The following is a 144179-nucleotide window of genomic DNA, read 5'->3' as shown; positions in this document are numbered from 1 at the left end:
AATAACACCAGAAAAAGAATCAATCATGAAAACAATCCAACAAAAAACAATTTGTATCTTTTACATGGATGAAATCAATCAGCTCAATTGTTATTTAATAAAAAAGTTGACCTAATATTTTAAATGGATTCATTTCATAGAAACTTAGTAAACTCGATTTTAACTTTTGATCATTTGGAAAAAAAAAATACTTTTAATTTAATATTTTTTTTCAAATTGAATTTTTTAACTTCAAACTATTTATGAATTTGTTTGCGTACATTTTAAATATATTTGATCGTCTGCAAACATGTTTTTGCAAATATATAAAAATCTGATTTTGACTAATCTGTAATGAGTTAACCAGTTTTATAGCAGTATTTTACTTAGATTTAAATAGTTTTTTTTTTTTATTTCTTACTAACCTTCAACTATTCAAACAATTTTAAATAAATCAGTTATACAATGAAAGGAAAACCGCGAAACGAAAATTAGATTTTCACACTGATTAAGTTGACAAAATTATCAAATAATAGCCAGAAGACTTTAAAAATCCGAAGAACTTTCCAAAAGTCAAAAAAACTCCTATGGTGAGGAAAAGAAAGGAACTTCCCAAAGACTAAAATAAGGAAAAAGGAGGAGGCAATGGACCTATGGGCACTGCTAGAGGAAGCCAAAAAGTCGCTGGATCTAGCAGTGCCCACAGTTATTTTTAAAGATACAGACATTAGAAATTTACGAAAATGTGTTGGGAGGGTCCCGGTGAAAATGCAGCTCTCCCTGTATAGGATAGCGAAACTAACCTATCCAACACATGTCGGCGGTATCTCCTGTGATGGACTCATCTGCATTAGGATGGGTACTTATTCCCTCATGAGAGCCATCGGCACGCTTAGGTTTGCGATGTTCGTTTCTGGTTCTTAACCTTAAGGCACAATCATGGATTTCAAGCTTGCTAGTTTGAATGTCCAGAATGTAAGGGCCGATGCATGAAAATGGTGCTTGAGTTTGGACCTGCAGCACCTCGGAGTGGATATTTGTTGCATTCAGGAAACCCATCTTATTCCTGGTGATGGATTACGTGTGCTGTCTAAGACCTTTAGGGCTTACTCAGCATAGTTTAATTCTCACTCGAGGTTTCCTGGCTAGTTAAGGGTCTCTAGATGGAAGGGAAACCGCGAAACGAAAATTAGATTTTTTAAAAACTGATTAAGTTGACAACATTATCAAATAATAGACAGAAGACTTTATAAATCCGAAGAACTTCCAACAAAGTCAAGAAACTCCTGTGGTGAGGAAAAGAGAGGAAGTGAACAGTGCCTGGACTACGATGGAAGAGGCAAATAATGCTTTTCCCATATTCCCTCCTCCAGCTTTCTTTAATGACAACGATATAGTTGAATATATATATATATATATATATATATATATATATATATAAATACAGGTGTTGAACGGGTTCCTATCAAATTCCATCCGTCATTATATAGGTCGATAAAACTAACATTTGCCTTGGACATCGGAGGTCTTTCCCTGGGCCAAGAATCACCACTGAGTGGACTACTGGCTCCATGAGGATAGCCGTCGGTGTCTTGACATCGTCAATGTTTATTCAAGAATCTACATCTTAAGTTACCACAATGGCCTTGAGATTAGCAAGTTTAAATGCCCAAGGCTCGAAGGACAACTCTCGTAGACTTCGAGTTGCACACAACCATAAACGCCTCAGAATGGATATATGCTGCTTGCAGGAGACACTATTACTGGGGATTATCAGGGTTTGCTGCTTAGAGACTTTCAGCTCTATTCGGCACATTTTGATGTCCACTCAAGGGTGGGTCATCTGGCTAGTTAAGCACACTCTTGATACATCATGTTTCTTAGTATTTGCAGATACTTAAGGAAGATTGTGCATTTTAGATGTTATTGTAAAGGATGTAATATTTCGACCCAGTAACTTTTGAGCTAGTTCCCTTTTTTGGTGGATTGAGCCCTTTAGGAATTCATCCTGTGAGATAATTTTAGTGTGACACTAGAACGCAGTGCTGAATCCTGATTTAACTTGTAGGGGTAACTCTTTAAAGGCTACTCACCAGAACCTGGATGTTAAAGCATTAAGATTTTACCAACAAGTTTGATCTTATTGATAAATTTTGAAATGAAAAACCTGGGGACGTATTATAGAGTTGGACAAGTAGATGCAGCTTTGATCTGGTGCAACTCTCGAGTTACATCAATCGGTGCTTAGTTAAGAGAGTCGATCTACAATAGGGATACCTTTTTCCAATTCCTCCAAAAGTTTCGATTTTTTTTTTTTTTTTTTTTGGCAACCTTAAAGACTCATTTTGGTATAAAATTTCAGATTTTGTTAGCTTTTACAAATTTTTTTCTATTTTTACCCTCTCAAAATGTTGCTCCTATTACTGCGCCATTGTGAGATTAATATATATATATATATATATATATAGGAGACTCTTCATCGTGTAATAAAAGTTTGTATGCAATATGTCCATGTCCTATATAGAGTCGGGCTACTACAACCTCTTTTCTTCCCGAGTCATCAAATCTTGTAATTTATTTCTTTAAAATTCTATCCTAAGACTCTTGCTTTTTTCTTTGATCTTTTTAACCTCATAAACAGGATAATCAGTTTATGCGATCGTTTTTATTTCCACATTGCAAGTATATAATCGATTATACACTCACAAGTGAAAATTGCTCATGTTCAGTTAAAATATCAAAAGATTCATTTCTTTTTGCAGTTTGCAGTATGTCAACTAGTGATGGGGCGATTCCAATATTTTTACAGATTCCGGTTCTTTATAAATCTCAAATTATTTAACTACAAGATTGCTATTTTTCCCCGATTTTCGTAAAAAACACATGTTAAATATGCAGATATTTTCCTAAACGTCAAAATACACTTGTGGAGGATCATCTATCGATTTTAGCTTTACTGGTAATTTAAAATCAATAAATATTTATTTTATTATTACCAGCAATTAAGATTTGGGTTTAAACAAAATCAAATAAAAAAGACAAAAGAATCGTTTTGGCATTGGAAAATAGGCATCAATTTTTCCGATACCTCCAAATCTTCCGATTCCTGATTCCCAACACTAATGTCAACCGCTGTTAGGTCATTTTATGTTAAAATTAGATTTTGTATAGGATTAGTTGTTTTGTAGGCCTGTATTTCTTAAACAAATAGTCTGTAATTAATGTTATATGTAACTTAGCGTTACACACCGGATCAGAGTGAACCTGGAATGAATATAACTAGGAGGATGGCCAATGAATCCTCACTACTGGATGTAGTTTTGTGTCCAATCTAGGATGATTTGAGTAAAAACTTGAGTAGTTGATAGCGATTTAAAAATGTGGTTGTCATGAAAATTTTAATACCGAATCACTTTCAACTGAAACAGTTACTCACTGGATTGATTCATTACGTAAAAATGAAAAATAGAAGAGTAGATGTAGGTCTGTCTAAATATTTAACCGATAAACTACTGGTCAGATATCACTGAAATTAACAGGAAATAGTAATCCTACGCGGAGGATGATTTATAACAAGTAAAATCTTTGGTTGGATGAATGAATAAGGTGTACAGAACAGTATTCATTGCATAAAGTTATTCCTTTTGAGTTAGTAAACGGTCATATAGATCTTTGGCAAGTCTTTCAAACCATGGAACTTTCTGAGGAGTTATATTTATCTAAAAATTAGGCTTGGGTTTTTGGCGAATCAACCATCTATTGCTTAATTATTCTACCTATAGATGTTGCTTGCTTGGTTGTTTTTTGTTTTTTTTTTACAGCATATCAACCCTTTTCAGGTTATTTAATGCCGAATCCAGTGATTCGGAAGAAAAATTTTAAGAATTTTTTTCAAGTTATTTTTTATTTAATCCATAGTTGGAATCCTAATAGGTACTACCTCTCCGGGTCAGAGTGGACCTGGGAGCAATGACAATTAAAGGGTGGCTCCATACTCCAAAGCCCGCAAGCTGGGCCTCAACATAGGATATAGTTTAAGGTCATATCCAGGACCCCTACCTATAGAATTATTTTTAACTTTATTCAGCATTAAATAAGTTCCTATATACATTGCTCTTGAATAATCTGAAAATTCCTCTCAGAAAAATTCCCAGTGAAAGTTGGAACATTATTCCTTGAAGGAATTCTGAAAGAGGGGAACATTACTCTGAAGAACCTTAAAAACATTACTTTAAAAACATTTGTTTTTCACCACAATTTGACCTTTAATCTAATATCAATTACTAGATTACGAATGTCAAATAGAAATACATAACGTTTTGAGTTTTTTAGGGGAATCAGATTGAATAATGCTGTTAGAGATGAATTTATAGATACTGGGCAAGAGATGACCAGCTGAAGTAGAATAATGGCTCAGCCACCAAGAGCCTGGCCTAAGAAATGACAGGTGGCCCAGTTTGTAAGGGAAGGGTTACCACTTTGTAGTCAGCGAATTTTTGGCACCACTGACAGATCATAAAACTTAAAAATCTTAAGAGCTTGCCTTTTTTGTTCCTTTATAGATTTACGCCATATATCTTCAAAAAAAAAAAAAAATATATATATATATATATATCACACAAACGTCTTTGAATTCGTGTTATCACCATAAAGCATGGCACATGCAGTATTTGGTCCTATGGAAAGCATCTCGCTAAACAGTTTGAAATCTTAGAGACTTGACTGGTGGTACAAATGAGATCCTGTTCCCGATTTGTGTTTTGGCATTATAGAACTTCGAGTCTACCCAACCCTTGCACCACATTTTTTCTATCCCCAGTTATCCCTTCCACCCCCTTGCTGATTTATTTTCTCCCATACCTGATAAAGTTCCCTGGAAAACAGTAGGCGATCTAACTATTTAGACTAGCTCAGGGAGGGACCATACTAACACATTAGGCATTTTTATTTTTACCATGAAGATTTTTCTAGTTCCCCGCCCCCCACTCCCATCAAAATTTTTTTTTTCAAATTCCAGACTATTTTCTAATGAATTGAACACAAGTTTAAAAATTGTATGTTCTTTTCAAAACGCTGGGGATTTATTAGTTAGGTTTAACTACAGAGTGAATGAGGTATTGTGGTAAATGTTGCCAGTCAAGAGTAATATTACCTATTCCAATAAATTCAATAGTCGCAAAGACCCTGTACCCTCCCCAATTTCTTATAGGGCCTCGTGTCTAAATGTTTTGTTTTAGTTTTTTTGATTTTTATTGAAATTTTGAAATTGTATTTCTTTAAAAAAAATTAATACCGCCAGATACTACACTTTGGTCTTTTATAATGAATAACGAAATACATTATATAAATAATTACAAAAGGAGGAATGAACAAGAAATTTAGGCACAAGACCAGCTCACAAGACAGAGGGGGGGGATGATGGTGAGGTTGGTTGGTCCGTCTCGTCTGTTGGAAATTTTAAAGGATTTCTCTCTCGGCCAGTATCTTATTAGTTAACTTTTTAAATTTTTAAACAATTTTAAAACATCTTTTGTATAAATAAAATTATATTCATAAAATTTCATTTAAGTAGAGGGTATGGGGGGGGGAATAAAATTAAAGTATGTGTTCTTCAGTGCGAAACTTTCTTCTAACCAAAGTAAGTCTCGTGCCTTTTGCTCTTTGACCTAAGGTTTTTTGTTTTTTTTTTACAGTCCTGCAAGGACCAGCCCCTTCTTCAGGACTTTGTTTTTTGTCTTTTGGGCAAATTGTTGACTAATTGTTTTTGATCTCTTGCAGATCGTCCAGGGTCCAGCTGAGACTTAAGTAGCTGGCAGATCCAGGGGATAATCACATGCTTCTTTAGGCGACAGTACCTCTGGTTCCAAATCGGCGAGTCTCGGTTGGGCTCTGAGCCGCCATATAGAATTGACATCTGACCTTGAAAATCGTGAGAATGAGTAATTCAGATTTCAGGTATGGGAATGGTGCCCACCCAGGGACCTGGGCCTTAGGATTTCGTGACGAAATCTTATTGGCTGGGGAAAATTTCCACCCCATCCACATACCTTACTATATATACGACTGTCGTGCAAAAATTAGCGAGAGAGTGGAGAGTTTTCAAATCAGTTAGAGTTGGGAGTTAAAGCAGATTGCTTGTTGAATCCGAGAAGAGACGTGACCCCTCCCCACCTCATCCATCTGTCTGTCGCTGTCTGTGAAGAGATTTGAGACTTTGAAAAGAACTTACAAAATCTGAATGAGAATTGTAAAAACATTTTTGTCCATAATTTTGTGAAAATTAAGCTTCTGTAGATAGACTACACTTGTTTGTCTTTTTTTCCTGCCTGCCGCTTCGATATTCGCTTTCAGCATACCAGATTTCATGTAACAACCTCAGAAGTCTAGACGACACGAGCCAAGAATTCAGATAGACAAGAGTCCTTAACCACCTTCTCGAGTGAGGGGTTACAGTTGCAGGGGTCAGCACCTCCAGTGGGGCTTCCTGTTTGGCGGTATCAACAGGAGACCACACTCTCAAGGATCACCGGACCCAGTGAAGAGCATCAGCAGAGGTGTAAAATGTTTAGACACATTGGATGATGGACGGAAAGCATTGAACATTAAGAGAACAGGTATGAGACGAATGGATTCGCCAATCATTTTTATAAACACCGGCTGTGCTAAACAACCAATGAAAACGTTTCAAAATTATAAAAATTGTCGAATTTTGGATTCAATCAGTTCGCCATTAACTACGGCACGAACCGCATTTTATTCTTGGCCGCCATCTTGGTTACTGATCTGAACTAAGCCGCCATCTTTGTTCAACACATATGCCTCAAAACTTAACAGGTTATGCGCCCAGCCACCTCTTTTCTTTGACGGATCGGAATCTAAATTCGAATTGTGGCAGGTAAAATTTCTGGGATTTCTAAGGATTCGAAAACTACAAAGTGATACAATCTCCAACAGAGAATCCAAACGATCCCGAATTTCTCGAAAAGAACACGACTGCTTTTGCAGAACTGATTCAATGTTTAGACTATAAGAGACGCATTGGATGATGGACGGAAAGCATTGAACATATTAAAAGAACATTATTTATCAAATGGGAAACTGAAAATTATCTCACTATATACAGAACTAACGTCTCTGAAATGTAACGAGGATGAAACGATTACCGACTACGTTATAAAGGCAGAAACAACCGCCAATCGTATGCTCGTAGACAATAACTCCAGCAATATTATGAAGTTCAAAAATGCTTCTCGAAAGCAGACACCACCAAATTACGCACCTCACCGCAATGTATTCTCCAAAAGTAACTTTCCCAAGAAAAAGAATAAAATTATCTGCTATAATTGTGGACGACCCAACCACAAAAGTTTCCAATGTCGATATAAACGCTCTAAAATGGACTCCATAAAAAACGTTGAGAACTTTGAGGAAGAACATACATTTCTATTCACATGTAACTTTGACAATACCACAAACAGTAAAAATCTCCTTGTAGACTATAATGCTACAGCACACGTTATCACCAAGGAATCTGATTTTATTAATTTTGATTCAAACTTAAATCCACAAAGTCATTTTGTCGAACTTGCCGATGGTAGTCAAATAAATGATATAGTCTTGAAAAGAGGCGATGCTAAAATATCCCTAAAAAAATAAAGGCCAAATCTGTACTTGTATTAAAAAAAAAAAAATATGCTCTGTTCATACCTACATTTAAACAAGACATTTTCCGTGCAGGCTGCAATTAAACAAGGTGCGAATATAAAATTTGGCCAAAATAAGTCAAAATTGATATACCCCAATGGAACTGTATTTGACATTAAAGAAAATGTCCAACTATATTATTTAAAAAGTATGGTTCCCTCAAAAACTGCCTGTCACGATTTGGAAACCTGGCATAAAATTCTAGGACACTCCAATAAATATTAAAAAATTACCAAATGTAGTCGAAGGCATGATAATAATACCTTCAGACCATCTAAATTATGATGTGTGTGCCGAGTGGAAAATGACAAAATATATAAGCCGAACACCAGACAAAAAAAGCTACGAAAATTCTCACTTGTGCATTGTGACTTAGCAGGTCCGATAAGCCTGATAGGGAGAAATAATCTAAGGTACGTTTTGAACTTTATTGATTTGTCCGGTTTAATTATAGTTTATTTTCTAAAAAAACAAATCCGACACTATCCTCGCCATAAAGAAATATTTAGCTGATATTGCCCCCGTACGGTTCAGTAAAATGTATTCGCTCAGACAATGGGACTGAATTTACTAGTAAGGACTGAACTTCTGATTAACCACCATATTAAAGAGTAAATCAGCGCCGTATTCCCCCTTCCAAAATGGCACAGCTGAAAGGGCATGGCAAACACTTTGAGATGACAAGATGCCTACTTATCGAATCGAAATTAGCACCTAGTTTATGGACATACGCTTTAATGGCAGCAGCATATATCAGAAATACATTGTTCAATAAAAGGCTAGGAAAAACGCCATATGAAGCGTTTTGCGATGTAAAACCTAAAATGAACAGAATGCCTCTATTTGGTTCTGATTGTGTTGCATTTATAGAAAACACCAGTAAACTAAATACTAAAAGTGAAAAAGTTACTTTCATAGGATACGATAAAAACAGTCCGGCATATTTAATCTACTTTCCCACCAAGAATGCCATAAAAAGGGTTAGATGTGTAAAATTCAATGATACATTAAATTTAAAAAATGGCGATCCAGTGGATGAAAAATGCGAAATATTACCTAGCATCTTAATCGATCACAATGAAAATATTAATAATGACAACAATAACAGTACAACTTCTACGAAAATATTAACCAGACACGTTGATACCTAATAAGGGAGCGAAAAAGGCCAGACTTCTTACAAATTGAAAAGATACAAGATTACGCCATGGATTACTGTTATTCGTTGAACAGCACACCGGAAAGTTATGAGGTGATTAATTCAGAAAATCACCAAGAATTGGAACAAGCTATGGTATCTGAATTGAAAGCTTTATCTGAAAATAACACATACGAAATAGTGGCAAAACCAACAGATAAAAATAGAATTTCTTCACGCTGGCTTCCCCCCCCCCCCCCAAAAAAAAAATCACAGCTTCTGACAATGAAACCTTTGAAGCAAGATTTGTTGCAAAAGGTTTTTCACAAATTTCTGGAATGGAATATTTTGCAACATTTTCACCAACGACAAATTTAAATTAATTAGAATTTTATTACAAGTTGCCACTCAATTTAAAAATACATCAAATGGATGTAAAAAATGCTTATTTAAATGCTCCGATTAACTGAAATCTAGATTTACCCCCCAGAGGGATTTAAAATAAAAAAATTTGGTGTGGAAATTAAATAAATCGTTATATGGACTAAAACAAAGTGCACACAATTGGAATTTAACACTACATAATTATTTAATAGAACAGCACTTCAAGCAATGCCCCGTAGACGCGTGCATGTGTACTAAAAATGTAGGTAATAAATTGTTGATTTTGGTTTTTTGGGTTGACGATATATTACTCGCCTCAAACTGTGACAACACTTTAAAAGATGTTAAAAATAAATTAAATAAGTTTAAAATGGCCGATCTTGGACGACTGTCGTGGTTCCTCGGTATAAAATTTACCAGTGAAAATAAAACTATAACTATGAACCAATCACGATACATTGAAAAAATTCTGCTCAAGTTCAGAATGCAAGAATGTAAGCCACGTTCAACTCCCGTCGAAAGGGACATAAATAAAAATATAGGGACCGAATCAAAATCCATAGATAATCACGCAATATATACAGGGAAATGGTAGGGAACTTCATCTACTTGATGACCCCCACTAGGCCTGACATATGTTACACTGTAACAAAGCTATCTCAAAACTTATCGAAACCGACAATTAAAGACCTTAATCGTGCAAAACAAATTCTTCGTTACCTAAAAGGAACCAAGGAACAATCATTAATATTTAAAAAGCCTACATATCCTCTAAATTTAAAAGGCTTTTCGGATTCAGATTGGGCTAACTGAGGATAGAAAGAGTATAGCGGGGTATTGTTTTAGACTGTCAAAGACTGGACCTATGATCTCTTGGAAAACTAAAAAGCAACAAATTATTGCCCTTTCTACTTGTGAAGCAAAATATGTGGCTCTTATTTGACGTCTGAAAATATAGTCGACATTTTCACTAAACCTATAAAAAGAATAAAATTAAGACATTTTATAACCGAACCTTTTGGAATCTAATTATGAATAAATCTCTTTTCAGAGACCCAAAAGGAGAAGCATGAACAGTCAAAATAAAAAAAAAGTCACTTGTTAAGACCTTTTCTTTAAATTTCCTATTTGTCAAATAATTTTTTGTATCTTTTTTTTGGCAAACATTTGTTAAAAAAAACAAATGTATATTTGTGAATTTTTGTGCATATGTTTATGTATTTGAAAAATATTCTATTTGTATGTTTATATATCTTTGAAAAGTGTTGATTTTTATATGTATCAAAAACAAATACAAAAAAAACCCCTCAATGTCATAAAAAAATGGCTTCTTTTTGCACACATAGCAATATATTCTTTTTGACCAATGAAAATAAAGAAAAATTCCCAAAACCAGAAGAAAAAACAATTTTATTGGTTTATTTTTTATTTATTTTTCTTTCCTTTTCTCAAGTCAAAACAAAATTGAATCCGAAATGAGTTTTCCGTTATATCAAAATAGGTGTATGTAAAATGTTTTTGACTCCTAATGGGAGTATGAGACGAATGGATTCGCCAATCATTTTTATGAATACCGGCTGTGCTAAACAACCAATGAAAACGTTTTAAAATTATAAAAATTGTCGAATTTTGAATATCAGTTCGCCGTTAACTACGCCACGGACCGCATCTGATTCTTGGCCGCCATCTTGGTTACTGATCTGAACTACGCCGCCATCTTTGTTCAACACAATGTGTCAAAACTTACGAGGTAATAGTAGAGCAAAAAGAGCAGGCAAGGCGCTTGAGGGAATACGTGGAGAAAACCCCGGCTGCGTAAATATAGTAGAAAAGTATGCCAGAGCAGCAAGGCAGAGAGATTCCAGGAGAAGAAAGAGGTAATGGTGGGTCATCGAGGATGAAAGGCCGTCCATGTCCTTGTCAGTGACTAGCAGCCCAAGAAAAGCAGAGGTGCAGATCAGGAAGATCAGGTCGCTGAAGTGAGTAGTAGTTGATGGGTGCTCACTGGGGAGGGGGGGGACCAGTTAGAGCGGAAACCGGCCAGGAGGAGGCTTAAACAAGTGGAAGAATGGCCAGCCCTTGTAGTGACAGACTTCGATAGCTGAAGTACAACAAAGCCCAGCCCCAAGAAGGATCAGCAGAAGCCGGCGGAAAGTTGCCCCCCCCCAAAAAAAGAGAGAAAACGCTGGAGTACAATGAAGATATGTACCAGACCGAATACTGAGAATTCGTGGAGGGCAATACAATCAAGGTAGTCCCGGGCACAATGGAGCAGATCAAAGAAAGATCGGTGTCCTTAGACCCTTTCCTTTGGATTCAAACGAGACTAAATGTTGGAGCTTCTAGGTAACCTGAAGATTCCGGCGCAGTATATTGTTAAGAGCAACACCATGTGGGATCTCTTGCCGACAAAGGAGGAAGCAGAAGTGGCAAGAAAAACCTGCGTCTACAACCTGAATATCAGTCAAGGAAAAGGACGCAAGTGACTATCATGGGAGTGCTGTGTTTCATAGGTGAGGATCAGATCGAGGCCACCATGACGCAGTACGAGGAGGTAAAGACCCTGGTCAGAGGCCTCAGGAACATTAACAGGAGACTATAAAAATCAACATGTATATCGACAGGAAGGGGTTCAATGACATCCCTGCTCAGCTAAACTGCGAGGACTGGTCTATGGCAGCGATTCGAGGGCAAGAAGCCACATTGTTGGCACTGCCAAAAGCCAGGAAAAGCTGTCCATTAAAGGTAGAGGAAGAGCAAGGAGGTCACTAAGAAAGGCAAGAAGCAAGAGGCAGCCCCTCCTTCAACACCTTAATTTGCATATTAATGGGAGAATATAAGGTTGGCAGTGAAGATGTCGGCAGTTGAGTGGAGGGGAGTTCTCGGAAACTTGACTGAACGTGTTAGAGCAGAGAATGTTCGAATGCTGCCAAGAATCCAGTCCAGGTTCTTTTCTGGACCCCAATATAGATAAGGTCATAGAGAGGGGGGTAAGAGGATCGGAGAGGTGTGAAAGCAGCCTGTCTAACCTGATGACCTCATGCAATCTTATTAACAAGTGTCATCTGGATAACTTGAGGGAGATGTGGACATAGAATCCTAGTTCTGTTGTCTGTTCGAGTACCTACTTTGACAGAATGTTAGTTAGAGGCAACACAGATTTCTTACCTTGTCCCACATTCCACTGGCTAGGTCATTCTGACCAAAACTAGATATGGTCCGTTTGAAGTTAGGTAATAGGGCAAGGTTGTCAGACGTTCAACTTCCAGTACCCAGCCAGAGACTGCCGACTTCCGGGAGCAGCTGACAGCACTAATTCAGTGGGAGTTAGTGGTGGCAGTTACCGGGAGGAGCTGGTGGATTAGACTTAAGGCTACCATTAGGCACTTTTGTGTCCAATATAATCAAAGCCTCGTGTTAACTAGGGACCGGACAGAAAGCCATGTAGAAGATAGGCTGACCCAGGCAGTGGGGGGATCCCCTAGAGATAGCGTTAGTTAAGGGGGACCTCAGTCACTTGGCTAGCGAGTGATATGAAGGTCAAGTAGTTAAGACTAGGTTAAACAGAGTTTTTAACGAAGCCATGAACGTTAAGGTGGCCATACACTCAATAGCGTTAAGACGGGGCTTGGATGGGTACATTCGGGTCAATGCAAGAGTACATCCTCCCAGGTTTTTCACCTCCGAAAGATTTGCAATGGGTTTCGGCAACATTTGGAGGAGTGCTTCACCCAACTACCCAAACTCTGCTGCCAGGAGTTTGGCAACTATTTAGCTGGCTCTCCCCACCTTACTGTAGCCCGAGTGGCTAGCTGTGATGGGATGGTTACAGAGCATGAGATTATTACTGCATTGAGGCAGGTCGGCTATAACAAATCTCCAGGGCTCGATAGTCTGCCCTACGAATTGTTGCCCATGTTTGTGCCTCTTCTGAGGGATGTGTTTAACCACTCGTCTGCTCAGGGATCCATCCCTGGGAGGGTTACCAAAGAAGTGGTTACATTAAAAGAGAAAGGCATGGTGGAGTGAGCTTAGATGATCATAGGTCCATCCGTGTGTTTAGCAGAGTTGAAGATTTTGTTCTTTCTTGCAAACTGACTGCAGGTTGTTATTGGTGACTTGGAGTGATCAGAACTACGCTGTGAAGGGTCGATCGATTCAGAACAACTTGCACTTCATGCGTACGATCATAAAGCGGTTAGAAGATGACACGATCAATTTAGATCATGGCGTTCGATATGATCGACCATGGTTTCTTGGAATCTGTTTTAGAGGCCACCGGCCTTGGTCCGGACTTCCGCAAGTGGGTCTCTGTTCTGTATCGCAATCCTACGGCAGCAGTCCAAGTAAATGGTAGGTTGTCGGTGTCCTTTGGGGTCGCTTGGTTGGTGCATCAGGGTTGTCCACTGTCACCTCTGTTGTATGTCCTGGCGTTGGAGCCCTTTCTTTGCAAGTTAAGGGACGACACATCTAGACCAGTCCTGCACAGCATAGCTCTACCTAGCGGCAAATTTGCCAGGGTGTTCGTACACGCTGATGATGTCACTGTGTTCATTGCACATCGTATCGATATTAAAGTGGTGATGGTGGCGATCGCTGAGTATGAAGAAGTCACAAGGGTTGTAGTCAATCGCAACAAGTCTGTTGGCCTGTGGTTGGGAGCTTGGTCGGGAATTGATGTAATGGAATAACCTAACATCCCTTCATAGATAAAATGAACTATAACTATATTAATTCTCTCACGTGACCGCGAGAAGGAAAATAAAGAATAAGAAAAGCTGTCGAGTAACTCTTATTTCACATGTATTCCCTTGTCTTTCACTCATAACCCCGTGTTTCTTGCTGTATTCTTATTTAAAGTAAGGATATAACACTATTCAATTTGGACGATCCCCTTTTTATGGGGAGTTGTTTTTCCGAACATTTTAGGGAAACAAAACCAGCCAAAGTTGGGTAAAAAAAAAAAAAAAAAAAAAAAAAAAAAAAAACTGCCTCGCAGTAAAAGTTAACTGCAGGGTTTCTATTTGACCTAATTAGATTCACGCACTTGTCAATTCAGCTTTTGGCCTTAAATAAATTCAAACGAATTTCTGTTACCCGCCCTTGCTGACCGAGCAGGTAACGTGTAAGAGTTTTTTTTTTTTTTTTTTTTTTTTTTTACACACACTTTATTTTTCACCTTCGCTTCAAGGCTTCCGGTTCGATCCTACCTACCATTTTTTTTTTTATTTTATCATATTTGCTTTACCCCCCCCCTCAAACACACCCCCGGACAACGCCAGCCCCCCCCCCCCCCACTAGACTATAATATAAATTTTACCTGTGTTTAAATGTATGTATGTCTGCCTGCTTGCCTAAAACTAAGGACAAAGCAACAGATTTTCACAAGATTGGTATCGTTTTTAAAGCTTGACCCTTCGGACGACAAATATCGAAAAATTGGCTAAAAACATTAATACCTTCACCCTCAACTGGGCACTTTTCTACAAGGACGGGTCGTATTTTTCGCCGATATTTTCGGAAGTCATCCCCTCTTTGATTGACTAGCCTTAATTTAAACTTTCATTTCCGGTTTGGCGATGGACGTAACAGCAAAGACGTAACGTTTTGTTTTTCACCTTCTCCTTCGCGGTACGGGTTCGAGCCTGCCACCTTTTTTTTTGCTCAACAGACACCTTCAAACACCCGGGCAACGCCAGGCACCCAGGCTAATATTGGTTAAAATGAAGCAATGAACTTAAGATGAGGAATTAGGAAGAAATTGGAGACGCGTCTCCGAGCTTATTCATGAATCAAGATAAAACTTAACTGTATCCAGAAAAGCACAAGACTTAATGGGTTACAAAGGCTTGTATTTACAGAGAGCGAAGAATAGCGAGATGCAATGCAACATGTAACGTTGTGTGTGGCCGACTGAACCAACGCCATCCGCATGCTGTAAAACCGCTTTCTCATGCTAGAACAAGGGTTGATGTGCTTTAACTTGAACGGGGATAAATGAGCTACAGTTATGAACGGAGTATATAAGAACGAAACGTTATAAACGTTTATGAACTGAAACAAAAATTGTTTTAACGACCATATAAACTGATATTTTACAGTTGGAAAACTTAGAATCGGAAAACAAATACTTGTCAGATCATTGAAGTTAAGTAACATTCATCTTGGTTAGTTCTTATATGGGTGAATATTCGGAAATATTTTGTGCACTAAGTGTTTTGTTTCTGTGACATATTGTTGGAATTTTTTTTGTACCAATAATGGTGCATCCCCCCTGTTTACATTTATTGTTTATCTGGTTCTTATGATTTTTTGTATTTTGTATCCATTATGATTTTTAGTTTCGTATATTTTGGATTTGTACGAAACTCCCTTTAATTTGGAGAAAAGGGAAATGCTAGCTCTGTGGTGACGTCACAAGCCCAGCGCATATTTCGTGCTCTTTTTGGAATTCTGTTGACGTGGAGAGTGAACGTGTTCATTGCCCGGCGCTGAAAATGGAATTTTGAAGAGCCTCCTTCAAAGTAAACTCGGCAAGAAATTAATACCCAGCTGCGACGAGACAGACTTCTGAAAACTATTTACGTGACTACGGTTCTGCACGTATTTTAGAAGGAGTGGAATTTAAAGAAAATACCTTTTTACGTGACAAGGAATTATGGAATTTCCTATCCGGACAAGCGACGAGGTCTTGCTCCTGTAATACATGTGTGTCTCTACAGTTTGCATGCAACATGGAGGGAACGAAAATTCTAAAAGAACTTTAAACAAAAAAGAGAAAAAGGCATGTGCCTGACTGGCTTTCAATTGTGAGTACGCTCCTAAAATTAATTTCATATGCGAGTGTGATTAGGAGATACTACTATTTTGTACATTATTGTTGTATTCGTTTATGGATACACTCAACTTCTTTATAAGAACCAGTGTTATTTTGTTCTTTACATGTTACCTTTTTCATAATGTGTTACCTTGACGTTTAAGTTTAATGCCCGCAAAGGGAAAAATTTGCAACTTATTGTAAATAAATTTTCTTCGTACAAATCAAGACCTTTATATTTTATTCTTTACCCCCTCCACCTCTTTTGTTTCATGCTTTTTTTCAGCTTAGTTACTTTATCGTCGAATTTATCTGGAAGCAAGTAAATTCCGACAATATCGACCATTTAGGGTCGAATTTCATTTCGAATTTATTTTGATATTTATTTTAAGTTCTTAATATCTATTTTATAGATTTTGTTTTCTGTACAAATAATTTGTACATTTGTCTTTGTAAGAGTAAATTCTGAAATTACTAACTAATCCACCCACAAATGAGACTGGTTTGAGGAAGTCTGAAAATAACTAAGGAGTACACAGTCTTCAAATATACATGCAGGTATAAGGTATAGCGAGTGTCGTTAAGAATCGAACATTGAAAATAGGCCCCTCAGAATGATAAATAAATAAAAAAATCTAAGGGAACTTTATACTCCCTGTGCCATGATCCACTTCAAACCAAATCGATCAGTATTCGTTGTTCGAGATAATTTTAAAGTAAAAATTCGTGTCCAATCCTGAGAGTATAAGATTATGATTTATAAAAAAGTAATTTTTGACCTTTGGCTACATGGGAACTACGAAAAAAGTAGAATCATTATGTAGTCGACATTTCTCCTAAGTCGAAAAGTAGACTACCAAATGGAATTCGCAATACTATCTAGGACAATAAATCATTTCAGACATTTTTTTTTTCAGAAGTAAAAAATGGTTTAAGGTTAGGTTTAAAAGAATTCATCTACCGTTACCTTTTTGAAAGGTGCAATAGGGGAAAATAGTAAAGTAAAAGTAATAGAGCGCGGACGCATATGTGGCAGCAGCAGCCGCTATCGTATGCAAATGATAGAGCCGTATACGATGTGACGTCATAAAGGAGGAAAGAAAAGGATTATATATTAAAAAAAAAAAAAAACGTATTCTGAGGAGGACAAATAGACGTGTAACACACGTAGCCCAAGATCGACAGGAAAAGACGTGTCCTAAACATGGCCGGACAAAGACAGTATCACGAGTTCGGCGGTAGAGTTTTCTTAGGCACACTGGTGTATAAGTCGTCTTTTAAACAAGAGACAAGGCATTATTCTTGAAGTATTTGTTAATAAAAGTGTTGTTTCAACTGAAAACGAGTTGAATTCTTTCCTTGCCTTTATTTCCTTACGACTATCTGCATACAACGTGTGGGTCCCGGGTGTTGACATGTAATGACTGAACAAAATTTGAGTCAGTATGTTCAATTTCAACGTTATACTTTGGTCAGCAATTTAGTGCATAATAGCATGTTTAGAATAGTTAATTTTGCGTGAACAATGAAATCTCTTCATGAGAGAACTGCAAATAAGTAGGGATGATATGCCCAAGTAGAAGATTTAAGTCTACGTCAAGAATACGAGTAGGGTCGTCTCAATATCAGCATTAATTCGATTTTTACGGCATATCATTTATGGGTTACTTAATGTCGAATAAAAATGCCAAATGGGATTACAGGGTTAAACAAATTTAAATTGTTTCGAAAAATTTTTTTGAACAGTAACTTCTTTGAAGATATTTTAATAATGATAACATACCAGAACTAATTCGTACCAATTCCTTTTAACTTAAACTGTAATTCACGACACAAACCGAACGTCTATGCGCTCTATCAGTTGTCTAAAACTTTGCTGATTATTCTCTTGAATTTGTTCCTTTAATCGCTATTATTCCCACCTATGCAAATTACCACATGCATATAAAGAATTCGTTCACAAAATTAGTGTTTTATGCTCCCCGAATCCAGTCATGTGGCATGCCAAACAGAGGCGCAATCGCTTGCAAAAGTAATACCTTCTATTACAGATGTCACAGTCTGGACGGCTATATGAAAATGCATGCGAAATGACGTCACTGATAAAGAAAAATAAAGACTATAAAAAGGAGAACGAACAATTACAAGAGACATGGTGCCCGGAACAAATAACTTCCCAGATCCCGTGAGAGACTGGAATAACGTTCGAGATAACGCAGGTGTCGTTACAACTGTAACAATGAGGAAATAAATGTTGTGAAGAAAAAGGGAGTTGAAATTGTTCTCTCTCCTTCGCGACGTAGACTGCATACAACGTGTTGGTTCCCGGTGAACGTTACACATTAATCGGATTTGGTCTTTAAACAGGTCATTTAGATTTTCTGAGTTGTATTTCGTTTGGCTTCTAGATCTAAGTTATGTTTGACTGCATAAGATTCTTGAAAGGATATACACATTGGAGACGTCATCTTCCAACGAATGTTTGAGGATATGTGCATGTCCTATAGAGTCTAACTACTACAACCTCTTTTCTTTCTCTAAACTAGGGGCCACTTAGCAATAGTTGGCTAGAATATTTGATACAGACTAGGTAGAGTATTTTGCTTCTCTGAAAATAGTCGTGCCAGATTATGTAATCGAATTACGTCCTTTATCCGACATGGTCATTATTAATAGCTTAACTGAATATATGTACAATTGTTCCCAATTTTATTTATACCATTTTTTTTATTATTTTATTCTCTAGATGACTGTAGTGATATGCAAATTAAACAATGTACATATGAGCAGATAGCTCATATTTATAAACCGACACCAACTAGAACAGATGGTTGTTGAACGCTTGCTTAGCGTTATACACGACATATCAATGACAAACTGTATCATCTATTAGGTGTGTGTGTGTGTGTGCGTATGACGCCCTTAATTTCCGACTAACTAATCGTCATCCCTACCAGTTATAACTGGATATCCGCTTATATTCGTTTTTAGTTCTAATCGAAAAAAAAAAAAAAAAAAATTGGACTCGATTCTCAGTGACACTCTCCGCTCTAACCAGGTTTCATCCGGTTCTCGAGAACTCAACGGCTCGACTGACTCTCAAATATCTTAACTCCCGACCTTATATCATCTCATTTATGCAAATTTATGCGCGATCGAACCTGATGATTTGTCGCCTTCTCGTCTCCCATCGCTTGGGTTTCGAGTTCGCACATGCAGCCAACCTCTGTGACTGCAGTCACTCAATTTTCACTACAGTTCTGTATAGTTTATTTTCGTGTATAAGTTTTAACTTGTAGCAGACGCAAATAGACCTCTTTCTTCTTGCACATATTCCTCCCTGATTGAGTGATGTGGCCATACACTGGCCAATCAGAGAAGTAGCGCATGAATATTTTTAACCCCCAAGGACCTGACAGCTTCCGGTCCTGAGAAGAAAAAACTCGCTCTTACTCCACCAGCTTTCGAAGGGACTAGACTTTTCGCTTCTCTGCTCCTACTAGGTATTAGATGACAGCCACCGGCTGTAACTACCTAGTAAGCAGTGAAGTCCCGAACCTTCTTTCCTTCCAAGCTTAATGCCTTTTTAAATAAACCTTTTCCTTGTTAAGTTTACGAAGTGGTTTGTTGTTTGTTCGGAAAATTGTGTTAAATTATTTTATTAGGGAGTGTCTTAAAAGCACCAAATAATCATCCCTAAAAACTAAATTTCCAAATGAATGACCAGATTTTTTATTACTCAAAGTACTTGAATATTTCACCGAAAAGCCCAAAAGATGTATGGAAATCAAAAGCACATCTTCATTTCACGTTTTTCGACAAATGACAATTTCATTTTTCGATTTCACATTCAACTTGAAATAATTTTAAAAGCTTGTGGACACGAGTATTAAGCAAAAATATATCCAACGGAAGAGGATGGGAAATGCCAGTTAAGAATGTAATATATATAAAAGCTTTTAATACATAAAAGTTTCGTTATTTAATTAGTTACCTCATGCCCACGATTATACGTATCAGCAAGACTAATAGCGACAATATTCGCTGTAATATGAATTGTCCAGTTTGTTTTTGTTTTGTAAATATTTTTATTTGATATCCTTTTGGAAATAAAAACCTGCAGGTCGGGATAGACAAACAGGAAAGACACTCCCGGTCATGCGGGCTACAAATAACACTTTTTTCAAAAGAAAAAAATACCACTCAATTTTTCGCAACGAAATTGACCTTTTACTTTGGGGCGGAAAAAATATGCATGCAATAAACGCCAGACATTTTTGCATCTAGCAATTCCTCTCTAAAATTACAGCACCGTTTGTTTTGACACCGTCGCTTGTAGCGTAGCACGAGTAGCTTTCAACAAAAAAAAAAAAAAAAAAAAAAAAAAGGGACATCTTACCATGCGGTGAGAGTTTAAGTCTGCAGTTCCAGGAGGTCCACCCTCCCAGGCATTGCCTTCTTTAAGGTTACTTCATTGCTAATCGCCCGAGGTGTCATTACCGGGCAATGCCGACGGGTTTGTCCAGACCTTTTTTGCAGATAAGAGCTGACTTAATCTCAATTTTCGACCCTGCAGTCAGTTCTTGCAGTGGGAGATAACTAAAAACCTCACCTCGGCCAGTTGTAAGTTGTAATGTTTAAATTTTGCAACTAGCAACTTGGATCCCTTTGCGATTTAAAGCGCTATTTCCATTCTTTCTCTTATCTGTTTTATTTTCACTCTTATTGAGGCTCTTCATTAATTTTTTTTTTATTTCTTTCAGCAACCAGATATCCTCACTTGAGCGACTGGAAAATGCTTGGGAGATTAATGTATCTGTAATGATAGGCGAGTAGGTAAGTCCTTGAGACCATGTAACACCCTCTCTGGTGAAGTTACGTAAAGACCCTGGTCTTGAAAGCTTTGGCTCGTGTCGTCTGGTATTTCGAGAGGCGTCACATTGAATCCTGGTATGCTGAAAACGAATAACAAAACTCATGCAAGCAAGAAAAACAGACACTTGAATTCTATTCTAATTTCATAAAATATATTAGACTTTTTACAAATATATTCAGTTCTTAGTAAGTTTTAAAAGTCTCAAATCTCTTCAGAGAGTACTCAGACGGGATGGAGGAGAGATGTGCTGGTCATGTCTTCAGGGAGACGTATTGTTACTTCGAGTTTCGCGCACAAACTGAAAGCTTTCGAGCATCCTCAGCATTATAGTCGGGTGTGTGTTTGGGGTGGAAAATTCCCCAAACCAATTAAATTACGACACGCATTGAGGAATTCAAATTTGCAGGAGAGCACTTCAGCAATATTTTCAGCTCTGTAATCTGAGACCAAAATATATCTTTTCTCCCAGAGTTCATCGGCTGTCACTCAAAACACCTGGTACTGAGTCCGTCGAGCCAGACAATGTCAACACTATTATTCTAACATTTCCTACCGTCATTTTCGTGAATAACAATATAGCTCTGATTTCCAAACAATAAAGCAAAATATATTTATTTTGACAATGAAATAAAGATATGGATATATATTTTAAGTCTTTTAGATATCCGCCATTGCCCGGGATCTTTTAACGCTATCTTAGCATACTTAACCGGCTCCCCAATGAGGGGCAAATCGCTCCCTCAAGTTGATCACGTTACAACCACAGTGTCCGCTAATAATCCCCCAGGAAGCGCCAAACACTGAAGGGTCGAGATCATTCATTGGGGGATAACACACCTAGTGGTGCCCCTAGCAAGGAGACCGGTACCTTATGAATGGCTACTGCATTCAAGCCTGCTGGAAACAAAACTAAAAAGGGAATAAGCATGGCAGACACCAGAAAGCACAATTTGGCGCTGCCAACGATACCACAACCAAACAATCACCTAATTTGGATCTTTGCCAGACTCGTTCAATGTAATTAGCCCATATAGCACCATTTTAATGTGTCAGGTGATCAGGGCGGGTGGAGCAGTTTACTGGCTGTCCGACAGGCTCCAACTGTAAATCCACGGAAGAAATCTGCTCCTAGGAACAGGAATAAAGTCAGCTAGGTCAAAGGACCTAGCAACTAAGAGAATCAACACATTAGAAGGCCCCTGATCTTCGGAAGACACTATTGAGAGAATTGTTGATCTAAAAACGTCAAGATCGCTAATAAAGGAGGTTGCAAAGTCCTGGCGCCTCCAAGACACTACAAATAGCACTCGGACAGTGGCCAACTAACTGCGTCAGTGCCAGATTCTGGAACGGTTCCATCTGGACAAAAGATGCACACTGTGGTGCCAACAGCTTTTGCTAGAAATACAAAGACAAGCCCTGTTAAAGAGCCATCCCAAAGAGCAGCTTGGGCACCCCAAACTCAATTACATCGCTAGTTCTTCAACTTTCACTACAAGATTCTTACAGAGGACATTGTGATTACACCCATCTCGGGAACTGTTGAAGAGCTGGAAAATGTATAATCTCCCTTGTCGGTTGTTTTTGTTTTATGGCATAACCCTTTCTAGGTTATTTAATGCCGAATCCAAAGATTCGAAATAAATTTTTTAATAGAATATATTTGTTTTCAAGTCAGTTTCTATTTAACCCATAGTTGGAACCCTAGCAGGTACTACCATCCGGGTCAATGGCAATTAAAGGGTAGCTCCACACTCCCCAAAAGCCCGCAAGCTGGGGTCTCACCACTGGATATAGTTTAAGGTCATATTCAGGACCTCCCTTGTTGGTACAGAAAAAAAAATACAAAGGGACTTACTGGGGTTTTTAAAGAAGTCATGGTGAAGCTCTTATAAGGTCAAGATACTGCACAGTATATATGCAGGAAGAACTACGTCATGTGGGATGTGCTCCTTCTCTATAAAGAACAAGCCGAAAAGTTATCCAGAACCGACTTGAAAAGGAAAAATATTTTTAAATATAAAGTACCTAAGCAGGCGAGGAACAACTAACCATCCTCAGCGTTCCCCTATTTATAGAGGTAAAACAACTAGGAGCAGTACTTAGTATGGGGATGTCGATGCAGTCCTTCTGGTCCATAGTCCCCACAATCTGACTAATGCTCGGTAACTATTAGATAAAAATAAGATTTGACCGGGCTGGCTCGTTTTAACAAAATACTGCCATTGCTCAGGTGTGACACTGGGACGATGAGCATGATAGTAGAAACCAACATCTGCAGCTCCCCATAAATAATCAAAGAGGACAGCAGACAGAACAATTAGCAGAAATAACTACAGCAATGAAGTCTCAAGGCAAGCAGCCCTTACGACTTCCCGAAGAGACCAGTATTCTCAAAAAACTGTGAACCCTAACATTGAAAAGAAAACTGTCGGTTCCTTCAGCTTCTGACTGAATGGGGGAGCAATGATTGAAGAAAAATAAGAGGTTAGCAAAGACTAATACATAAAAGTAAATAAAAAGACCGTCGTCCCTGCTCAGGTCCCCAAACTCAATCCTCTCCTGAGCAGAACGCCCCCAGCACAACTGAAGAGTCAGAAGGCGCAAACTCTTCATCCTTTGCAAATATCAAATTGGAGAGGACCAGAAAGCTCTTCTTACTAGGGAACCAAATTTGTGAGGTTGAGCCACATCATGCATTTGTAAAAACCCAGTGCTCGTCAAACGGGGTTAATAAAACCACTGCAGGCCCAGAGACAAGACATGAAAAACCAAACTTTTAAGATGCCATCCTTCTTAACCACGTTGTAAGGGCAAAGAGACACTGAAGCCTTATGGCGAATGATCGAGACTACAGAGGAGCCGCTCCCAGACCTAAAATTAGTGAAAGGAGTATAACTCTCTGGCCCGGTTGGAACCATAATGAGGGCTGTGTCCCTGTATGAAAGGACCCTTGTTTTTATAGGGCGCTCAAGCTAACTTTTCCACTGGATGTTGGAGGTATTGCCCGAGACTGACGGGTTTCATTTGAACTGCTTACCAGTCTGTCAATCCTGCAGTATCCTTACCCCTAGTGATTTCAGGTTGGTGGTTAACAGTGATTATATGCAATGGCCACGTTTTTGAACTCGGCTAGCCTAAATACTAGAGGTATGAATTGCTGATACAAGGTTGCTTTTGTATTGAAGGACTTAATGTCCTTGACAGATGTGGCTGCATTACAGGAAAACCACTCCAATTTAGGACGACAGTATATTCACCCAATATCACTTCGAAGTTGGAGACGTTTCTCGGGGGGGGGGGAGTTTTAGTTGGGAACTGGAATTGTGGGTGGGGTTAGTGGGTATGGAGAGTATAAAAGCTTTCTAACCTTATGGCCCCATGTGATCTAGTCGACAGATGTCACGCAGATCACCTCTAAGTGAAAGGTCTCTTGCTCAAGCTTTTATCTGGATCGGATGTTATAAGAGGTGTACTAGTCGAGGTTTACACAGTCACGTAAAAAATCAAAATGCATAAATGTGTTTAGTGTATGCACAGACGACATGCTTAATCCTGAATAAAAACATTGACCAATCAGGAAACTACCTGAATTTATTCAAATTGGTCGTTTTGGAATCCACCTAAACCCTTTAAAAAGGGGCCAGATTTTCTTCAGTAAACCAGTGGAATCAAGTTGACCAGAGTCTATGGAGTGGTGTCGGCAACATCTCCCCATTCACAATTAACAAACACAGACTCACATTATCGTCTGTCAATCTGTATAAACTTTACCCATTGAAATATTCCCAATCTTCCTCAATAGAATCGTAATATAAAAACAAATGAACATCGACTCTTATGAACAACTTTCAATTACAATTTATATAAATGAGCAGAGAAATTTTGATAACGATTTTCCTGATCCCTTCAACTCACAGCTTTTAATCGATTCAGATTTTGACACGAGTTCTATCCTGGGTCAAGTTACCAAAAGGTGTGGTCACACTTCTGAAGGAGGACGCATATTTTTTTTTGGGGGGAGGGGGGCGAGGTACGATTTTAGGCCCAAAACTGCTAACAACAGAGTTAAAGATTTTGGCATGTGTTCTTGCTAACTGGTTGTAGGTTGTTATCTGATTTGATCGATTCTGAGTAGAAATATATTGTAAAGCGGAGATCAATTCAAAACAATTTGTATCTAGTCCACATGAACATAGAGAGTAGAAGACCACACCAAAGTCGCGTTGATCGATTTATCTCAGTCGAAGGTACACAAGGTGCACTCGGTACACAAGGTGCACTCGGAACCTTTCACTATCAGTCAGTAATGTCATGTCAGCTGCCTGCCCTGCTTTATGTTCTTGCACTGGAACTCTTTCTGTGCAAATTGACGACTAGAGTGACTAGATCGGCCTTGCATGAAATTGCTTTTCCTGATGGTGTGCGTCAGGCTTTTCCAATGCTGTGACAATACGTTTTAAGCCTGGGAGACATTCGAAACGAAAGGCACTCAAGTGTGGAAAGGTTGAAGGTGTCATAGTCAAAGTAAGTATATAGATAGGGTGCCGCCTTATCCCTGATACACCCTTAATCCTACATATTCTGGAAGTCACCACGCGCCTTACTTTTGTCCCTTAGACAGCCCTCCCCCTCTTAGGAAGTGTCAGTTTTCTGAAATAGCCAGAAAACAGCAAGCACTTCAACTAATTAAGAGTTTTAGTTCATTTCTTTTATTTTGGAGGTGTCGTTAAAGGCCTAGTTATATTTTGTTCTCCATCCGATATCTTTATTTTCTTTACAAAAAAAAAAAAAAAAAAAAAATTGTATTGCTTTTGTTCGTTTAAATGTTTTGTCTTTTATAAATAAAATTTTGAAATACATTCATCTATTTGGGAATGTTAAATAGCTTAGGACCACAGAATGAATAAAGTATTATGGTGAGTGAAAACCGGCTTAGGGACAGTCAAAGTGGATGACCCACCAACACACATTTATCCCATTCCCTTTTGGCTTACATCATTATGAAATTTTAAATTATTTTATAAAAAAATGGGAGGTCTTTAGTAATAAATGATCCCTCTTCACTCGGGAGTTAGGAGCACTCCCAGCCCAAGAGTCAAGTCAAGGGCAGCAGTAGCGATACTTCAACAGCCCTTCTTAGGACTAATCAACACTTAATACAAATCACAAACTACCTGTGCGCAATACACATTCTTCTCTACTGCTGTCTGCCTACCAGAACTTCTCAGAACCTCCCACTCCAGTTTCTGAACCTGCTTAAACTCTGGCTCACTTCCAGCGGCCCCAAGTCTCTTGCAGCTCTGGCTACCATCCCTCTTGATATCAAGCTAGCAATTCCAGTGCTTACTGACGTCCAGCTACCCGTTCTAGCGTCAGCCCCCTCTATACCACTGATCAATCTGAGGCACATTATCCTACCTCAGGGACCAAAGAATCTCAACCTTGCGAACACCTGCTCTCAGATCTCTCAGGTTGATCTTGAATTTATTTCTTACCTCTTGCAATGATTAATCTTGAATTTTACACTTTTCTAGGTAAACAATAAAACATGATATCCATCCTCTTTAATCAAAGATTTGTGTTGGTCATTTTTTGCTATTGCCGTCACTTTCCTCGCTTTGTGTCTACTGCAGTTATACACTCGATTGGCTCCTCAATTTTTGACCTCTCTGCAACATTCCTTTAATCATTAATCTTCTAAGGTTCAAGGGTAAGTGGTGACTTAGTAAAAAAAAACAACAACAACCATTTAAATTACAGAATATATTTAAAGTAAATTTTAGTCGGATTAAATATCTTAAGCAACACAGATAATATAAAAACGAAGATTCTATTGTTGGTATTGGTTTCCAATATTTTTGTAATCTGAATTCTTTCTAGAAAAATAGCAGATACTTACGGGAGGGACCACTTGAAAGTTTCCAACATCTTAAGTGAAAGGGATTTGTGGAACGTGGAACGAATCCTTGCTAGGATAAGGCCTATGTAATCGGTCAGCCATTTCATTTAATGAATTAGAAAATGACAAAAATTATGTAGCTATAAATATATTAAATGAGGAGTATTGTGATAGAGGGGCTATTCGAGATTTTCAAAAAGATGGTGTAGCATACTCCGAAGATGAACAGATCAAAGACTGGCGAAAGTAATGGAAAACGTAGCTCACAAGCGACGGCGCCTCTATCCTGTCACGTGACAATCAAGAAAGGTAAAAGAAAAAGCCTTTAACTATAGACGGTTTATAAATGTATATATAGCAGTATTGGTATATGAAGAACAATGACTGAAAAGTCATGCAGGGAAAAGCACAGGGCAGTCTCTTTTGGGCAGTTGAGAGAGACCGACCGACTGAAAACGGTCGGTGAAGATAACAGTTGAAGCTAAGAGATAACGAATTTGGACGAATATTTAATTTTTAACTTATGTTCTGCAGGGCAAATTTGAATGCTAGACATGCTTTGCTAATTCAATTCCAGATCGATCAGGAAATGGTAGTTTGACTAGAGGACAGTAAAAAGGAGTGAATCTCTGAACCTACTAAGGAGGCATCTAGTCACCCTACTTTGTTTAAGTAACACTATCGACAGATAGTGTCACTTAGATTTGTAACCAAAATTTTGTTTATATGAATTGTCATTAGTTTTCTTTGTGCCAAAATAATGAACATCACATAGCACTTAATTACTACTGTATCCAACACCTTAATTTTAAGACTTTATGCAGAATATGTCAAGGTTTTTGAAGAACAAGAAAAGGAAGGGATAACAGAACTCTTAGAATGCTCCCCTGAGGAATATAAGCATTATGTATGGTTCCACATAGGCCAGTATTCAAGAAGGCAAATTCTGGGTCTAAATGATGCTCCTTATGCTGGGATCAGCTTGACAGGGGGAACATGTTTAATTTGATTGCTCTTCAGAACAAACAGGTATTTTATTTTGGCTGACATCAAGAATGCTTTCCTGATTATTCGTTTAGCTAACGAATCTGCTAAGAAAAAAAAAAAAAGAAAGCAAATTGAGGAATTACCGTTATACAACAATCATATTTGGTAATTGTCTGTATTTTCATCCTAAGTTGTATATTGAGATACCATGCAGGACGTTACACCTTGGAGGATTTCATTAGGATGCTGCAATCTAACTTTTATGTGAATAACCCGACAAGACCTAGCAACTTCGAGGAGTTGATGGACTTGTATACACAGGCAGTAGAAAGATTGCGAGAGGTAGGATTCATACTCCAATCTTGTAATTCTGATACAAGTTTACAGAAGATAATGAAAAGAGATACGTTTGTGAATCACAGTTGTTTGGAGGATGTGTTGTGTTATCGTTATGACCCTTTTGGTGATATTGCACCCTCTAATTATGGCCCTGAGGTGGCGACTAAGAGGCATATATTGCCTGAATCATAAAGGATATTCGTACCTCATGTTTTTTACTGTCTACACAGGCCTGTGCTCTTGTTAATGAATTGGGATTGGAGTGGGGTGAAGTTGTGCCTAGTGAACTTCGATCCAAATGGGCGATCATTGCCTAAAACTGTCAGAAATTAGTTCTGTTACTTTCCCAAGAAAAAAAAAAACTTTGAAAGTCTTAGGGTAAGTAAAATGATTTCAAGTGTTGTACATTACCCGTCCCAGGGAAGATAAAATTTCATGTTGTCTATTACTTATCCTGGGGTAGGTAAAATATTTTTTTGCTCGGTATAACAAATACATAGCCATCAAAAATTCCTCAATATCCTAAAAATATGAGGTATGTTCAAATACAACTTTATTTTCTTTGTTTTATATGGTCCCGAGCAACGTCGAGTAGCCCTGCTAGTTCAATATGAAGTGATGCAGCGACAATCTCTCTAGTGGGGGTGGATATTTATAAAGTCCTTCAGATTGGGCGATTCCACAAAATAGAAAGCCTAAACCTTTTGGGGCCAAGGAAGACTTAATTTGATCCAAAAAGCAGAAGAGTAAAGGTCTATATTAGTGTGAGATGGTTAATCTTACTTATTGCTAACGACTATCATCTTACTAGTCTTGTATTGGACTGCCACCACTACAATAAGCCTATGGGTATTCTTGCTACCTTAAATATTCAAATTATTCAAGTATTCTGTACCTCTAGGTAAGCAAGCTGTAAAGATTTCATGAAGGTTGCCATTGTGGCACACATTTAACTATTTCATTTACCTACCTCAAAATGATCAATTTACCAAAACATCGAGGAAATATGATTCTTTGACAGCTATTTATAGCATGATCCATGTCATGTGACCCTTAGTCAGGGTCACATGACTATCCATTAATATAAAACCCATCACAAAAGAGAAGGCATTTTGCATGTGTCTTTCCAAACTATAGGCCATTAAAGGTGATTTACATTTACTTACAATAGAAAGCAGCAGCAAGTCAAGGATAAGTGGTGACTTAGTTATAAAAAAATTGAAGTTTCAGATTATATTTAAGTCAATTATTTAATTTGATAAAAAAAATTAAGCTACACAAATTATCATATGAATCCGAAGATTCTATTATTGGCATTAGTTTCCATTTTTTTTGTTTAAAACTTGCCTCCCCACGAGGGCAGAGTTAGACATAAGGTTGGTTTATGTGGGGGGGGGGGTCAGCTCTCCCAAAAAGGATACTCTGGGTTAGTAATAAAAAATGCAGTCATGAAGGATTTTTCCATTTACTGAGACCAAAAAAGTGAAGTGAAAAACTGAAGTGCACCATCAGAAAAGATACTACACTTTGATCTTGGCCCGACGAAGTCAATTCTTTCTAGAAAGACATCGGGTACTTATAGAAGGGAGCAAAGGTTGACAACATCCTATGTGAAAGTGAGAATTGGATTTGAACTTGGAACACCCAGGTCATCAGACCATGTCGTTAACCATTTGACCACCATCATCTCCCAGCTACATGGCCAAATACAAAAGATCCATTTTCATTTGGAGTATAGCTGGTCAAAATCTTATGAATTTCCGGAATGGATGGCCATTTCCACAAAATTCAAGGGGCAATTAGACAAGTATTTGTCATATTTGCTCATGCATTGCTATCTGTAGCAAAACCAGGCATGTGACAAATGTTACAGGGATAGACAAATGTTACAAAAAAGAATCATTGCCATTCGATCCTGTTCAGAGTAAAGATATGCAAATTGTGGTACTGTTGCGATTAAAAGTCTGCATATAAGAACAATTTTTTTTTGGTTTGAGATTTTATGAAGAGAAGGGAAGAAAAGATTGATGCATACAAAAAATAACTCGCAGTGAGAAGAAAAAGAACTAATTTCTTTTTGTGCATAAAACAGTATTCGCCAGTTTAAAGCATCAATTTCAACACTTCCAGCTATTTTGGCAGTTATCATTGGTGAAAATATGACTAAGCAACGACATGGTGAAGCCATTTACTGACAAGGGAGACAAAGTAGCATAGCTAAAGAAGTTAAGGTTGGTCGCAAAACTCCAAAAGATAGATGTGGCAAGCCTGTTGCCATTGTATCTTGAGATGCATCGACCCTCTTAGAAATGAGCAAGATTGATCAACTCGACGTTGAGCAGAGAGAGACTTGATTAAAAGGAGGTATTTATGGATGGTGCATTCACAGCTTACAGAAAGTTAACCATGGTGAAATGGGTTGGCGAACAGGTGGATGTGTATGCAAATAATCAGACGGCTGATTGGACTGGCTAGTTTTGAGAGAGTTGGACTAGAACTTGCCAAACTGATGTTTGTCACAGGATTCCCTGATGCTATTTCTATCGAACTCCAGCAGGCAGCAAAAATTAAGACCCTAACCATAAGAAACTCAATAGCAAGAGTAATGGTGTTGACGTCAACTAGGGACCAAAGCCTTCACGTGGTTGCAGCCGTGAGTCCATCAAACTGTAAATCTGTTCCTACCGAGGGATAGCTCTGACACAAGTAAATTGCTTCAAATGCGGCCACAAGGGTCACATAGCAAGAAATTGCCAAAGACGTGGAAGCCATTGCTACTGATGCGGCAAGGTTGGATGCTGGACCCAGGACTGTTCAGGAAACGAACAAGGGACGAGGTATAAGTGTCAGCCTACTCCCCCACCAAGATGTAAACGCAGTGCTCCTGGATATTGTCATCTATGTTGATGGAATGCGGTGTTTGGCATTAATTGATACAGGATGCTCACATACAATAATAGATGTGAATCGATGTCAATCCTGGAAGGCAGCAAAAGTGGATATCCTGACTATTGGAGGATCATGCTGCGAAAGAAGTCACTATTTCGATAAGCGATAGTGACTATGTTAGGATCGATGCTTTGGTGGTGCTTAGTGAACCACTGGGATTTTATGTTTTTAGGGATCAATGCGATAAAAGCATGGGGGAAGAGGGGATCACTGTTGGACTTATGGGTGTAGTCCGGATTGGCATCTGGAAATTTTCCATGTGTGCAGCTATCTCCATTAATGAACCGGACTTTCCTGCTATGTTTGACCATCAGGAGCGAGCATGGATAGCAGCATAGAAATGGACAGATTACCACCCACCTGAAGGACGACGTAATGGAGTGGCAGCAGAGCTTCGACCAGAGTATGATCAAGAACTGCGAGCATGGATAAACTAGGGTTGGCTTGTGCCATATTCAGATGGACTTTAACCTTATAAGGGATTAATTCCATTGATGGTCATGATGCAGTGGAATAAGGCAGAAGTGCTACCGGTGATGAACTACCACAAACTGAACAATCAAATAGATGCATTCACGGCGAATGCAGATGTTTGAGCTGTTAAGATGCACAAGTGGCACCAAAAACGGCCAAACGTGTCACTGCTTGACCTTCAGAGAGCATATCTCCAAGTAAGAGTTCACAAGACACTGGCCATACCAGACGGTAGAGGGTTAGTGTAGATGGTAGAGTTCGATGGAAATAGATATTGTCTGACGTTTAGGGTTTGGCTTGAATGTAGAACCCCTCATAATGAAGGCTATCATTAGTAGGGTGTTATCACAGGAGGAAGCCGAGGGCTACTCAACGTCGGCTTACATCAATGATATATCTTTGTTGATGAAGAGGTTATGCCCACTTCTAGAGTCTGGGAACATCAGACATTAGCCGAGTTGCTCAGAATAGCACAAGAACTGGAGTCAATGGCGACGATTTGTGAAGAATGCTACGACTTGTCAGTAATGACCATGCCATCAAAGAAAGAGTGCTCTTTTATTTGGTCCATATCTGTCTAGCTTAAATCAAAGACAAACTAGTGCCACCTTCAGTTGTGGGTACAGAGAGAGAAAATAGAAAAGGATAGCAATTAGTTGGAAAAGATTGGGGACGAGCATGTTGACAAAAAGCTGACATTTCAGCAACATTTTAATAAATCGGTGAAGATCAGCCATAGGATGGACGTGAAGGAGTTATCTTCTGATTGAAATTATATCGGTAAAAATGTCAGGAAAGCTACAAAGAAGTTAAGACTGAACTGTACAAGAGTGAAAAAGAAAACGCTAGAGATATGAAAAGCAGCAGGGAGGTATAAAAGTGATATGGCGATGGATAGCGCATGATGACCACGAAAGAGATCACTATGCAAATATGGCAAAATAGAAAGTGTATAAAAAAACGAATGACAAGAGTTCAGAGGATGCAGACAAGAGTTCAGAGGATGCAGACAAGAGTTCAGAGGATGCAGACAAGAGTTCAGAGGATGCAGACAAGAGTTCAGAGGATGCAGACAAGAGTTCAGAGGATGCAGACAAGAGTTCAGAGGATGCAGACAACTGAAAAGTTTCTTATTGTCGTTTTTCTTTTCAAACTTATAAATCTTTTATCCAAGAATATTTTTAACTAAGTGTTGTTGTAGGATCAGCCTATTCACATACGTAAAGACGAGAGACCCAACGAAAGACTCAGAAACGAGATTTGAATCGACGACCACCCAGCCGACACCTTCAGGGACGGTCTCTATGATTATACCAATGGACTATAAATATTGTATATACTTGCTTTCAATATATCTGTTCTACTTTACTTCTGTGTTGTAGTTATTTATTCTATGTGTTCAGTCGAGCTTCAACACTAAGATAAAACAAAAAACTTTACAAAAATATGATTATTCATCAAGCACAAGCTTTGTCCAGTTTATTGTAAATGCGCGCCTAGATAACAGTTAAATTATCCGCAGTAGAATGACTGTCTAAACTCATTGTTGGCCAGAAAGATGTTTAGCAATGACGAGATTGAATTATTCCAAATTCAACCCAATATTGCTAAATAGCTTGCATTTTCCATGTAAGAAAACAAAACAATGGGGATAATGAGCAACAGGAAGTCCAACAAGAAACACTGCAAAGATCCCAAAGAGTGAAGCGCCCACCAAGGCAGTTGGATGACTTAACTAGCGTGATCCAAGAGACTTGGAGGGGGGGGGAGTATGAAAAAGAAAGCCAGAAATATGGAAAGCAGATTACCAGCAGGAAGGTGAAAAAGAAACATGGTGGCGGATAAATCATCAAACTATGACAATCACAGAAGAGATCGTGTAAGCTATACAAATGTGGCAGGAAGAGTATAAAAAGACAAACAAGGATTTCAGAGGGATGGGTTGCTATACAGACGACTGAAAGTTTTTGTCAAGTACTAAATTGAAATTGTCCCATTTCAGAACTCATTGGAAATGCTTTTTTGATAAACTACTTCGGTCCATGAAGTTTATCTTCCTAGGCATTACCTCGTTCTGGAGCAAAGATCGATTAATTACTGGACGATTGAGACTCCTATTTGTATTTGCTTCCCCCTCGAACGCAAAATGTGACAAGATTGTTTTTCGGGGGGGGGGGCAGCTCCCTCCAAAAGGGTTCGCCAATTGGAGGATGCAGACGGTCCATTCTCAGCTTTTATAACTTTCCATCATCTCTAACTGAATTCAAATTCAACCCTGCTACTGTAAAAATAAAACATGATAAATACTTAGATTAATAAACCAATCTGTTCTAAGTCATGTATTTCCTACAATCTTAGAAATTCGGTTTAGACAAACTCCCTCTGCATTTCAAAATATTTTACTCGGACGAAAGAGCGCAATAGGATTTGTTCGTTTCCTTATATTAATTCTACCCACGTATTCGATTTCAATAGAAAATTCGCAATTAAGAATTGATGAATCTGAAAACCATTGGATGTTTATTTTTGGTTTATTTATGAACCATAGACTTGTTTCTTTTATAAAAAAAAATACTGTAGCAGACATTTTCAAATGGACACCGTATTCAAAAATGTCAATACAAAGTTACTTAGTTTGGAAAAAAAAAAAAAAAAAAATACAACTTAAGAGACTTAAAAGTTATGAACATAGCCATTACCTGGTAACATTTCGAAATTATACCTCACGAGATTTTGATAAACTAGCAAGAAGACTTGCCGTTGCCCGGGATTAAATGAGGATCAACGAAGGTTTCACCCTCTCATATTTTAATGCCATCGAAATCAGTTAAATCATTCATTTTTCAATCAAATCAATTGCTTGTTTGCTCTAGTTGGGACCCACCACAGTGCATTAGGAGGAAGCCTTAAATGCATCTCCAGCAATTAGTCAACAATACATTGATTTTACATTTTTATATAATGGCTTGAATTAAGTTTAAAATGCAAAAGTCAAGTATCGGGGTTCAATTGTGCTCCTTTTATATGCCATACCGTTCTGCTTGTGCAGTAATAAAACTTAAATGCACTTATGTTAGGCTGTAGAGGCGTTAACTTTAGTCAAAATCGTCTGTTCCGTCTGTCATCGGATTTTTTGATTATCGATACTTATTGAAGACATTCCGATACAAAGCGTATCCAAGAACATTTAACATGCCAGATAAAGTACATTTGCGAGATTTAAAAAAAAAAAAAAAATGGCCCAGCCGTTTAGGAGTCTACATGGAACGAACTCAGACATGGCATCGGATTTACTATAATTAACTTTTTAGGAAGCTAATAGCGTCATTAAAATTGGCTCAATGAATGTAGACCAGAAAATGATTCAACATGGAAAGATTAAATCTGGATGAAGGAGGAGGGGGGGGGTAACAAAGAAAATTTGAATTTATGCAATATTTCCATCCTATGAACGCCATATGTGAAGGAGTTTAGAAAAAAAAAAAAAGTGGTAGATACCGTAACATACTATTCAGTTATTAAAATAAAATGTAAAATTAAGAGAAAAGCTCAGTAAAACAGTTGTAGAATTATCACAAAGTCAAAGTAAACTGTTTTACTATTATTAATAGTGAAGGTAGAGGTACCAACACTGATAGGGATTGAATGAATAAGTTGAACATTTTTAACAAGCAAGACAATAATAAAATACCCTATTCCGTGGAAAAGCAGAATTCAAAGGACTTTTAATGTACTCATCGATAAGGAAGCCAAACCCAAATTTTTATAAAGCCAGGCCTGTACCTAATGCCTTGATGAAAACAGTGGAGGAGTTGGAAAAAGTAAGGCATTTATGATAGTGAAATACTCTAGGTAGACTGCAGCTATAATGCCCCGTGTTAAAAGTAACAGGGGGGACCCGAATATGTGGAGACTTAGCAAACACTTAATATAGCTGTTCGATGAGTTAACTACCCTATTCCTCGAACTGAACATGCATCTCACACTTGGGGTACTGAAAAATTCAGGTTCGATTTAGGCCACGCTTATTAGCAACTGGAATTGATAGAGGGTACTCAGGAACTGTCGACATTATATACAAAGTTCTGTATGAACTCAAGGTTACAGTTCTATGAGCACACTGCTACAGGTAAGATGAACAAAAAAGTTGAAAGGTTCCTTTCTGCAAGGTACGAATGAATGACATGCAAGTGATGGCAGTCACTTGAAGAATGCTAAACAAAGCTGGGTTCCAATTGAAGAAAAAAAATGAATTCTTTTTTGCAGAAATAACTTATTTAAGGTTCAAATATAGCAAGGAGTATACAACTCTCAGAGAAAGTGGTTGCAATGACAAAAGCTAATATACCCAGGAGGACCGAAATCTTATCTGAGGCCAGAGAATTATTACTATCGCAACTTTCCACTGAAAAAAAAAAAAAAAAAAGTTGCAACTATTTTGATCCGTTGAATCCCACACTTGTGCAAGTGAATTCGTCTCGTTATGGTTTGATAGTGATGTTGGCTTACGGGATAGAAGATGATAGTGGAAAGCCAGCCGGGTTATATTTTTCAGAATGCTCTCAGTTGCAGAATAGAACTATATATTGAAAATAAAAAATATTCGTTTTTTCTTTTTTTTTCAGTGTAGAGTTTGCATCAACATTCTTTTAACAGCTTTACGATATTCACAGATCATACACCATTGGATATATCTGCAGAGAACAGATCAGTTCCAGTTACGGGAGCTACCTGGGCACAGTGCGGGGCTCTGTTCTTGTCCGACTATAATTACAAGTTGGTTCCTTCAATGGAAGGATGGACTGTCAGAATTATCTTTCACGGAGATGTTCTAGAGAAGACATTGAAGTTCACTAATGAAATATACGTAATGGATCTTGTGAGAGTTCAATTGAAAGAAGCTGTGAGAGCAGAGACAAGGATCCGATCTTGAGTCGGATATACAAATTGCAAAGCAGTTATAACCCGATTTTAATAAACAGGAACTGACCTGTGAAGATGTAATGTTAGTGTGGAAAAACGGGAACGTTATCCTCTCTACATAGAGAGGAAAAGTACTGCAGAAACTCGTAGGCATGGTGAAAATGAAAGCATTAGCTAGAAAACCGGTTTAGTGGCCAAAACTGGATGGAGATATAGATTGAACCATGAAAGGGTGTGAAAGTTGTGCTTTATCAGAAAGTTGATTGTTTTACGGCATATCAACCCTTTTCGGGTTATTTAATGCAGAATCCAAAGATTGAAAAATGTTTTAATAGAATATTTGTTGTTTTCAAGTCGGTTTCTATTTAACCCATAGTTGGGACCCTAACAGGTACTACCACTCCGGGTCAGAGTGGACCTGGGAGCAATGGTAATTAAAGGGTGGCCCCACACTCTCCAAAGCTCGCAAACTGGGGCCTCACTACTGGATATAGTTGAAGGTCATATCCAGGACCTAATCAGAAAGAACAGAAGTTATATTCATTGTTGGGAGTATACAAACCAATCCTAGCGAAAGATTCATATTAATTATACTCGTGCCGTATTTGGATGAAAGTTTGCATAACAGACATTCACTGTGACAGTTACTGTCAAGAAGTTAAGGAGATAGTTTGACACATGGGGGTTACCACTGTTGGTGGTGGGTGACAATGGTTCTTGTTTCTCCAGTGACGAATTTAAGGACTAAATGGGTGATATGTATTCAGTTTCTTATCCTTCTTCCAATGGGCAAGTCGAGCACAGTGTGCAGGCATTCAAGGAAACTCTTGAAACACATGAAAACATTCCTTGAAACAAAAGTCAGATTCTTAACTTCAAGACAACTCTGCACATGGCAAGTGGGATTCTTCTAAATTGCTGTCCAAGCATCAATTAAGGTTTCCATCTGTAGCAGCTGAACAAGTTTTGGAACATTGTGTACAAGTACAAAAATGGTAAAAGGTACTTAGATTGAAAACTGTATATGATAAAGGACCCATCGTTATGATGCAGTTGGGTAATGTCAGTTTTGAGGTGGAGACTGAGGAGAGTGGCATGGAGACATTCAGACCAGATAATTAAAAGAATGATCTCGTTTCTAGAGGAAGTTGTGACTGAACCCCCACAAGAGTGTTCCGAGAGTGCAGGAGAACCAGTGTTAGTAAGTTGGTTGCTTGGTAGTTTTTGTTTTACGGCATATCAACCCTTTTCAGGTCATTTAATGCCAAATCCAATGATTTTGAAGAAAAAAATTTTTTTAATAAAATAAATAATTTTTTTTTTCCAAGTCGGTTTCTATTTAACCCATAGTTAGGACCCTAACAGGTACTACCACTCCGAGTCAATGTGAACCTGGGAGCAATGGCAAGCTGAGCCTTACCGGATATAGTTTAAGGTCATATCCAGGACCCGTTAGTAAGTTGGAATTAAGTAAAGTTGGAACCTAAAAACATTAGATAAGGAGTATTACCTCTTCTTGAGATATCTGAACCTGTACAGGAGGTTTCATTTAAATTTAAAACCTACATTTATAGATTCAATTCATTAAAAAAATAAAGAAAAAAAGGGGGATGTAATATTTATTAAGTATGAGGGTTATCTTTAAAGCAAAATAACTGACCGTGCTTTTTTTTACCTTGATTAGGAGGCGTTTTCTATTATAAATGAAGGTAAGATGTAAGCAGAATTTGCACCGTCTTAGCTTAAAACGCTATTTTTTTGTATTTCTAATAAAGATAAATATTTACCATCGGCCAAGATAAAGAATTTTTAGGGAAAGAATTATCAGGACAGATTATGAAGGTGAATAATAGTAACAGTTTTCAATATGCCGGATATTCTTTATAGGAAAATTATTAGCATCACATTTAATGCAATTCATGGTGGACGAAAAATACTGGTTATAATCTCACGTAGAAAACGTGTGCCAGAACTGTGGCAAAGATGGACATCTCGTGCTTTTATACATACTGATTAACCAACTAAGAACCCGTAATCACGGTCCAAACCGAAGGCCTCAAAAGCTGTGTAATAAACTTTGGTGTTGCCATTAAAGGAAGACTTACATACCGAGTCAACATTTTAAGCTGTTACGTCACGGAATGGAGTGCATACATCGACATAAAAATCGGAAGGAAAAGGAGAAGAAAAGGAAAAGACAAAGACACGTGGCGTTTGAGAAGTTAGGATAGACAAACCGAGAAACCATACCTTCGCCCCCCCCATACCCCCCCGGCCCAGAGCTGGAGTCACGATCGGAGTGTAGTACTCGTTACTATTACTAAGACTTGACAAAGTTCTCTGCGCTGGCGCCCACTTGGACAATTTATTGGCCACTTAAGGGTTTTTTCTTTTGTCTAGCCTAAAAGGACCGACCCCTTTCTTTGGGAGAGTGGTCCTTAAGGCATACTGTTTTGCTTTCTTTCCTTTTTCAGGTCTGTCCAGTGTCCGGATCTGACTTAAGCAGCTGGTAGGACTAGAGGTAACCGACGTGCCATTTTGGTGAAGGCCCTCTAGCTTCCAAATCGGCGGGTCGGAAAAGGGCACTGGGCCAACAAAAAAGGAGGCAGGGCTCTGCCTCTTTACACCATGGGGGACGCCCCTGGTGTAGTGACGAGAAGGGGGAGTGCCACATCCGGTGGCACTCCAGTGACGAGAAGGGGGGGGGTGTCACACCCGGTGACACCCCAGTGCCGAAACCCGGGGATATCACCTTTGGTGATATCCCAGTGCCGTTAAGGGGGAGTGTCACGCCCGGTGACTCTCCGGTATCGGTTTCGGGGGTCGCTACCCCCAGTTCCAGCATCACCGATATGGACAGTTCGATGGAGCAGTTGGATTCCTTGAAGAATGTCGTCCAGGGCGCACCTGGCGGAAAGGCCGCCCACAAGTCAAGGAAACCCGTCAAAAAATGGTGGATCCTGGACGACGAGAGACAGGTCCAATCTGAAGCCAGTAGCCCCCAGAAAACCGATACCGGAGAATTAAGAAAAACCAGATCTCTGGATGTCATCGGTATAGATGGGTGCTCCTCGAGTAAGACAAAACTAACGACACCAGCCAGCCAGCACGGTGGAGTGGCCAGCCCTCACAAGCGACGACTCCCTGATAACGCCAGCACAAAGACAACAACTGCAGACAGCCGGGACCAGCATGCTAGGGGAACCCCAGACGTCAGGAGCCTAGGTCAAGAAGGACAGCGGCAACAACAAGTCTCCAGATGATTACAAGGAGCTACTGGAGACCAAGTACCGGGAATTCGTCGAGGGAAACACCATCAAGACCCTGCCCGGTACTATGGAGGACATAAAAGAAAGAACGCTGTCCTTCATAACCTTCGACGCCGGTGGAAAGGGGCTAATCGGGGTTTCCCTGAAGAAGATGTTAGAAACCATAGGAGAACTCAAGATTCCAGCCCAGTATTTGGTCAAGAGATTCCATTCCACGTGGGATATCCTTTTGCCATCAAAGGAGGTGGCGATCAGTTGGGCAAAGGGAGACCTCACGTGGAAAGACATTCGCTTGAGACCTGAGTACCTATCCCGAAGAAGAGTGACAGTCACCGTGCTGGGAGTCCCGTGCTTTATCGGGGAGGATCTGCTGGGTGCAACATTATCACAGCTCGGGCAGGTAGAAGGAGTGCACCCAGTCAAAGGTCCCCGGAACATCATCACGGGGACCTACAAGATATATATTAGGGTAAGATCCCCGCCCAGCTGACGTGTGAGGGCTGGAACATGGCGGTTATTGTCGAAGGAAGAAGACCGCTGTGCTGGCTTTGCCTGAAGCCAGGACACATGGCCTGCTTCTGTCCTTCAAGAAAAGAAGCAGCAGCAACAAAAGAAGCAGCAGCAATAACCCAAAAATCAGACCAGCCCAAGGAAGGACAGAAGCCGGCGAAGACGAAGGGGGAGAACGAGTGGAGCACAGTCGCCGCAAAGGGCAACAAGATGGAGGTGGCGCCCACAACACTGAGGGCAGTTGCGGCGACTGCTAAGAGGAAGCTCCCAACAAGCTCCTCGGAGTCGGAGGGAGAGGAGAACGCTCCTAAGCATAAGAAGGGAGAGGAAGGAGCCGCCAAAAGAGACCCAACAGGAGCTTCCTCTAGAAGAAGATATCGATGAGACTCCCCCTGAGTCTATTGAAAAAGACCCAACAGCTGAGCCTCCAGCATCACTCACCCAAGAAGACGCTCAGCCTACCCCTCCCCTATTCAACACTCCGGAGCCGGAAAGAACAACTCCGGAAGACCAGAAAGCGAGGAAACCTGTGGAAGAAAAGGCGCCCTCCAGGGTGGAAAAAACAAGGAAATATCCTTTTTGGCCTGGGGAGCGCCTTTGCAATGCTGAACTCGCTGTCAGAGACCTGAATGGTACTCAGAAAAAGAACCTCCGCAGCTCGAGAAACTAACAACGATCGACAAGAAGGTTACAGACCCCCGAAATTTCGCCGACGCCCCGAATCTAATCACCTTCGTTCGGCCAAATAGGGGAGGGAGAGCAAAGGCCTTACGGAGGATGCTGGAAAGACAACTTTCCCTGGCTTCAGGCTCATTGACGAGGAGCACCCATCGCTATTTAAAATTGCAAAACAATGTGAGGGACGGGTCCCCATTTACATTCACCCCTCCTTCTATAGGGCAATTAAACTGATGTTCCCCTTGGACGTGGGGGGGTCTGGCCAGGAACGGGCGGCTTACGCCCGACCTGCTCACGGGCAGTCTGGGCCAGACCTTCGACGTCCTCTCTCCCGAGGACTTTAGACCCCTAGTAGGCGAATACTACTAGGTAGTGGAAGCATGGCAACGAGCTTGAATCTAGCTAGTTTGAATGCGAGGGGCATGAGATCCCGAAGCAAGGCTGCTCGCGTGCTGAGGGATCTCGTGGCCCTTGAGGTAGATGTAGCCACCTTACAAGAGACCCACTTTGCTGGGGCCGGAGACTGCGATGTGCTGGTAAACGATTTTGATGTTTACTCAGCATATGGCAGCCTCTGTAGCCGGGGGGGGTTTCTATACTAGTGAGTCACACTGTCTGCGACGTTTACGCTTGTCCACGCGGACGCTCATGGGAGGCTGGTCGTGGTCGATGTTGCCGTTAAAAGCGGCGCGTTTCGGATCATGGCAGTTTATGCGCCAAACATCCCCAGCGAGAGGGTTTCCTTTTTTCGGCGGGTGGAGGTGTTTCTCTCTTCGGGTCCGGAGCGGGTAGTTTTAATGGGGGACTGGAATGCCATCCTGGACCCAAGCATAGATAAGGTCGGGGGGGGGGGGTTAGAGGGTCGGGGGGTGTGAAAGCAGCCTGTCTGACCTGATGGCCTCGTGCGATCTGGTCGATAGGTTCCGCCTGGATCACCCCGGGAGGGAGATGTGGACGTGGCAATCTAGCTCGGCCGCCTGTGCAAGTACATACTTGGACAGGATGTTAATTAGAAGGGGCGATATAGATTTCCTATCTTGTCCCACGTTCCACTGGTTAGGTCATTCGGACCACAAACTTGTGTTGGCCCGTTTGAAATTAGGTAATAAGCCTAGGTTGGCTGGCTACTGGAAGATGAACGTCTCCTTATTGGAGTCGGTCGACTTCCGGGAGCAGCTGACATCACTAATTCAGAGGGAGTTAGTGGGGGCGGTTACCAGGACTAGATGGTGGGTTAATCTTAAGGCTACCATTAGGCGCTTTTGTGTCCAATACAGCCAACGCCTCACGTTAACTAGGGCTCGGACCAAAAGGCACTTAGAGGATAGATTGATTCGGGCGGTGGCAGGGGGGAGGATTCCCTAGAATTAGCTCTAGTTAAGGAGGACCTATATCGCTTGGCTAGCGAGCGATATGAAGGTCAGGTAGTTAGGGCTAGGTTAAAAAGAGTCTCCAACGAAGCCGTGAATGTTGACGCTGTTGAGCGTAAGGCTGCCCTAAGACGTGGCTCGGACGGGTACATTCGGGAGGTGAATAACCTGGGAGGGCGCTCTCTCGTGTCGACACGGGAGATCTGCAATGGGTTTCGGCAACATTTGGAGGAGCGCTTCACCAAACTACCCAGACTCCGCGGCCAGGAGTTTGGCAGCTATTTAGCTGGCTCCCCCCGCCTTACTGCGGCCCGAGCAGCTAGCTGCGAGGGGATGGTTACGGAGCGTGAGGTCATTACTGCGTTGAAGCAGGTTGGCCGCCACAAATCTCTGGGGCTCGATGGTTTACCTTACGAACTGTTCTTGAGGCTGTTGCCCATGTTTGTGCCCCTTCTGACGGGCGTGTTTAACCACTGGTTTGCCCAGGACTCGATCCCGAGGCAGGTAACCAAAGGAGTGGCCACGGTTCTGAAGAAGGGGAACCAACATGGAGGGGGGAATCTAGACAACTATAGGCCCATCACTCTGCTTAGCGCAGATTTTAAGATTTTGTCCCGCGTTCTTGTGAACCGACTGCAGGTTGTTATCGGCGACTTGGTCGAACCGGATCAGAACTACGCTGTGATGGGTCGATCGATTCAAAACAATCTGCACTTGATTCGCACGATCTTAGAGGGGGTAGAAGACGACACGGAAGCCGTGCTGATCAATTTAGATCAGTCCAAGGCGTTCGACAGGGTGGACCATGGGTTCCTGAGGGCTGGTTGTGGAAACCGCCGGCTTTGGTCCGGACTTCCCCAAGTGGATCTCCACCCTGTATCGTGATCCCGCGGTAGTGGTGCAAGTAAATGGTAGGTTGTCAGAGTCCTTTGGGGTCTCCCGGTCGGTGCGGCAGGGTTGTCCACTGTCGCCTCTTCTTTATGTCCTGGCGTTGGAACCCTTCCTTCGCAAATTAAGGGACGAGGCAGCGAGACCAGTCCTACGCGGCATAGCTCTGCCTGGCGGTAAAGTTGCCAGGGTGTCCGTGTACGCCGATGACGTCACCGTATTCGTTGCACGACGAATCGACATTAAAGCGGTGATAGAGGCGATTGCTGAGTATGAAGTTGTCACAGGGGCCGTGATCAATCGCAGCAAGTCCGTTGGCCTGCGGTTGGGCACCTGGACCAGGGTAAACTCGCTTCCAGATGCGTTCGGCTGGACTGATGGCCCAGTAAAGATCCTCGGTGTGTGGTTCGGGCCGGACCTCCAGCTGGACAAGAATTGGTCGGAAGTACAGACTAAGGTCGAGTCGTCAGTAAGGACTTGGATTCGGAGGAAATTGTCCTTGAAGGGTCGCGCGGCGGCATGTGCTACGTACGTATTTCCGCTGATCCTTTACCGTTTATCTGTTCTTCCCCTGCCTGCGGACCGCTGTAAGGCTTTAGAGCACCTCCTGTTCAAACTTCTTTGGGTAGGAGGAAAGCCATACGTCCGTAGACAGGTCTGTACACAGAAGCTTAGCGAGGGGGGCTTAGGGATGCCTGATCTGCAAAGTCACAAGCACGCAGAAAGATTGGCATTCCTGAGTCGGACACTGATGGAGAAAACGCCCTGGGTACCAGTCGTGGAGCAAGCTTTCCCACGGCTCATATCCGACCCTGCCGCTGAAGGTCGCAGAAGACCGGCGGGGAAAAGGTGTTTCCTGACCGAATGCCGAGCCGCCCTTAGGGCATTGCCGGGGTCCAGTGACCTTGCACGGCCTAGGTGGAGGCTATATAGGGATTTAGTGGTGGGGACTGCGAAAGACCCGCTGGTGGAGCGGCTACATCTGTCGAGTTCTCTCGCTGTGGAGTTGGGCACCTGCTAGTAGCCATATTAATAACTCAGAATTCTCTATTACGTGGAGGCTAGTCCGGGACGCGCTGCCATTCTTTGGCAAACTAGCCAGGGATTCTTGGGATAGGGAATACTATCCCCCTTGCCCACGCTGCAATGATGAAGAAGAGGAGGAGACGAGAGAACACACGTTCTTTCTTTGCAGTGGGGTGCGGAGTCTCTGGGAGTATGTCGAAGGGGTAACGGTGCCACTTGATTTGGCCTACGTAGTCGACAATGTGGATCCGCCGTTTGACAGGGAGAAATGGGCGGTGATCCTAGCGGTGGCTAGGTTAGTGACGTGGGTTTCACGTCTGGATATTGTCCATGAGGAGCGATCTGTTTCTGATCACGATCTGGTTGTTCGTTTTAAGCATCAACTTAGAACGAAAATCAGATGTGATTGGAAAAGATTGCACCACATCGACTGATAGGAGATGGGTGCACAACACTAGTTTGTGCATCCGACGAGGCGCTAGATTTCAGTTAGTGTTTCCACCCTAGTGGTATTGGTCCTAGGGTGCTGAGGTTTCTTTTTTCTCGGAACCCAGCCCCATCAAGACAAGTAATATATGGTTCACCTTATAATATTGAGTAGGTTTAAGGCTAGATAGGTAAGTAACCACCAAGAGTGGATAGCTTGTGCTTTTTATAGGGCCTAGGTTAGGGTAGTATGCGTGTTGATCCTGTTCCCATAGCTTTTTATTTTTTGATAGATTGGCACTAGGAGAGCTTCCAAAGATGCCCAAAAGTCCACTGGTTTTATTTTGTCCCAGGCCTATTTCGCCCATTACGTACTTTATCTTGGAAGACGCCATCCATCCCTATTATCCCCGACCCTAATTTATTTTTCATACATGTCCCTAGTTCCTCCACCCTCCCCTTTAGGGAACGAACTGCTTGCTTTCACCCTTTCCCCCCGGGGGAATAGGACCAGAAGACAGTGGGCCTTTCATATGACAGACCAGCCGTTAGGTAGGGAGGGCCCCCTTACTAACCCGCCCCCATAGGTATTTTGTTAATTTGTTTTCCTTTTCTTTCTTTTTGGGTGCATCATCTCACCCCCATTACAAAAAAAAAAAAAAAAAAAAAAATTAAAACTCTTTAGTTTGTATATATTTTTCCCCTTTTAGTTTTTTGTATATAATGTTATGTTTTTCTTCTTTTTATCACAGCGTGAATGTCGCCTGCCATCCCATAAGCTGGGGAGCTGTTATTTTAAGTAGGTCCGGGTAATAAGAATGTTAGGCGAAACAGTGCGTGATAGAAACTCTAGTGTAGGTTTTATAATAAAGTACTTGCTATCTTATGCAAGTCTAGCTAAGGACTAGAAAAGACCCCCTTTTTTCCCCACTCCCCCTTACTGGCCTTAGTGCCTAAGCTTTTTTCGTACCCCAAATGTGGCCTTGGCAGTAGATAATGCCAAGGCCGGGGACGAAAGGCTAAATATCATACCTTCGCCCCCCCACCCCCCAATAAAAATATTACCTACCCGTGTTTAAGACCTCAATCTTTGGGCGCAGGTTAAAAAAAAAATAAAAATAAAAAAACACTTCTATTCACAAAAGCAATCAAAGAACTAAAGAGTGTTTGAAAAGCTCTTAAAAAAGAAAGACAGACAAAAAAAAAAAAATTCCGTCACCTTCAACATCACAAAAAAGGACTGGAAAGATTTTCAACTCCTCAAACTATTCTTTCATGACACTTATTTTCTGCTCTTACTCATATGCAGTTATCCAACAAACCAAAACGAGTCTGAAGCCTGGCTAACGAGGAGTCCAAGAAAAAAAACTCATTTTTAATCTAGCAAAAGGGATATGCTTTTTGACGCCTGATAGTACAAAGAAAACAGTGCAACTAATACAAAAAGGTTTCCATGATTCCTTAAATTTTCGAAATTATACATGAAAAATAGTATTTCCGAACGCAAGTCGGGTTTTAACTAGTCAGAAGAAAGACATTTAGGCTAATAATTTTTTTCATTTCCATAAACTTAATGTTAGGTGAAAAGTGATTAAATTTTGATCTAAGGACCGAAATTTTTATCACTCATTACTGTATAGTTTCTTAAGCCAACTTTTCAAGGGTAATTCTTAGATAAAATTGGAAAAGCAATCAGTGAATGAGTGACCCTGTTTAGAGTGAGGGGTCGATTCAGCGAAAGCCGACATCTTCAAAAATTGTCTACAAATCGCAATGTCAGTTCGCAAAATAAATATTCCACAAAATACTTTCAAAATGTTTCAGATATGACGAATACTTTTGGCAAGATTCATTTTGAAATAATTAAAATGCAATTCAATGATATTAGAAAACAATTTCATGCATAAAACCATTATATTTAATGTAAGGGAATTAAAGAAAACCAAGAAAATGGCTTACCGCTAAAGCATCTGCATGTGTGTGTGTCATATGAAATCAAGCTGTTGGGAGGGGAAGGAAGAAAAATAACTAGTGGTCTTGCAAAGTGATACAAATTCTTAGTGCTTTGATGTCTTGCCTTTTTAATTTTGTGCTACATTTAACAAAAACAATTACCCTAATTTGAGTTGAAGGTGCAAAACGATTGGTTTGCTTTTTATGGTATATCAACGATCTATGGGTTATAACAATGAAATTGTTAAATTTTGTAGGTATGGTAACCTATATTCCTTGAATAAATTGCACTTACGAGCATCCATTAATTTTACAGCACTAGAGAAAGAGAGGGAAATGTTGTGCATTTCTCTAATAATTTCTTAAATAAACAAGGCCAAACGGCTTTGCTTTTAACAAAAAAGGTTTATTTAGAAAAGGCGAGATTGTATCTCAGACTGAAGAGAAAGAAAAAGTGTAAATGTCTGTCTTTAGGTGTCGTCTGCCATCAGACTGCAGTCGTCAACAAGTAGCAGTGAGAGGGGTGAGTGAGAGAGGTCTGTATAGGTCGCTTGCTGGCGTCTCTCTGGCGATTGCAGCTGAGATCCCAAAGGGCTAAAAATTGTCCTTATGAGGACAGCTCAAATCAATGAGCCCTGCCAACCGATTGGTCAGTGTGGCCGAATCACTTTGGCACCGGGCATTGATCCGCTTATAGTTAATAGTTTAACTGCTACAGAACAATTTCAGAGAGGCGATTTAGTCACAGCCCATTTGTTCCTTGATGAACTATATCAGCCTCTTTGGGAATCACGGTCGTTCAGCAAATGACCCTAAAATCAACTAGAAAAGACCGCTATCCAATGAACACTCAAGCAACCGTTTCCATTGAACGATACTGATGCAATCAAGGGTGACTCATTTCTACTATATTTGAACGTTATTTACCAAACACGAGTTTGCATAAAATTTTCTTAATGACAACTTGTTGGCTTTTGAAAATGAATTGTTTTCCTCAACATTTTAACTTTACAAGAATGCATTAAATGACAAAAACATTCGTTGATAACATTTTAAAGTTTTCCTCAACATTTCATTTACAAAATACTGTTGGTGGATTTAGTTAGCACTTGCTAACAAGTAATCCTTTTAATCTTGTATTTCCATTTTAATTTGAATGAAGATTGTTTTACGGCATATCAACCGTTTTCAGGTTATTTAAATGCCGAATCCAGTGATTTTGAAGAACAATATTTTAATAGAATATATTTTTTTTTTCAAGTCGGTTTCTATTTAACCCATAGTTGGGACTCCAACAGGTACTACCATTCTGGGTCAGAGTGGACCTGGAAGCAATGGCAATTAAAGGGGTGGCTCCACACTCCCCAAAGTCCGCAAGCTGGGGCCTCACCATCCGTAATGGAATAAGGTCATGTCCAAGACCTTTAAGTTAGGAAGCCAGTAGAGAAGTGGGAGTGTAGACAAAAAAAAGGGGGGGGGAAGAAGGGAAGGAGACTCAATTTTTTGGGTGGCTTTGCAAAACATGACTTAGTTGTGCAAATCATTAAAAAAGAAAAACAAAAACAGAAAGGTGTTAATATAGATGCATTTGTGTCAGAGTTATCTTCCGACAGCCTGATCTGGTTGGACCATTTGAATAAAGGAGTGTAGAAAGTGCATCTTGAATTTACTGTCAACCTAACTTGCTTTCCATATTTTCTTTAGTTCTCATATTCCATGAGCACTATTTCTGACAAAGGGGCAACAAATTGCTGTTTCCTGGGTCGGAATCTTTCCATCTAACAAAGGAGAATAGAAAACGGACCTTGGGTTTAATTTCAGTAGCTTCGTAACTGTCGTCTCCTTTTTCACTTTTAATCCTCACATTCCATGTGCGATGTTTCTGACAAAGGGAGAAGAATTGCTGTTTACTTGGTTGAAATCTATCCATCTAACAAAGATTAGAAAGTGAACTCTGGGTTTACTGTCTACTGAACACTTAAGCATCGATTATCTTCGTCTGAAGAAGACTGCTAACGGACTTTCTGGAACCCAAACAAGTATATTTCACTTCGATACTGTCCAACTTTCTATCACGTATTCCGAATGGTGTAGATAATTAAACCAATCCTTTTGTTGCTATAAAAAAGTTTTGTGGCGCTTTGTTACAAATGGTACGCAGTCTTTCTCCTTCCAATGATACTTATAAGCATTACTCCTAGAAAACATTACTTCTGGCAATGATAATCTTCGTTTAACATGATTGACACTCAGCCATCACCTTCTAGTATCTATTTCGGAAGAAAATGAAGAGAATTTTATGCTTTAAAGAATCAGATTGAAGAAGCCGCACGTGTGCTCGCCCTCTGCTGCTACATGTAAGAACGCCACACAAAAAAGTGAAGAAATGATGAATGTGAGGTGTGAAGGGCCAATGTTGCCTTCACATTTTCGCCAAGTTTTAAAAAATCTTGGGATAGAGGTAAAAATTATGGGGTAAAAGTGTCATTTTCTGCAATTTTAGGGAATTTGTGACCCCCCCTTTTTAGCTCCTTGGAATGCCGAATCCCAGTTAAAAATGGAGAGGCGGTGCTGTTTCATGCCTTAAGACATGTATATTTGAATTCAGCACCATGGAAAACCACTATAAATATACATTAAGTTTTTGATATGAAAAAAAGAGCTCAAAAAGGCATGTTTTTAGTCCTCAGAGTCCCAGACGAATGCAAACCAGAATTTTGCCAGGGCCATCTATACTGAATGTATATTAAACTATGGCCTCCACATTTTAGCCAAGTTTCAGGAAAATTTAATGGATGGATCAAACGCTATAGGGCAAAAAGTGTCAGTTTTGACCATTTTTGACCTCTTTTGAGTCCCTAGGGACACCGAATCCCTGTGTAAATGGATAATGGTGCAGTTTCAGGTCTTAACATATATTGGAGTTGACCACCGTGAAAGAACACTATATAGTCAGACATATCAAGTTTGAGAAACTATGAAAAAAGAGCCACAGAAAGGGGCATATTTAGCACTGAAAGTCGTGGGGACGCGAACCAGAATTTTGCCAGGTCACCAATACTAGATTTATATTAAGAACAATGGCCTCCACATTTTGGTCAAGTTTCCAAAAATCTAAAGGATAGATCAAAAAGTGACATTTTTTTTACATCTTGAACTCCTGGGGATGCAACAAGAATTTTCAGAATTTTTTTTTTTTTTTTTACTGTGCACATCTATTTATTGAAATAGAATTTGCAAAGTTTTAGGAAAAACTAATTGACAGTTATCTGGATGCACATACGCCACTGAAAGCATACGTCCCTCTCCGATAAATCTGGGGACGAATAATACTCAGGTGAAATATTTACTTTTGCATGGTGTTGAAGTTAGCAAATCTGCAGCACTGTCGACAAGGCAATGCAAGTATTACATATTGCCTGAACAAATCACATGACCAAGCAAACAAGCTTATTGTGTTTATTTTTCAGACATGTCAATCTCTTGGGTAATTTAAGGTTGACTAAAACTACCTTATGGATTTTTAAAAATTTGTTTATTTTATATCATTTTCATATATATATATATATTAAAAGCGAAGTGGGGCATTTTTTTTTAACCTTATAAAAAAAAGATCGACTATAATGTAATTTCCCCCCCCCCTCATAGAAATTACTTCATTCCGACATTTACTTCTGAAGACAGTATTTAAAGTTTCTTCACCGTTCCCTTTTCTTTTTCTCCCCCTTTTAGTCGATCTTCCTTTTCAATCTATTTTTCTTACTTTTAGTCGATCCTGTTTCTTTTTACATTATAGTCGATCTTTTTTTATAAAAAAATAAAAATGCCCCACTTCGCTTTTAAACTATTACAATTCTGTTGTACTTCGAATTTAATATATATATATAATTTTAGTGATCGTGTATTTGTTTTGCTTACCAAACGACGACCGAGTTACCTGCCCTTTATTTGCATCGCCTTCTTGGGCAGTTATAAGTTCAATCCTTGTTAAAAGGATAACCATGCTAACGACAAGTGATATCCATGTACACGCCTGTCCCGGGGTAACTTATGTAGATAAAATATCTAAATTATCTTTTTTTTAATTTTTTTTTTTTTTTTTTTTTTACTATATATTAAATATACTTATGCTTTTATGCATTTTTATTATAAAATTTATATGCTAATTAACATATCGCAGGATAGAGCTTATCTTATTAAATATACTTATATTAATATTTCATTTTTTTTATATTAAAAATATAAATAGTAACTAACATTTTCCTATTGGGGAAGTGATATTTTCCATTGGAGAGCCATATATTTTACAGCTGTCCTGTTTTTAAGTCTCCAAAATAGCTACATAGTAGGCAGGTGAGGATCCGTTTTCTATTTAACAATTTTAGTTTTTTTTTCATTATATAGTTAAATTGTTTTGTAATTGTAGACTTTTAGAAGTCGGCTTATACAAGTGCTAAGTCTTATAGGTTTAATTTTTCCCGGGAATTTAAACCATTTTTTATTTTATTTTTTTAAAACTTCGTATATATAAGTTCAAATAGTGTTTATAAAATTAGCTTAAAAATATTTGAGAGTGATTTCAAACACGAATATACGGCTTCAAACTATAGGCATTCCAATAGATTTAGGTATAAATCTACAGACTTGAAAACTGATAGCATCTAGTTATAGATTTATTGACGAATTTATATCTATTAGTGATAAGAGTTTGAAAATACTAAACGTTTGATGTAGCCAAAGGAGTTAGAATTAAATTAACATATTTCGATTTGGATATAAAAAGTGAGGATGGAATATTTTTCTAACATCCTCTGATAAAAAGGAGGTCCCTTCTTTTTTAATATTGTTTGTATGCTGCATAAAAATATTACCTGTCATGTGTATAGGTTTTATGGGAACATTATGTCCAAGTTTCTACGAATAGTCTTACTTTAAAGTAGGTCTTATACCCTTAGTTTGCTTCTTTTTTTTTTTTTAATCTTTTATAGAGACTTTTGCCTATGGGTTTGGCAATGACGACAGCTAATCACCAGCCAAAAGAACCAGCTAAGTCAAAGGGTTTTGTTGAGGCTTCTCCCCTTTCAACAAACTAGAGCAAACTCAAATTATTAAGGTACCAGAATTCATGGAAAGAGCTAAGACTTGTAACTATGTAGACGACGACTGTTTAAATTGCCCAAAGTAGAAATTTCAAAAAGGAACTTGCAAATGTTTGATGTTGATAAATAACGAATAATCAAATACAGGGGGGGGGGGACCTTACATGGAATACATTATTTTTCATATAACTAATGATCCCGAAAAATATTAGGATTAGTGTGAAATCTTGGAGTGACTGCAAGAGATTGACTTGCAAAATAATTTTATAGCAAATGGTCTGCGATTTATTTATCTATGTTAAAATGTTGCTTTTCAAAACATTGAGAAACTTAGGCATACTTTATTCCAAAAGGGGGTAAAAGACCCCCGCCCTCAGTGTTATGGATATCTAAACAATCTACTTCAATTTATTACAAGATCATTAATGCTCCACATTTACATTTCTTTAAATTATAAATCTACAAAAAATATTGAATTTTTATGGCACATATTTTGTACAAATACGGGTAGCAGATCCCTTAGCTCTGAAAACACGTGTTAGTTTTTAAATAAACGAAAAGCATTCCGATGAACGTTTTAGTTTACACATTTGATTCGAGTTATATCCCTTTAACCGTTTAGCATTATGAGTTATCTCCCCTAAATGATAAATATTGGTCTATGTAGTAGAAAGCCAGCTTATTCAAGTCGATAAAGATTTGGTTCTTATTCAACCTATTAAAAAAAATCTTTGTACGTACTAGTCACGGAACGGGAAGGTTATATTCCAAAAGTCACGTAAATTGATCAATTAGTTCTATATAAAAGAAAATTCAAAGCGATGAATATGAAATCGGTAGAACTACAAGGCTTATCTCGCAAATTTTAATTGTGGATTTTTTTTTTCAAAATGGTGACACGAAACGGTCCTTTTTTTACTCATAAAATTTGCTTTTAGTTAAAGTAGTCTTAAATTTTAACTATGTACGTGGTTTTTGGAAGATGACATCTCCGTATCATGACGAGTACTAACAAAGATTTTAGTGTATTTTGTTTTTAGTTGTGTCGAATTCTAAATAAGAACCGGTTATTATGATAGACAAGTGAAGTAGAGATCGTGTTCAACAGCAATAAAATGGCAAGGGGTCAGAATTTGGGAGTAATTCAAACTTACGTGCGATTCCAACGGTGACAAAACTGAGGGGAGTGTTGCTGGACTAACGATAGTGTCGAAGTTAATCCCGCAAATTCGAAATAATAAAATCAATGATCAGGGAGTTTAAAATGGGGTTGAAATAAGCAAGCAAGGATGACAGACGAATGGATAAATTAAATACAATATTTATTTTTGTATAAAAGATTGTAAAAGAAAAAAGATACGAAAGTCTTTCTGTGACTGAGATAATTCAATGTTTTTTCCATGTAATAAAAAAAAAAAAAAGTTCCTCAACTGAGGTATAAAAAGATCTATATGTGATAGGTAATGGAATGTTTTTTTTATGTATTGAAATAATCAAGGAAAGTCTTTGACTGAATTAATTGAATGTTCTGAAGGAGACTGGTTATTTCTCACCAAGAACTCTTACCTGTCTTTTTACAAAGAATTAAACTATAAAAAACCCACCCCTTACTTAGCGGGGAGATGGAAAAGGGTAAAAATGGAAAGTCCCTTAGGGTTGCAAGTCCATATCCACGTGGAGGAATTAATTGTGGGGCGCGCATGTTTAACGTCCAAACGCGGACGGGTCGATGTTGATGTTTACGCCGACCCCTGGTTTTGGACGAAAGATGCCCTTTTTATACTTGTCCGACCGGCTCCAGGGAGGCATTCAGAAAAAACGTTTTGAATTTGTTTTTCCTGTAATCCGATTGGATGAAAAGAATAACTTTATGACGTAAGATGCTTTAACTGACGTCTGCACGAATAACTGAAATTTCGTTTAAGGAACACCGAATTTGCGTGGGTGGGTAAAGAAAATGTACGCGCAGCTGAAACAATATTTATACATCCATGCGCACGCAACTGAGTTTTACTGTTGGTGCAGCACACCATATTGTTTGAGTATATTCGACGCGCATGCGTCGGGGCTACGACAGGAGTGCTCATCACTGGATACAGACCGTAACTTACAAAGAGTTGAAACCTAATAGTTTTATATTATCAAATTGGAATTCATTGAGGAGTATTGTTTTATTAATTTTATTTATTGCGGACTATTTTCCTCATCCAATTAAATAATATATACCATTCGGTATGGACCCGCCCACGGAAGATAAATAAACATGAATTTATATGACCAAAAAATTCAACCTTGATCGTCCTTCAGGGCCTGGGATGCAGTTGATAGGTGTTGAATCTAAGGTTCCAGGTGAGAATTGTCTGAAGATAGCGGTTTCAATTCTACCCAAAACCGGCCAGAGGTTTACTTGGCCAAAACGTGGTGGGACGATAACTACGGAAGGCAGTAATTGCAGTCAGGAGATTCAGAGTGTTATAATTTATTTTTTGTACCAATAATAGTGTATCCCCCCTTTTTGCATTTATTTATATTCTGGTTCTTACATTTGATTTTTTTGTATTTTGTATCTTATGATTCTTAGTTTTGTATATGTTGGGTTTGTACGAAACTCCCTTTAATTTGAAAAGGGAAATGCTAGCTCCTTGACGTCACGAGCCCAGCACGAAATCCGGTCTCTTGAAATTCCGGCGACAAGGATATTGGATGATAAATTTCCGACAAGAGTTCCTATATACTGTTACCACCTGACGAAGGCCAGAGGAATAGTTGGCTGAAACGTCGTGAAACAACTAAGAAAAAGATGAGGATAATGGTGCTTATAGTTTTACGTATTTACTGACCTCGGATGCCATCTGGCGTTTCCACTAGTGTAATCTGGGATAGAGATTAAGTGATGTAAAAAAGAGTGAAAAAAAAAAAAAAAAAAAAGCCAGAGATATGAAAAGCAGACTTACCGACAGATAAAGTATAAAAATGATACTTATGAAGACATCACACGTGAGATATTCAAATGTGGCAAAATAAAAGTATTAAAAGACGAATGACAAGGAGTTCATAGGGTGTATTTCTGTGCATAGTAATTTTTTTTTTTTTTTGAGAAAAGTGTTAATGTAAATCTTTGCAAGGATTTGTGGAAGACATTACTATGGAACCTGTTTCCCTACAAATTACTGTCTAATTCCAAAAACCGCACACAAAGCAAACTTAGAAATAACTAAACCAAATAAACTATCATTCCCATAATATTCATTTTTCAACTGAATCATTTCATCTCGTTAAAACTTATCCTTGATGGCTTTATCCTTGATAAATCGTGGCTCATTAGTACAAAAATTCTAAAAAGTTAAATATGCTACATGTCTCGCATGTCAGCTGTCGACTAAATCTCTGCACTATTTAGTAATTACCAATATGGCCGACTGACTGTAACAACTATTTCTAAACCATATGTGAAAATAAGGCTTAGTGTTTTCCTCAGTTACTAAAAATTTTCTATTTCTCCCTGGATCGCTTGCTTTTGAAATTCTCTCTCGTAGCTGCACACCATGCAGAAACTGAAACCCGTCTCTCCTGAATACACAAATATGTGGAAATGTAAATGAAATGTAAAAAACATTTTGTTGCACAACTCCCCACTAAGGATGATCCTTATAAATCTGGTCCAAAATCAGAAGTCCCTTTTTGTCTCAGTTGGCCTCGTTTGAAGTGAATCTAGACTTAAATCAAAATGCTGATGGGATTTGGTCGTCGTTTGTCGAACATTAGAAAAGTTTTGACTAAATGTAGATGTTTGTTTTACAGCATATCAAACAAGTTTTTAATGGGCTCATGTCAACACTACTTTTATAACCGAACAAAAAACTGGATGTTTAATCATTGAACATCTTAGCCTTTACGTTGACTGTTTAAGACTCAACATTAACTCTTCCTCTCATTGGCTGAGTATTCACATTTAGTGAACTAAGTCCAAGACAATTGCAGTTCTCTGGACTGAATCTATCCATCTAAATCTCACCTGTGTATGTCTGCTTAAAACTTTCCACAGGCGCGACGGATTTTCACGAGATTTGTATCGTTTTGAAGCTTGATCCTTTAGGCGACAAATATCGAAATCTTTGCTAAAAACATTAATTCCTTCACCCTCAACTGGGCAATTTTCTACAGGGAGGGTCGTTTTTTTTTCACCGATATTTTCGAAAGTATTCCCATCTTTGATGGTCTAGCCTTAATTTAAACCTATATCCTCCCGGTTTCGCGGTACGAGTTTGAGCCTGTCTGCCTACTACCACTTTTTTTTTTTTGCTCAACACCTCCGAAAACCAGAGCACCAGGCTAGTACAAAAAAGAAAAGTTTAATCCTTAAATGCCTAAAAGATTTTTTAGGCACATGCCATCACTGTGCAACTAACCAGTTCTGTTATATCCACAGCAATCAATACACTTTAAAACACTATATTTACCGAACTCATTCAGGACCATTTTTTTTTTTTACTACATGGCGTTCACCACTTATCAAGGCCCGGAAGCCACTCGGAGATAAGGGTTATTCCATGTACATTAATCAATGGGATAGTATCGTAGTAATTGTTGGTATTGGAGATCTGATGAAGTGTCTTAAGGAGGCAGTTCATCAGGAATTTGTTTATGTTGGACTTGAAGACATCCAAGTTGTAGTCAGGTGGGAAACAGGCAAACGGGAGAGAGTTCCACAGTCCTGCACTTCTAAGAAAGAAGCTTTGTTCATGGAATCTACGTTTTGATTTAGGCACAGATATAGAGTGGGGAAAATTATTGACAGTGGTTTCACCTAGACGGGTGTTTATTGTGAAAGATTGGCGAGGGTGGGGGGGCAGAGATTGAGCTCAGACGAGCACCTGCCATGGAAATAACGATAAAACAAGGACAGGCTCTCAACGTTTGTGGGAGAGAGGTTGCAGGGAAGAGAAAAGGGCATCCCCCACTAAGCCACAAAGTCTATTTTGTACTCTGGCAAGGCAGGATAGGCTGTTTTTAGCAGCTCCTGCCCAGATGTGGCAGCAGTATTCCATCCTTGGACGTACTTGGCTTTTATATAGATAGAGAATTGCATCAGTATTGAGACATCTTTTAGAATGGTAGAAGAATCCCAACATTTTCCCAGTGACCTTGGCAACGGACTTGATGTATGTGTTCCATTTCAGATCAGGAGTAAAGGTCAAACCCAGAAGCTTGTCAAACATGGAGCCTCCAAGACGAGAGCCATCCATTTCAATTGATGCCAGATGGGGATCAGAGCATTGATGATGTAAAGATAGGAGCTTGGTTTTAGATGCATAAAAAGTAACCAGCCACCTGTTCCCCCACTGTATCACGCGCTCAAGATCAGAGAAGAGAAAATCAGAGAGCTTTATCATACTACACGATCTAGACACTAGCTCTAAATGACAACGGAGAACTGCTCAGGTGGCACAGGAAACCATTTGAACAAGAGAGCCTATGTTAAGTCTAAATGTCTTTGGTAATGCTCTGCTTTTATTCGTTCTTAATAGGCAAGTACAGGAAGTAGTAAATACAGAGCTTTGAAATCACTATCAAAAGTTTCGGTAGATTTGAGCATTAATTATATTTTTGGACTATATAAACATAATCGTAAGATTAATATTAAAACTTAAGGAAAAGTTTCTGCCACCCCGTTTATGCTTATTTTATATAAGTTGGTTGGTTGTTTTACGGCTATTAACCCTTTCCAGGTTATTCAATGCCGAATCCAAAGATTCGAAAGAATGTTTTTAATAGAATATTTGTTTTTTGCAAGTAAGTTTCTATTTAACCCATAGTTGGGACCCTAACAGGTACTACCACTCCGGATCAGAGTGGACCTGGGAGCAATGGCAATTAAAGGATGGCTCCACACTCCCCAAAGCCCGCAAGCTGGGGCCTCACCATCGGTGATAGTTTAAAGTCATATCCAGGACCATTTATTTTGAACTCTTTCTGTGAAACAGTTTATATGTAAATCAAACAGTTTATCTTCCTTCCTCTCTACACCTCCCTGGTGTGCTCGATTCTTGAATACAGTATTCACGCCACATCCCATTGAAGAACGTCCAGCATCTTGAAAATGTTCAGTGCCAAGTGACAATAATGGTGGCTGGTCTGAGAGGTCTATCCTATGAGCAATGTTGAAGGGCTATAAATCTTTTTCCCTTTAACACAGAAGGCTACCTCATCTTTACCTAAACATCTTCCATGAATGGTGCAGCTTTGACTGGGACCTGTTCTTCACCCCTGCTCTGGATCGTGGGCACACAGAAAAGGTCTATCTTAGATGGTTCCGGAGGCTTAAATGCCAAGCAGCATTCTCGGTTTGATAGACATCTCCATGCAACCAGCTACCCGATGAGATCGTAAACCAGCTCACATTACAGGGTTTCAAGTTAGCCTTGGACAGACGCTGTTTGGACCTCCGGTTTTCACCTCTATAGTTTCTTTATACAGAGTCCCCTAAATTTTCACCAACATTTTCCCTCCTTTTAAATAGCAATTATTTGCCAATTAAATAAATTCAATATTACTTTTCTTCAGATACGTCTTATCTTAACAGTGGGGGAAGAACTGGCCAGACACGTGCATTATAAAAAAAAAAAGCCTTGAGATTTAAATATTAGCTTTGATGTAGCTGTATTTCCCCCATGCTTCCGTTCAGTCTTGAAAGACAAAGGATACCCCTTGGGGGCAGTAGCGTGTGTAATTGTGAGGCAAGGGTTGCGCAATCCTCAACCACACCCCTCCTGAATTGGCACTGTCTGAATCCAGTGGAAAGGAAAAGACCAGGATGACTAGAAACAATGCCGAGATAAGCAGAGAGCGCATACAGCACCTGGAAGTCCCAAATGGTCACCCATTTAGTACTGACCACGTTCAACGTTGCTTAACTTCGATGATCCAGCAGGAACCGGTGTGTCAACATGATTATGCCGTATATAGCTGTATTTACAAGCTATCAAAGGTTCAAGATTTTATGACTTTAAAAATGCAGCAAAGCAGCTGGAGAGGAAAATGTAATAACCAAATAAGGAAATTCATTTGAAAATTTTAATTTCATTGATTTAAATATCGGCAGTTTCACTAATCTCAGAATTCGTCATAAGGTGCCCTTTATCTTTTTCCCATGGCAGGATTATTTGACAAGGGTAGGAAAGTGGAATTGAAGAGCAAGCACCCTAGACAAAGAACTTTGGCCCGAGAAAAGCCTAAGCAACCTCGTCAGCATTCTCCAGTTAAGGTGCCTCAGGCAATTAGACTGAAACTAACCACTAAAAGATAAATCCTGGAGAGATAGAAAATAGGACTAGCAGTTTACTGCTGATCAATGGGGGAAAGGCCATTTCATAATGGCCCATGCTGTTTGCCCGTAGCCTATGGCTTTGATAAAAAAAAAAAAAATATGCAAAAATGAGCATATAGAAAAGTTCTTAGTGTTAAATGAAGCTTTTTGAAAACTAAGGTCCTTTTTAAAAACTAAAAATCCGTGTGGTTTTGCAGAAAAAATGTACCCATACTAAGACATCTTATTGAACTTTGTGACCTAAGAGGTTGAAATTTTTTTAAAGTGAACAAGGTGCCACACATGTTAAGAGAATGCATCTAATTCATATGCAATAACGTAATATTACCTAGCCTCAATTTGAACTCGTTTTGTAATAAAATGATTCTTTACAATCTATATATTTAATGCAGATCAGACTGAAGTCAATATTCCAATAGCAAGACCATTAAATATATAGCTATTTGAGAGAGAACGATACAGCCACTTACTTTAAAATGGCTCCTATGCAGATTGTAGACGCATTTTACAATGATCTATTAGATACTTGATATTGTCTAGGAAAAAGGTAGTATGCGAATTGCTTAAAGTTAGAAAGGCTGAAGATTGTCAGAACATTTTTTGCAATTTCAACCCAAATAACATAGCTTTCAAGGAGGCGATCTAGCATGTTGGGGTTGATATGGTGTAAGACCCAACATCGGCAATGAGAGCAGTGCATCACTGAAGACCAATCTTAAAGAATGTTATGATTAAAATATACTTTCTTTGCCGTTTGTCTACAGGCTTAAAAAGTGTCTCCAAATCAAGTCAGAAATGTAATGAAACTGATAAATATTGATTTTTTTTAATTTGAAAACGATCCAATTAATATATGAAGTAGACGTTTTTAGGGACACTTCCATCTTCCTCCTCTCAAGATGAGAAGTGGAAGGAGGGACGTTGATATTGGACGATTAAGTACTGTTCCTATTTACTGGAGTCCTCAGGAGGGTTTAGACATAAGGTTGTTTTTTTATGTGGGGAAAACCAGCTAAAAAAAAAAAAAAAAGCACTCTGGATAAGAACAAAAATTAAAATTGCCTCAATCTAGAAAGATTTTTTCTCCACCGAAATCAGACATAAAAGGTGAAGTGTGGTATCAGAACAGATATTACACTTTGCTCCTAACCAAAAGGCCAAGTAGTACCATTTCAATAGTTTTGCCAGAGAAATTGGATTATCTAAAAAAAATTTCGTCTTTCCAGCTTCCTTATGAAAGTTTTATATTCTTATTCTTCAAATCCTGCAGCAAATCTTGTATGTTGACGTCAGCAGAGAAGTTCATACATTTGTGAGCATATAAGCTTTTGAAATGGTAGATCAAGAGAACTACCGACATTCAATACGTTTTTTTTTGCACTGAAAAAAAAAAAAAAAAAAAAAAAAAAAAAAAAAATTCTACAGAAAACCAAAGATGTGACACGAGTATGAGGAGAATGCCGTTCTAGAAGGTGTGTTGTAGCAGAAGTAGCAATAACTAAAATGAGGGGAAAAAGAGCTTACCTCGGGTACGTCTGTTGTGTCACCGGTTGGGGGGAAAAGAGAATTCCAAGATGGCGTCCGGGGGTTTTTATGAGCGTTTACCCCCATGCAACTCTGGGAAAATCACGTTTCTTTCTCATGTGATTATGCAAATGGATAATTCCCGTCAACTATTAAAGCAGGAGGCTAGAGACGAGTCGGCAGTGTCCTGCAAATTGTCTTTGTGATTTCAAGTTGCTTTTGACTCTTGTCTCGTGCGTTATTCTATCAGTGATTTTTACCCTTTTATTTTTATTACCGTCGGATTTTTTTTCTCTACACGACGCTTTTTTTTTCTTTCATTTGTCTTACTGTTATTTTTAACAGTTGTTTTTTTGGACTTTCTTTTAAACGTCTTTTTTTAATGGTTCGGCTATGGCCGCTTCGGCGAGCCAAACGCCCATTGTCGTCGACATCTTGGAAGCGGAAAACGGCACTACTGCTACGCCAAACACTTCGACCAAACCACCGAAAGTGGATATCAACGTCAACGAATTTATTGAAAAGGCAAAACAATGCCTGGAACTTGTCACCGACAAAGGATTAATCGTCAACGTGCCAAGGTTGGAGGAAATCCAAAAAAAAGTGTCTGACTATATTTATAGTCGACAGAAAGTTAAAAAAAGTAATAAGAGCAAGCACAGATATCATCACCAACCTTTTGGCTACAGCTGGTTTTAGACCTTTGCGCATCGTCAAGTGCAAGGGCTACAACACATGGAGTGTACTTTTTAACTCCCCAGAAGACTGCCTAACTATCTCACAAAAAGAGATAATCACTCAAAACTATATTCTAAGATCAGAATATATGGGAAAACGTCGGACTACTGTGTCCGTTTTTAATGTATCTCACCACATTGAAGGAGAACACATCGGCGCCTTCCTTCTAAAATATGGCGAAATGGTTTCGGTGCAGGTGGACGAGTTTCATGGCATATGGTCATACGACATCCTCCTCGATAAGGCAAACTTCGATGCGATCCCTTTCTTCCGAGGCGGGAGAGGAGAAACTCCCTATAATAGTGGCTGGCCGAAGACCGACATGCTGGAATTGCAGCGAAATTGGCCACCTCACGTCAGAATGCCCCTTAAAAAAACCTCCTCCAAACACCAAAAAATCCATTGGACAACACTTGGGATCCTCATCAAAAAGTGTTCCCAAGCCGCCTACCAACGAAACAGACGAAATCCTCAGGGGAGAACCCTGGCAAATCGCCCCTGGGAGAAAAACCCCTGGACGCCTGAGCCTGGACCAAATGAAAGAACAGGCAATGCTGCAAAATGACCCCGGAAAAGAAAAATATCTCGAAGTCGTCAAATTAAAAAAGAAATTAGATGCTCAACGCCCATCACCCAAATCCCCATGTAAACCCACTTCTCCGAAACCAAGCCCCAAATCCCTAACCAACCCTATCACCCAGTCTCCTACAAAGCCAATAACTCCTTCCCCCCTCAAAATGCCTTCTCCAGTTACAACTCCGGTCCCTTATAAACAGCCTAAACTAACACCCTTAAGCCTTTCAAAAAAAACACAAACCCTCCTCTCCCATTCCATCCACCTCTGCGACCACTCACAACACTCCCCTTGCATCTCCTAAAAACACACATTCTGCAATGGACATCACCCCCTCGCCTGAACACAAGAAAAAGACTCTCTACCTCCCTGGCAAAGACATTTGCATAATAAACCAAGCCGCTATTAACAACCACAAGAACTTTAAAGGAACCGACCTCACAAAACTAATTGAGTTCAAGGAGGTGGGGGGGGGAAACTAGTAGATACCCCTGCTAATTTTCCAAATGCCAAAAGAATCTTAACCGTTGTTCGGAAAAAAGAAGAGGCCAAGGATCTTTGGCTAATGTTCGAAGAGGCAAATAAAGCCTTCAACCTCCCCACTCCCCTTGTGTTTAAAGATAGCGACATAAAAAACCTTAAAAAATGTTGTGTTGGGAGGATCCCGGTAAAAATGCACCCCTCCCTATATAGGATAGCAAAACTAACCTATCCTTTGCATGTCGGTGGTATCTCTCGTGACGGCCTCATCGATACTGCGATGGGTACTTATTCCCTCACGAGAGCCGTCGGCATGCTCACGACCGCGATGTTCGTTCCTGGTTCCCAACCCTAAGGCACCACCATGGATCTCAAGCTTGCTAGTTTAAATGTCCGAGGGCTAAGGGCCGACTCGCGCAAATGGCGCTTGAGTTTGGACCTGCAGCACCTCGGAGTGGATATATGTTGTGTGCAGGAAACCCATCTTATTCCTGGTGACCATTTGGGTGCACTGTCTAAGACCTTTGAGGCTTACTCAGCGCACTATAATTCTCGCTCGAGAGGGGTTTCCTGGCTAGTTAAAAGGTCTCTAGATGCGTCGTGTGACCCGTCTTACTTGGATCCGGAGGGAAGACTGTGTTTTGGATGTTACCATAAAGGGTAGGGCATTACGTCTTATTGGGGTTTATGCGCCCAATAGCCATTCTGAGCTGGCTGGTTTTTTTTCGGCGGATGGAGCAGTTCATAGATGTTAGAATGGTTATCTTAGCGAGAGACTGGAACGCCGTCCTGGATCCCGAGTTAGATCGATTTGGGTTAACATCTAGGGGAACTAACAGAGATCGGGATGCCGTTTTATTTCGTGAATAAGTTTGATCTTATCGACAAGTTCCGAAATGAAAAGCCCCGTGACTTAGTGTGGACTTGGACAGGTAGAGGCGGCTCCGATTCGATACAGCGCTTGAGCTATATCGACCGGTTCTTAGTTAGGTGAGTCGATGTAGGAGTATTGGATTGTCCAAGTTTCCACAATATAGTTTACTCGGATCACAGACTTGTTCGTGTACGGGTAAACTTAGATAGACCTAAGCCTAGATTAGCCGGTTACTGGAAGCTCAACACGTCGTTGTTCGATGTGAAGGGCTTCCATGACGGACTATTACTAACCCTACAGCGGGAATTGACGGGGGCAATTATTGGGAATAAGTGGTGAGTAAAAGTTAAGGAAGCCATTAGGTCCTTTGCTGCTGACTTTAGCAAAAGACTCAATCTAGATTCTAGGGCAGCTAAAGTGACACTAGGCTCTAGACTAGATCGGGCGGTGGAGGACGGGGATAGTGCTAGCGTTAATATAATTAGGGCTCGGCTTGCCTCCTTTGCTGAAAAGGAGCACCAAGCCTTAGCGATTAGGGCTAGGTTAAAAAGAATGCTCCAGGAAGCAACAAACATGGCCGCTGAACTGCATGCAGAGGAGCTTAGGCAAGCGGCTGATAGGCACATCGCTCGTGTCACATTGCCGGACGGGCGTACCGTGACCACAAACCAGGGTGTGTTGGAGGCGTTTAGATCCCATTTCCAGGAGCTTTTTTCCATGGAACCCGGTCTGTCATTAGAACAGTTCGACACCTATTTGGCTGACTTTTCTCGTCTTTCGACGACCGAAGCCGCAATTTCGCTCTTGGGTTCATCTTCTCTATGCTAACCCCGCGGTGATGGTGGAAGTAAATGGGAAGAGGTCGAGACCCTTCAGTTTGTCACGGTCCATTCGTCAAGGGGTGCCCGTTATCACCCATGCTATATGTGCTTGCGATCGAACCATTTTTGCGCAGGCTAAGGGTGAATCCGGTTCTACGCGGAATCACTTTGCCAGGTGCGGATGCCCAGGCGAAGTACTCCACCTATGCCGACGACGTAACTGTGCTTGTAACGAGCAGTGCTGAGATTAGTGTCGTCGGTGTAGAAATCAGATTGTATGAAACGGTAACAGGGGCCAAAATTAACTGCGACAAGTCTTCGGGTTTGCGCATTGGTGCCTGGAGGGGTATGCCCCTTCAGTTGGAGCGATGGGCCTTGCAAGATACTCGGCGTCTGGTTTGGTCCTGACCTCGAGCTGGAGAAAAATTGGTCGGAGGTTCTGAAAGTGGTACGGTCTGCAGCTTCAGTGGATCAGTAGAAACATTTCATTAAAGGGGAGAGCGGAGGTGTGTAATACCCACATACAGTGATGATCATATTATTGGCACGGTAAAATAAGTTAAATTTTGTCTAATAAATTCCAAAAAAGGGATTAAATTAAAGAAAATAACAAAGTATATTATGTATTTTTAACTGGCCTTTCCGATGCAGCAATCGGATTTTAGAAAAAATAAATAACAAAGGAACAACAAACATAATTGCAAAAAACCCTTGTTCAAAATTATTGGCACGGCTTTGTTTTTCTTTTAGTATCAGTATAATATCAATTTCCGGTTTACGTGCTTTCTGAACTTTTTTATAGCCATATTATGCTTGTTTAACGCTAATTCAGTGAATAATTTTTCAGATAATTTTTAGATAGCGATTTATTTAAACTATTATAAGTGACTAAATTATAATTTTCAATCGCCATGGTTAAAACTAAGGAACACAGCGAAGACGTCAGGAAGCTTGTTATAGCATGCCATACCAATGGGGAGGGCTATGATAAGATTTCAAAGAAGCTAAACCTTCCCAAATCCACTGTTAGAGCCATAATAAACAAGTTCAAATCGCAAGGCCACGTTATGAGTTTAGAGGGTAGAGGGAGAAAAAGAATTCTTTCCAAGAGATGAACGGAAAATTGTTCGACAAGTAAAACAAAACCCAAGGATCTCTGTTGGGGAGATTGTTGATGAACAGAGCACCTCTGGAGTGAATGTATCTTGACATACAGTTGGTAGAGTTTTGAAGAGAGCTGGTTTAAAAGCATGTCGTCCGAGAAAGACTCCCTTATTGAAGCCTATGCACCTGAAAGCAAGGCTAGCCTTTGCAAAACGTCATATTGATAAAGATGTTGCATTCTGGAAACGTGTTCTATGGACTGACGAAACGAAAATAGAGTTATTTGGCCATAATAAAGTGTCTTATATTTACAGAAAATCTGGCGAAGCTTTCCTGCCTAAGAACACCATACCCACAGTGAAGCATGGTGGAGGCAGTTTGATGTTTTTGGGATCCTTTGCTGCCTCTGGACCAGGGCGACTTGTTAAGGTCACAGGTAGCATAAAAAAGGAAGATTATGTTAAAATATTGGATGAAAACCTGAAAGACTCTGCTAAAGAGCTCTCACTTGGTCGTCGTTGGTGGTTCATGCAAGATAATGACCCAAAGCATTCGGCTAAACTGACTAAGAAATGGCTTGAGGACAATCATATTAATGTTTTGGAGTGGCCATCACAAAGCCCAGACCTTAATCCAATTGAAAATTTATGGAGAACATTAAAATTGAGGGTAATGCAAAGGAAGCCTAAGAATCTTATTCAATTGGAGGATTATTGTCAGGAAGAGTGGGCTAAAATTACTACTGAAGAGGGCAACAACTTGGTTGTAAACTATGAAAAGCGACTGAGGAAGGTAATCAAGGCCAAAGGCTATACAATTGATTATTAAATAAATCGTGCCAATAATTTTGAACAAGGGTTTTTTGCAATTATGTTTGTTGTTCCTTTGTTATTTATTTTTTCTAAAATCCGATTGCTGCATTGGAAAGGCCAGTTAAAAATACATAATATACTTTGTTATTTTCTTTAATTTAATCCCTTTTTTAGAATTTATTAGACAAAATTTAACTTTTATTTTACCGTGCCAATAAATATGATCATCACTGTATATCCAATCGCTATTTATCGTCTATCAGTGCTTCCAATCCCGTCAGATATACTGCTATATTTGCAGAGGGCTCTTTTCAACTTCTTATGGCTTAGAAGGGCCCCTAAGGTCTGTCGCGATGTCTGCTACCTACATCCTTCTGAAGGCGGTCTAGGTATGCCAAAAGTGGAGATTCGGCTATACACGCTACGGCTCTATCTAGATCGAATGTGCACACAAGATAGGGAAAACGGTTGCCTCTGGATGGAGGACACCAAGAAAGCCTTCCCGGCTTTGAGAGGGGTGCACTACTCCGAGGGGGAGGCACACAGGTTGCCCCGAGGTGAATGTCCCTTCTACCGCGAGTGCCGGCGCGCACTGAAGTCCCTCTTAAGAGTGAAGGAAAGCCTCTCTAACACTCTGCTGTTGTCCCGAAAGGCATTATATCGGGTTTTAGTGAGGGGATCTGTAACGGATGTCGTCGGTGAGAGGCTCCCTTTGGCGAAGGAGCAGCTCCGCTCAATCTGGCCTTGGGTCAGGATGCCTCACTAACGACGAGGCTTCCCTGACCTGGCTGGTAATTCGGGATGCTCTCTGGGTCGGTAAGAGACTCCACTCAGCTGGCTTGGTGGACTCGCCTATTTGTAAACGGTGCGGCGATGAGGACGAGACTTTGTCACGCCTTCGTTTGTCGCATCGTGGCGCCGCTGATTGAGTTTGTTACAGGTCTCATGGTCCGCATACTAAAAACATCCTCATTAACCTTGGTTCCTATTAATGTCTGTAGCAATTGGGCTCCGACAACGGATAGGCTCAGAAAAGATTTGTGTTTGACCTTGCTAGCTGTGATGAGAGGTGTTATCTGGAACACACATATGAAAGTGGTCTATGGATCTGAGGACTTCGCTCCCCTCGACCTTATACGACTCTTCCGTCATTATTTAAAGGATCGTATCAAGGCCGAGAGAGTTAGACTCTCTCCGTCAGACTTTGTTGAAAGGTGGGTGTCAGTTGCGCGTGTGTGTCGGGTGAGAGAAGCAAGTCTTGACTGGTTCTTGGATGTTCCTTAGGAAGAAGAATTTTGGGTGACAGGAACGAACGTCAGCCCTGACTCGTTTTTAGTCCAGAATAGGTCACGATATAGGCAAGAGTAGGACCATTATTTAGGCTTCTTTGTTCATAACCTAGCTAGTGTGTGATAGCGATCATTAGGCCCCTTTTAAGTTTTTTTTTTTTTCTAACCCCACTCCCCTCCCAAATTAGGTGACAGATCGCTTGATTCGCCAGAGATGCGGGTTCCCTTTCGAAGTTTTCGTAAGAGGTGCTTTAAATAAAGTGTTTGGACCTGCATCACCCTTTCGACTGGCGAATCAGTGCATCTGCCATAGTTTAACAACGGGGGGGGGGGTCTTGTGTTACTAACATTGTAAATACTTCATTTGTATTTTGTATATAAAATTTTTATCTTCCCAAACCCCCCTTTCTTATGGGTTTTAATTAGGTTATCATGGCATGATGTTCTTATGGTAATTGATGAAGGATGTATACGCTGATGGATGTATAGTATGAATGTGGTATTATGGTGTAAGTAGAGTGAAAGTAGGAACTAGTTAGGTTAGATTAGTTAGCACTAGTCTGAGAAGACCGTCCTTTCCCCTTCCCCATCTTCGGCCTTGTGCCAAATTTTTCTGATTTTTACTTTGTAAATTTTCCGAAAATAAATACTGTGTCCTGCAAATTGTGGTCGCTTTTGATTATCACTCTTGTGGTTCGTATCCGATATTTATTGCGCTGTTATTATTATTATTGTTATACATTGTTGTTAAATTTGTTATTCCTCTCTCTTCTCTTCCTCCTACGTTACTTGTTATAAGACTGTTATTTTTCCTTTCTGCTTCCACCGGCGATGGCGGCAGCCACCGGGACGCCGATGGAAACTTTACCAAACATGAATCCCAATGATAACATGGAAAAGCAGGGTTGGACAAAGCCTCCAGCCATAAAAATCGACGTGAAAGATTTCATTGAGAAAGCTAAGCTGTGTGCGGAATTTGTCACAGATAAAGGTGTCAAGCTGGATCTTCAAAAGTTGGAAGAGATCACCAAAAAACTATCCTTCTCTTTGTTGTAGACAGAAAGACAAAGTTAATTCGTTCAACAGAAGAACAAGTGGCAAAGCTAATCGCGACAACAGGCTTGAGACCTGAAAGGATAACGAAATGTAAGGGCTACAACACCTGGAATTCCCTATTCAAGACCGAGGAGGAATGCATTAATATGTCCAAACAGGAAATTATTACTAAAGACCACATATTAAGAATGGAATACATGGGAAGAAGAAGAACAACAGTTTCAGTTTTTGAGGTTCCAGTGACTGTCCCTGGTGAATATTTATGTGCGTTTCTCCAATTTGGAGAAATAACAGGTGTTAATTTGGATAGTTTCCAGGGAACATGGACTTTTGAAATTTTACTGAATAAGGAAGCTTTCAGTAAAATTCCTTATATTGAAGCAGGAGAAGACAAACTACCACTAGTGGTAGCCGGACGCCGCCCAGCATGCTGGATATGTGGAGAGGTAGGGCACCTCACTTTCACATGCCCCAAAAGAACGCAAACAATTCGAAGCCCGCAACAGACAACCAAAATAGGGTACAGTTACGCCACATAAGACTCTACCAATACTCCTCCCGTCACAAGCACTCACGCAAGTCCAATCAAGAGACTCTCACTAGACCAATTCGAGCAATTGTGCAATACAACAAAGGAATCGCCAGCTAAAGCTCAAGAATGGACATTGGTGAAAAATAAAAAACTTTCATCCCCAAAGTCTTATGCACAAAGCCTGGAGAAGGATAGAATAGAAGCAATGTGTTCAAAGGATCCAGGAGGCAACAAATTTAAAGTTTTAAGCAAACTAAAAGACCGACTAGACCAAGATCGCAAAACCGAAAAAAAAAGAAACCAAACCTTTCCGACTCTTTCCCGACTCTTCCAACAAAAACACGTCCATCCCCAGCTAAGACATTACCCCCACCTGTCACTACAGCATTGCCAAAAAGAGAAAAAAAAATGACAACGCTTGCCCCCCCCAAAAAATCACCCAAACCATCCCCTTTTAAAACCCCCTGTAACACCCCTCAAAATACCCCTCCCCTTTCCCCAATGAAAACTGATATGCCTCCCCCTCCTCCCCCGCCTGCTCCCTTGCCTCCTGCGACCCCGGGGGGGAAAAAAGGCCCCGAAGTCCCTCTACGGAAGCTGAATCCCGGAAAAAAAAGCTCCCCTACTATACAGGCAAGAACGTCTACAAAATTACCCCGGAACAGGAAACTCATGAACAATCATAATAGAAAAGACTATAGGGCACTTTATGCATTTAAAACAGTAAAAAAAACTTGTAGTGAACCCAGAAAACTGCAAGAAGGCTTCTTACGGTTGTAAGAAACCGGGAAGAAGCCATAGGCTTATGGTATATGCTGGAGGAAGCAAATTCAGCATATAACATTTTTCCTCCAGCTGCTTTTTTTAATGATAAAGATTTAACTGAAATCAAAAAGGCATGTGTTGGGCGGGTCCCCATAAAGGTTCATCCATCTTTATATAGGGCCCTCAAACTAACATTTCCATTAGATATTGGCGGTTTGTCCCCAGACGGGTCCATCACCACTGAGATGACCACTGGGTCTATGGGGACTGCTGTCAGTATCTTGACACCGTCTATGTTTGTTCAGGATTCCCAACCCTAAGTAGCTCAAGATGGCTTCTTTAAGATTAGCTAGCTTAAATGTCCGAGGGTTGAGGGACGCCTCTCGTAAACTTCGAGTTGCACGCGACCTTCAACGCCTTGGTGTGGATGTATGTTGTCTACAGGAGACTCACTTTATTCCAAGTGACTATCATGACGTGCTCCTTAGAGACTTTCAGCTCTACTCAGCACATTATGATACCCACGCAAGGGGGGTTACCTGGCTAGTTAAGCGCATTCTTGATGCATCATGTGACCCTATTTATGCAAATCCAGGGGGAAGATTACTCGTTCTGGATGTTACCGTAAAGGATGTGGCATTTCGTTTTATTGGGGTTTATGTGCCCAATAACCGTACTGAGCTAGTTTCCTTTTTTCGGCGAATCAAGCCTTTCATGAATTCGTCTCGGTTAGTTTTAGCGGGAGACTGGAACGCGGTCCTGGATCCTGAGTTAGATCGCGGGGTTAATACCACAAGGGATACTAACCGGAACCGGGATGCTAAAGCGTTTCGAGACTTTGTCGACAAGTTTGATCTTGTCGATATATTTCGGAACGAAAAACCCGGGGATTTAGCATGGACTTGGACAGGTAGACGCGGCTCTGATCTGGTGCAACTTTCGAGTTGCATCGATCGGTTCTTAGTTAGGAGAGTCGACTTAGGGCTTTTAGATTGTCCAAGTTTTCATAGTATAGTTTATTCGGACCACAGGCTTGTCCGGGTTCGAGTAAACTTAGATAGTGTTAAACCTAGGATGACTAGTTACTGGAAGTTCAACACGTTGTTCGATGTGAAGGACTTCCGGGAACAGCTTCTACTAACAATACAGAGGGAATTGACGGGGGCTATCATCGGGAATAAGTGGTGGGGCAACCTTAAAAGTCATTAGGTCCTTCGCTGCTGATTTTAGTCGCCGGTTCAACCGTAGTTCTAGAGAAGCGAAAGCGGCGCTAGAAGATAGATTAGAAAGGGCGGTGGAGGAGGGGGATAGTGCTAGCTATACTGTAGTTAAGGCTGAACTGGACTCCTTGGATAACAGGGAGGACCAGGGATTATTAGTTAGGGCTAGATTAAAAAGAGCGCCAAACGAGGCAACAAACATGGCTGCGTCACTGCGTGTGGAGGAGTTTCGACGTTCTGCAGATCGACACATCGCTAGTGTCACATTGCCGGATGGACGAACCGTAACTTCAAACGACGGAATCTTGGAGGGTTTTCGGACTCATTTTCAGGAACTTTTTACCAAGGTGCCCGGTCTGACTATTGAACAGTTTGACACCTATTTAGCTGACTTTCCTCGCCTGGAGGCGACTGAAGCAGCTAGATGTGAAGGTGGCATAAAAGAGGAAGAAGTCATTGAGGCCTTGAAACAGGTCGGGCTAGACAAGACCCCTGGGATAGATGGTCTGCGCTACAAGGTGTATTTGAGGCTGTCGCCCATTTTTATCCCTTTGCTGACCATACTTTTTAACTCCTGGTTTAGGAACGGGTGCATACCTCAGTACTTTACCAGGGGGATCATTAAATTGTTACGCAAAGATAAAAATGGAGGGGATGGGATAGGTAATTTCCAGCCCTTAACGATGTTAAACACAGAGTTAAAGATTTTGGCCAAGATCTTAGCAAATCGTCTGCAGGTTGTCTTACACCGTCTAATAAGTCCCGAACAGACTTGTTCTGTTAAGGGCTGGACGATTCAAGACAATTTGCACACGATACGCTTGATCGTAGAAAAAGTCGACAGAAGCCGCGCTGATCAATTTAGATCAGTCCAAAGCATTCGACAGAGTAGACCATCGTTACCTAGAGGCTGTTCTTCGCTCGGCTGGGTTTGGTCCCCAGTTTCGCTCTTGGATTTGCCTCTTGTATGCCAACCCCGGTGCTATGGTAGAAGTGAATGGGGTGAGGTCGAAACCCTTCATGTTAACAAGATCGATCCGTCAAGGTTGTCCGTTATCCCCAATGTTATGTGCTGGCGCTTGAGCCATATTTGCGCCAGGTTCGGGTGAATCCGGTCCTTTGCGGGATTACTTTGCCAGGTGGCTCTACCCCGGTAAAGTATACCGCCTATGCTGATGACGTGACTGTGCTTGTAACGAGCAGTGCCGAGATTAGAGTCGTTGACATAGAAACAAGTCGGTATGCGAAGGTCACAGGGGCCATAATTAACTACGTTAAGTCTATTGGCTTACGTATCGGTGCCTGGAGGGGTATGCCCCTTCAGGGACCCTTTGGTTGGACTGATGGGCCATGCAAGCTACTCGGCGTCTGGTTTGGCCCTGGTCTCCAGCTGGAGAAAAATTGGTCGGAGGTATTGGAAGCGGTCAAGGTCGCATCTCATTTGTGGGCCTTGAGAAATCTGTCTTTGAAGGGCCGGGCGGAGGTATGCAATTCTCATATCTACCCCCTGATCCTTTACCATCTATCAGTACTTCCACTCCCGAGAGATTTCTTCTACGGGTCAAAGAAAGCCTCTCTGACACCCAGCTGTTGTCTTGCAAGGCGCTATATCGGGTCTTAGTGAGGGGATCTGTTCGAGACGAAAAGATTGAGGAGTTCAGTTTTACGAAGGAGGAGCGCCGCTTAATATGGCTTTGGGCGCCTGGGTCGAGCTGCTTCGATAATTGCAAGGCATCACTCACCTGGCTGGTAATACGAAATGCCCTCTGGGTCGGCAAAAGACTTTACGCAGCGGGTCTTACGGAGACACCCAATTGTGTCTGATGCGGAGAATGGGAGGAAGACCTTGATCATGCTTTCTTCCACTGCGCCATCGTTCGACCGTTGTGTGAGTTAGTTGAAGGCTTCACGGTTCGCATGCTGAGCGAGCGTTTTTTTGTGCTGGAGTCGGTTTCCTCGTGCTGCAACTGGGCGCCGACCATGAAGAAAGAAGAATGCTATGTTTTTCTGTGTTTACTAGCAGTTATGAGAGGCGTGATTTGGACGACGTGACAGAAGGAGGTTTACGGAGATGAGACCTTCACTGCTCCCCAGTTTGTCCTCATTTTCAAATATCGATTGAAAATGCGAATTAAGCTGGAGAAGGTGAAACTCGCTCCTGTGAATTTCAACGACAGATGGGTGAAAATTTCGCGACTGTGTAAAGTGAATGGAGCTGGTCTTGAATTTCTTTTTTGAGTTGCTTAGGTTTTTTTAAGGATTTTGGGTGACCTGATCAAACAGACATGCATCGGACCTCCTAGAGTAGGCTAGTTAGGCATTTTTGTTTGATTTTTAACTTAGCTAGAGTATGCGTGTTGTCATCGTCCCAATCCCTTTTTTGGTTTTCCCTGTCCCAGCGTCCGTTTTTTTGTTTTTTTTTCCCCCCGCTTTTGGTTCGATAATCCCCAATCCCAGCCCTTTAGGTGACGGATAAACTGTTTTGCCAGCGATGTAGGCCATTTTTGTTGTGTTTGAATAAAGTTAGTTTTCGTGGGACCTACATCTTTTCGACTCACAAAACTTTTTATCCGCCACAATTAGTAGTGAGGGGGTTCTTTTTACTAACCACTTTTTATCATTGTATATTTTTTCATCCGATTTTGTAAATAAGATTTTTATCCCCAACCCCTCACATCATGTATATATATTTGTAACTTGCGGGGTTAAAGTAGGATGTCCACAGAGTGATTCTGGTATTTTGGTGAAAAAGTCTAGTTAAGTTAACGTTATGTTAGTTAGGTCAACATTAACCTCCATCCCCCTTTTTCGGCCTTGTGCCACATTTTTATTTTGTAAAAATTTTTTGCTAAATAAAATAAATTTCGTGTCCTTCAAATTGTGTGTGTGGGTGTTTCTGGCGATTGGAGTGTGTCTTCTTTTACCACGGTTATCACGGACAGGAATTCCCTCTCTTCTGGAGGTGGGCGATATTGACTATTTTGAAGTTGTACTGTTGCTGACAGAACATTTATTATTTTTTTGCCTACTACATTTTTGTTTCATGTGCCTAGAATCGTTTGCTCAATTCCAATAAGTTCTCAGGGAGATATGTTCATCCTGGCCGGCTCAACATGATCGACAGTGACCAAGTGAAAGCCGTAGTTGAACAATATTGACGTTTAACAATCAGACCTTAACATTTCAAAATGGAGCCTGGAAATTAGTTTGCATAAAAAAAAAAAAAAAAATTGAAAAATTGACTAACCCAGTTTATCGAAAAATCTATGAACAGTAAAAATAGTGTGGTGTGATAAGATTGTGCCAATTCATGTACATGCTTTATACAATAACAGTTATACACTAAATATGAACCCCTTGTTTTACAAGACACGAACAAAAGACAGTATCAGAGCAATGCATTTTGCTATCCATGCTATGTAACACCAATAAACGAAGCAATCAATGTTCAGAGCAATGGCGGGTAGAGATTTAACTGTTATAAAGGAAAATTTCATGTTTACTTCAAGTCGTTTAACCAATATATATATATATTAAAAACGTTAAAATACTTCAGTTCTGGGATTGAGTTATGTTTGAAAATAAATTCATTTCTCATTACAAGTAATTTGTAATTAACTGAATAAATCTATCAGCTATGCGTTTTCTCACTAACTGTATTGACTCAATGAATAGCAGTTCTTAACGTTTCCAAATATTTATAGAAAGCAACCGATTCAAGTTTGAAATCTTTTATGCCGACAAATTAGACAAAGTACCATTACTCTTAAAATAGAAAAACTTATTTTAGTTCTGCAAGAAGAATTTAACGGTTTATAGTTTTATGGCATATCAACCCTTCGAGTTATTGAAGGCTCAGTTCAGTAATATAGTTACTTAAATAATGGTGTTTGGTTGTTTTACAGGAAAAATGTTTTTGCTTTTGCAAAAGCATAGGAAATAGTTACATCATTCTACCAATCCAGAAAATATCACACTTCTGATGGCATCCTCTCTCTATACAAGAGCCAAATAGGTCATCAAAATGGAGTACTGTTGCCACATCTGGGGAAGTACCACTTGGCGCAACCAATCTTTGCAGTTCAAAACCCATTCTGAAACATACTAGGGATGTTATTTTATCACTGCAACCTCTTTCCCCATAGAAAAGACATTGCAATCCTGTCTATCAATATTTTAAATGTCCGAGCTTCAATCTATGGTCACGCCCCTCACCTGTATGACTTTCACAAATGACACTAGTCTTGCGACAACCACTATCACTTTCCCCCCCCCACTGTACCTAAATCTAAATGCAAATTCCATAAACAAACATTACCTAGAACTGCCCCCTACTTTCCAGCAACAACTTTCTATAACATGGTCGTCTTCAAGTCTAGTATAAAAAGTTCTTGCCGAGCCGTACCCTTAAAATTCTAATTTCCACTACTAACAATCACTACACTGCTATCTCAACCACTGAGCACTCATTAACTCTTTTTCAGTGACCATTGATAAGTGATGACTAAAAGTTTAGTGCATTCTAGGTCAGGAAGCCAGTATCTTCTTACAGCCTGATCTGATAACATGCCAGTTTATGAATTTTGCAACGAATTAAAGTGATAATGGCTTAACCTAGCGGCTCATGAGTAATTATACATATACAATGCATGTATTATCAAAGGTTTCGTTAGAAGATTGTAGGGAAAAAATCATAGCTTACCTGATTAGCGTAGGTATCGGGTTCATTCGCTTAAGGAGCGGGGAAACAAAATGGCGACGTCGCTTTTGTATTTGACGATCATATGATACAAACTATGCAAATTAGATTATGCAAGATGCATAAAAGCGGTAAAAGGAACAGTCGGCGAATTGAAAGTGTATTATCAAGATTGAAGCTGGCCTAAAAGATTGTAGGCAGGACAGAACACAACTTTACAACTCCACTGAAATCAGTTTTCAAACTAGAGAATATTTATAGTTAAATTCATTTTAATTTTATATCAATATCGGAGATTTACTCCGTTTAAATCCAAAGACAGAATTTGACTGGTTAGTTGGTTTGTCTATTCGTTACTAACCGAGTTCGGCAGCTCGTTATCGCTTTGCAATTCCTAGTCACTATTTGAAATCATGTAAATTAAAGAAAACTGTTTTATGACGAACATCTGTTATTGAATTCCAAATAAAGTTTGTTAAATATAAGACTGTAGGAATATTGAAGTTTTCCTGCATTGAAAGTTTTGTTTAAATATCAATTACCATTCAAACAACGGTATCAATGCAAGAGCACTTAAATATTTCACTTCACGCATACCAAACGCACATTGGATTAAAAAACAGCATTCGGATACTTAAATTTCGTAACACCATGCGACGGAAGAAAAAAAACATTGAAAAAGAAATGGTTACGTCGAAATGTATTGATTTTAAACAAAACATTCGTTTAAATTTTTGCGTTGTCCAGCTTTTAAACATTTCAATTTAATTTATTCTATAGAAAATTTATATTCGTTGAATACATTGCATTTCACTAAAAATAGTTTAGAATGTATTATAAAAAATACATTCCTCTCAAATCTAATTTAAAATTGACTGTCCGTCTCGATTTTTTCAAAGTGCATCTACTCAGAAATGCAATGTTGGACAGCAGCGTGAGGTAGATCAAATGATTGCATTTTTTGTAGACCATTCTTTTATAGGCTTTTAGTCATTAAAAATAGCTACTAAAAAGGTCAAAATTGGAACTCGGCAGGCGTAAGTCCACTTAAAGTGCTTTTATGCATGTGCAAATATAGGTTTAAGTCGGTTCACTTATTTCTTATATGTAACGATATCTCAAATGGTAATGACTAAGGCTGAAGCGCTAAATTTTTTACTTTTGATTCTAGCTGATGGAACCAAAGTCACTCATCAAACCCCTATGTATTGGGTACAATATGATAAGCAGTAGAGAATTGGCTCTACAATAAATACAAAATCTGCATAAATTATAATAATTTACGAACGGGCAGCCTACTAAAAAAAAAAAAAAAAAAAAAATTGGCAGTGAAGTTATTTAATGCCGAATAAAATTGTCAAGTATAAATTAAAAGTAGGATAATTTATATTCCTGAGGTACATTGCTCTTAGAATACACCTTGCTTTGAAAATATCACTCCTTGTAAATATTACTGTTTGAGAATACTCCTCTCCAAACAGAAAGGACTATAATACCATGCACAGGATAACGATTGATATTCCTGCAAGATATCGCTCTTAGAAATTTCTGAGAATGCAAAACATTAATCTTAGAAAACGTCTCTCCAGAAAGAAATCTTACACGGGGGGGGGGGGGTATTAATCCTAGAATTAATCACTCCTTACCAATCCTTGGTAATCTTTAACATGATTGATCCTCAGCCGTGGCTTTCTATTTTTATTTGGGAGAAAAAGGAGAATGAAAAATAATGTTTTGGATTTTGGAACAATTTAATACCGATGGGTATGACTTTATAGAGTATCACGTGACTGACCTGATCAGATTAATCAGCTAAAGTTAAGGTTGAAGTGGAAGAATGTCAAGAATCCATTCCTAAGTCATCACAAGTCGCCACCCACTGCTTGCAACTTGTTTTGCTGGGAGGGTTTTCTATTAAAAAAATACCTTTGGGTTGTACACAATTTTGTATTTTTCAGACATAAATTCGGCACATACGTTGGGGATATTTAAAGTAGATAAACGCCATGGTAAGAATGAGGTATTATGGTGATAGAGTCTCAGTGCAGGAATCCAAATAAAATCTTTCAAAGACCTAGTTTTATTTAGCATGACCCTCGACCCCCACTTCCGTCTACTGGCCTTATGCCCAAGTGACTTGGACCTCAAATGAGGTCCTGCCAGATAATGCCAGGGCCAAGCACTAAACACGAGTTTAGTTCTATTCTCATTCCTTAAGTATAGTGTGAGTGACTAAAAATTATGAGGCATTGTTATATCAATTATATACAGTATTAGAAACCCTAAACATCTAATTCCTGAATTTTATGCAACTAATTTTCATGACTAAGAAAATGTAGTCATTAATATGTAAATTAAATTTGTCTAAAACTTTCATTTGAAAACAATGCCGCTTTGTTTTTTGGTGACAACTGAAGAACGCTTTACAATCGGTTCAAAATATCACTATAAATCCTTGTTTTTACAAATGAGTTAAGGCAAGAAATTAACGGAAATGGATGTGGGAAGATTTTGGCATTTAGGAATCCAAGTTAATTCGTATAATAGCAGACAAAATTGGAAAGTCTAAGGCAGTGCACACTTGAGCAACCTAAATGATTAAGAAATCCGGCTGGTCATCCAAAACGTATTAGCTCAGCAACGGGTAAAAGAATTCTTCGGACTGAATCGGAACCGAGGCAACGTGGGGACCATGAATGGAACAAGGTTTTGTTCTCAGAAATTTAATCATGATGGTCCCGATTACCTTCAATTTTACTGGCATGATGCAAAAATTCTTTCAGAGTCTTCTGAGAGCTAGTTGTGGAGGAGGAGTGATGATATGAGGTGCCATGTTCTCTGCTGGTACTATGGAGTTGCCAATTGTTAAAGGCAGAATGCATCTGTTGAGATATGTATCGCTTAGGAATGAAGACCACTATGTGGTGAGAACTGGATACTTCACCAAGACAATGCGCCAATCCAATTTTCTTTAATGAAGTTTCTGATGGAACAGTTTTGAAATGACAAGCAAGTTCACCTACTTGGAGATTACAATCCTTGTATTTAGGAAAGTTCCGATATCGCTACAGTGACTAGTTTCTACTTTGGTAAAACTTAGACGTAAGACGATGTGGCGAAAATTGTGGGAATGCAGCCTTACCTCTTAAACGGCCTCGGTGTGCACTTTGCTGACACAGCGTCATGATGCTGAAAAGGGTCCGAGATGGCACCTGCGGCCTTGTATAACAATGCAGTCTTATAGAATCTCGTGCTCACACGTATGCAAATTTGGAGGACTGTCTTTTATAAAAACAGGCCACTGGAGCAGATGGGACGGATGTGAAAGTACTGACGGACGTCTGCTGCAGTGAGCTGAGGTTTTGTGTACTCTTTTGCAACAACAGATACTTATATACAATTTCTTCACATTGAGTTTGCGCAAAAACAGCTTTCCTATTTACTTAATCTCACCTAGCACGACAGTAAGTTGTAGAGATTAAGTTTGAAGCTAAAGGTCAAGTTTGTATTCATTGCAACTATCTTGGATAGCTATCTACACAGGCCGACACTTCCCTACAAAGATGTTTGGGCAGAGTTGATTGAAGAATTGACAACTTTAGAACCTAAACGCTCAGACCCTATATAAGTGCATCTGACGACAAACTAGATACTTTGTTTTTGCTAATACTCTCGTTGCAAGACCCTTTCAATCTGCCTTCAGTTTTCTTGATAAAATACTGAAATAATTTGTTTTACATAATCACATGCACTCGAAGTTCAATGTTATACAAGTTTAATATCCTACAAGATTATATGTAAAATAAGTGAGGCTTAAAGAATGGATAGTGTTGAGATCAAGTACAATTGGACCCATTGCATTTACTTATACTGTAATACCATTAACAAAGGGATGAACGACCCTTGATGTAGCAATATTTGAATGCAGGTGTCTTAATGTAGAAAGCAAAAATTCCACAGGGAATAACTAAGCTGACGTTTTTAACTAAAAGGTAGTCTACAAATGTTCAACTGTACAAGATTAACATTGAGGTCACCATTCAATGTCTGAATAATGTCCTATACCAAGTTTGGTTTCTACAACATCGCCATTCTGTAGACACTCCTAAAGTCAGCTAAATTATGGTTTGGATACATCAACCACTTATTGGAGATTTATTAATGCCCAATAAAATTGTTTAATGGAGTCCTATTATGAAGGATAATTTTATATTCTTAGAAAGCATTACTCTTAAACGAAGTTTTAGAGTATATGAACATTACTCTCAAAATACTTGAATGTTAAGCTTTATTCTCGAAATAATTACTCCTCAGCCACCACTTCCTTGTATCAGGAAAAGTTCTGATTAATGAAAAATAAGCTTGAATTTTAGAACCAGATTGAATATAGAGATTATCTTACAGGTACTATGGCATAAAATGACCAACTGATTGATCAGATGAGGCCTTTCTGACCTAACTTAAAGTGGTTTCATTTTCTGGGGAGGGGGGGGGGAGAATGTTACCCCTTTTTACAGGGTAAAAAGTCTTACAGAAATAACATTGCAGCATGTAAAACCGTCAAAATCGTTACCGCATATTGTTCAGAGTTCAGGCTATAATTAATTGAGCAAATTTGTTTGGGTGAATAAATGGTGTGCTGTCTTCCTCCAGCCATCTAATGCATTCCCTTGATTGTGGCTGAGAGCACCCTCTCTACTTTTATCAGGTAGAGGCAGCTTTGAATAACCAATAAAAAGTCATCGGCAATGAACAAGCATGAAAGATTCCTTAAAAAAAAAAAAAAAAAAAAAAAAGGGATTCATACTGGATGGCCATAGCTCAGTATAAGCAGGAAAAGGTAAGCAATGGTACGGACCTTTCTACAGAGGGTGGTGTCACAGCCATTTCAGAGGCCAGTTACCAGTCCATGACCAAAATGGTCCTAGCGTTCTATTTTGCCCAAGAGACCCCAGAAGAAACAATTTAAAATCCAGTTGTCTGTTGGGCAGAAAAAGGAGCTCCTGGACCGCTACAACTACTTGGGTTTCAGAAAGGGGGACGCGGTGCAGGAGAAATATTAATTAACAGGGTAAGAGCCTCAAACCTAGTGGAGAAAAAAGGCGACATCCTTACCCAAGTTGCGATCCTCATATCAGAGGACGACATACATCTGACAGAGGAAATAAACCTCAGATGTCAGGATTTGAGGGCCACTGAAGACCATTCTAGGAGACCAGACGGACAGGAGGAGGTATGGGAGAGAAGTGAACACTGATAAGGGCAATGGAGTATGCCAAATCAAAGTACAGAAGACAAAAGGACAGAACAGCAACCTGGAGGGGAGATCTTACCACTTTTATCCAATGGAACCAATATTCCTCCAGGTAGGATAACACCACTTCACAGTAGCCTCAAATTATTCATAAGAACTAGACATCAAAAGTAGCTATTGTGGTAAGTAATAGAGGTCCCCTAGAGAACCCAATCACATTTCCCCACAACTACCAACTTCACCATCACATCTCAACCAGCTGCTTTGACACCTGTCCACCACTCCTTGTTCAATATGGGAAAATAGGAACGGCCTATCTTTAAAACGCCCTTGTGGCTGTCTTTCCTGCGGGTTAGGACAAAAAGAGATCCAAGATTGCGTTTGTGAAGTTTTAACAAACGGGCTCAGATCTTGAAGTCATGCTACACGCATGCAAATGGTGTGCCGGGCTCCACAAAGCAGGTTGCTTGAAGTTGGGGAGGAGTTTGGGACATTGCTTTGCATTAGAGGTGCATTGCAGACATTTTAAAACCCATTGGCACATTCAGGCATGCAGAAGAGAAAGAAATGTATTACTTGGGATACACCCCTTGCAACATTACATGTCAACCACTCCTTGTTCAGTTTGTAAGCAAATTTGTTTCGATGAGATAAATACTCTTAAACATTGAAATGATTAATGGCGGAATCCTTTTTGGGGCTTTTGTAATAATTACTAAAATTGGCACAATGTGTTCAGTTCAAGTTTATTTTTGGGGCGTTGTATTTTTAAATTTTAGGAACTTGCATGGTTGCCAATCTTATCCTTGTGCAGATGGAAACTGCTAAGTCCATAAGCCAGGCAACTACCTTTTACTATGTCAGTTATTGTCAACTTGTATAAGGAAGAACCTAAATATAGGCACTTAAAAAGACGTGAGAATGATGGCTAAATAATCTGGTAGCATTGAACCTATTTTTATCAAGTAAAAAGGCTCCTTTCAGTTTTGACAGACTATTGATAACTGCTGATGAGTGTCTGTGCATGAAACAGGTGGCAAGAGTTTCACATTTCGAACCACACCTTTCATTTGACACTGTTTTAATTTAATAAGTTCAAAACAATTGGAAACTGACAAGATACAAAGAGCACATCTAGTGCCTAGTATTCCCAAACAGTCACCCATCTGATACTGGCTAGACTACTTTTCTTAACTCCGATGATCTGGCGAGAACTGATGTCAACATGATTGTGCCATATATCTACTAGATCGGTGTGAGCCCTTAACAGGATGTATTGTAGGAAAGGGTTAGCAATCATCAAGCAGGTCACCTCTGAATTCTTTCGTTCACGGCGTATCAACTATTTACAAGTTGATTAATGCCGTTTTCAAATGGAATCCTAGGAGTAATTATTTCATATTCTTAGAAAATCTTAATCTTAAAAAGCAAAATCTTAAGAGTAGGCATATTACTTCCAGAATTAAATTTTAAAGAGAGGAGTATGTATGTCTGCCAGCAATAGTCACTCTATACAAGTTGAACTTTCCTCTGGAGGAAATGTCAAGGGAATATTACATTCCAAAATGTTTTCTACTCGCATGTATATCCAGGTTAGGGGAGATACTAAGTTTTTGCAAGAAGGCGTCGACATCCTGCATACAGCGCCTGGTATTTCCAAATAGTCACCCAACCGGTACCAACCAGGCTGAAGGTGTCTTAACTTCGGTGATCTAATAAGTATTATGCCGTTCAGAGGAGTAGGAAAATTACCCCAGAACAGTAAAATAAAGTCACTCCTAGAAAACATTGCTGTTCGTCAGTGATAATCTTTAAGTATGTATTTTAGTCTTTTATAGTCTTAAGTCTTCATAACTGAAGCAATTAAATTTTGTACTAAAAAGTTGGGAATTGTAATTCTTAGAACACAAAAATATGTTTGAGTTAAAGATTATCGAATAATTCTTAAACCTAAAATTGTGAGGAGTAAACTATCGGTTTTGATTTCCAAAAGTTGATTGTAATCGAATTTTTCATATTTTGGGGTGAATTTTAAGTTCAACATGGTGAATATTGAAAACTGATTTTATAGATCGTGTCTTTGCATAAAATTAAGTAATTTCAGTAAACACTTATTTTCATCGAGTGCTTGCAATAAAATTGGTACAAACACAAGTGTGTCAAGCGTTAATTAGTGCTTGTAACTCAAATTCTGCAAATTAAATTTAACATTACTTGAACATTTAATAAAAAATGAAATACATTTTTTCAATTGAAAAAAAAAAATCTTTTAAACATTGTTACTTATAGAAAAGTTGGGAAATCAATGATCAAGCATTCTTAAATGTTGAGCGAAAGTCGAGAATCGGGGGTCAATTTGCTGAAATTAATAGTTTTTTACTAGAACTGGAAATTGATAGAAACTGACCTTACAGTCAAGAGCAAGAGGTTTGGGAAATGCATAATTATCTATATAATACTAAAACTGTCATTCTTGGTTGTTTGCTTGCGTGCTATCCTCCTCCTACTATGCCTACTATTACTTCTCTTTACAACTACTACGCCTCCTTTTCCTACTGGTTGACATGTATTTCCCCTACTACTACTACTAATGAAGAAGAAAATTGAAATAATGTATTTCCCTTCAGATCATGCCTAAACGCAAAGTTACAAGACCACGTGGCTGATAAAAATCCACTTATAATTCAATAGCTGTAAGTTTTTTTTCAAAAATAAACCATTATAAACAGAACGACTCATAGAAATCTATATTCTTTTGTTCATTTTAATATACTTTAATAGAAATGTTTGTTAGTCACAAAAAACTTTTTACGTCACAAGTGTCATGCTCATACAATAATTCCATAGCTAATATAACATACTGACCCTTTAGGGGAGGTTTTCCAACTATTCTGTATTACAACTATACTGTCGCAATTCTTACAAATAAATCAATTTGGATCTGTTGACAACGTATTTTTTTTTTTTACTGTGTATGTTTTCAACGGCCTAATTTTTTTTTTTGCGTTTTAAATTAGCCAAATAAACAATTGTTAATACTTCCTGCATTTTTTTTTTTTACATCGTTCATTTCCATATTATGTTTAAGTTATTTTAACGCAATTTTCTTACAAACAAATCTATTTTACAATGTATTGTTTTACTGTACGTTTTCAACGACCCAATTTTTTTTTCATGTTTAAATTGATAGATATTTCAAAATTTGAATTTAACTATAAGTATTATGGTATCTGTTCCGTGCACATTTACCTATAAGTATGGCAAACCACTTATAATTCAATGGCTGTAAGTTTTTTTTTAAGAATAAACAATTATAAACAGAACAACTCTTGGAAATCTATTTTTTCATTTTAATATACTTTCATAGAAATGTTTTTTATGTCACAAAAAAAACAAAAAAAAAAACTATTTTCTTTACATCGCAAGTGTCACGCATTAATTCCATAGCTAATAACATACTGACCCAACGGGTCACGGGTAGTCTAGTTAAAATTAAAATGCTCACAGGATTTAACAGTGATTAGCAATATTTCTCCCTTTCCCAGTAAACAGTGATTTAGAACTAAGATCAAATCAAATAAAGCCTCGAGTAGACTTCATCCTTTTTAGAGTATTAATAAGGGGTTTTGATTTCAAGTGGCAAATCCTCAGTCTAGCAGGATCTCCATAGAAGTGCATACAAGAGGGGCAACTGACAACTAATGCATGAAGACAATTGTAAACTTTAATGGTTCTGTAAGCAAATAATTTCAGTTAGCATTTACATGCTTGCCACTGCAGCAAGGTATGGCACAAGGTTGAGCAACCGAGATTCCGTAAGGGGGTACTTTAATGAGGTACAAAAGTAGCAGAAAATGGACCAGTCAGTCGACAATTGTTTGTGGTATATTTAGATTTTATGGCATATGAACATTTAAAAAAGGGTTTTGATGCAGAATGAAGTTTTCAAATTATAGTAATTTTTTGCATTGCTAGAATGTATTTCTGAGAAATACATTGCTTGTAGAAAGTGAATTTTGCTAAGTGTGGAAATATTAACTACAGAACATTAACGTTAGACAAATCTAAGAGGGGTGTATTACTCCCAGAAAATGCTACGCTATGAAGAGTCTTCAAACCTTACTCTTTAGCATTAATTTTTTATGAAGACTCGATGTAATAAAGTTGGGAAGTTGGACAAGACATGAAAAACTGAGGGGATTAGGCTTCTCCGACCTTCAGACTAACTTAAGCACTTAAGTGGAAGAATCAAGCAGTCATTAGAATCGTGTTTTAAAGCATCATGAGTCATCATCTATTGTCTACAGATGGCCCAGTCTTTTGTGGTGGGGGCTTTATTCCTCTGCATGGGATTACAGTTGGCGAATTTGTGGCCTTACTGACAGAAATGAACCCTTCTGCACATAAATGAGATAATACCTAGGAAGGTGAACCTAGGATAAAGCCAAACCATACTTAAAAAATAAAGTGGATCAAATCAACACTTCAGTTATGAGACCGATATTAAACCGAACGTTAGTTATGAAAGCTGGTAACCAATATTCCTAAGCAACGTTGAGCCTGGTCAGCACTAAAATGAGTGACCATTTGGGAATTCCATGCGCTGTATGTGCTTTCCGCTTATCTCGGCAAGGTTTCCAGTGATCCTGGACCACTCCTTTCCAGACGCGAGGAGTGCCAGTTCAGGAGAGGCGTGGTTGGAGATTATGCAACCCTTGCCTAATTACACGTATAGATTTGCTTATGCAGGGTATCCATTGTCTTGAAACTGAACGGAGACTTTCACCAACCAATATGAAGAGTAGAAAATGAACCTTGGGTTTATTTTTGACAGTCTTGTAAACACAGGCTTGTATTTTATTCCGTAGTTCTTACATTCTGAGCGATATTTTTTACAAAAGGAGACGAATTGCTCTTGTTCTCTTTTGTAAGGGTGAAAGGGTATATTTCTTTTTACATGCCTTACATGAAAAGACTTTCAAAAACAGTACAAAAAATTCGTGTTTATCCCAACCAGTTCTCATGTTTGCTTTATGGCATATTAACCTTTTTAATAAATTTAATGCCGAATAAAATTGGATTCTTAATTCAAAATTTAAAGACATTTTAAAAGGGTTATTCTTTAAAAGATATTTATATACGACATAACAGCCTTTCAGTTCATAATCTTATTTAACTGGACACTGAACCATTTTAATCACTAAAATGGTCTGGGCATTGTGGAAATTAACATTTTCAGTCATTAACTTGTGTGGAACTTATTTTTAAAGTTTAACATTACGTTTTCATTGAATAGAAAGTATTTACAAATTCAAATTTGGTAACGGTATTATATAGACAAGGAAATGTGGAGGCGTTGTCGTAATAGACACATTTCGGTGGAAGGATTAAGTCAGTGGACGAGGCGTTGGCAGACAAAGTATAAAAAGGTGTTTATAAAATCTGAGGAATGAAAAAACATTTTTGCTGCTAAAAACAGTTTTAAAGAACCAGAATGTTATAACGGAACATGAAAACTAAACAGGTCGGACATCTATATGCCCATATTGGCCAATCTTCGGACCAAATCTTATGACATGTCCATTAAAAACTAGCAAAAGTTATAACCGGTTAACTCAGAATAAGTGCTTTGTGCAAAATTGATGGTTGAATATGTAGAGGACTAGGGTATAAATATCCTAACTCGCTACAAAAGAATATAATGAAACGAATGGAATGAAGGAAACAAAAACTCAATTGCTGGATAAAATAAACATGTTTATTTTCTTTCGAAAATAAAAGGTTTAAGGTGGAACAAGTGTTCATTCAGTCGTCGACGGCTACACGCGTGGAAAAGGAATGAAGTAGCGGACGAGAAATGGCCGTCCCGCATGTAGAAAAGGAAATAGAAAGGGAGTGTTGGCCTCAGCAAAACCGTGCGTTCATGATAGCAGTCATCCACGTGGAAAAGTCTTGAAGCTATGGACGGCGAACTTGCCTGGTTGACGAACCCAGGCAAAAAGGGAAGAAAGAGGCAAGTTGAATAGTGTTGTTGACTTTTATATCGGGATGAGTGTTCTGACTGCGCATGTCTAGAATTCCTTTCAGGGCAAGTGACGTTTCCCATGTGCGCGTACATGTGTGTACGTTAGCGTGTGTATGCACATGAATGTGAGTATGTATGAGGATGTGTATGTGCGGGTGTACATGTGGGTATGTATATATCGAGGAAAAACATGTTCGAACAAATATGGTTACATTTGCTCATTTTTGCATTAATACAAATATTTGACCCTAATTAATGTATAATTTGCATTAAAGGTACATACAAAATTAAAGCTAGATTGGTCAGTTGTTTCCAAAAAATAGAGGAATGGACAAGAAAGACGCCCATTCAGTGTTTAAAAACGGTGAAAATAACATTTTGCTGCTAAAATAATCTAATCAAACCAGGTGTTGTCTTACTGAATTAAAGATTACGTTAACGATATTGGACAATTTTGTTGGCACCCATGATGCATCAGCTTCCTTAGAAAGTAAATTCCAGAAACTGATTAAGTGGCTTAAAAACGTTAATCCATCCATGGCTTAATCCATCCACGTTTATACGTCTTCACAAACCGCATCTCATTAAAGCCCCAATCTCTAGAGTCATCACAACATAGGGTTGCAAAATGTCCTCTATCTTTAATATCTTACAGTATTGAAACACTAGAGTAGAAAGATTTTGGGTTCACTTTCGGCAGCCTTGTAGCTCTTCCGATTTGTTCCTTTAGTTCTCATATTCCATTCGAAATGTTTCTGGCAAAGGGAAATTACTGTTTTCTCGGTCGGAAATTATTCATATAACACTTACTGGCTAGTTTTTGACCTTCAAGTACTAACTTTCATACCTCAAGTGTCTTCATGCCTTGTCTGGAACGATTTTCAAACCTACAGTAAACACTGCTTAAAATATTCATTTTATTTTGCTAGTTTGTGCTGCTATGCAATTAGAAACCCCATTCACTTTTGTCCCTATTCTGCGATCATAAGTGCTGATTTTATATCGTAGTTATCCCCTTTCATCCCTGAAAGCATTTTTGTAGATTTATCAGAAGCAACTATCTGGACCCATAAAACCTTTAGTCTACTTTTGAGATGACATTTCCTCTTCAATGATCCCTCAACAGCATACATCCCACACTAAAATACACTTATGCAGGAACTCGCAATTCCATTTTAGTTTTCAATATATTGATAAAAACCCCATTGAGTCACCTTACAATCTACCGTAAACCTATGTTTGTAGGGGGGGGTTCATTTTATCTTGAAATGAAACCTTAAGTTGAACCTTAACACATCGAGCCCTTAGGATTTAATCAAAATTAGAACTTACGAACATTTTGCCCAATAATAAACACCTCTTTGGTGTGCTTACGTCAGCCATCAAAAGGATGAATCATTAATTTTTCAAACATCAATATGGTAGCTAAATAAATTGATTACTTTGCCATGGCTAAATTCGCTAAACAAATCAGTTTCAATTAAAGTCTACGTTTGTGTTCTGTACAAAACATTTAATGTCATCCTCGAAATAATGCGACTTATTTTAACTGTAATTTCAATAAGGACTACGTTCAGATTGAACAATAGAGTTCACATACCTATTGGAAATGTTTACAAGGGAGTCACTTATCAAGGCCCGAAGGCCACTTGAAAATAAGTATTAGTGCGTGCACAGTGATGGAAATTGGGTAAAAGTTGACTAGTTAAGAGACGGCTCAAGAATTTTACATTAACTTGAAGACGACCATACTGTAATAAGCCGGAAGGGAGGCTAGTGGAACAGTTCTAACGTCGGGCAGTTCTAAAAACTGTTCACGGAACATTCGTTTAGATTTAGGTACAGATATAGATCGAGAAAAATTGTTGAAAGTTGTTGCTAGGCGAGTGCTTTTGAAAATTTTGTATGGGGGGGTCTAGATTGAAGCTCAGACGGGCACCTACCATGATAACGATAGAGCAGACGTTATAAATACAGGTTCTCTAACAGGACATTTGCTTACAAACCAGTCATGCGCAACGAATTTCAGCATCGACTCCTTTTCCATCTGGAATCATGCTGAAGTTTCAACCGATCCTTTTTACACAGAATTTCTATTAGGATTAGATCATTCTGTGGCACAATGACGTAGCCCCTTTTGAGGGAGCTGGGGCCTTCTACATTAAACCTTGTGCCTAACTTGGTCTGTACATGTGAAGTGCAGATGTGTTAAGCAGGTGCTTGTAATTTGAAAATGTTACATGACTCAAGCCAAGATTAACAGTTTATAATATTGAACAAAGGCAAAACGATATAAGCCATGTGAAAAGCCAAACCCGGAGAACTCGTCAACGAGGCATTCGAAAACAAAACAATGTTTAAACTGTATGAATCTTTATGCCCCCTTCCACTCCCCTTTTCTCGTTCAATGAAAGAATTATAATTTCATCGTTTTAAACAGTTGACGCTTGCATTCTGGGGTCGGCGGATACGACATAGCATGCGTCTGGTTACAACTGGTCTTTAAAAAAATATGCTGCTCATTGTTAAATCTTAAACTATATATTTATAAAAATGCATTTGTTCGCTATTTTTGAACAAGCGTTCGATTTCAGCATGCCATTAATGCCGACGGTGGGAAGATGCCTATAACGACACAAAGAAGCGACCTATGCCAGCCAGTCATAGCCGGCGACATATCGACCCGTTTTTGAGGTTTCCAACATGTGCCTAGCGTTAAATATCGTTTATTCTCCCGGGAGGCTGGTTGCGTTCCCAGGGTGTTCCTCAACCAAGTAATCCTCCCCCGGGAAAGCGATAGTATAATTCACGATGACATGTTATACTATAAATATGCAATAACGCATTTTAAAGTTTATCTCACAATAATTTCTGGATATAGCTTCGGTTATGAGTGAAATCGTTCGGATGTTTAAAAAAAAAAAAAAAAAAAAAAAACTCTTCCCTTCATAAATTAAATTCTATGCTTAAACTGAAATAAAGAAACTTGCAGAGAGACTCAACGTTGTCTGATTGAATGATCAACGAATGTGTCATCGAAAATCAGTTAAATTGTTTTTTCAGGCAAAGCTCTCGTTGGAGACCCATCGAGCGAAGCTGAACATGCTTCTCTGCAGTGGCACTCCAGACATTGTAGTCTACATTGCACTGTAGAGAGCCTACTGTTGATTTTTAATCAAATGGGTTTAATTAAACTATTTTAAAGTCAAGTAACATGGTTCAATTGCTCTTAACACTCATTTCGAACGCGCCCCTATCATATCAAAGAATCTTTTATATGCCTGGTCTTGCTTGTGTGGTAATAAAACTTCAAATGCACTTGGTGTTGGGCTGCAAAAGGGATTAACTGATTAAAATCGCCTGTTCCCTTTATCGCATTTCTCGATATTGGATACTTATTGAAGACATTCTGATACAAAACCTATCTAAACACTGCCAGATACATGAAGTACATAGAAACGATCTCAGTTCCTTTTATGTAGAGTTCTTACAAAAATCCCTCCGTATAGCTTTGCTTAATATTGTTAAATGGGTCGACTTTTAAGAAAAATCTCCAAATTCTATACTTAAAAATTAAATGCAAAAGTTGCTCTAACGACGATGCCAAAAAGTCTATATTTCAAGTTAATTCAACGTCGTACAAAGGCGCATTTTTATATACTGATTATATATACACAACATTGTCGCAAGGTCAGCGCGGGCATATGAGTTGGGGGGGGGGGGAAGGATATTTCAATGACTGCCAGTTTTTTTATAATAGTCCGTTTCGCAATATGGTTTTATTTCCGGGACAAATTAGCAATTTCATTTAAAAATGTTCCTTTCTATAAAGGTGCCGAATTTAACAAATTGCGTTCTATTTACAAGTTAGATGTGAAAAGACTATTTTCTGTTCAGTTACAAGTAACATTTTAGTCATTTCGATACAAATTTAAGATTTATCCATGAACTAGAAATTGTTTTATGTATACAAATTCATTAAGTATTTAAATTAATATTAAAAATATTTCAAGTAGGACTTAGCGAAGCAATAACGATAACTTATATAAATGCGAATTTGAAATAGGCACGAGTATTTTAATACTTACAGAAAATGTTTTGGAAGGTATCAGCTAAGAGTTATTTAATGTCGAAATAATTTGTTCAACACTATGAACTCAATTACATTCTAGTAAGTATGTGAAAAAAAGGGGGATAAAGATTTTATTGGCGGGGGGGGGGTAATTTGATACTAGCTCATGACGTGACCAGCTGATTAATGGAATGCCCATCTCCAAACTCCCCTTTAATCACAATAATGACCGAAGTGATGTTGCGCGTCAGACTATGAACTCAGTCAAAAAGTGTCTTAGACATCACGAGTTGCTATCCACGGTCTACAGTTGAGTCTGTCGAGCAGAGAGTTTGCTTTCTACTTCACCACTTATCAAGGTCCGAAGGCCACTCGAGGATAAGAGTTAATCCATGTAAGGGGATAGCGTAGTATTCAAGAAGAAATTTACATTGATTTGAAGGCTACCATATTGCATTCAACCGGGAAGCAGGCCAGAGGAACAGTGTTCCAAAAAGGCGGGCAATTCTGAGAAAAACCGTTCATGAAATCTACGTTTAGATTTAGACAGACCGGGGGAAAAATAGTTGTAACTAGTCGAACCTGTATAAAAGTAGTCGGTGAATTTGCCTCACTAACAAGGTCTGGTTTAGCTTACAGCATGTCAACGATCTATGGATTATTTGATGCCGAATTAAGTAGAATCTTAAGATTCCACTTAATTGAAAAAAAAATTTTTTTGAACATTCCAACTTAAAGTTGGTCAGATTTGTATCCCATTCTCAAATTTTCCTGCAACTTGACTATTCATTTCGAAAGTGAAATTTTCTAGTTGAAACCTACCCAAGCTATTTTTTAATCTAAAAATCCTTCTATCAGCTTTCTACGCATAAAATAACCGATTGACCCCTTTTGTAAATTAGAAAGCTCCCAAGGACTGCCACTTAATGCTGCTATTTGAAGTAAAAATTTGGCATGTAACAGCAAAAGGTATTTCGTTAGTTTCTCCAGTTATGCAGAATAAACGCTACTGTGGAACGCATAGCGGAATGGTATGCAGCTTTACTAACTAATGGAGGCAGAAAGACAAGGCAAATTATCTTTATGCGAATCACCTGGCATTTCAATGCGACCCATTCAAGTACTGATCAGGTTCAACGTAGTTTTACTTCGATAAGTAAAAATGCGAGTAATCGTAACCAATTTTAGAATTGTTCTGGACGAAACACGAACGCCTTCGATTTATATCGGTATATAACATTTAAAACATGACTAATTTTACAGAAATTAATTCAGAAAAGGTGTGAAATACGGACCTTTTCTGGGAGCGCCCACCAGTGATGGAAAAAAGGAATTATGCACGAAAATCGAGCCGCCAGCCAGGGTGCAGTACGCGCACAGGTTATCGACCTACTTTAAGACATACGCCAAGTTAGTCCATGTATTTAAGATGCTCATTTTTTTGCCGTACAAATGCAGAATCTTGAACTTCTTACTCTAGGCAATACCTCAATTTTAGACATTGTTATAGCGTATTTTCATGGGGTGGGATTCTTAAAGACTCGCAAATAATTTTATGAACTTAAAAGGATTCAATTCTCGGTTTAACGCAATAATGGCGGTAGGTTTTAGAAGTTCAAAGTTCTATAGCAGCACTGACGGAACTTTAGCTCTTTTCGAATATGTCCAAAAGACATTCGTTTGGCATTTAAGTAAAAAAAAAAAAAAAAAACGCGAACTAGAATGGAAATCTTTAGCCGAGAGTAAAGTATTTTTAAAACTATTAAGAGATTCTTACACTATGCACGATAAACATTTCCATCTATAATATTAGATACCGAATTTGGAACTTATGTATTCATACATTCTGCATGAAGGCAACATAAGATTTCCCAGACTAAAGTTATGCAACTAGTATACACCTAGTAAATAAACGGGAAGCGTTTCGTCAGTGTTCGTACTTCTATATAGAGTATTATAGAAGTACGTTATACTTACTACGTACAATCAGGTTAAAGACCCGTCGTTTTATAGAAAAGAATCCTGTTCAAATTGATTTCGAGTAGAGGGATGAATCTGATGGTTGTCAGACTGTTTGACGTCAATCTTATCCGGAACTACAAAACAGGCCCAATTTATTCAAACGTTATTAGATAAATTACGGCTATTATGGAGTAGATGGGCTTAGAGCGAAGTGAACCAAGCCGGCTGTTTTAATGTTTTCAGTAATCTGGTTCTAAATTTTGATTTCAATCAACCCTTAAAGGGGAGGGGACAACTATTTTGATGTCCGGTCGGAAATCAGTTTAAGGCAGTTTACCGTTTCACTTTAATGGTAACTGAAAAATCATAGTAAAAGTATTACAGAAAATTAGTTCAATCATATACAAGTCTTTCAAACGATTTAACTAAAACTTCCTTCACGTACTTTAGAACTAAACTTTATAATCGTCAACGCCACACGGATTTTTTCTAATTGCTTAAGTACCGACCAACTGCTAAGTCGAAAGATGAAAGGCGGATCAGAATCTGCAGAGTTTAGTATCCTGTTAATTCAGAGTTCCAATACGTAGACGTTATGTACATAATCTTGAATAGTCGTCTTCCATTGATCCGGTTAAAAATGAGACTAAGTAGGTGCTCCGATATAGTAATAGACGTATTCAAACTATATCCACCTAATCTCTTGAAGGGAAAATCCTACGGATCTTTAGAAAAAAACCCGCCAAGAGATTGGTTCTAGTAAGAACCAGTCATTCAAGTGGATGGAATCCGTTCAGATGATAGTTTAAGGTTTACCTAAAACTAGTTTTCCCCTGACATTTCAATAGTCATCAACTCAAATGTTCATATTAAACTGCGTTCCAGTTTAATTCTAAATTTTCACGGTCCAATCCGACGCTGGGGGGAAGGGGGGGGGTATATGCAAGCACTGTATTACTAACAAAGCTTTTAAGTTTCACTACGAGTGGGTGAACGAATTCGCAACTACAATCCATGCAACGAAAACAGGAACATGTAGGCAGTGAGTGGCGGCTTATATCTTGGGACGGGATTCAAGTAGTAAATTCGGCTCTTCGGTTAGATAGGAACGATCCAATCAACTGATTGATCACGTCATGCCCTCATATCTAGTTTATCACAGCAGTATTAAATTTAATTAATCCATAGATACTAGAAGGCAGTAATCGAGGACTAGTCGTGTTCCTAGGTCACTAGTGCTAAGTGTGGAAATTAGCAACAATTTTCCAATAGAATTGACAATTTTATTCGGTATTAAATAACAGAAGGGTCATGTAGTTAGAGGAGGGTAAATTTTAAGTCTAGGAAAGAGGGGGGCGGTTACTTTCAAATTCCATACAAAAAATGTGCACAAACCAGAATTTCATTTCGCTATAATAGAAATTATAGAGACCAATTTCTTGGTTTCTACATCTTTATTGCTATCAATGCCTATTCAATCTCGAAAGAATATATACCCCTGTAAGGGCAGCTGCGCATGTAATGCGAGGCAAGGGTTGCGCAATCTCCAACCACACCCCTCCTGAATCGGAATAGTCCAGGACGACTGGAAACAGTGCAGGGATAAGCGAAAGCACCTGGTAGTCTCAAATGGTCACCCATTTAGTACTGACAAGATTCACGTTGACACACCGGTTCAAAGTTAAGCAACGTCGAACCTGGTCAGTAGAGCTATACAGTCTATTATACACCTTCAGTAACAAATAAAGATAAAACGCTTCGCCAGCGTTTTCACTCGCTATTTAGATATAGTTTTAAGTTTTGGAATTACAGAGTAATTTTTAAAAGACCCACGATTAGCTTATAAAACGGAAGATTATTCGTTTTTTTTTGTTTTTTTTCAAGCGGCAGGATGAATACAGGAGCGGGGTGGTGCTCGTCTGGGGGGAGGAGAACTAGAAAACAGTCACGGGAAAATGAACAATGGATTGTTCATTTTCCTTTAAAAAAAAAAAATGGGTGGATGCGACTTAGTTTTTCTTCAAACAGTTATATCGAAACACCTTATACTAAGAATATAGAAGGAAAGTTGAATCGTAAGTTTTTTTTTGTTTTTTTTCCCCCCGATAGTCCTATATCCGTCTCGAACAAATCTAACCATTTGAGATATCTAGAACCTAGCTACATTTATAACCGTTAATGGAAGTCGGTTTATTTTGAATTGCTAAAGTTCTGACCAATCGCTGAGTTGAGAGAGAGAGAATTAATTTATTTATTTATTTAAATTAAAAAGATAAATAAATATAATAATGATAATAATAATAATAATAATAATAATAAGTAGTCCGTTGAGTTTTTAGTACCCCGGATGTGTTAATTTTTATTTATTTATTTATTTTTATTTATTTTATTTATTTATTTATTTTTTTTTAAATAAATTATTTAAAAATAAAGGAGAGGAGGTATGTAGAAGTTATGAATATAAACAGCAATGAGACCACAATCCAGTATATAAGACGGAGCTATTTCATCCTCAGAAAGAATCAGGTCTTGCCTAGAAGACTATCTTGTTGAAACTTGCTGTGGATAAATAAGTTTGTAGTCGATCACCTGAAATGCTGATACAGATCGACGCATTTAAACATGGTTAGGTTTATGCTCACCGTGTATCTATTAGTTATCTTGCCGAATTTTTGTAGAAAAGCCTCCCCCCACCCAATGGTTCTAAATACGTTTGTCTAGAGTGGGCAAAATAGATCATCATTCAGTATTTCCATCAAACGATCGTTCCCTGACACTTCGGCCATATTGGATCATACGTATGTCTATCATATGTGTCCCAAAATTGCATTCATTCGGAGACTTTGTATGGCTTAATCTGCATGTTTAGACCGGATTCTCGGAATTATGTAGTGTAATCAACCCCTTCACGACTGGCGAACTTGTACTTTTGCTGAACTACTTCGCCATCTACAAATCCCCTTTTCTTATGGAAACTATGTATTGCATCATGTATTAGGTTAAATGTGCTGAAAAGTAGCATGGCGCGAAACCCCTCGCTAAATGCGCACATTTAATGCATAAAAATGCCCCTTAGAACAGTCTGTAGTGGCAGACATAGATCGGATACCCAGGAAAAACTTGTTGTTTCTATGCACGAAATAGTAAATTCTCCCTGTCCTTAGTAACGAACTCTTAACTACAACCCTATGCAATACACAGAAACTTGCAGGCCGTGAGTGGCGCATCGTGATATCTCTAGATGTGATCTAGATACCTGTCCGAATTTTTAGAATTCGGCCTTTACTTCAGCTAGGCCGCACTCGATTAATTGGTCACATTCCCTCGTATCTGAGATTATCCCCAACCGTATTCAATCCAGTTCTTCCCAAAAAAATCAAACCCTTATCCAAATAGATACTAGAAGACGATGGGCGAAGGGTCAATCGTAGTCCAAGATTACCAATGCCTTGGAGCAATCTAGTCTAGAAATGTAACAATTATCCTACGCAGAATTGGTTTATTCGGCATTAAATTACCCATAGATGGTTGATATACCGTAATCCAAACCTTAATAGCTCCAAACAATTTAACGTCACTAGCAAATTAATCGCTGGTGGGAGCATTTTCCTATTTAAATACTGACCTAACTATGGGGAGGTTTCATATCTCCTAAGTCTTTCATCCTAATATACAATCTCCCATGATTCATCGTTGTAGTGAAATATTAGCTTATTGTAAGCATGCACTCCTAAATCATTTCGACTTTGTCACTTTCTATTTTGCCTTCTGGTGCTACGATATCATACTAATCAAGATACTAGCTTCTTGGCCTAAAATGCAAACAGTTTCTTTCCTTGTGCAACTCATCTGGCGTAAGTGGACTTTAATTTGGCTGAAGAGCACATGCGAACTTAAGCAGTTTTGTTTTGCCAAAGTTTTTCTTAAAGATTCTTTGTTACTGCTTATTAACGCGCAAGGATAAGGATTACTTAAATCGAATAATTGAGTCGAGATGAAACTGAGTATTAATAGAATGAAGTCTGATTACTTTCTGCATGCACAAATTACGGTAACTTTTCTAAAATATAATGGCATGCAAGAAGTTTTAGTGTCATGACATGATGCCCGTAAAGACGAAAGTGCTAGTTATAACGTCTAAACTTTCAGCTATTTCGAGGGATGTTAATTGGAAACCGATACGGTAATACCCATTTTTCTACTTTGGTCTTTACTTCACCTTGACGGTCCGATCCAATCAATTTTCACATGCTGTAGTATCTAAGTTCAATTCAATCGGATTCTTAATAGAAACCATATCTTCTAGATGTCGTTGCCAATGCTACAGAATGTTTTCTGGGAGTAATACCCCATGCTGGAAGATTTCCTCTTACGAGTGTTTTCTAAGGTTAATATTCTTGCTCCAAAAATACTTGAGTGTATTTAGTGTAATTCTCTAGTCCTGTAATGTCATTAACAATTTTAATTTTCTCAATATTTTACAAAAGAAATTAGCTAATGTATTGTCTAATACAGCTAGCTACCTTTTATAAAATAGCCTTTGTATCACTTCTACTTACCATAAATAATGGACTGACAACTTATATTAAATAATTTTATTAGGTGTTAGTCACATCTTTCAACATTATTTCGTAAACTAAATTTTGAAAATTTTAAACAATAAGTCAGTATTTTAAGAATTTATTTGTGCGTTTAAGGCACTCCCTAATAAAAAACAATTTTCCGTACAAACCACTTAAACTTAACAAGGAAAAGGTTTATTTAAAAAGGCATTAAACTCGGAGGAAAAGAAGGTTCGGGACTTCACTGCTTACTAGGTAGTTACAGCCGGTGGCTGTCGTCAGATACCTAGTAGGAGCAGAGAAGGGTCTAGTCCCTTCGAAAGCTGGAGTAAGTTTTTTTCTTATGACCGGAAGCTGTCAGGTCCTTGGGGGTTAAAAATCATGCGCTACTAATATTTAGTTCTAATATTAACAAGAACAGAACTATTCACACATATTTGTCGTTGGGAGTAGAGGGGGGGCGACTGCATGTTCAGTTATACGATATCCCATCGCGTTACCTCCTTATGCAAGACTATTTCGGCGCATTGGATAGATGTCTAAGTATCTGGTTTGGCTGCTCACCTATAGTATCTATAAATTTAATTTCCAATGGTATTAAATCCGTTTCTTGTAAAGGTCAACCTTATTTCTTTTCAGCCTTTTTACTAAAAGGCTAGGAGTCGATTGGGGTGAACAAATTGAGTCCTTTCCAAGAGTAATGTTAGATGTAATGGACGGTTATGCCATAAACCGAACCATTTTAAGAGAACAGTGCCTTCCTTTAAAACTCATAGGATTTTAACTACATTGCAAATTTGAATTACTGGGTTGAGTTCCAGAGTATCGAAAGTTTTTACGGTTTTAAAATCTTAATGACTGAAAATAGATTAGAATACACTTTGAAAGTAAAGTATTGACTCTCCTATAAATAGGACACTGGCTACATGTAGTACAAGATCGAAAGGCTATACACTAACAATTTTAGACCTTATGGTAAAGAGCAAAGCAGTTCATACAGTACCATTATACTTTGGTCAGCAAGTTAATGGCTTCCTATTGCAAGACTCATTTATATAAGCTTATATCAAACATAAAATGTTTAGAGGGTTCAACAACTCTCAGAAACAGATGAATAAATTTGATCTTTTTCTCAGTAATTATGCACGAAGCAATACTATTATCAAATCTTGATTTTAAAAGATTTTCACTTTTTATAGAAAAGTGAGCTAATAGATTACCAATGAAAGGGAGCCAAGTCCTTCATTTTAATTTTAAACCTTAAAATTCTGCTTATGACGTTTCTGAATTTTTGAGATTGGTTATTTGTATTCATAAGACTACTGTTCTCCTTGAGTGATTTTCACAACGTTTCGGTCGATATAACCTCCGATCTTCAGGTGTATCTTGTCGAACTCGGAATTTCGAGTGGAACCCTTTGTTTACTTCACGGGGCTGCTTTCCTATGAAAACAATCGTTTATTAAACTCGTTTCTTAAATCAGGTCTGTCTAGTTCAGATGTAAATTGTCTTCAGATTGAAAGCTGAAAACGAAGTAGAATCGTAAACAGGTCAATTCTGAATCGAGTATTTATCAGTTTTCCACTGCATCAATGTTATACACATAGTTTAACATGAAGGTGGAAGCAATCTCATAATAACAATTATAACAGCTAAATGGTTGCGTCAGCATTTCCCAGTAAAAGTGACCGATAATAAATCTTATCCAAAAGTTTCGGCAAACAGTTCCAAACGTAAGCACACGTCAAACTGTTTCTTCAATAAGGCAAGAGTCCGTTCTAAACAAGATGGCGATTATTTAACAGGTGCAAAGCAATAGACGACCGGTGTGCATTTTTAAGGTTATTTTATTTGTACTTTTTAATATCCTCTGGCTTGTAACCACGTCGTCGGTTTTCTAATGATCAAATGAAAAAATTATGCAAGGTTGAGGGGGGGGGGCAGTGAACATCCTTTGGGCTGGTTGGAAGAACAGTGGGAAAATGTTCATAGGAAGTTTCTATAAAGGACTTTCATAAGTGATGGTCAAGAGTATTTCCATTGTATTGATACTTTTTCAAAATGTAGGAAAATTGTTAAATAACGAATATTCTAAGAAACGTCCTACAGAGCAGGTACAATGAAGAAAATGTGCCGAAAATCAAATCTGAATATTTTGCAAGGCCCATCGCTCCATCTAAAGGGTCTCTGAAGGAAGACTCCCTCCAGGCACTGATGCGCAAATCCAAAGACTTGTCAGTTAATGTTGGCCCATTATCCTTTCATAGTCTGATGCCCATACCGAAAACACTAATCTCAGCATTGCTCTTTACAACCACTGTTACAGAAAGCGTCTGGCAAAATGATACCATGTAGGACCAGATTCATCCTTACCTTGCGCACATAGAGCAAGGGCCTCAATCTCTTGCCATTATTTCTACAATCACTGCAGAGTTTGTATAAAAGAGTTGAACCCATAAGTGAAATTGCAGGCCAAAACTTCGTAGGGCAGAACATTGATATCCGGACTTATATCCTCCCTTATATTACCTTTGCACTTAACTACTTAAATAGCCGAAAGACAAGTCAAGCAAATAGATGTCAAACTATTCTAATGAAACCTGATTTCATGGAAAAAAGCTCTTGAAAATAAAACCTGAATGCCTTTGTGGTCAGGGTACGTCCATCTTGCGATGTGACACCTGCCATATGCTTGTCAGCAGCATGAAGCTCCTTTGCACACAGATCTGTGGCTGTTTGTCTCCTGAGGCATCCTTTTAAATCTAGCCCTCATCACTAAAGCTTGGTGCTGCTTTTTAGCTAACGAAGTAAGCTTAGCCCAAGTTAATGCTAGCACTATCCCCATCCTCTACCTCTCGATCTAGACTATAGTGTCGCTTTTACTGCCTAGATTAAGTCGTCTGCTAAAATTAGCAAAAAAGGACCAATGGCTTCCTTAATTTTGACCCACCATTTACAGCCTCCGTCAATTCCTGCTGTAAGGTTAGTAGTAGCCCTCTATATTGAACACATTGAGCTTCCAGTAACCGGCCAATCTAGGCTTCGCTTTAAGTTTATCCGAGCATGAACAAGTCGGTGATCCGAGTAAACTATATTGTGAAAACTTAGACAATTTAATACTCCTAGGTCGACTCGCCTAAGAACCAGTTGATATAACTCGAGAGTTGAACCTCACCAGAGCCGTCCCTACCTTCCAAAGTCATGGAGCGTTAAATTTCAGAATTTTTCAATAAGATCTAACTTATCGACAAACTCACAAAATAAAAAGCATCCTGATCTGTTAATACTGCTAGAAGGTAACCCAAATCGATCTAAATCGGCATTCAGGACCATGTTCCAGTCTCCCGCTAAGATAATCGTTTGTGATGTACTCATGAACTGCTCAACTTCCCAAAGAAAAGTAGCATGCTTAACGTGACTATCAGGTGTATAAACCCAAATGAAACACTCAAAATGCAGTGTGCTCCCTGTAGCATGGGTCACACAACACATCTAAAAACCTTATTAGCCAAGGAACACATCAAAAGAAAATTAAAATATGCTGAGTAAGCGCAATGTGTCTTAGACAGTACACCCAAATTGTCACCTTAGATAAGATGGTTGCGTTTCTTGTATGCAACAAATATTCAATCTTAGGTGCTGCAGATTCATGTTAAAGCGAAATTTTTGCGAGTTGGCACTTAGCCCTAAATATTCACAGTAGCAAGCTGTAGCATTATGGTGCCTTAGGGTTGTGAACCAGAAACGAACATTGCAGTCGTTAGTGTGCCGACGGCTCTTGTGATGTAATAGGTACCCATCTGATTATCAATGAGTCCAGTGGCTAACCTATACAGGTAGGGGGCATCTTTCCAGGAATCTGCCGAACACATTTCCATTAATTACGAATGTCAGCGTCCTTAAAAATAGTTGAAGTTTGAAGGCTTTATTTGCCTCCTTTCGGATAACCGTGAAGATCCTCTTGGCGTTAGGGAAACTGTGGGGGTTATCTACCAGCTTTTCAGCCACCTCCCTGAATTTGATTAGTTTTGATAGATCGGGCCCCTTTTAAAGTGTACAGAATTTGCGCCTCGCTGATCAAGCAGATTTCCTTACCAGGGAGGTAGTGTTTTTTCCCCCCACCTCTTCCAGTGAGGGTGTTCAGTCTCTTTAGGAATGCTGGATTCTCAGTGTCCATTGGTGTCCATGATACAAGTAGGGATTTTGTGAGGGATGCAGGAGTGTTATGGGGAGAGGTGGAAGTAGGAGCAGGGAAGTGAGGTTTTGTCTTTAATTGGGTTGAGTGGAATCAATTTTATTTCTGGGGGAGGCATGACTTTCATTGAATGGGGTTTTGGTTTTGTCGAACTGAGGTTCAGTGTTGCTATATTTGGGTATTTGTTTAGAAGGGGGTTTGAGATTTACTATTTCGATGTATTTGCCTTGCCATGGTCATATTCTAACGTGGCCTCTCACATTTGTTCTGAGCTCAGTCAGCCAGAGATCTTTTTGCTGGGAACAGTTACCCAAGTTTCTTTGCGGATTTGAGGTTCGCCATCTCTTGGCGTTTCTTTACGGACAGCTGAACCCCTTAGATGTTGACCTACTTTTTGGATTCGTTGAGGGTGTCTTCTGGGGGCAATCACCAAATAGTAGTTTTTCTTCACTCGCTTCGAGGAAGAACTGGATGCTGGTAAAATTTCCCCTGGTTAAGAGGATATCAAAAGACCATCTACCATGAAACTCGTATTGTACAGAAACAATTTCTTCATATTTTAAAAGAAATGCACTGTGATGTCCTAGAACGGGATGTGAAATACTGAGACAGTGGTTCTCCGTTTCCTCATATTCTGGGCACAGGATATAGTTGGTTATAATCTCTTGATCCCTATACACTCAACTACCGAACTAAACAAGGTGTTCCAGGTATATCCTTTACGTTTTATGACACATTGCGCACAAGAGCTCACTGCCGCCAGTAAATTATAGATTTCAGTGGATGCTGTTCTATCGTCTGACATTTAAAATTAGGCGTTTTTTAAAATTGACTTCTATTTTGGAATGTAAACGATGTCGGTGTCTGTGACAAAATGAAGGCATTGTTTGGCTCTCTGCATGAGTTGTTACATTTATCATGAGTTTTGAAGGCTTGTTGCTCCAGTTGTTGCTTGGAGTGGAAGATGTAGCATCTTCTGACCTAATTTTCCATAATGTTCAATATCAATTAGCATCTGGCCAGCAGAAGCAGCCATAGCTGAACCGTTAAAAACAGTTATGGAAATGTTTAACAAAACTTTTATAAAAAATAAACAAAATCATGTAGAAAAATCTGTCAATTATAACGTGACAATAAGTAATTGTAACAAGACGCAAGGAAAATTGTGTGTAACAAACCAATGTAAAATGGGTAGATTTAAATGCTGCCCACCACAGCATTGTGACATAAGGTCTGGAAACTCCCCTTTAGGAGGGGCACTCGTCTCGCAAAAATTGCCTCAGCATTCCCGTCGTCATTCCCCGGTTGGGCGCCTCGGCCAGCAAGCAATAAACTTACCCCATCTGAAAGCCGGGTGACAAGGCCCGGAAGGGTAGACCTCCTGGGTGATACCCAAGCAACTTACCTCGGTCAGATCTACAAACAGCATCAAAGAATGGCAAGTCTCTGACCCTTCAAGCCAGAATTTTGATAGACTCTCTAAGGCATATCTCGTCTGGTCATGATTCTTGCATTTTCGAAATACTGCCGTTTTTAGCAAGTACTTCTCCCATGCTCCATATTGCATTCTAACCTGGTTGAATTTATTTTGAATTTTTTCCACCCAACTTGTTACATCATGCCCTAGTATCTACAAGTTCAACTTTAACCACATTAAATCTTAAAACTCAAAACCTTGTCTTTATTTTCCTTCCCAAATAGATACTAGGTGATGGCATGTTGAACAGATTAAGCAGTATAATTATCCTACCTATAGAACTATAGTTGACATTAATCTGCATTAAATAACCAATAGAGGGTTAGGCTGTAAGGCTAATCTAAACCTATTACGATTTTGTTTTCAAATCAAATGCTAAAATTCTTTGACTTGCATGAGATTCGAACTCTGATACAAATTTAAAAGGTAAAACATCAAAATGTTCGTCAATTCCTTTAGTCAACCAATCATATGGTTTTATTTGCACATGAACACGCTATAATTTATTTGTACGGATTTATTGAATCCAAATTTAATGTTATCTGCTCTCTTCCACCACGTCGGCCATTATCCGTCGGTTGGTCACATTTAAGTTTGAAATAACGTTTTTGTTACTAAACGCACAGTTTGAATGGATGCATCTTAATAATTCTGAATAATCTTAATATTGAAATTATCTCCCCTAATTAGCGATCTTCATTAAAAAAATTTGAGTGGAAAATTTCATGTTTATTTGGAGGGACACAAAACTACGTATTTTCTTGAGTAGGAGTAGCATTAACTTTGTCGAATAGGTTTTCCTTGCAATAGGAGTAATATAATTGACTCTGTTGCAAGGAAAACTATCGACTATTTAGTTTCAGTAATTCCAAAGCAAAACCAATTTTTATACAAACATGGTGCCTGACATCACATTTGATGAGGCACTAATTTGGGGTAGTGTGAAGTTACCCTTTATTTCAGGTCAATATTTTTGCCTCTGACTGCAACATGCAAAGTGCTCCCCTCTCCCCGAAACAGGGGCCATTTGTAGGCCGTGGGATTCAACCCATAATACTTCAGAATAGGATCCTGGTAGCTGAGCTGTCTGTCACTTAGTTGCATTAATGACCATGTAAATTTTACGACCTTTAAATGTAACCAGTCAGTTGGTTACATCATGCACTGGTATCTAAATTTATCCCCAAACTTCAATCTGTTTCTTCTAAAATTCAAAAGCTAGTTTCTCCCCTCAAACAGATACTGAACGTTGAAGGTCAATTTTGTTAAAGATTACCAATGCCAAAGATTAATTTTCTTTTGGAAATATTTTCAGAGTAATGCCTTTAAAATTTCTACGAATGTATTTTTGGAATATAAACATGCCTATGATTACATTTAACTTGATTCGGCTTAAATAACCCACATAAGGTTCTTATGCTCCAAACCTAAGGTTTGTATGGATTGGCTAAAAAGCTAACCCAATTAGTCTCCTGTAGGTCACTTTTTTTTTTTTTTTTTTTTTTTTTTTTAAACAATATTTTTAATCTAGATTGGTAGATTTGATAAAAACCTGAAAATGAAACTTTCATATTGTTCCTTCAGTTATTAAAATGCTTAGGGGCAGAAAATACAATTTGGGTTTGATTTCTGTGGCACCAGCTACGTGCTGGATAGAATTTGTCCCAGGCACTACATTAAACTCCTGACACTTCAGGGGAGCGTTTTGCCTTCATCCTACTCTAAATCCATTGTTCACCACTATTTCCAATTTCTATACCCTATTTCACTCTTTAAGTAAAAACAAAACATTCATCATGGACTCAAGGGAGATAACTCACATTTTTAAATGGTAAGAGAAATAACTAGGTAAGGTCTACATCTACTGTAAAATTATGTATCATTATAAGTTGATTCATTTAGATTATATTAATGTAAATGTTATCTTTTCCTAAATAAAGTTAAATTATGTTTTAAATGGATTAATGATTTAAATAGTTCATTAAATGAACTATTTAAATCCACATTAAAGTCCCAGTAAGCTTTCAATCAGCCAAGGGGTTGACATGCCACCAAAAAAATCCCACAATGAACCTGTTTGTTTGCGAATGATTTGCTAAAGTGGTATGTAATATTTGCAATGTATTTGAAATTTTTTCCCTTTTCCAGATTTGCAATTATCACGCATATGTATGAACTAAAAACAGTATATTCTCGTATTTCAATAGTTCTCAGCTTTTATACTAATGTAGTTATGGGTAGTAATCGGTTATGTCTTAGGTTGATGTTCTGGTGACTGAGCCATTCCATTTTAGCTCTTACCTTAGCTAAATGAGAGGTTGGAAAAAACTAGATTCGATCAATCGGCTGGTCACGTCATATCCTGGTGTCTTCATCTCAACCATATTTAATCTGGACTTCTAAGACTCTTTTCTTTTTTTGATTTTATCTTTTCACTGGCAGATGTGGTGGTTGAATATCTTATGTTTAATAAAGGTTATTAATGCTAAATAGTTTTCTGGAAGTCATATTTTCAAAGAGTAATGTTCCGACTCTCACTGAAATTTCCTATGAGCAACGTATTCTCGGAAAATTACCTCCCTATGAAATTATTTGGCGACTTTACTCAGCATTAAATTTATAGATGGTTTGTGCTGCAAATCAAACTTTTATTCATCCCCCAAAGACATGAAACGGTCTTTCTGAAGACCACTACAGCAAAGGGTTGATTTTTTTTTTTTTTTTTAATGGAAATCGCTCCAAACAAGGCATGAAGCCACTTGAGGAAAAAAGAATTGCTAACGATAAGTATTAGAATAGCTTCTGAGCCAGAACACAGCAATTCTTCCCTCTGTGTCAGAAACATCGCACCTGGAATGTGAGGACTAAAGGACAAGATAAGGGAAGTTGATTTACATGTCTGCTGAAAATAAACTAGAGATCCACTTTCTACTCTCCTTCTCATTTAAGTCCGAAACATGTTCTGTCAAAGTAAAACAGATGGTGTGGGAGGTCTTAAATCTAAGAGGAAGACAAATAGTTGGTACATCAAAGATTTGCACCAGTACTTTAGTATGAGCGAATGGTGACTTTATATAGGATACTGGCAAGTGAGAAGTTTTCTATTCCTGTAGAGGGAACTTTGCAGCAGGCTTGGTACTATCTTCTGTTTTGCTAGTGAATAAAATCTGTCCAAGGCACAAGTTTTGCACAGATTATTAGCCTCTAAAACTTTGTCCTGACCTTAGTTCCCACTGCTTTTGGGTCCACTCTGATCAGAATTGGTAGTACCTGTCTAAGCCCTGTGTGATAAATAAAAATCAAGATATTGGCTTACTGACCGAAAATGCATCAAATATTTTTTCTTTATATTTGTATAGCTCAATCATGTTCTGCAAAGCAAAACAACCAATGTAAACAGCATGAATAAATATTAAAGCATTTACTCGTTAAGTAATGAGATTTGACATTAAATAACATTAAAAAGGTTTATGCCATAAAACACCCAAACGAAATAAAAATGATATACAAAACCTGCCTTTCATGTCGTTAAATCCCATAAACCAGAAATACTCAACTTTTTACTTCATTCCTATTGAAGATGTAACACCAGGCCTATAGAAAGGCTCACCAAGAAATGGTGCTCTCCAGCCACTTCAAAATTGCCTGAGCAGCCCTATCGGTGTTCCATAATGATGTCGCCTCAGGAAGTAAGCTTTAAACTTCGTCCAAAGTGAGGAAACGAGGCTTTGGGTGAACCGTCAAGAACTGAAAACTAAACAGAAAAGGTCACAACGGTGCAATCTGTCGAATTGATGAAATATTAAGTTTTTTTTTTTGTTTGTTTTTTTTTGTTACTCAATCAACTGGGACAAAGTCGAACTTTATCAGTGAAAACTTAAATTGATTGGATTTTGAATTCTTTAAAATCCTAACACAAAATCTAATATGGCAGAATAGAAAGTTAAACAATCGAAGGTTTTGTAACAATTTTCTTTTTTATCTGGAAGTTTGCTCATGCATTTCATTTAAAACTAGTAGGACCTATTTCTAGGTATTGCCCAGGAAAACTTGAGCCAAAATTTCTGTGCCCCCCCCCCTTGTCGCACTGGATGGACCGTTTTGCTAAATATCAATGTTGAAAATATGCATAAATAATACTGGTTAATAGTAAAAATAAATAGCTAATGGGAGTTTATTTTGCAAAGCACTATGCAAATTAAACTTCCTTGTTAATTACTAACCATATTAAAAAGCAAGTTTGCTTCAGTGCTGAAGTATTTTAGTCTCACTGTAAGTGCTACAAACACCTGAACTTTATGAATGCACAAGATATTAATACCAACCAAACTACTGCATGTGTGTTTTAGTCAAGTTCATGCAAACCTATGGATGTTTCGCATTCAAGTGTCCAATTATTTTGGAGGATACAAACCTAAGCTCCAAAATTAAATTAAAATTTTTCAGTTGATTTGACTACAATACTGGCTATCCAGCACTTTTCTCCCAAGGGAAGATCGTGATTAAGCAAAATTTTGGACTCCAATTATCATCTCAACTTGAAATGCAATGCTGTCCCTAAGTAGGGCTGCTTTTGTCAGTGATGGAAGACCTGGACCACTCAATTGTTCACATTCGTGTATGACAATCGCCTATCAACTGCTACAGAACAAATATCCAGCTAGATTGCCAGTGATATCCTTCACCTGTCCCAACCAACATCTAGCCAGAGGACTCGTTGCATGTAGAGCTATATAAACTTCAGATTTGAAGTTGAAATACTTTTTGATAATTAATGGGGTAATATGTATTTTCGTAAAAATACAAAATTTAAGAAATTGTGCAAAACCAAAAATGAGGACGGTCATGACAAACTAATGCTAACTAAGCTAAGCTGGCTAGTTCCTACTTTCACTCTATAACCACAATACCGCATCCGTACTATACATCCATCAGCGTATAAATCCTTCATCGGTCACCATAAAAACATAACCTTAAGCCCCATATGAAAATATGCAATGGGGGGGGGGTTTATGCACAATGTTATTTAAAATGTTAGTAAAAAGATCCCATCCCCATTACTAAACTGTGGCAGATAATCTAATTTGCCAGTCGAAAATGTGGGCCTGAACGCTTTATTACAAACATTATGAAAATTTCAAAAGGGAACCTGCATCTCTGACAATCAAGTGTGAGCAGACGAATTTTCATATTTGGCATACCCAGATCGCCTTCAGAAGGATGGATAAGTGACAGACCATAGGGGCCTTTCCAACCCCAAGAACTGGAAAAGAGCCTGCTGCAAATACAGCAATGTATCTAAGAAAAAGGGAAACATTGGATAGATGTGCAGTATGCACACCTCCACTCTCCCTGCTAATCTAGACTAGCTGTGGACCAAACAACTTTCAAAACCCTAATATTTTTCCAGCTGAAGATGGGGACCAAACCAGATGCAGAGAATCTTGCAAAGCCTGTCGCTCCAGCTGAATGGGAAACTTCTGTCCAGGCACCTTGTCACAGTTAATGTTAGCCTGTGACCACTTCATATAATCTGATTTCTATGTTAATCACACTAATCTCAGCATTGCACATTACATTGTCGGCAGAGGCGGAGTACTTTACCAGGGAGGAAGTGTCTGGCAAAGTGATATCACAAAGGACCAGATTCACCCTTGGTCTGCGAAGGAAATGTTCAAACACAAGCATATAGTGCATCTGTGACAAAGCACAACTTTGAAAAATAGATTGAGATAAGCAGAATAGCCTCTATCCTTTGTCATTTACTTCCCTCATCAGTGTGGGGTTTGCATTAAGGAAGTGAACCCACAAGCGCAATTACAAGCCAAAAGTTTGCTCGGGGCTTAGACTACCTAGCACAAGCAATCTTGGCCAAAATCTAACACAGCATTAAGCATTAAGAGCCAGTAATTCTCATCACATTTAACCTCCACTATCTTTGCTTTTGCACAGCTTCACAATGCCCATGATATAATATTGCGATTGAGCTGTTCCAAAACCAATAGTTAAAACTAACAAGGTAACAAAGATGCGCAACAACCGAATACATTTCATAGATCAGACCATCAATCTTTAGGCCGATCTGCTTTAAGGCTTTAATGACATCATCCTCTGCTATATTACCTTTTGCACCTAGCTGCTTCAGTAACCGAAAGATGAAAAGTCAGCCAAGTAGGTGTTGAACTGTTCTAATGACAGACTGGGTTCCATGGAAAAAAACTCCTGAAAATGACAAACGGTTCACGAATGCCTTAATTTGTGGTCACACAGTACATCCATCCAGTAATTAACTAGCCAAGAAACTTCTCAAATGAGAATTCAAGTATGCTGAATAAGTGCAATGTCGTAAACAGGGCATCCAAATGGTCACCTGAAATGATGGGTTTCTTGTGAGCAACAGATATTTACTCAGAGGTGCTGTAGATCCAAGCTTGAGCGAAATTTTCACAAGTTAGCCCTAAAGTAAGCTTGAGATCCAGTATGGTGACTTAGGGTTGGGAACCAAAAACGAACATTGCAGTCGTTAATGTGCTGACGACTCGTGACTAAATAGGTACCCATCTGAGTCAGTGAGCCCATCATGAGATACTGCCAACATACAGATGTTAATATGGCTATCCTTTACAGGGAAGGATGCATTTTACCGGGACCCACCCAACACAAGATTTTTATAAATTACAGATGTCTGACTCTCTAAAAATAGCCAAAAGTGAAAGTTCAAATGCTTTGTTTGCTTCTAACATAGTCCGTAAGTCTTTTGCCTCCTTTTTTCTTAATAACTTATTCTTTTAGCTTTCAGGAAATTGCTGGGGTCCACGATTGGCTTTCTAGCAACTTCCCTGAATTCAATGAGCTTAGAAAGGTCTACCTATTTAAAATAGTTGCTCATTTTGAGTGCAACTGTTACAGATTTCCTTGTCGAGGTAGTTTTTTTTTTCCAGGGGTTCTTAGGGGTTGCTGGGTTTTCAGTGTCTATAGGGGTGTGGTGCATGTAGGGACTTTGTGAGGGATGCAGGAGTATTATGGGGGTGGCAGAAGTAGAAGGGACAGGGGAAGAGCGAGATTTAGTTTAATGGGGCTAAGAGGAATCAGTTTAGGCTGTTTCTGGGGGAGGAGGAATGGCTTTTGCTATTGATTTTGTCCGACTGCTGAGGTTCAGTTATGGTGCAATTTTGGGCTTTGTTTAGGAAAGGGATTGGGGTGATTGATCTTTTGTGCATTTTTTTTTTTTTTTTTTTAGCTCTGCCAGGGTCCTTTTCTAACATGGCCTCCTCCTGCATTTGTTCAAAGCTCAGGCGGCCAGGGTTTTTATTTTTTCCATGAACAATTTACCAGGGTTCTCTTTGGTCTCATCCTTAGTTTCTTGCGGAGTTCCTTTACTATCGGCTGTATCCCCAAATGTTGCCATACTCTCAATTTTTGGGTTCACTGGGGCCAATCCGAAGTGAGATAGCCAATCTCACCATAAGACCAGAAGGTTGGCTGGCTGCCTACTACAATTATTGGAAATTGTTCTTTCCCCACTTCAAGTAAGAATGGAATTTTTGGAGTTTTCTTTGTTTAGAATGATGTCGAATGACTATTTCATGCAATTTATGTTGAATGGGAACAATCTTTCCAATTTTAAGAGAAATGTACTGATCTCTGTGGTCCGGAAATTGAAACGCCAAAATAGTGGGTCTCCTTTTTCCCATGTATTCAGATTGTAGGGTGTAGTTAGTCATCACTTTAAGATATTGCAGAGTTTCTAATTGTATTGAACAAGGCGTTCCAAGTGTTGTAGCCTTTACATTTTATAATTCCTTGCAGATATCCTGTTACCAGTAAATTGTTAATTTCAATAGATGCTCTTGTAACTTTGTCTGGCGGCCCACAACGAATAAGATTAAACATTTCTTTTGAATCGCTTCCAATTTCAAGTTGACATATTAAGGCGAGTAAATATCAAAGCAAACATTTTCACTGTACCTCCACCCACTTCATCCCTTACCCAAAAATGACCTGTGCAGTCAATTCCAACATGGTTGAAGGGTCTTACTACATTGATATGATGCTTAGGATATTTATATGCAAAAGCATACCTTTTTACAGGTTGAACAATTATTTCTGGCTTTGCAAAATACTTAGGGTGGTACCTGTTCCCATATGAAGCAATAACACAGGGTTATACAGTTCATAGTTAAAATAAGCATTTGCTTATTCTCCTTTTAGATTCCATTTAAGAATCCCAATTCCATTCGAGTCTATAAATTTGAGACCAAAGTGGGAACATATATTACTTTTGTCCTGTGATTTCAACAAGCTAATTTCTTTGGAGAAATGTTCAGTCTGGATTAGCCTTAACCAATTTTCGCTCAAATAAATTTCCAGTTTATTTTATTTATTTATTTTTTTTTTTACAAAATGGTTTGAATAACATACTTGTTACTCAGTTTATTTTAACCAGAATATTTTTTAACATCAAATCCCAGTTTTTGTTTTAACTACTTGATTGAAATTAATATTTACTCTTTTCTTATGACCAAAGGATATGCTCATTAAAGGGTATTTAAGCCAATCTTTAAATTTATTGGTAAGCCAACTTGGTTCTTATGTTATGTAGTTGGGGTCTTTTAAAGAGATAGGATGGGGACATTCATATTTACGGACATGTATATTGATGAGGGAGAAGAGAGAATAAGACATACATTTTACAGTCTGGACTTATTACATATTGTAGAGAGGAGGGTTATCAGTTCTTATAACACAGGAGGGGACTGCCATTACTTATAATAGCGAGGGGACACATTACTTAGATGGGTTATACATTATAACGAGTGGACACAATGTTCATATAAAGGATGTTTCACATTACCTTTTAATTGTTGAATGACAACACAACGCAGTTACAAAATGTGTTTTATTACACTCGGCCGGTTGCAGTGATGATGGTTCCAGGAATTAAAAGTCGACTACATGATTAAAACTTTAACCCTTCGCTTCCAAAGGGGGACCCAGCTTCTCTGACGATGTCGGCTGTCTCTCGTGTCTCCAACTGTCTACCAGTCTCTAATCTCTTAAAACTAGCAAACTATATTGAGAATTCATTTTCTATGACGTCATGCACATATCCAAGAACGTGCTCGACTCACGTGGCCTGAACTCACATGGCTTAAACATGCGTGGTTTGCACATGTCCAACCCATTTCTGCAGACAATTCTAAGCTATTTCCGACCTAACTTATTTTTCAATGTTTTTAATTTTCTATTCGTTCTTCTAACTGACCTTATTTTAACTCAGTTTTCATAAAAAGAATTGAATAATTAAATTCCTTTTCAAACAACATATCTAAAATATTTTATGTGAAAACTGAACAATGCGAAAATTACATTTCTGACCCTATTCCTAAACCTTGCTTACGCAGTTCGAATCTTGGTCAATCTAATCTCATTTTTACTTACGTAATGTTTTTCTTACAAGAAAAGGAAGGCCTTTCTTGTAACACTTATCACCACTTTCCTATTTCGTAAACATTTACCATACCATATTCCTTTAACATATCAGCTGGATTTTGATCTGTATAAACATAGTGAAACATTATTCGTTATTTAAATTCATCCCCAAAAGCTTTGATTAATCCGTTTACTTTTGATATTCCATTAACAAATTTAGATTTTTTTTTTTTTTTTTTTGATTAACAAATTTATAACGTCCTGAGCCTCCACCTGGATATCAATAAATTGAAACAATGTTTTTATAAGTTTCAATGCCAGTATTTCTCCATTTGTTCCAAAGTTGACACTGTTCATTACCTTCTTAACGAAGGAAATAAAAACGAACTTGCTTTTCCATTTAAGCAGGCATATATTACGAACCCATAAGCTTCTATCACAGAATATGTAAACTATAGAATTCAGTATCATTAACTACAGCTCTTGAAAATGACATTTCAATCTCTAGTTATTTTCATTTCGTCACTTATTTCCTTAGGCACATTGATCCCAATTTAATACCCTGCCCTTTATGGTTACAGGCAAGGCAAAATTAAGGGGGTCATACGCCTTGGAAATCTGAAAAAGCCCTAGCCGCTTTGTAGGCTTTCAAGTTGCTAATCTTAAACTATCATTCTCGGTGTTATATTCAACACCTTTTCATCAATAGTCATGATTTACCAATACCCCTTCAACCTTCATTAGGTTTCTTTATTCATCTGAATTGGAAATCCATAACCTTAGGGTGAAGCCACCTTCCTACATTCTATCAAAACATTTTTTATTGAAATCCTTCATTTCATTTGAATCGGAAAAGTCTGACGATGTTCAGTGTAAACGGGTCTGAAAGCTCCTCCACCCTCCAGCTTTTATGGTTCCCGGGCTCACCTCAAAATCACGTAAGACGTGATTTTTCGAGAACTGCAAGACTGGACATTAAAAGACTATGGTCATCTTTTCATTTTCCTTCAACTCCCCCCCCCATATCAGTTACTAAGTTATTGCCCAAGATTTCGCTGCGCTGCATTTATCTTTTGGGTAAAACTTAACATGTTTCATTACATAATTGAATATAAAGGGCGATGATTTATATGCGAACACTATTCTTTTATATCTATAACAAAAATAGGTTTTGTTTTTCTTTCAGAAAAACAAAACCTATTTTTGTCGTATTCACTATTTAAGTTTATCGCTAAGGCCTGATTAATATCTAACATTACATTTGGGTAAAACAACTTTAATATGGAACTCATTAAATCTTGTCGAAAAAGTCTCCAACATCAAAAAGTAGGTAGATCAAAGTAGGACAACGGTTGTGAAATTTTGCAAGATTGCGCCCCTCAGTTTTGATTAGGAGTAAAGGAACAAGAGTTTTGGAGACAAACCTGTGCATCTGTACTATTATTGGTAATAAGGTCCACTGAAAGAATCCGTCATCTAAGCACTCTGCCCCAATGGAACCAATCCTTTAAATAGTAAGCCATTCACATGCAAGCACTTGAAGCAGTAGTAGATATAAGCAAGAGTCAAACGTCACCGATTTTGTTTAGTTCAAAGCGAATCCGACCCTCCTCCAACCACCTAACTTATTTTTCTCTCATGCTCGGAGAACAATTCTTTATAATTTTGGCATAAGACTAGAGCAGCTCCTTTGGTTATAAAGATCTGGCTACCACAATCTATTAAGCATCGCACTTGTCTTTGCATATGACCACATTTTAAGGTAAGAGTAGGTAGCATATTACAAATGTTTACGTCTTTTCAAGGCATAACAAGTTAGAACACCCTTTGAGTAGGACACAAGGAAGTTAGGTATTTTTTAACATAAGGCAAGGATGCCTTAACAAGCCCTTTTCCCATAGCATTCTGATTCATTGACTTGAACCAGCACATCTTGCGCACAATGAAAATTCTAAGATTTTTGCTAATTTAGCCTCATAACTTGTGCCGAATTCCAGTGGGAAACATCGGCACAAGAGGGAGGGGAGACCCTTAGCAAGAAGAAAAAATGTGATTTCACCTAACGGCAAACGACGGATAAGAGAAATACCTTATCTTAATTTTCTTGCAACAGATTGCCGATGTTGTGACCTCGTGTAATAAACTCCTGTACCAAGGTCCGGTAATTTTCAGGGAAATAGATCCGAAAGGATCTTAATAGGGAAATGCAACATGTACATGAGCTGTGGAAGCGAAGAAGAAACAGCCAAAAAGACGTGTGCCACGGGACATTGATTGCAAATAAAAATAATCCTTAGTAAGGCACTCGCTTCTTAGTCCCAAGCATTTCCGTCAGAAGCTGCAGGAAGGTGAGTACCGTAACTTTTTTCTGACAAACTAGGGTATATTTCACTTTCTGAAAGTGTCCTGAGGCACGTAGTTTATACAAGGCCTTATCAGCTCGTACTCCGAAATTTTGCACCATAGGCAGTTATCTTTTGTATTTTAAAACTCTTTAAATTCATAGGCACGTGAATTTTTTCCTTTTAACATTTCTTCCAGATACTAGTTAGTTTTCAAAACAGCCCTATGGTTCTCAAATATTTGCTTTCAGCAGGAATAATTAACTTAGTTCTTTTACAACTATTTTGGGAAGTTTAGTCATAAAGTGATTAAAATTTCCGGAAGAACCCTCTTCAAAAAAAAAAAAAATCAATTTTATATTCTAACTCATAAGTAGGCCTTAATTTCAGATATTTATAAATTCTGGATCATGTTCATCACTCGGCATGGCTTTCAATATATTAGTTTCGTCAAATTCTTTATCTAAAATCTTAAAATTAAAACATCTTTATAGTTTGTATCAGTTATTGACAAATGGCTTACTTTAAATATCCAAGGAAATAAGATAGTTTAGCAGAATCCGACATTCTTTTCCTAGAATTGATAACATTGTTAAACTGAATAAAAAAAATTGTGGAAAGCAAACTTATCCTTTTCCTTTCCAGAAAATCTGGTAGAATTTAAAGGTGGTTTTCCCTCACTTATGGTTTCATTAAGTCAGTTGGAGTTTTGACATCTTCATTAGTTATATCTGCCCACACCCATTGTCTAATTCTAGTTTCAAGCTTTCTTAGTCCTTAATATCAATTTCTATTGCATAAAGGTATTAATTACCTCATTCCAATAATTAATTTTAGATATTCATCGTCAATGGCTCTCGTTTTTTACACAAGTAATAAGGGTTTGTTTATCCTGTTGCCAATAGGCTATTAAAGTACATGGTAACCTTCCTTATATGGGTAGCTCGTAACTTCTCTCACATCTGACAGTCATGTCCTCAGCCTCTTGTTCTCCCAAAAGGTATTTACTAAATCCCATGTTAGTCTTCCTTAATAGCCATTAAATGATTTAATGTCCTCGAGGTAAATCCTTTGAGGAAACAATCTGTTCAAGTTCAAACCAATCTGAAAGTTTTTGGGGGTTTTTTTTAGAGGAGGGACTCGTTTCTCGCTGTTTAGCAGTTCAAATCAAATGTCATTTTTGTTTCTTTCAAATTTTTTGCTGTAAAATGACCCGGGAATTTGTCTTTTTAACCACTTTGGAACTTTTCTTATTTCTAACTTTTTGGAAATTTATAGAACCTTCCGTTTTTTGAATGAAGGCAATTAAGACCAAGTTATTGCATTCAAAGACAAATTATACTCAATTATAATTGCAAATATTAGTAATACTCATATCAGTTTGGTAGTTTCCAAAACGGTTGCCCTGGAGAATATTCTTTCTTTTTGCAGAAAATTAGGTAGCAGAGGTGAGAAGTGTTTTCATTCCTTTCAGTAAATTTTTCCAGACTCTTCTGTCGAAAGTTAAATTTTTTTTTTTTTATACCTAGCCTCTCAAGTAATAGTGGGTGATTGGCATTAAGTCACTTATGCAAATTGCTCCAAAAGAGTCTGATCTGAATAAACTATACTGTGAAAACTTGGAGAACCGATCGACATAACTCGAGAGCTGAACTGGATCAGAGCTGCATCTACCTGTCTAAATCCATACTATGTCTCCGGGTTTTTGCATTTCAAAATTTATTGACCAGATCGCTCGTCGATAAAATCTCAATGCTTTAACATCCCAGTTCTGGTTAGTAGTTCTGGGGGAGTTAACCCCCCCCCCCCGATCTAAATCGGCATCCAGTACCGCGTTCCAGTCTCCTAGAACTGTCCAATGGGACGTATTCATACAGGGCTCAATCCGCCTCCCCTCCAAAAGAAACCAGCTCAGTATGGTTATTGGGTGCATAAACCCTAATAAATCGAAATGCTACATCCTTTATGGTAAGATTTACAATGCACAGCCTTCTTTCAGGATTTACAAATACCAGGACATACGACACATTAAGAATGTGCTTAACTAGCCAGGAGCCTCTCCTCCCCCCCCCCAGTGGTCATCAAAATATGCTGAATAGAGCTGAGTCTCTAAGCAGCACATCCTGATAATCACTAGGAATAAAGTAGGTCTCCTGCAAGCAGCATATATCCACTCCGAGGCGTTGAAGGTCGCATTTAATAGGGACCCGATCAGCACTGTTTGGTTCAAGTTTATTTGCTTCATCTCTTGGTCTTACAACTGGGAAATCTCCAGGTTAGAAATGTCTGTAATACTTTCGAAAGCAAAGTTTTTTTTTTTTTTTTTTTTCAAAGAAAACTTCCTTAAAGGAGAGGCACTCTTGCCTAGAAAATTGCCTGAGCATCCCGGTTAGCATTCCCTGCTCAGGGCACCCGAGATAGTAAGCAATGAACTTACTCCACCTGAAAGCCAATTGGTCTCACTCATTAGTTGGAATTATTTCCAGGTTGATTCTTACCTAAAGTGATAGTACCCCTCCCAAGTACGAAAATAAAAAAATTAAATCTTGCCTAGAACAGTGCATTATACTAGAAGTGGAGGCGCAGGTTGTAGAAATCATTAATACATACAAAACGTTAAATGTGTAAATTTTTTTTTTTTTTTTTTTTAAGAATGTTTTAAAAATTTTTTTCCCAAAATTCCAACTTGATGCGACATCAAATGAACTAAAAATAAAAAGCTGATTAAATTATTTATTGATGCTTAACACACTGGAAAAATGCTCTATTGGAACTGTCAGCGATAAGTTACTTCATAAAAAACGCTACAAATCACCTTACAAAAATTCCACCTATTAATTCTCAAATCTTTCCGTTAAAAGTTCCACAAAAAATCGTACCAGCAGTCCAAACACATGTGCCAAAGTTCAATGTAAACCAACAAGGTGATGAGCAATCATTAAGATTTCTCGTGCTTTTTTCCACCTCAATGCAAGCTGCTTTTATAAAACCCAGGTAACCCGCATTTGCATGCATGTGGTATGACTTTGCAAGACCATGTTATAAAAACTATAGGCGCCATCTTGGATTCTTTTTCTTTCTTAATCCTAAGACGCACACCTTGAGAAGTAAGCCTTTTGTTTTCCCAACAGCCCCCTCTCTTACTTTAGACAACAATGAGCCATCTACACGTTGTCTAGCTTACTACAGCTGAAATAAAACGGGAAGTTTCAAGGTTTGAAAGACTTACCCAAGATCTACACAACAGCCTTTTCTAAGATTATGGCTTTTATGTTCGATTACAGTTCATCGACCAGTTTTCTGCATGCATAACATGATCCATCTCTAAGATCAGAAGACTATCGCTAAGTAACCAAATGAGTCAAGTTAAAATGCTAATTTAAAAATCTGCATTGTAACTGGTCTCTAAACGCTTCTAAATATTTTGCTTTCAGAATATACGGTAACAAGATACAATAACAATAAAATATACCAAATCGCATACTCGCTCCTTCAAATAGAAACAAGAATGTGTGGGCTGAGGGTCAGTCATTTTAAGAACAAAAAATACCAATGCTAAAGAGTAAGGTTTTCAAATATAACCATGTCTAAGAGTTGTCGCACAATTGTCATGGACCAATTAGTGTAAGCAGGCCGGCATGGGTGTGTTGTCGACCTCTGCACATAGGCACTAACCCTAAATTGCAGTGGCTACATTTTTATCTTATTCACCTTTCAAAACGTACCCAGACATACTGGAATTACGGCTCTAATGCTCAGAACTCTAGTCATTCGTTGTCAATCAATGGAGTTCTCTCACAGGTGCACTGATCGAACATGGCCCTCTAACAGTTGCAGTCCAGGTGTCAGGTTTCAGTGTAGATCCAGAAATTAACTGGATTATTTTCCGAAGATTAAAGCAATCCAAATCTTTAGAGGTCACTGTCTTATAAACAAAAATTATTCTATAATAGTTCCAGATATAATTTGTGCAAGAAAAATTAAACTACTCATGTTCTTCTGGACTGAAACAAACTGTTTCAAGATGCGAATTTGCCTCTTAAATTCTTTGATTTCTCTGAGGAGGAAGAAAGGGTTTGTTCATTTAGCTCCTTCATATCTATCTCTGGCTTAGATTACAACCATCAGCTCCAAAATGCTGACTTGTCCCCTTTCGAGACCAGCATGCAAGTCTATCCTATCTGCTAAAGTTTTATGGGAACTCCAAATCAATCTCATTGAGATTCTGCTCTCTAGGCGAGATTACCATTTCCCTCTGCTCGCTAACCTCTTTTCTTCTGAATCTTTGTCCTTTTCTTCCGAAATCTATCTCTTTCTTAATCGATATTTAATTTTCTTTCACACTATCCCCCTTCCGTCGTGTATTTCCATATATTAATTCGATTATCTACATTTTGGTGTTTTTTTTTTTTTTCGCTTGATAGGTGTATATGAATCTTTGCTATCGAAAGTCATGTTTTCAAATTCGTCTTTAATCAAGACATGGCCATAAGGGACGATTTCTGATTTCAACCAACCTTTTCGTTTGAGATTTTATTTTTCTTATACAGAAACTTTTGTACATCTGAGATTTTTTTTTTTTTTTTTTTTTTTAAACCACATGGCAAACACGCACGACCGCCGACCACCCGAATTTTCGACTAGCAAGGTTATCTGGTGCTGTCCGGTGCATGAAAATTGTTATACAAAGCGATGTTTTCTGAAACGTCCCATCCTCTTACTAAGATTTGGAAAGATTAATATTCCACTCTCGCCAATAAAATTTTCTTCAAACAATACATTAAAGAGCATAAATAATTACCCTGCCTGAAGAATTATATTTGACAACTTTATTCAGCATAAGATTGTTGATATGCCATAAAACAAATCTAAACCATATTTTTGTAATTTAGTTCATCACTGTAGTGAGGAGTGTTATCACTCTACAACGCTAAAAATATTCTACTGAAAGGCATAAATGCTTCCTCATTAAAGAATTATAACTCTCCGGAATGACGTTAAACTACATCTGTTCATAGTCCCTAACTTGGGAGCTTTGAGTCTAAATCTTGTTACAACGGAGTGATATTTCAGTCTCATCAATGGATAAAAATATAATCATTATAGACTACTGACTAAATCATGGACTCTCCCATCGATTTTGACATGAGATCTTGTTTAATTCTATGTAGCATGCTTACATCTCCATCGTAAATGGCATGTGAGTCCCGCAAGAGATCTGCAAACAAACCCACAATGGAGGCAAGAATGAAGATTGCTGGGATACTTGCAGATGTTTTGGTTCTAACAAAAAAAACTGGACTGAATTCTTGGCAGCATTCGAACATTCTCCATTCTAACACGTTCAGTCCAGTTCTCGAGAGCTTATTTCGACCAACATCTTCACTGCCAGCCTTATATTCTCTCATGCAAATTAAGACGTGATCGAACCTAATTTCTCGCCTTTTCATGTCCCATCGGTCGAGTTTCAAGTTGGCATATGCCACCCCTGCAGCCCGCCTCCATGACTGCAGTGAAATTGTGTTGCTCTTCTAATCTTTCACGACTGAGCAGACCATGTTTAATGCTATGCAAACACGAGTTTAATTTAGCGTAATGTTTCACTGATAGGTATGCATCAACTAGTCCATAGTTTTCTCAACGATATTAGTGCAAGTAATTTGATAAGCTGAACCCAAGTTGTTTGATTCAGTTTCGTTACTTATGCATTAACATTAAGTTAAATTGTCGTTTGTGGGATAACGAATTTGCTGACTGCAGCCCCATGTAGAGGAGTTAAACTCCCTCGATAACGTTGCTACTTGTAAGTCGTGAATTGCCATACTATGATACCTTAGAACAGGATCATGGTGGCTGAGCAGTCCATTTCAGCCCTTTAGCTAGATTGGAGATTTGATCCTATCAAAAAGCTTATGTCATAGTATCTATAGATTCATACTAAATCTTAAAAAAAAAATAATAAAATCCCCTATTATTTCATCTCAAATACACTATAAAGCAGTGACAATCTTGAACAAAATACTATTGCCGAAGAGTAATGTTCTAAGAGGAATGGATTGTTGATATGCTGTACAATAAACCAAATCATTCTGAGAGTAACGTTTTCCCAAAGTAATGTTACCAATCTTACTGTTTGTGGAAGCTACAGTATTCCATTTGACATTAAATAACCCTTTGATGCTGTGTAACAATCAAAACCATAAATTTAAACGAGTCTTGTCCATTATAGACTTATCCATTGAATCTGTAGTTTGATATGCATTTATGTTAATTAGGCTTCATCCCCAAAAAAGATGTTATAAAAAAAACCAAAAAAAACTTGCAATCAAGTTTGGGGAACCGAATCGAACTGAACATGTTAATTTGTCGTTCGAACGCTCAGTGATTTAAAAAAAAAATTTTTTTCCACACTGGGTGATGCTGAGCATTATCAAAAACTACATATGGTAGTGAAGTCTAAATTTAGGATGTTGTAGTGCTTTGCCACAGGGATCCACCTGTAGGTCGTGAAAGATTCATGGTCGCTAAGCAGCCCACTTCAGCTCTTACTTCAAACAGACTTGACATTCTAAAAGTCTGATTGGATCTATCAGCTTAGTATTTCTACTTCATTTCCAACTCTATTATATCTGATTCTTCTAATCTAGGGGTGGGCAAACTTTTCAGTGCAAGGGCCGCATTAAAAAATTCAAATCTTACTGGGCCGCATTGTATGCTTTCCAATATTTAAAATATAAAAAATGAAAGGATTTCAAAGAAAATGAAATTTTCATTTCTTAGCATTTTAAATTATTAGAGAAGATTCCCATGAAGCACATCTATTTGAAAGATGCAGTAAGTCTTTAACTTTAAACTTTAAAAAGAAAAAAACAATTTTGTGTTGTTGAGTAGGGGCTTCACATGGAACACATTTTAAAAACAAAAAATAACCTTGTTTTAAGAATAAAAGCAATTAAGTAACTTTGTTTAAAAAAAAAAAAAAAAAAAAAAAAAAGTTTGTAAAATGTTTGACTCCTAATGGGGGTAAATATTTTTATTTTGCAAAAAATAAAAATTCACTATAAAAATGTGGCACAAGGCCGAAAAAGGAGAGTGGGGGTTAATGTTGACCTATCTAACATAACGTTAACTAGACTTTCACCAAAATATCAGAATCACTCAGGACATCCTATTTAAAACCGAAAATTACAAATATATATATACATGATGTGGGGGGTTGGGGATAAATCTTTACAATAACGAACGAGCTTTACAGATGAAAAAGTGGTTTGGTAAAGGAACCCCCCTCACTACTAATTGTTGCAGGCCGAAAGTTTTGTCAGTCGAAAAGATGTAGGTCCCTCAAAAACTTTATTGAAAACGCCACAAAAATGGCCTACATAACTGACAAAAGTCTATCCGTTACCTAATGGGGCCGGGAGTGGGGGGTATTTAACCAAAAGAGGTGGGAGAAAAAAAAAACGGGTGATGGGACCGGGGCAAACTAAAAGGGGTATGGAACGATGATAACGTGCATAACTTTAGCTAAGTTAAAAATCGAACAAAACTGCCTAACTAGCCTATTCTAGGTGGTCCGATGCATGTCTGTTTGTTCAGGTCACCCAAAATCCTTGAAACCTAAGCAAACTCATAAAAAGAACTCAAGATTTGCTCCATTCAATCTACAGTCGCGAAACTTTCACCAACCTGTCGTTGAAATTTGCCGGAGTGAGTTTTACCTTCTCCAGCTTAATTTGCATTTTCAGTCGATATTTGAAAATGAGAACAAGCTGGGGAGCAGTGGAGGTCTCATCTCTGTAAACCTTCTGTCGTGTCATCCAAATCATGTTTCTCATAACTGCTAGCAAACACAGAAAAACGTAGCATTCTTCTTTCTTCATGGTCGGTGCCCAGTTGCAGCACGGGGAAACTGAATCCAGCACAAAAACCGCCCGCTTAGCATGCAAACCAGGAAGCCTTCAACTAACTTGCACAATGGTCAAACGATGGTACAGTGGAAGAAAGCATGTTCAATGTCATCCTCCCAATATCCGCATCGGACACAATTAGGTGTCTCCGTAAAACCCGCTGCGTTGTCTTTTGCCGACCCAGATGGAATTTCAAATTACCAGCCAGGTGAGTGATGTCTCGTAAATATCGAAGCAGCTCGACCCAGGCACCCAAGGCCATATTAACCAGTGCTCCTCCTTTGTAAAACGGAACTCGTCCGTCTTTTTGGTCTAAAACGGATCCCCCTCACTAAGGCCCGGTATAGCGCCTTGCAAGACAACAGCTGGGTGTCAGAGAGGCTTTCTTTTACCTGTAGAAGAAATCTTGAGGCCTGCCGACACTCGCGATAGAAAGGACACTCGTTTCGGGGCAACTTGTGTGCCTCCCCCTCAGCCGAATGCACACTCTCCAAAGCCTAAAAGGCTTTCTTAGTGTCTTCCATCCAGAAGACACCATTTCCCTCACTAGTTGTACACATTCGATCCAGGTATATCAGCCTAAGAGTGTCTACGTATTTCAACACTAGGTATACCCAGACCGCCTTCAGACGGATGCAGGTAACAGACCTCCCTTATTGCTTGCTTTCCACGCTATAAGAACGTGAAAAGAGCACGCACAAGATCAACTAGTGTGGCCTCCGGGAGTGGGAGTACTGATAGAGGTATAGGATCAGGGGGTAGATATGAGAATTACATACCTCTGCCCGACCCTTCAATTACAGGTTTCTCAGATGAGATGCGACCTTGACCGCTTCCAATACTTCGACCCATTTTTCTGCAGCTGGAGGTCTGGGCCAAACCAGACGCCGAGTAGCTTGCATGGCCCATCAGCCCAACCAAAGGTTCCCTGAAGGGGCACACCCCTGCAGGCACCGATACATAAGCCAATAGACTTAACGTAGTTAATTATGGTCCCTGTGACTTTGGCATATTGACTTACAAGCACGGTCATGTCGTCGGCATAGGCAGTATACCGGGATAGAGCCACCTGGCAAAGTAATCCCACAAAAGACCGGATTCACCTAAAACTGGCACAAGTATGGCTCAAGCGCCAGCGCATACAACATTGGGAATAACGGACAGCCTTGACGGATAGATCTTAAAATTAAGGGTTTCACCCTCAGCCCCATTCACTTCCACTATAGCACTGGGGTTGGCATACAAGAGGCTAATCCAAGAGCAAAACTGGGGACCAAACCCAGCCGAGTGAAGAACAGCCTCAAGGTAATGGTCTACTGTCGAATGCTTTGGACTGATCTAAATTGATCAGCATGGCTTCTGTCGACTTTTTTTATGATCAAGCATATTGTGTGCAAATTATCTTGAATTGTCCGGCCCTTAATAGAACTGTGGGAACACGATGAGAATTAGCAGCGAAGCGGATGTTAACGCATCCACCATGAGACAAAATGAAAAATCGTCTTTTGCAGATGGCTCCACGCATCACTTCTGCTTGGGAAGAAAAAAAATAAGATAACCACAATAATTGTCGAACAATGGCAGAGCTCCACACCTAAAATAAACACCTCAAATATCAGTCACTGGAAGCCGGTCTGCCACTATAAAACGAGGGATTTAAGGGAACCAAAAGCTGGGAAGAGGAGATTCACCCTGCTGCATCAGTGAACGCACGGATGGATTCTCTCACCCGACCTAAAGAGATAAAGAAGAAAGAAATAAGGCACCCGTGAACTGAAGCCGACTACACTCATGTTATGGGCCAAACGCCTTCAATTCTAAACAATGCCTAATTCACACAAACCAAAGAAAGGAAGAAAAAGACGAAGATGCCGGGCTGCTAGCTGCTGATGAAAAAGTCACTTGCTTTCCAGTTACAAGCCAGGACACGCATCACCGACAGCAGGATGACCGGCCTACCCTAACCCTCTCCATCGTCCAAAAGATAAGTTACATTTTACGAACATTCATTCCGTGTCAATTCATGCATACCTACAAACATTTTACGAACATTCATCTCCTTCGTTAAATCACATTCCATCCTACAAACTCTTTGCCTCTCCTAATACAAGTTGTTAGTAGTAAATAAAATCGGTTCTCAACCTTCAATATTTGTCTGTCTTTAATTATATGGAGTCAGAATCTGCACACTTCCAACGTTGTTCATTTCATGTATTCTTGGTTGTGGCCTTATGGCACCCTTTCCTACCCCTAATCCTTTTTATAAATACCTAGGCCATAGAACAAGTTTTACTAAGATCTTGGCTAAAATCTTTAACTCTGTGTTTAACATCGTTAAGGGCCAGAAATTACCTATCCCATCCCCTCCAGTTTTATCTTTGCGTAGCAATTTAATGATCCCCTGGTAAAGTACTGCGGTATCTACCCGTTCCTAAACCAGGAGTTAAAAAGTACGGTCAGCAAAGGAATAAAAATTGGCGACAGCCTCAAATACACCTCGTAGCGCAGACTATCAATCCCGAGGTCCTGTCTAGCCCGACCTGTTTCAAGGCCTCAAGTACTTCCTCCTCTTTTATGCTACCTTCACACCTAGCAGCTTCGGTCGCCTCAAGGCAAGAAAAGTTGGCTAAATAGGTGTCAAACTGTTCAATAGTTAAACCGGGCTCCTTGGTAAAAAGTTCCTGAAAATGAGTTTGAAAACCCTCTAAGATTCCGTCATTCGAAGTTACGGTTCGTCCATTCAGCAATGTGGCACTGGCAATGTGTCGATCTGCAGAACGTCGAAACTCCTCCACACGCAGTGACGTGGCTATATTTGTTGCCTCGTTTGGCGCTCTTTTAAATCTAGCCCTAACTAGTAATCCCTGGTCCTCCCTGTTATCCAAGGAATCCAGTTTAGCCTTAACTATAGTATAGCTAGCACTATCCCCCTCCTCCACCGCCCTTTCTAATCTATCTTCTAGTGCCGCTTTCGCTGCTCTAGAACTACGGTTGAGCTGGCGACTAAAATCAGCAGTAAAGGACCTAATGACTTTTTAGGTTACCCCATCACTTGCTCCTGATGATAGCCCCCGTCAATTTCCTCTGTATTGTTAGAAGCTGTTCCCGGAAGTCCTTCACATCGAACAAATATGTTGAACTTCAATAACTAGTCATCCTAGGTTTAACACTAAGTTTACTCGAACCTGGACAAGCCTATGGTCCGAATAAACTATTATGAAAACTTGGACAGTCAAAAAGCCCTAGGTCGACTCTAACTAAGAACCGATCGATGTAACTCGAATGTTGAACCGGATCGGAGCCGCGTCTACCTGTCCAAGTCCATGCTAAATCCTTGGGTTTTTCATTTCGAAATTTATCGACAAGATCAAACTTGTCGACAAAGTCTCGAAATGCTTTAGCATCCCGGTTCTGATTAGTATCCCTTGTGGTATTAACCCCGTGATCTAACTCGAGATCCAGGACCGCATTCCAGTCTCCTGCTAAAACTAACTGGCGAGACGAATTCATGAAGGGCTTGATTCGCCGAAAAAAGGAAACTAGCTCAGTACGTTTATTGGGTGCATAAACCCCAATAAAACGAAATGCCACATCCTTTACGGTAACATCCAGAATGAGCAATCTTCCTTCTGGATCTGCATAAATAGGGTCACACGATGCATCAAGAGTGCGCTTAACTAGCCAGGTAACCCCCCTTGCCTGGGTACCAAAATATGCTGAGTAGAGCTGAACGTCTCTAAGGAGCACATCCTGATAGTCACTTGGAACAAAGTGGGTTTCCTGTAAACAACATATATCCACCCCGAGACGTTGAAGGTCGCATGCAACTCGAAACTTACGAGAGGCATCCCTCAACCCTCGGACATTCAACGTAGCTAATCTCAAGGCCATCTTGGTTTACTTAGGGTTGGGAATCCTGACCAAACAGACGGTGTCAAGACGCTGACAGCTGTCCCCATGGATCCAGTGGTCATCTCAGTAGTGATTGACCTGTCAGGGGACAGACCGCCGATGTCAAGAGGAAATGTTAGCTTAATGGCCCTATACAGTGATAGGTGCATTTTGATAGGGACCCGTCCAACACATGATTCCTTCATATTTAAAATCTTGGTCATTAAAAAAAAAATGCCATTGCTTCCAGGTCCACTCTGACCAGGAGTGGTAGTACCTGTTAGTCCCAACTATGGGTTTAATAGAATCTGACGTAAAAAATAAATATACGCCATTAAAAATCGTTCCTCAATAACTAGATTCGGCATTAAATAACCTGAAAGGTTGATATGCTGTAAAACCAACCAACCAACCTTAGTAGGAACTGGCGGTGCACAGCTGGCAGATGCCATAGCCGGCGGAAAAAAAAGACGTCCAAAAATCTGGTGCTAATAACTAGCGTCGGGAAGAGAAGGGAAAGGAATAACAAATTTAACAAAGCAATAATAACAATAACAGTAATATAACAATAGGCGCAGTGAAAAAACGTATACAGCCAAAAGACAAACTAATGAGGGTAGAGATTTATTTGCTGCCCACCTCAGCAAAATGTGGCACAAGGCCGGAAAGTGGGAAACCAGCAGGCTCCCCATAAAGGAGGGGCACTCCTGCAATTGTAAAAATTGCCTGAGTAACCCCGTCGGCATTCCTCGGTAGGGGCGCCTCAGGCAGTAAGCAATGAACTTACTCCACTGGAAAGCCCAGTGGCAAGGCCTGGGAGGGTGGACTTCCTAGGTATTACCCAGGCAGCTTACCTCAGTCCGACAGGTGCTGGGCCGGTTCCCGGCCCCTCACCTGTCGGGCTGAGTGTCAAGTGACGAATCCTCGAGTACTACTACCCTGTCTCCCTGCAGCCGAAGCTGCTAGAAGACCTTCCCCATCAGAGGAGTGGTGATATTTAGTCGTTTCGGCCCTGGCCTTGGCATTATCTACTGCCAAGGCCTCATTTGGGGTCCGCAACAACTTAGGCACCAAGGTCAGTAAAGGTGGGATAGGGGAAGAAAACAGGTCTTTGCTAATTATCTAAGACTTGCGTTTTGAAAGCAAGTACTTTATTTATTGAAAACAAACCTGCGTCAATGATGGGTGCTCCCCGTCCATAAGGCTGAAGCCCGGGAATGAGGTTTTTCCAGCCTCCAACATTCTCCATAGTGCCTATGCACGTCCTCCCCTATTCGGCCTTACAAATGTTATAACGTTTGGGGCGTCAGCGAAGTTCCTCGGGTTGGTGACCTCCTTCCTGTCCACCTCCCTCAGGCTTTCCAGATTCTTGAGGTACTCCTCTGGGATTCGTTGATCACCAGCCGTCATATTCGCTTCAGAGACGCTTCCCACTCTGGGGGGGGGCGTCTTTTCTTTATTTTTTTCTGCCGACACTGCTTTCGTTGCTGCTGGAACTACATTGACTGGAGCTTGTTTGTTGCTCCGGAGTGTTGAATAGGGGAGGGGTAAGCTGAGCTTCTTCTTGGGAGTAATGTTGGAGGCTCCGTGTTCTCGTCTTCCATTGTTAACTCTGTTTGGGGAGTCTTTTTTTTTTTTTCTTTTGCTTCTCCTTCTCTTCCGTTTCCTCACCCTCTGATTCGGAGGAGCTCCCTTTCAGTTTTCGTTTGGTTGTCACCGCTGCCACCTTCCTTGGTGCTGGAGGGGCCTCCTTCTCTTTTCTCTTCCCTTTCCTGGCGACGACCTAGCTCCAACCTTCTCCGTCTTTAAGGTTTTCTACATCCTTCTTTTCACCTTCCTCTGCCGGTTTCTCTTTTCCCGTCGGCTTTTGTGGAGCCGGCTCTTTCCTTAGAGGGCAGAAATGGGACATGTGCCCAGGCTTCAGGCACTGCCAGCAGAGCGGCCTCCTTACTTCGATGATGGTCATCTGCCAGCCCTCAGATGAGCAAGGCGGGAATCTTATAAAAGTTTTTCCTGTCCACCCTCGTGCTTATTTCGTAGTGACTGTCAAGGGGGCCCTTCACCGGGTACACCCCTCCGACTCTCCATACTGGGATAGGGTGGGTCCCAGCTGGTCCTCCCTGATAAAACATGGGACCCCTATCACTGGGACCACCGTTCTTCCACATCAGGGCCCCCTGTGCCCACCTCACAGCTTCTTCCTTTGACGGCAACAGGAGAACCCACGTCGCATGGTCCTACCTTACTAAGTACTGGGCCGGGATTTTAAGGTCGCCCAGTACTTCCATCTTTTCCAGGGGAACAGCGGTGAGCCCCTTTTCATTTCCCTCCAGGGTAATGAGACAACGTCCCTGGTAATGCCATCATTGTGTTACCCTGGACGGACTCTTGATATTTGTTCTCGAAGAGAGCTTTATAATATTCTTGGGTCTTCTTTGGGCCTTCCCTCCGGCCCCAGGCTCATCCTGTCGTCTTGGGCTCTGCGTCTGTGACCTTACCTTTTGTCCTGCTGGTATCGGGGAGGCATCGCTTGATGTGAGGGCTGGCCACTCTGCTGTACTGTCTGGCGTCAAGTTCTTGGAGCACCCATCCACCACAATTACGTCTAATGACCTGCACTTCCTTAGACCTTCCACTGCCGATTTCCAGGGTCTGCTAGATTCCGACTGCGTTTGCGTCGGTTGCGTCTCCTCGTCCAGGACCCACCATTTTTTATTGGCTTTCTCGTCTTTTTTGGGAGACCTTCCAGGCTTCTTCAGTTCCTGGAGCTCCCTGGACGAACTTTTTCCATGCTGCTATCTCCTCCTCTATGAACGTCGCTACCACGGTTGAGGGCATTATCCATGTTCACTGCAGGCTCTCAGCGCTCAGGTCGACCACCGTTACGCCCGATCTTGAACTGGGGTTGGCAGCCCCCAGACCGAACTCGCGCTGGGGTTGCCTTTTGAGGTGGCAACCTCCCGAACCCTTCTCGGATGCAACTACACCTGGGGCGTCCCCCAAGGTGGCTGGAGCAGCTGCCTGCTCCATCTATTTTGCTGGCCCAGAGCCCAATTAGAGCCCACCGATTCGGAAACCAGTGGTTAAACACGCCCGTCAGAAGGGGCACAAACATGGGCGACAGCCTCAAGTACAGTTCGTAGGGCAAACTATCGAGCCCTGGAGATTTGTTGTGGCCAACCTGCTTCAACGCAGTAATGACCTCACGCTCCAGAACCATCGCCTCGCAGCTAGCCACTCGGGCTGCAGTAAGGTGGGGCAAGACAGCTAAATAGCTGCCAAACTCCTGGCCGTGGAGTCTGGGTAGTTGGGTGAAGCGCTCCTCCAAATGTTGCCGAAACCCATTGCAGATCTCCCGTGCTGAGATGAGAGCGCCCTTCCAGGTTATTCACCTCCCGAATGTACCCATCCGAGCTGCGTCTTAAGGCGGCCTTACGCTCAACAGCGTCAACGTTCACGGCTTCATTGGAGACTATTTAACCTAGCTCTATCTGACCTGCGTATCACTCGCTAGCCAAGACTCAGGTTCCCCTTTACTAGAGCTAGTTCTAGGGAATGTTTTTGTCTCCGAATGGATTCGCCAATCATTTTTATAACCAACGGCTGTGCTAAACAACCAATGAAAACGTTTAAAAATTATAAAAATTGTCGAATTTGGGATTCAATCAGTTCGCTGTTAACTACGGCAAGGACCGCATTTGATTCTTGGCCGCCATCTTTGTTCAACACAATGTCTCAAAACTTAACAGGTTATGCGCCCAGCCACCGTCTTTTCTTTGACGGATCGGAATCTAAATTAGAATTGTGGCAGGTAAAATTTCTGGGATATCTAAGGATTCGAAAATGATCAAATGTAGTTGAAGGCATGAAAATAGCTTCAGACGATCTCCCAAATTATGTGTGCACAGGGGAAAATGACAAGATATCGGCTCTGTATTCCCCCTTCCAAAATGGCACCGCTGAAAGGACATGGCGAACCCTTTTTGAGATGACAAGATGCCTACTTATCGAATCAAAATTAGCACATAGTTTAGATATACGCTTTAATGGCAGCGGCATATATCAGAAATAGATTGCCGTATGAAGCGTTTTGCGGTGTAAAACCTAAAATGAACACAATGCAGCTATTTGGTTCAGATTGTTTTGCATTTATAGAAAACACCAGTATATTAAATACTAAAAGCGAAAAAGGTACTTTCATAGGTTACGATAAAAATAGCCTGGCATACTTAATCTACTTCGCAGTTCAAAATGTCATAAAAAGGGTTAGATGTGTAAATTCAACGATACATTAAATTTAAAAAATGGCGATCCAGTGGATGAAAAACGTGAAATATTACCTAGCATCTTAATAGATCACAATGAAAATATTAATAACGACAATTACAGTACTTAAAATAACCAGACACCAGATACCCAATAAGGGAGTGAAAAAGACCAGACTTCTTACAAATTGAAAAGATACAAGATTACGTCGTGGATTACTGTTATTCGTTGAACAGCGCACCGGAAAGTTATGAGGCGATTAATTCAGAAAATCACCAAGAATGGAACAAGCTATGATATCCGAATTGAAAGCTTTATCTGAAAATAACACATACGAAATAGTGGCAAAACCAACAGATAAAAATATTTCTTCACGCTGGGATTTTTTTTCAAAAAGAAATCAGCTTCTGGCAGTGAATCTTTTAAAGCAAGATTTGTCGCAAGTTTCTGGAGTGGAATATTTTGCAACATTTTCACCAACGACAAATTTAACGACAATTAGAATTTTATTACAACTTGCCACTCAATACAATTTAAAAATACATCAAATGGATGTAAAAAATGCTTATTTAAATGTTCCGATTAACTGAAATCTAAATTTACCCTCCAGAGGGGTTTAAAATGAAAAAAATTTGGTGTGGAAATTAAATAAATCGTTATATGGACTAAAACAAAGTGCACACAATTGGAATTTAACACTCCATAATTATTTAATAGAACAGCAATTCAAGTAATGTCGCGTAGACGTGTGCATGTATACCAAAAATGTTGGTAATAAACTGTTGATTTTGTTTTTTTGGGGTTGACGATATATTACTCGCCTCAAACTGTGACAACACTTTAAAAGATGTTAACAATGAATTAAATAAAACATTTAAAATGGCTGATCATTGACGACTGTCATGGTTCCTCAGTATAAAATTTACTTGTGAAAATGAAACTATAACTATGAACTAATCACGATACATTGAAAACATTCTGCTCAAGTTCGGAGTGCAAGAATGTAAGCCGCGTTCAACTCCCATCGAAATGGACATAAATAAAAATATAGGGACCGAATCAAAATGCATAGATAATCGCGCAATATATACAGGGAAATGATAGGGAGCCTCATCTACTTGATGACCTCCACTAGGCCTGACATGTTACACTGTAACAAAGCTATCTCAAAACTTATCGAAACCAACAATTAAAGACCTTAATCGTGCAAACAAATCCTTCGTTACCTAAAAGGAACCAGTGAACAATCTTTGTAGATTTAAAAAATCTACATATTCTCTAAATTTAGAAGGCTTCGCGGATTCAGATTGGGCTAACGTTGAGGATAGAAAGAGTATAGCGGGGTATTGTTTTAGACTGTTAAATACTGGACCTATGATCTCTTGGAAAACTAAAAAGCAACAAATTGTTGCACTTTCTACTTGTGAAGCAGAATATGTGGCTCTTACTCATTCCGCGCCGGAGGCAATTTTTCTGAACACCCTTCTAAAATCTATTTTAAAACCAGATCTAATTAAAAAAAACATAGTAATTCATTGTGATAATCAGAGCAGTATCTTATTAGCAAATAATTCTAATTCATCAAAGGTCGAAGCATATTGATATCAGATATCATTTTATAAGGGATGAAATAAGGAAAAAATCTGTTACTCTCATGTGATGTCTGAGAATAATATAGCCGACATTTTCACTAAACCTATAAAAAGAATAAAATTAAAACATTTTATAACCGAACTTTTTGGAATCTAATTATGAATAAATCTCTTTTCAGAGACCCAAAAGGAGAAGCATGAACAGTCAAAATCACACCATAAAAAAAATTTGTAAATTTTCCCGGGCACGACGTTAAACTGCGACCATTTCTACCTTACTAACCAAATTAACCAACTAATACCTAACATAATGTTTCCAGTTTTGTTAATCGAGCAATCTTCCTTCTGGATCTGCATAAATAGGGTCACATGATGCATCAAGAGTGCGCTTAACTAGCCAGGTAACCCCTTTGCGTGGGTATCATAATGTGCTAAGTAGAGCTGAAAGTCTCTAAGTGAGTCTCTTGTAAACATATATCCACACCAAGGTGTCGAAGTTTGAGGCATCCCTCAACCCTCGGACATTCAACGTAGCTTATCTTAAGGAAGCCATCTTGATCTACTTATGGTTGGGAATCATGACCGAACATAGACGGTGTCAAGACACCGACAGCTGTTCCCATGGATCCTGTGGTCATCTCAGTGGTGATTGACCCATCATCGGACAGACCGCCGATGTCAAGAGGAAAGGTTAGCTTTATGGCTCTATATAATGAGGGGTGCATTTTTATAGCGACCCACCCAACGCATGATTCTTTAATTTTTAAAATGTCATTGTCATTGAAGAAAACGACTGGAGGAAACAAATTAAAGGCGCTATTTGCTTCCTCCATCATTGGCCAAACTCCACTCGCCTCAGCTCTGGGCCTAACAACGGTCAATAATCTTGGGGCTTTGGGGAAATTTTCAGGGTTTGTAATGTCATTTTTATTTCTTTTTCCTTTTTTTACTTTTATTTTATTTTATTTTTTTTTTTAAATGTTTTTGTAATCCTTGTTTATGCGCCTTCATGACTAATTCTCTTTCTGCCGTTATTTGGCAGACTGCTTTGTCTGTGAAAAAGGGGCATTTTTTTTCCGTGACCCCTCTCCGAAGAAGGGCTCCTGTGCCTTTTTTTTTTTTTTTTGTCTGACGGGGTGGGAGGATGCATATCTGTTTTCTTGGGATAGGGGGGGAGGAGTGCTCTGAGGCGTGTTAACAGGTGTGCAAAAGGGAAGTCTCGGGCTTATTTTCTTAGGAACGCCTAGAGGAGTCATTTTTTCCCCCTGGAAGGGAGTGAAGTGTTAACTGGGGCTGGTACTTTTTAAGGGGCGCGTTTTTCCTTGGAGCTTAAACTTGGTTTCTCTGGGAACAGGGACTCGGAAGGGGACAGATTTTTTTTTCTTCGCATTTTCCATCTAATCTTTTTAAGTAATTCCTTAAATTTATTCCCTCCTGGGTCCTTGCTTGTGTGAATCTCCAGTTTTTGTTCTTTTGTTAATGTATTCGCATAAGTTTTGGGAGGTGATTTTTGATCAGTACGACCTTCCATTCGTCCTTCTTTGGTGAGACTGCTTCTGTGTTGTAGACCGCTTCGATTTCCTCAGGTGACATTTGGGATGGGTTGATTTTTTCTACCTTCTCAGGCATTTTAGATCCGGGTTGTACGTTTGGCTCTAAGTGCTGTAGTACCCGGTTTTGGGGGTTTTTCGTTGTCTGCTTCTGGGGCACGTATGTTAAGTGCCCCACTTCTCCACATATCCAGCATGCTGGTCTCCTTCCTGCCACCACTATTGGTAATTTTTCATCTTGCACCTCGATGTAGTAGGGTATTTTAAAATATGCTTCCTAATTTAACAAGATATCGAATGACCAGAAGCCATTATATTGGTCGACATTTACCCCTGTGATGTCTCCATATTGCAATAAGTATGCCGCTAAATATTCACCTGGGACTTCAAAAATGGAAAAGGTTGTCCATCTCCGTCCCAGGTATTCCATCCTCAGTATGTAATCCGTTATGATCTCATTCTTTGAGAGTTTTGATGCAGTCTTCTTCAGGTGTTGTAACCTTTTGTCTTCATAATTCTCTCCACCCTCATTCCTACGGATGCTATTAACTTCGTAACAATCTCCTTTGTTGATCGAATGAGTTTTTTGGTCTTTCAATCAATAATAAAAAGGATAGTTTTTTTTTTTTTTTTTTTTTTTTTTTTTTTTTTGCGAATTCTTGTCTAGTTTGCTCCACTATAATTCCATTCGTGGTAACGTGTTCCACACACTTCTTGACTTCTTCTTCCAAACAGCATTCTCTACTTCTATCTTTTCCTCCGCCGGCTCCATCGGCTCACAGCTGGCAGATGCCATGGCCGACGGGTAACAAGAGAAGAGAATAAAAAAAACGTGTCGATCCGGCACTTAAATAAGTAAATACGGGCGGGGGGGGAAGGAAAAGCAATAACACATTTAACAAGAAATAACAATAACAGTAGCAAGCGCAATTATAACGTATACGACCAACAGACGCAGTGATGATATTTAACCGTTTCGGCCTTGGCATTATCTACTGCCAAGGCCTCATTTGGGGTCCGAAACAACTTAGGGCCAGTAAGGGGGAATGGGGGAAGAAAACGGGACTTTGCTAATGGACTAAGCTAAACTTGCGTTGGAAGGCAAGTACTTTATTGAAAAAAAAAAGCCTATACTAGAGTTTCTATCATTCTGTATTCAACCGTCTACATTCTTACCAGGACTGCTCCCCAGCTTACGGGATGACGGGCAACATTTAAGCTAAAGAGAAAACATATTTACAGAAAATAAAAAAAAAATAAAAGTTATTTTATTTTTTTTTATAATGGGGGTGGGATGATGGAGGTGGGCAAACTATAAAACACCCAAAAAAAGAAAGAAATGAGCAAAATGCCTATGGGGGGGCAGTTTAGTAAGGAGACCCTCCCTTCCTATCCGCTAGTCATCAAATGAAACGCCCACTATCTTCTGGTCCCCTCCCCGGGAGGGGGGAGAGGTGAAAGCAAGCAGGTCGTTCTTAGTGGGGAGTGGAGGACCTAAAGGACTGCACTTTTGCGTGAGAAAATAACTTGGGGTTAACAGGGATGGATGGCGTCTTCCAAGATAGAATGCGTAATGGGCAAAACAGGCTGCGAACAAAAGAAACAAGTGGACTGGGCATCTTTGGAAGCTCTCCTAGTGCCGACTAGCAAAAAATAAAGACTATGGGAACAGGATCAACACACATACTTAACCTTGTCTAGGCCCTAACAAAGTACATACTTTCCACTCTTGGTGGTTACTCAACCTAACTAAATCCTACTCCTACCCATGTTACAAGGTAAACCTTGTATTAAACCATAAGGCTGGGTTCAAAGTAAACGACAAACCCCAGCACCTTAGGACCAATGCCACTAGGGTGGGAACACGAGCTCAAACCTAGCGCCTCGTCGGATGCACTAGCTAGTGTTGTGCACCCATCTCCTATCAAAGTCTATGCGGTGCAATCTTTCCCAATCACATCTGATCTAAGTTGATGCTTAAAATAACGACCAGATCCTAATCCGAAACAGATCGCCCCTCAGACAATGCCAAGTCGTGAAACCCACATCACAAATCTAACTACAGCTAGGATCACAAGAAACACCGCCCGTTTCTCCATGGTAAACGGCGGGTCCACATTGTCAACAACATACGCTAAATCAAGTGGCACCGACCGCTCGAGGTTGATGCGAGCCGTTACCTCTCTGACATACTCCCAGAGACTCCACACCCCCACTGCAATGAAAGAACGCATGTTTTCTCCTCCTCCTCCTCGTCGTTGCAGCGTGGACATGGGGGGATAATAATATTCACTACCCCTACAATCCCTGGCTAGTCTACCGAAGAGTGGCAGCGTGTCCCGGACTAGCCTCAATGTGATGGAATATTCCACATTATTAATATAGCTACTGGCAGGTGCCCAACTCAACAGCGAGAGAACTTCCCCCCTCGACAGATGTAGCCGCTCCACCAGCGGATCTTTTGCGGTACCCACCACTAATTCCTCATATAGCCTCCTCCTAGGCCGTGCAAGGTCCTTGGACCCCGGCAATGCACTAAGGGTGGCTCAGCATTTAGTCAGGAAACGCCGTTTCCCCCACCTGTCTTCTGTGACTTTCAGCGGCAGGGGTGGATATGAGCCGTAGAAAAGCTAGTTCCACGACTGGTACCCACTGCGTTTCCTTCATCAGTGTCCGACTCAGGAATGCCAGTCTTTCTGCATGCTTGTGACTTTGCAAGTCCGGCATTCCCAAGCCTCCCTCGCTAAGCTTCTGCGTACAGACCTGTCTGTGGACATACAGCTTTCCTCCCTTCCAAAGAAGTTTGAAAAGAAGGCGCTCTAAAGCCTTACAGCGATCCACAGACGGAAGTACAGACAAGCGGTAAAGGATCAACGGAAACATGTACGTAGCACATGCCTCTGCCCGACGAACTCTGCTTCTACGAATCCAAGTCCCTACTGACGACTCGACCTTCGTCTGTACTTCCGACCAATTCTTGTCCAGCTGGAGGTCCGGCCCAAACCACACTCCGAGAATCTTTACCAGGGCATCAGTCCAGCCGAACGCACCTGGAAGTGAGTTTACCCCGGTCCAGGCGCCCGACCACAGGCCAATGGACTTGCTGTGATTGATCACAGCCTCTGTGACAACTTCGTACTCAGAGATCGCCTCTATCACCATTCTAATTTTGCTACACCTTGCAGCGAACATGGTGACGTCATCAGCGTACGCGGACACTCTGGCAAATTTGCCGCCAGGTAGATCTATGTCGAGCATGACTGGTCTTGCCGCCTCGTCCCTTAATTTGCAAAGGAAAGGTTCCAACGTCAGGACATACAACAGAGGCGACAGCAGGCAACCCTGCCGCACTGACCAGGAGACCCCAAAGGACTCAGACAACCTACCGTTTAATCAAGTCACCGATAACGACCTGCAGTCGGTTCGCAAGAATGCGGGACAAAATCTTGAAATCTGCGTTAAGCAGAGTGATGGGCCTGTAGTCATCTAGATTCTCCCCTCCATGTTGGTCCCCCTTCTTCAGAAGCGTGACCACTCGTTTGGTAACCTGCCTCGGGATCGAGCCTGGGGCATACCAGTGGTTAAACACGCCCGTCAGAAGGGGCACAAACATGGGCGACAGCCTCAAAAACAGTTTGTAGGGGCAAACTATCGAGCCCCGGAGATTTGTTGCGGCCAACCTGTTTCAACGCAGTAATGACCTCACACTCCGGAACGATCCCCTCGGGCCGCAGTAAGGCGGGGCGAGCCAGTTAAATAGCTGCCAAACTCCTGGCCATGGAGTCTGGGTAGTTGGGTGAGGCATTCCTCCAAATGGTGCCGAAACCCATTGCAGATCTCCTGTGCTGACATGAGAGCGCCCTTCCCGGTTATTCACCTCCCGAATGTATCCATCAAAGCTGCGTCTTAGGGCAGCCTTATTCTCACCGGCGTCGACGTTCAACGGCCGAACTAGCATGCTATGTCTACATCTCCCTCCTGGGGTGATCCAGACGGAACCTGTCGACCAGATCGCACGAGCCCATCAGGTCAGACAGGCTGTTGTCACCCCGCCCCGACACTCTAACCCCCCCCTATCTTGGGGTCCAGGACGGCATTCCAGCCCCCCATTAAGACTACCCGCTTTGGACCCGAAGAGAGAAACACCTCCACCCGCCGAAAAAAGGAAACCGTCTCACTGTGGATGTTGGGCGCATAAACTGCCAACATCCGCAACGTGCTGCTTTTAATGGCAACATCGACCACGACCAGCCTCCCATGAGCGTCCGCATGGACAGTGGTAACCGTCGCAGTCAGTGTGACTCAGTAGCACAGAAACCCCCCGGCTCTGGTGGCTGCAATATGCCACGAGATCCCTCAGCATGCGAGCAGCCTTGCTTCGGGATCTCATGCCCCTTGCATTCAAACTAGCTAGGTTCAAGCCCGCAGCCATGTTCCCCTAACTAGTAGTATTTGTCAACTAAGGGTCTGAAATCCTCGGTCAGTACGTCAGAGGTCTGGCCGAGACTGCCCATGAGCAGGCCGGGCGTAAACCGCCCGTCTCTGGCTAGACCCCCTACGTCCAAGGGGAACGTCAGTTTAATCGCCCTATAGGAGGGGTGAACGTAAATAGGGACCCGTTCCTCGCAGCACTTTGCCACTTGCGTCAATGATGGGTGCTCCCCGTCCATCAGTCTGAAGACAGGGAATGCAGTTTTTCCGGCCTTTGCACGGCCTCACAAACATTATGAGGTGTGGGGGATTGGCAAAGTTCTTCGGGTTGGTCACCTCCTTCCCATCCATTTCCTTTAGACCTTCCAGCACTTTGAGGTATTTTCTCTGGGTTCCGGTGAGGTTACCCACCATTTCCACCTGGTCTTCTCCATTCTGGGGAGTGTCTTTTCCACTTATTTTCCACCGACGCCGCTTTCCTTGTTTCTGCTACTTCCTTGGCTGGAGCTTCTGCTGGTTGCTCCGGAGTGTTGAATAGGGGAGGGGTTGGCTGAGCATCTTCTTGGGAGGGTTGATGTTGGAGGCTCAGTGTTCTCGTCATCCATTTCTTCTTTGGGAGTCTCCTTCCGTTCCCTTTTTTCCTTGGGTTTTTCTTTTCCCCCTGTTTCCTCACCCTCTGATTCGGAGGAGGTTCCTCTCTGTTTTTGTTTGGTCGTCGCCGTTGCTGCTCTTGTTGGTGCTGGAGGGGCCTCTTTCTCTTTCTTCCTCCCTTTCTTGGCGACTAGCTTACTCCAACTTTCCCCGTCTTTCTGGTTCTCTGCTCCTGTCTTTTTGCTTTCCTCCACCGGCTTCTCCTTTCCCTCTGGCTTTGGCGGAGCCGGCTCTTTTCTTAGCAGGCAGAAACGGGAGATGTGCCCGGGCTTCAGGCACTGCCAGCAGAGCGGTCTCCTGCCTCCCACGATGATAGTCATCTGCCAGCCCTCAGAGCGGGGATCTTATAGAAATTTTTTCGGTCAACCCTCATGCTCACTTTATATGTACCGTTCAGTATGTTTCGGGGGCCTTTTACCGGTTGCACTCCCTCCACTTCCCCATACTGCGATAGGGTAACCCTCAGTTGGTCCTCCCCGATGCAACATGGGGCTCCCATCACGAATACCACTGTTCACCTCTTTGATTGATATTCAGGACGCAGCCGGATGTTTTTCCACGTGACGTCCCCCTGTGCCCACCTCTCAGCTTCTTCCTTTGACGGCAACAGGAGAACTTACGTCGCCTGATATCTTATTACTAAATACTGGGCCAGGAGTTTAAGGTCGCCGAGTACTTTTAACATTTTCTCCAGGGGAACCCCAACGAGCCCCTTGCCATTTGCCTCCTGGGTTACAAGAGACAACGATCTATCTTTGTCGTCCAGGGTTCCAGGTAACGCCATCATGTTATCCTGGACGTACTCTTTGTATTTCTCCTCAAAGAAGGCTCTATAGTACTCTGGCGTTTTCTTCTGGCATTCCTTCCTACCCTATGCGCCTCCAGTCATCTTGGGTTCCCCTGGCATGCTGGTCTCGGCTGGCTGCTGCATCTCCATCTTTACTCTTTGTCCTGGTGGTATCGGGGAGGACTAACTTGATGTGAGGGCTGGCCACTCCACCGGCTGCTTAAGCACTAGCTGGACCCCCGGACTATCTGCAAAAAAAAAAGTAGAAAAACGTGAAGTTGCCCGAGGGCAATAACGAAAACAATCTAGCAAATAACAAAGAAACCAGTCCTTGCGGGTCCAATCCCCAAAGGAGGGGCTGATCCTTGCAGTGGCCAACAAAAATAACTGGAAGTCTCCGCAACGAGCACTAATAAGACACCACACCTGGCCAGAAGAGGCCGAAACAGCGATCCCCATCAGACGCGGTGATGGGAGTAAATATTTATTTTCAAAAAATACAATAAAAATATTTTTAGGAAAATTTGGCACAAGGCCGAACACGGGAGGGAGAAGGGCGGTCTTCTCTGTCTAAAGCTAACTAATCTAACCTAACTAGTTTCTACTATCACTCTACTTTCACCACAATACCACATTCATACTATACATCCATCAGCGTATACATCCTTTGTCAGTCACCATAAGAACATCATACCATGATAAACTAATTAAAACCCATAAGAAAAAAAGGGGGTTTGGGATATAAAAATTTTATAATACAAAGATAAAATGGAATCGTAAAAAGTTCCTGAAAATGAGTTCAAAAACCCTCCAAGATTCATCGTTTGAAGTTACGGTTCATCCGTCCGGCAATGTGACACTGGCGATGTGTCGATCTGCAGAACATTGAAACTCCTTCGCACACAGTGACGCGGCCATATTTGTTGCCTCGTTTGGCGATCTTTTTTAATCTAGCCCTAAATAATAATCCCTGGTCCTCCCTGTTATCCAAGGAGTCCAGTTCAGCCTTAATTATAATATAACTAGCACTATCCCCCTCCTCCACCGCCCTTTCTAATCCATCTTCTAGTGCCGCTTTCGCTGCTCTAGAACTACGGTTGAGCCGGCGACTAAAATCAGCAGTGAAGGACCTAATGATTTTTTTTAAGGTTACCCCACCACTTATTGCCGATGATAGCCCCCATCAATTTCCTCTGTATTGTTAGTAAAAGCTGTTCCCGGAAGTCCTTCACATCGACCGGTAGCGTATTAAACTTCCAGTAACTAGCCATCCTAGGTTTAACACTAAGTTTACTCGAACCCAGACAAGCCTATAGTCCGATTAAACTATATTGTGTAAACTTGGACAGTCTAAAAGCCCTTGGTCGACTCTCCTAACTAAGAACCGATCGATGTAACTCGAAAGTTGCACCGGATCGGAGTCGCATCTACTTGTCCAAGTCCATGCTAAATCCCCGGGTTTTTCGTTTAGAAATTTATCGACAAGATCAAAATTGTCGACAGTCTCGAAACGCTTTAGCATCCCAGTTCTGATTAGTATCCCTTGTGGTATTAACCCCACGATCTAACTTAAGATCCAGGACCATGTTCCAGTCTCCCGCTAAAACTAACTGGCGAGACGAATTCATGAAGGGCTCGATTCGCCGAAAAAAGGAAACAAGCTCAGTATGGTTATTGGGCGCATAAACCCCAATAAAACGAAATGCCACATCCTTTACGGTAACATCTAGAACGAGCAAACTTCCTTCTGGATCTGCATAAATAGGGTCACATGATGCATCAAGAGTACGCTTAACTAGCCAGGTAACCCCCTTGCGTGCTGAGTAGAGCTGAAAGTCTCAAAGGAGCACATCCTGATAGTCACTCGGAATGAAGTGAGTCTCCTGTAAACATATATCCACACCAAGGCCTTGAAGGTCGCATGCAACTCGAAGTTATCCCTCAACCCTCGGACATTCAAAGTAGCTAATCTTAAGGCCATCTTGAACTACTTAGGGTTGAGAATCCTGAACAAACAAAGACGGTGTCAAGATACCGACAGCAGTCTCCATAGATCCAGTGGTCATCTCAGTGGTGATGGACCCGTCTGGGGATAGACCGCCAATATCTAGTGGAAATCTTAGTTTATGGGCCCTATATAAAGATGGATGAACCTTTCATGGGGACCCACCCAACACATGCCTTTTTGATTTGTTAGGTCCTTGTCATTAAAAAATGCAGCTGGAGAAAAAATGTCATATGCTGAATTTGCTTCCTCCAGCATACACCATAAGCCTATAGCTTCTTCCCGATTTCTTACAACCGTAAGAAGCCTTCTTGCGGTTTTAAAGTTTTCTGGGTTAGCTACTTCTAATTTTTTAACTATTTTAAAGGCATAAAGTGCCCTGTGGTCTTTTCTATTGTGATTTTTTTTTCATCACTGTTTCTTGTTCTGGGGTTAATTTACAGACGTTTTTGCCTGTGAAGTAAGGGAGCTTTTTCTTTCGGGGTTCAGCTTCAGTAGAAGGACTTTGTGGCCTTTTTTTTCCGATGGAGTCGCGGGAGGCAAGGAAGCAGGAGGCATGTCAGTTTTCATTGGGAGGAGGGGTATTTTCAGGGGTGTTGCAGGGGTATTAAAAGGGGATGGTTTGGGTGATTGTTTTTGTTTTTTTTTTGTGGGGGGGAGCGTTGTCAGTTTTTTCCCTTTTCGGTAGTGCTGCAGTGACGGGATGAACGTGTTTTTGTTGGGGAGGAGTCAGAAAGAGTCAGAAAGGCTCGATTTCTTTTTTTTTTCAGTTTTACGTTCTTGGTCGAGTCTGTCTTTTAATTTACTTAATACTTTGAATTTGTTGCCTCCTGGATCTTTTGTACACATAGTCTCTTCTTTCTTTCTCCAGCCTTTGTGCATATGATTTTGGGGATGAAGATTTTTTTGGTTTTTACAAGTGTCCACTTTTGTGCTTTTACTGGAGATTCCTTTGCTGGATTGCACAGTTGTTCAAATTGGCCCAGCGTGACTTTCTTAATTGGACTTGTATGGGTGCTTGTGACGGAAGAATAGTGGTAGATGATTTAGTGGCACAACTGTATCCTATTTTGGGTGTCTGTTGTTGAGAGCTTCAGGTTTTTTGTGTCTGTTGGGTTGTTTGAGTTCTTTTAGGACATGTGAACGTGAAGTGATCTACCTCTCCACATATCCAGCAGGCTGGGCGACGCCCGGCTACCACTAGTGGTAGTTTCTCTTCCCCTGCTTCAATATAGTAAGGAATTTTACTGAATGCTTCCTTATTCAGCAAAATTTCAAATGTCTATGTTTCTTGGAATCCATCTAAGTTTACACCAGTTATTTCTCCAAATTGAAGGAGAAACGCGACTAGCTTAGCAACTTGTTCTTTCATTGAACGAATCCGTTTCTTCGTCTTCCTATCCACTACAATTTTTTTTTTTTTGTGATCTCTTCCAACCTTGGAAGATCAAGCTTGACACCTTTTGTCTGTGGCAAATTCCATACACAACTTGGCTTTCTCAATGAAGTCCTTAACATCAATCTTTATGGCTGGTGGCTTCGTCCATCCCTGGTTTTCTATGTTATTGGAATTCTTGTTCGGTAGAGTTTTCATCGGCGTCCCGGTGGCTGACGCCATAGCCGGTGGAGGCAGAAAGCAAAAATAACACTCCAATAACAAATAACGTAGGAGGAAGAGAAGAAAGAGGAATAACAAATTTAACAATATATAGCAATAAGTTCAAACGTACGCACTTAAATTCGTGTTATTTTTCCTTTTCGAGGGTATCTTCAGTGCTTTTCTTGGCCTAGATCATTGAGTGGTTTCGGGTCTTTCAACATCATACCGCCCTCCCTAAGCCGACCCCACCAGAGCAGATCAGTCTCTAGCGAACCCTCGTTAAGTGGCATACAGCAAAAACACAAGCCTAACTTAATCGGGCTCTTTATATAAAAGATTGGCGGGCGAGTGCATTCGAGTCAGTTAAGGTGATCCACGCTTCCTAGTCACTAGGAAAAATAATCATGAAAAGAATAACATCAAAATAAGACACCCCTACATGTTTCACTTAACGTATAGAATTCATTTCTCTACCCCGGCACTAATTCGTAAAAAAATAAAAATAAAAACTACGCGACTAAAACAAATTTACTAAAAAAATCTCTACGCGTTTTGATTAACATTTAAAATTGTTATTCCAATACTACTCGTTTAAAAACTCTAATCGATAAACATGGGTTACTAAAACAAAAAGATATACATATACATACATATAACTATATACATGCCGTT

This window comes from Euprymna scolopes, chromosome 6 (assembly GCF_053919585.1).
Source record: "Euprymna scolopes isolate OS-2025 chromosome 6, ASM5391958v1, whole genome shotgun sequence".
In the NCBI taxonomy this organism is placed as follows: domain Eukaryota; kingdom Metazoa; phylum Mollusca; class Cephalopoda; order Sepiida; family Sepiolidae; genus Euprymna; species Euprymna scolopes.
The sequence above is the reverse complement of the archived record's forward strand: the minus strand, read 5'-3'. Positions refer to the sequence as shown.